This window comes from Camellia sinensis, chromosome 8 (genome assembly GCF_055761805.1).
Source record: "Camellia sinensis isolate YWXY chromosome 8, ASM5576180v1, whole genome shotgun sequence".
NCBI classification, from domain to species: domain Eukaryota; kingdom Viridiplantae; phylum Streptophyta; class Magnoliopsida; order Ericales; family Theaceae; genus Camellia; species Camellia sinensis.
In genome coordinates, this window is record NC_138968.1 from 59,548,328 (window position 1) to 59,692,506 (window position 144,179).

General features: G+C 37.7%; 2 protein-coding genes, 1 non-coding gene and 1 pseudogene across 8 annotated transcripts; 2 read left to right on the forward strand and 2 right to left on the reverse strand.

Moving 5' to 3' along the window:
• Positions 1 to 9,163: 9,163 nt before the first annotated feature.
• On the reverse strand, positions 9,164 to 9,679 carry LOC145797782 (uncharacterized). The gene has a single exon (XM_082885201.1). The coding sequence runs from the start codon at positions 9,677 to 9,679 to the stop codon at positions 9,164 to 9,166; it is 516 nt and encodes a 171-aa protein (XP_082741327.1).
• A 22,217-nt stretch (positions 9,680 to 31,896) lies between these two features.
• On the forward strand, positions 31,897 to 118,344 carry LOC114282730 (uncharacterized). Of its 6 annotated transcripts, none has more exons than XM_082882737.1 (14): positions 32,109 to 32,368; positions 44,076 to 44,133; positions 44,354 to 44,588; positions 44,670 to 44,796; positions 62,425 to 62,552; positions 62,630 to 62,699; positions 62,804 to 62,906; positions 80,968 to 81,085; positions 81,314 to 81,395; positions 83,571 to 83,632; positions 114,915 to 114,987; positions 115,075 to 115,155; positions 117,249 to 117,329; positions 117,898 to 118,344. In XM_082882737.1, exons 3-14 carry the CDS (start codon positions 44,386 to 44,388, stop codon positions 118,060 to 118,062), a joined length of 1,293 nt encoding a protein of 430 aa, XP_082738863.1. In that variant the 5' UTR covers positions 32,109 to 32,368; positions 44,076 to 44,133; positions 44,354 to 44,385; the 3' UTR covers positions 118,063 to 118,344. The 6 variants fall into 6 exon arrangements, with proteins under 6 accessions (XP_082738866.1, XP_082738863.1, XP_082738864.1 ...); XM_082882738.1 differs by having other exon boundaries at positions 32,122 to 32,368; positions 44,057 to 44,133; XM_082882739.1 differs by having other exon boundaries at positions 32,129 to 32,368; positions 44,076 to 44,129.
• On the reverse strand, positions 97,385 to 98,062 carry LOC145796943 (large ribosomal subunit protein uL18 pseudogene; annotated as a pseudogene).
• Positions 118,345 to 130,515: 12,171 nt separating the features above from the next.
• Positions 130,516 to 130,588, forward strand: TRNAK-UUU (transfer RNA lysine (anticodon UUU)). Its single transcript has one exon. It is a non-coding gene; the product is annotated as a tRNA-Lys (tRNA).
• The last annotated feature ends 13,591 nt before the right edge of the window (positions 130,589 to 144,179 follow it).

The following is a 144,179-nucleotide window of genomic DNA, read 5'->3' on the forward strand; positions in this document are numbered from 1 at the left end:
ACCGACGTATCCTGCAACGGAAACGGTGGTTGCATCATGTGTGTTCTGCATCATGAAGTTGACAACCGACTGTAGGTTTACCAACTTGTCCACCATTCCTTTCATCTCGCCATCTCTCCTCAGGCATCTATCTTCCATACTTGGAGGTCGCTCTTATTGTAGTACTCATCTCAACTAGCTTTCTTCGGGGAATTCCCCTCTTTGCTGACGTCCTTCTCCCCAGGATTCGGATACTACGCTTCTTCATTTTGGTTTTCTTTCCTAACGTTAGGATCTCTATGTTCACAACTCTCACTATTAATGTCATCCCTAATCTTTTCTTCCTGCCCATTGTTGGCCATCTATTCTCCTTAAGTTCTCACAGACGGCACCAAATTGTGGGTGTTGATTTCCGACCACACAACCAAAAGGGGAACTCAGCTGGAGAGCACCGACAAAATAACAAGAAGATGAGAATCCGGCAGTGATTCGTTCACCTGGGGGCACTTCGACGATCAAGTCAGTAATCAATATCTCTCAAAGATAGCAAATTGTGGTTAAACTCACAAGAAAGAACTTACCTCAGACCCATGAGGGTGCCTCACTTTTATAACTAGCAGTGACCTGATCCCCCTAGAAGCCTCACTTCAATGGACTCAGGCTCTATGTTCACCCTGGATCTTCATCTAGATAGAGATGAACTTTTCTTGAGCCTTATCTCTATCCACACTAAGGTCCTTCCCTGTTCTAGGACTCTTGTCCCTTATCTGTTTATCTCAGATTCTAGCATCTCCACAGACAACCTCGGCCTAGCCGAGATGATCTCGGCACATAACCCAGCCACATGGCACCTCGGCTAACGTTTTGGCGTCACCTTAGCCAAGTATTGTCATTCACAAAATGCGTCCCCACATTTTTTATGACATTCTTGAAAGGTCCTTAGTGCTAGGGGACTTTAATGCAAATAGCACCCTTGTTTGAGATATCTCCCTTGCCACCGACGGGTGGGCTTGTCTAACCGATTTCGGGTCGGTTATTTCCTTGTTTTGTCAATGAATGCCATCCCTTGGTATTATGTAGATGTTAGTAAGCATCCCAAGAAGCTTTGAAAGACTTTGATTGATGGACTTGGTTCATCCCTTGTTTTGTTACAAGTTATGATATGTATGGTTTTGGCAAAATCTCGGATATCATTCATTCAAACATTTATTACTTATATCATTCACTGAGTTTTCAGCTCACCCCTCTCCCTTATATATATGTGTGTATGTGTGTGTGTGTGTGTGTATGTAGGTGAGGATTAGGAAGGCGATGTCGCCTAAGCTTTGTGGATGACATGTTTTGTTTCATGTTTTGTACCATCTTGAAGATCATGCTTCTTAGTTTTTTTTTTTTTTTTTTTTTTGGTTCACTCTTTTGTATGTTTTGGCTTGAGAAGCGTTTTAATCAAGATGTAAGATGTACTTTATTTTATTTTGTATTCAAGTTGTAAAACCATGTTAAGATGTATGGAACTTCCTTCAATCTATGCACAGCTCTTATGAACTAATTAGATTTAAATTTATTGTTTCCACACATGTGTACCCCATATGTATACTATGTTGTGTGAATCTTTACAAGTTGGCCTTCGGTAATCTCGGATTACTGGCTATCACGGCATCATTTTAATAGGGCGAAATGGGGTCATGACAGTACAAGTTATTATTTAGTGTTTTAAATTTTATACTTCGATTTTGTCATTTTCAATTTTGCAAATTATTAAAAAGTTAAAAAAGTTGTATTTTTTACATTTTGTTCTTGTTAAAAGGTTAATAGTGCTAACTTGTATAAATTGTACCTTTTATAGCTATAAACCCGTTTTGTAGCTCGTAACTTTTGAGGCTCGAATGGCCCGAGTCCAAAACAACGACGTTTTGGTTTTTTTTTTTTTTTTCATTTTTTCTGAAGATGAAGAACATGAAAGTGAAGAAGAAGAAGAAGAAGAAGAAGAAGAAGAAGAAGAAGAAAAAGAAGAGAAGAGGGAGCTGGAGCTGGACAACTTCATCAACAACAACATCTTCATCAACATCATCATCATCAACAATTTTTTTTTTTTAGATCCAGATCTACCTAGAGAGAGAGAGAGGAAGAAAAAAAAAGTCTCAGAGGAACATCTTCATCAACATCATCATCATCATCAACAACAACATCTTCATCAACATCATCATCATCATCATCATTATCAACACATTATCATCAACAAAAATTTTTTATTTTTTTTTTCAGATCCAAATCTACTTAGAAAAAGAGAGAGAAAACAGAGTCTGAAAGAGGAGATCGATGATACCTACCGACGCCGCCACCATCACCGTCGATCATCTTTTCTCCTTGTCTGTCGCATCTTCTCCTCTCTCTCTCTCTCTCTCTCTCTCTTCTTCTCTTCCATCTGTTTGTGTTCGAAAGAAAGAAAAAAAACACTTCTCAAAATGACGTCGTTTTGGGCAGTCGGGCTATTCGAGTCAAAAGAATTTCGAGTTATGAATCATTTTTCATAAATATTAGTGGGCTATTTATATTACCAAAACATTATACTGAATCTATCCACTTTCCATTATTTATTAAATAATATAGATCCTACACATACATGACTTTAATTGCATCAATATACTTAACAAATGAAACAAAGTGGTGTAAAAAATAGTGATGAATAGAATTTCTCTAAACTTTATATTGAAATATTACTCTTAAATTGAATTATTTAATTTGCATTATAGAAATATATAATTGTTAAATCATTGAGATTTTTATACATTTATTGTTTAATTTGCATTACGACTAGGGAACATCGTTTGCATTGGATGTGCCTAAGCACAGATCATTCGCTAATCATTAACAAAAGAACCTTTTATACATAAAATTCATTTAGGATATGTATAAATTCAGTTAGGATGATATGACAAAAATATATTCAAATTCACATGATAGTGACATTTTAAAATTAAGAATAATTATTTACAACTCGTATTTGGTGAGATCTGTTAGGATAAGTCTCATGTAAAGTTTCTTATTCTAAGTTCTTTTTTTTCTAACTATTTTTTTATTGTTAGATGGTTTTACCCTCAATTAAGAGGGCGAAGGACATGACATGTGCTTATGCAAAAACTTTATGATGTAGCAAATTTTTGTCTTTTTTTATATTTTAAAATTTAAAATATTATAATTTTCATATTACACATCTATTTTTTTATAAAAATATTTATATTTTTAGAATCTACTCGCGATATTTATCAAACAAGATCAATATTGAATATAAAATTATAAATATATATATTGACAAAACAACTGTGTGAAATATTGTTGTACAAAATTAAGAAATTTCTTAATTTTAAAACTAGAAAAATTTAGGAATTTACTACTAAAAAAATTGATATTTGATTTTTATAAATTTTTATATTCAATATTAGTCTTGTTTGAGAGATCTTGTTGTGTAGATTCTAGGAATATAAATTTTGTTAAAAATAAATGTGGATAAAAAAGTTATAAAATTTAAATTTTTTGAAATAACAAAAATAAAAGTAAATATCACATAGCATCTTGCAGTGTGCTTACTTTAGTTAGGATAAGTTACTTGTTGCTCTTGGCGCATAGCTGGGGAGATTGGGTAGATGTTGTGTGGGGAATACCACCACTATTGTTTGGCCAATGGAGATCATTTTAAGTGAGTCATTTTGATAATTTAAAATTTTTATTTTTTAGGATATATTAAGCAGAATATATTTACAAAAAATTCAGATATCGGTAATCCTTTCATCATAATGTATTTGTATTCAGTTTTATATTTTAAATCACATTTGTTATTTATTTTTTTTATATACAAATGCAATTCGATGAAAGAGTTACAAATGTCTGATCAACTTGATTCTTTGCAAGTATATTTTACTCGATGCAACTTAAAAAGTGAACGGTTCAAATAATCCAAATGAGTCTAGAAATGGGCTCCATTGGCCGCACAATAGTGGTTGGCCAAGTGATGTCATAGAAGAGTTGTGACTGGTACAAAGATGGAACTCACAATTTTGTGTTGGGGCATGGAAGCATGGTGTTTGGTGATTGGTGGATGGTATTGCCACATGGTGTACTTAAAATATAATATTTCTTTTAGCTAGACACACATATTTGCATATGTGGGTATTTTTGAAAAAAAAAAATAAACGAATAAGACCTATTGGAATAAAATATTTTGAGCAGGTCTAACCTGTCCTCAAATAATTTTATGAAATAGAACTTTTTACTTAACGCCTCTCGAAATTACAATTCATAATAGTGAATTAAGATTGTCTCCATTATAAACTTTTTTTTGGGGAATAAGTCATAAAACAAAACAATAAAATATACAAACTTATAAGGGGCATTCTTGAGGCCTTACATCACCCCAACAAACAGCACCTAAACAGAAAAAACCCAAACACTAGAGCACAAATACAATAACATAATAAAGTAAAACTTGCAGAAGCATAGGATGGACAAAGACCAAACTAGAGCCCTATCATCATGCATCCACAGCCATAGCAGCAACTGCAGCCCAGCTCAAACCAGAACAGAGCCAGGACAAGCAGCAGCTGCAGCTGCAGCCACCAGAGAATGCACCAGCAGCAGCTAGCTCCAGCCACAACCTCCCAGCAACATTGCAACAGTAGCACACCAGCAGCAGCAGCAGCCACCAGGGACAGCACCATTGTTCCAGTAGCAGCTTGCTTCAACCAGAAACACCAGCCAAATTCAACAAAACTTCTGAGGCGGCAGCAGTAACTTTGGCAGCAACATAAACCAGATACATCAGCTTCCGTGATCAAACTAGGACTTTCCAAGAGGGAATTCCATGGAGAATGGCCCCTAGCTGTAGCCAGATCCTCAAGGATGCCTCCTCCAGACCAGGCATAAACACTTGAGATTGAGAATACCAAACAAAGATACAAACATCCAAACTTAGAACCAATCTGACGGTAAAAGAAAATAACCTGCAACAAGTCTCACTCAATATATAGAGCTGATATACTCAACCCTCAAAATTACAACCACTCTCAACAAAGACAACAGGTATAGTAGCAATATAGAATCCAATCCAAAAAAATGTATCCTCACATCACTAGGCCCTCAACAACAAACTCCCAAACAAGGTACCAGCACAGATAGAAACCTGCAAAAAGAAACAGTTAGGAATAAATGTGGTGCTGCAATTCACTCACCATCACTCCCTCAACATCCTATTGATATACTCACAGATACTCAACCCACTTTCCCTAAGAAGAGGCCAGATTGACAACTTGCAAAGCATACAATTAGGGTAACCAATGATCAATCGTTTTTCAATAAAAAATAAAGAACTAAACAAAGCACTAATTCAATAAAACAGTTGATTGTCCAGGTATCGAACCACGAGGACTTTGGGTTGAGTTATATTAATTCGCATGCTAATTTTTAATTTAATTGAAGAAGAGAGGATGATTTGGTTTTTGCTAATGAGAATTTAAATTAAAACTAAAACAATTGCGCAAATAAGAAAGTAATCTGAATATGGAGAGAGACTAAGTATTTCAAATCCACTACTAATCTCATATCATGTAATTAAAATACCTAATTCTAGTAAATCAATAGCTCGGATAATAATGATATATCGTGGCTACAAGCCCCAATATCATCATCAAGAATATGAGTGTATTCAAAATGTAGGCACGAATCATCTTCAGTCAACACAAATCGTCTACACTAAACTAAGGTTGTAGCACGATTCGTCTCCCTTAAGCATGACTCGTCTCATGATTTCTATATACAAGAAGGTAAAACAATTGTATGATCATGCATTCTCAATCACAGAATTCGAATGAAAATATTATTTGAATGAAAGATCTAAAAACAATCATACAACAATTATCCGATTCCAAAGAAAAATTAGAATTAAAATACAAAATTACATGATACTCTTTTTTTTTTTTGTTTTGATCGAAAAATTACATGATACTTGATTAGAGTTTCATCTCAATCCTAAGAAGAAAGCTTATCCGTTCATGGAGAGGTTGAACACTTCGAATGTTGAAAAGAAAGACACGGATTGATGATTTACTCTTCTTCTCTAGCTTCTAGCCGTCTTCTCTAGGGTTTCCGATCTCAAAACAAGTCCCCAAAATCTCTTTTTATATCCTCTAGTCAATTCAAAGTCAAAAGCACAAGCACACATATCGAGGCAAATTTGCTTGTGCGGATTGGTAATTCCACTCTTGCGAATCCAATCAAAGGGGAATTTTTTAGTCATGGACTTTTCGCTCTTTTTGCCTCATTTTGCGATCCTTTTTGTCTCCGGAGTGATATTAACCTGAAAATTATGAAAACGCCTTATTGTATCAAATATCATAAGCTAAAAGATAAAAAAAACATAAGATAGGGAGCCTCAAAGTGGAACATTTCGGCTCAAATCACACCCCTCAGCTTACACTTTACTAGTCCTCAAGTAAAGCAAGATAGAGAAAAATCTATCTAAGCCATTTTCGTAGGGATCACGATTGCATTTAGCATATGCAACAAGCTTTTCAAGCCACGAGATTACCCAAGTGGATGAGTAAGGTCTCGTGAGGGCTTCCAAAGATGATACCCACAAACATCAACTTGATCAAAGGAATTGAAACTTAGGAGAGAGTTATAAACAAATACTTGGCACCACCCCATTGTCATCAAAACCAGCCCCTCTCACTTATGACAAATTTCAAGTAAGCAAGTTAGACAAATTTTGAAACTATCCATCAGCCCATAAATATGCAAACAAACAGCATCGACTCACAATCGGATGGAAGGCATCACATGTTGCTTTCGTGTAAAATGAGATTCGGTATGGAAGGAAAGACAACATCTCTTACTCATGTATTAACTTCTAACAACTAAGTGCCTTGAATCTTTGAAATCAAACATGGGTTCGATTTTTTTTATTTTTTTCTTTTTTGAATGGTTGAATCTTTTAAGCTTTCTAATTAACCCATGTAACAAGTGTTAGGCCAATGACTCCCGATCTAGACGAACTTAGGGCACTAGGTGTAGAGACACCCTAACGGGTTTAATAACTTGAGTTAAAAAGGCTACAGACCAAACATTTTTTTTTTCTCGTGACTATGCAATGTTTAAGTCCCTTAAGCTTTCTAATAAACTCATTTAGTGAGTGTTAGGCCAATGACTCCCAATCCAGACGAACTTAGGGCACTCAACGTAGAGACACCCAACAGGCTTAATAACTCAAGTTGAAAAGGTTGCATGCTCAAACTAGTCATTTTTTTTTTTTTTTACAAGAATCCATGCTCATATCTCAAACCCCAATTCATCTTAAGCAGTTGGAAGCAACACATGATCAGAACTATCAACTTTAACAACCACAACCAAATGTGAACATGTAAGTACACAAAGTGACAAGTGATACCAATAATCCTCATGCAATAATACCGAAATGAATTCATATTGCATAAGTCATGAATAATCCAAAAATATCTAACTCACGCACTCTCAACTCAAGACATAAGTAAACTAGGATGGTCAACATGATAAAGAGTGTAGCACAACCATATTCACATATAAACTCTATATCAAGTAAAAAGTCCATTCATCAATGTAGAATGCAGAAATATAGCAACAAGTCAGCATCCGTCCAGCTAAACATGGTAGTGCCCTCACTGGCAAATATAAAGAAATAAAGGAGCCAAGGAAACATAAGAGAGGGAAAGAATAGCACCAAAGCAGTCAGCAATAGAAGATGAGGCAAGAGAAACATCCCAAAGTTTGAGTACACTGACTTGCAATGGAGAACCTGATATGCCAAGACATAATGGAAAAAACTATACAAGAAAATAAGAAGTCCTGAGTTAGGAGAATTAGCCACACACACACACACATATATATATACAAATCTAAAAAGAAAAAATAAAATAAAATAAAACAAAGAAAATAAAATAAAAAGAAAATGAAAAGATCAAAGTGGAGAAAGTAATATGAAAGGGAAAAAATAGAAAGTATGGTGTCATTGAGAAACAGGTGGCAGCGATGGGTTATACTCTGTAAATAGGGAACGCATAAGATCCAGTCGATGGTGCTCCGACGACAACAGCAGTGACGTCAACAGAGTGGGATAAAGAGTGGTGGGGCGGTGGTGGTGGGTTGGTGGGTGGTAGTGTGTATGTGCCAGAGAAGGAAAGAGAAAGAGAGAGGGTCTAGGGTTTTGACTGTGGAAATTGATTGTTTTTTTAAAAATCTAAATAGAAATCCGCACGGGTAGAAAAAAAGAGGGCATAAATGGATTGAAACAGAGGCAACCCACTTTGTGGAAGAGCAAACTGCACGTGCCCTGAAATTTGCATGAGTGGAATTTTTATTTTTATTTTTTTTTTAAACTCAGAAATACAACCCCTAAATTCTACCTTTATCATGCATTTGACATTTTAAAAAACACTAACAAGTCATAAAATACTCAATAAAGGTATAATCTTCATGCAAAAACCATGGGTACTACTTTTCTTCCTAACTATGTGTACAACTTTCCCTATTCTCCAACAAGGTGACAAACTAGGTTGACTCGATATCCAAAATTGAGGCGCCTAAGCTACCTCAACCTATGGGTGATGCCATACAGATTTCAAGCAGAGGTGGTTTTGAAGCAATGTCCCCATCCCTGAGTATTTAAACTTGACTTTAGTTTCGAAATTTCCAAGTCTTTGCGTTATAGGCTTTACCATTTAAACTCTAATTTCCACCGTCTTAGTTGGTCTTCGAGGAACTCATCACAAACATAGTAACCAAACCACCAGAGGCCGTTCGGGCATCGCAAACACCAAAGGACTTGCACCTTTAGAGTCTCCTAGACACAAAGCAATTAATAGGGAAGATACGTCGGGTCCGTCAAGTAGACGATTTCAAATATCTCCTCTCCCTCAATACCATCCACATAATGTTTCAATCATTGGCCATTGACCTTGAAGGTTGTACCATCTTATAGATTTTTAATCTCAACCACCCCATATGGAAATACTTTGGTAACCTCATATGGTCCATCCCATCAAGACCGGAGTTTACCTAGAAACAAATGTAATTTGGCATTGAAGAGCTACATTTTTTGGTGAGGCTCGAAGGACTTACACAAAATGTATTTATCATGAGATGCCTTAGTCCTGGCCTTCTAAATTTTGGAGCTCTCATATGCATCATTGCGGAGCTCCTCTAACTTATTGAGTTGGAGTTTTCGATGGTCAGCAGCCTTTGCCATATCAAAATTGAACTTTTTAATGGCGCACAAAGCACGGTCTTCTAACTCAACAGGGAGATGGCATGCTTTCCCAAACACAATCTTATATGGAGACATCCCCGATGGGTGTCTTGTATGCAGTGCGATAGGCTCAAAGTGCATCAACCTAGTGGACCAATCCTTCTTATCAGGCCTCACAGTTTTCTCGAGGATGTGTTTGACTTCCCTATTAAAAACCTCTACTTGACCACTAGTCTGGGGGTAATAAGGAGTGCCAACTTTATGAGTGATCATGTATTTGCACACCAATGCCTCGAAGAATCGGTTGCAAAAATGTTTGCAACCGTCACTAATTGTGGAACGTGGGAACCCAATATGGCAGAAAATGGTTTCGTGGAAGAATTTGACCACAACTTTTTGTTGCCATTGCCTCAACCCACTTGGAGACATAGTCCACAGTCATCAAAATGTATTCAAATCCAAAAGATAGTGGAAAGGGACCCATAGAATCGATGCCCCAAACATCAAAAATCTCAACAATCAAAATAAGGGTCATTGGCATCATATCCGTTGTGACATAGATCCTATGCGATGACAACGAACACAAGCTCTATAGAAGTTATGGGCATCTTTGAAGATAAAGGGCCAGCACAACCCACATTGTAAAACCTTGGTGGTCATTTCTGCTCACTGAAATGGCCGCTACATACGTGAGAGTGACAAAATATGAGAATGCTATGGGCCTTATTCTCAGGTACACAACGTCGAATCACTTGATTTGGACAATACTTGAACAATTTCGGGTCTTCCCAGAAATAGTGCTTGACTTGTGAGAAAAATCGGTCTTTGTCTTGCTTAGACCAAGTTTTAGGAATTTGCCTAACCGCCAAGTAATTCACTATGTGAGCAAACCACGGAGGGTCACTTGTGACACTGCAAAAAGTAGCTCGTCCGGAAATGAGTCATGCAAAGCTAAGGGGTCACTCGTGTGCTCAATAAGGATTTGAGATAGATGATCCACAACGACTTCTTGGATCCCTTCTTGTACCAAATTTCTAGGTCAAACTCCTGAAGGAGTAGAATCCACCGAATCAACCTAGTTTTGGTCTCTTTTTTGGACAATAGGTACCGTAAAGCGGCGTAATCAGTGAACACAGTAGGACCGAAACTTATCAAGTGCAAAGACAACAGCCAATAACTCTTTCTTAGTGGTAGTATAATTTAATTAATCATCAGAAATCATACGACTAGCATAGTATATAATATGGGCCACTTTATTCACCCTTTAGGCTAAGGCGACCCTCAGTGCATAATCAGATGCATCGAATATAATCTTGAAAGGAATGGACCAATCAGGGGATTACATGATGGGGGTAGTAGAGAGTACAGATCAGAGTGTTTTGAAAGCCACCAAACATGCTTTGTCAAAGACAAATGGGGTATCCTTGGCCAATAGAGTGCATAAAGGGTGTGAAATCTTAGTAAAGTCTTTGATAAATTAATGGTAAAAACCTGCGTGCCCTAAGAATGAGCGCACTTGGTGCACGAAAGTAGGTAGGGGCAAGCCAGAGATCAAGTCGACCTTTGCCTTATCGACCTCGATACCATGGGGTGACATAATGTGCCCCAACACAATACCCTCCTGAACCATAAAATGACTCTTTTCCTAACTCAAAACAAGGTTTGTCTCCACACAATGAGTAAGGACTTTGCTTAAGTTTTGGAGACATTCCTCAAAAGACGGCCTAAACACGAAGAAGTCATCCATGAAGACCTCTAAGAATTTCTCCACCATGTCAAAGAAAATAGTCATCATACACCGTTGAAAGGTCGCAGGTGCATTACAAAGCCCAAAGGGCATTTAGCGATAGGCGAAAGTCCCAAAAGGACATGTGAAGGTGGTCTTTTCCTAGTCATCGGGGTACACAGGAACTCGATTGTAGCCAGAATAGCCATCAAGGAAACAATAATAGCTCTGCCCTGCTAACCGCTCTCAGATTTGATCAATAAAAGGCAAGGGAAAGTGATCCTTCCTAGTTATGGAATTGAGCCTACGATAATCAATGCACACACGCCACCTGGTGGTGGTGTGTATGGGGACTAGCTCACCCTTTTTGTTCTCAACCACAGTGATGCCTAATTTCTTAGGCACAACTTGCATGAGATTAACCCACTTGCTATCAAAGATGGGGTATATAATACCCGCATCGAGCAATTTAACAACCTTTTTCTTAACTACCTCTTTCATATTCGGATTTAACCGCCGTTGTAACTCACAAGAAGACTTAGCGTTCTCCTCAAGATGAACACAATGCATGCAAACGGAGGTATCAATGCCCCTCAAATTAGCTACCGACCAACCTATGGCACGCTTGTGCGCCTGGAGAGCACTAAGAAGTTAACTCTCCTGCGTGGAAATTAAGTCAAATGTAATGATAATAGGTAAGGTATCCTCAGACCCTAAAAAAGGCATACTTGAATGTAGCCGGAAGCGGTTTTAGCCCGAGTTTAGATGGTTCTTCAATGGATGGAGGGGCCAGTGTGCTAGAGAGGGTAGGAAGGGGTTCAAACCCCATCTGCCATGGCGGTAATTAAAAGGTGAAGAAGAGTCAAGTAAAGCATTGACCTCTTCAATGGAGCGATCAATGTCAAAGGCCTCAAAACCAAAGTGGGCAAGCCAGATCTCTAGAGGATCTTTAACAAGGACGGAGGGTAAAGCACCCTCAACTAACTCATCAACAAGGTCAATCATGAAACATTCATCCTTACGAGAACGATGTTAGGAAGCACTAAAGATATTAAGCTTAACTTGCATGTTCCTAAACGACACCTCCATAACCCTAGTCCGACAGTTAATGTTTGCATTGGCTGTGACCAAGAAAGGTCGACCAAGGATGATAGAGATGGGCCTCTTAAGTGTGACTACAGGTTCCGTGTCAAGGACAAGAAAGTCGATGGGAAAATAAAATTTGTCAACCTTGACAAGGACATCCTCAATCATGCCTCGTGGCACCTTAAGGGAACGGTCGGCTAATTGAAGTATTACCACTGCTGGTTTCAACTCTCCCAATCCAAACTCCTTATACACAGAATAAGGAAGAAGGTACACACTAGCACCTAAGTCAAGGAGAGCTCTATCTATGAAGTGATCACCAATAGTGCAAGAGATAGTGGGTGCACTAGGGTCCTTAAGATTAGGTGGTGTCTTATGTAACAAGATGGAGTTGACATACTTAGTGAGAAGGACCTTTTGAGACACATGGGTTTTGACTTTGAGTTTTTAGGTGCAAAGGTCCTTCAAAAACTTATCATAAGAAGGCACTTGTTTGATGGCCTCCAACAGAGGGAGGTTAATTTTGAGTTGCTTGAAGATTTCCATCATTGCCTCCATGGATGCCCCTTTTTTTCCCAAAAGATGAGGGCGACTCTAAGCATTGCGGAAAAGGGGCCTTAGGCACAAATGGTGTCGATGACTCACTCAAAGATAAAGAGGGTAGATCATCTCTCTTGGTGGCGCTACTATCCTCGCACTTGGCTCATGAAACCAGTTTACCACGCTTTTCTTCACTCTCTTTGGTCACCTCGAGGCGAGTATCTAACTCGCGACCATTCCTAAGAGTTATCACAGCCTGAACTTGCTCGTGGCACTCGCATTAGAACTCTCTACTCCTTACTAACCCTTAGGATTAGTCACTGGTTAGCTTGGTAGCTTACCCTCCTCCCTCTATGTGAGTGTGTTAGCTAATTGGCTAAGTTGGGTCTCGAGCTTGGAGATGGACTGTAAATGAGAGTGAACCTTTTGAGGGACCCCCTCAAGTCCTTGGAGAACTTACAGGACTTCTCCTCAAAAGAAGACTGTCGTGGAGGTGGAGAAGGTGGCAGTTGGTAACATAGTTGTTGTATAAGTGGTCGGTAAGGAGGTGGGTTAGCAAAATTATTAAAATTCTTCCTAGGAGGTGGTGGTGGAGCAAAAGAATTTCCTTGAGTTGGTTGTCTCCAAGAAAAGTTAGGATGATTACACCACCCCGGGTTATAGGTATTGGAATATGGATCATTACCCAGTTTAGTAAAACCTTGAGCAGCAAGAAAATGTTTCTTCAACTAACTCAGGAAACTGTGAAGCCATAGGATATTCAGTAACATGGTGAGTGGTGTGAGAAAAAATAAGACACGCCTTCTGATATTGAGGTTGTGAGGGTTGCACAGAAAATTGCCCTACTGAAAAAAGTTGGTCAAGTTTGCGGGATAGGGTAGCTAAGTCTTTCAAATCTAGATGTAGATACATGTCAGAGAGAATTCTCAGAAAAGTTTGTAAAATAAGGTCCATGCATCATCATCACCACTATTGGACATGAATGTCCCACCACAAGAGGCATCTACTGTTTGGCGGTTTCGATCAGTTAAACCATCATAGAAAGTCTAGACTAATTGCACTTGGGTACTTGGTGATGGGGACATTGCCTAAGTAGGTCTTTAAATCGTTCCCAGGTCTCATGAAATTTCTCACTATCAAGTTGGGAAAAATTAGTGATGGCTCGCCTAATTTGATTAGTCTCACCTATAGGAAAATACTTCTCTAGAAATTTTTGTTGAAGCTGGGCCCAGGTTGTGATGGAATTTGGTTCTAAAGTATTTAACCAATGTTTGGCCTTATCCTTAAGTGAAAAAGGGAATAACCTCAACCTAAGGGCCTCGTCTATAAATTGTTAGAGTTTCACAGTGGAGCAGATATCCAGAAACTCATCTAAATGGCGGTATGGGTCATCATGACCAAGTCCGTAAAAAGATGGGAGCATCTGAATGGTGTTGGGCTTGATTTCATAATAGGCAGCCATAATGTGTGGCGACCAAATGCAAAATGGTGTAGCATATGCTGTGGGAGTGAAGTGCTTCCTTAGCTGTACGGTCTAAGCCTAATTCTCTATTGGATCCATGAGTGGAACTAGGTCAACTATTCTATTGGACTTAGAATTTTGTCGAAGAATCCGAATTGTATGCTCAATCTCAAGGTCAAGCAGTTAAATCAAGAAGACAAGACCGACGCCCAAACATAAACTGACACCAAACAACTTAAAGTGGTACTTGTGCACAAGAGAGACAATATATTGCAAAAAGATAACAGAAAACTCACAGAGCAATAACGACAATGCTTTACTTATCAGGTGGTGGACAGCAGATTGTGCAAGCAATCGAGATGGGTCAGTTAGATTTTTTAGAGCAGGTTGCTTTTTGCAATTTTTTTTTTTATATTTTTATATAGCATTTGCGGGTTGTTCACTGGCTGTATAGGCACACAAAAACCTACACAAGTAGACACCAGCAAGAGAGAGTAGTAAACCAAGAATAAAATAAAATGCTACATTATAAATTAAAATGAAAACTACTATCGAATTAAACAACTGTGCCAAAAGTCCCCGGCAATGGCGCCAAAAATTGATTAGTCGTTTTTCAATCAAAGATAAAGAACTAAACAAAGAACTAATTCAATAAAACAGTGGATTGTCCAGGTAACGCACCACGAGGATTTTGGGTTGAGTTATATTAATTCAAATGGTAATATTTAATTTAATTTGAAGAAGAGAGGATGATTTGGTTTTTGCTAATGAGAATTTAAATTAAAACTAAAACAATTGCGCAAATAAGAAAGTAATATGAATATGGTGAGAGAGTTAGGATTTCAAATCCACTACTAATCTCATATCATGTAATTACAATACCTAATTCTAGTAAATCAATGGCTCGGATAATAATGATATATCGTGGCTACAAGCCCCAATATTATCATCAAGAACATGAGGATATTCAAAATGTAGGCACAAATCATCTTCAGTCAACACAAATCGTCTACACTAAACTAAGGTTGTAGCATTATTCATCTCCTCTAAGCATGACTCATCTCACGATTTGTAGATACAAGAAGGTAAAATAGTTGTACGATCGTGCATTCTTAATCACAAAAATCGAATACATAAATCGAATGAAAAGATTATTTGAATGAAAGATCTAAAAACGATCATACTACGATTATCCAATTCCAAAGAAAAACTAGAATTAAAATAAAAAAATTACATGATAGTTGATTAGAGTTTCATCTCGATCCTAAGAAGAAAGCTTTGCCTCTCATAAAGAGGTTGGACACTTCGAATGTTGAAGAGAAAGCCATGGATTAATGATTTGCTCTTCTTCTCTAGCTTCTAGTCGTCTTCTCTAGGGTTTTTGATTCCGAAACAGGTCTCCAAAATCTCTTTTTATAGCCTTTAGTCAATTCAGAGTCAAAAACACGCGCACAAATATCGAGGCAAATCCCCTCGTGCGATTGGGAATTCTGTTCATAGGGATCCAGTCAGAGGGGAATTTTTTGCAAGGAAATCCACTCATGCGGATTTGTGAATTCCGCTCGTGTAGATTCACTTAATCATGGACTTTTCGCTCTTTTTGCCTCTTTTGCAATCCTTTTTTCTTCTGAGTGATATTAATCGAAAAAGGATGAAAAACACCTTATTGTATCCAATATCATAAGCTAAAAGACTAAAAACATAAGACAGGGAGCCTCAAAGTGTAATATTTCGACTTAGATCAACCAATTATAAGAGTAAAACTTTTGGTAGCTCATACACACTCAACCCTCTTTATGAAAAAACTTACCACACTCAACCCACAATTCTCCATACTACACCTTTCTCAAAACTTGCAAAATGTAGTAACAACCAGGAGCACCTACAAAGGATATCAACATACATAGATTTCATAAAGTGAGGACCTCTTTAAGAAAGGAGGTTGGCAGTCTCCAAGTAGACAAGAACCAAGCATCATTGGAAATCTTCTTCAGGTTTTTGAGAGACAATACTCTAAACCTAATCATATTACAAATATTCAAAGCAACCACTTCTTTAGGGACCTTCTCTTTAGTAAAAACGCTATTGTTCCTCTCAAGCCAAATAAGGTAAACAGAGCATGTTAATGACAGCCTAGAGATAATAGAACTCAAAAACTTACCCCTAACAGATTTAGCAATATGGGCCACCAGCACAGGCCAAGCCACATTGATTTTTGTTTTAACATACAACCAAACTTTCTTAGAGAAAGGACAGTTAAAAAACAAGTGGGAATGATCCTTTGAGTGATGATAACATAAAGGACAAGTGGAAAAAGGAGCAATGCCAAAAAAGTTTTAGCCTACCTCTAGTATTCAATCTATTTTGAATAGCTAACCAAGTAATAAAACTGACTTTTGGAATAGTAACAGCACTCCATAACAAATCAGACCAATAGACCTTATCAAAAGGAATTCTCCAAGCATTCCAAGCAGATTTTATAGAGAATAAACCATTAGGAGTAGGAGTCCAAATAAGCTTATCAAGGCCAGTCTTAGGAATGAAAGAAGTGGACTGGATCAAATTATAAATATCAACAGTGAAGGAAGAAGGCCATCTCCAAGACATGTTAGAGACAATCCTACTCACTCTAGACTCCCCATTTAAGGTAGTGTTATCCATGATTCTCTCCCCAAACTTTGCCCATAAGGATCCAAGGGGATGTCAATTATCAAACCAGAGAAATATACTTATACCATCCCTAACAAGATACTTCATGTAACGATAAATAATAGGTCTGAGACCTAAAAATTTCCTCTAAACCCAGGATGAATTAGATGGGATTTTGACCTTCCAAAAGCTTCTACCCTTTAAAAGGTAAGATTTGACCCATTGACACCACATAGACTCCTTACACCCCAAAAAAACAGGAACCAAATATGTTTAGCAATAGCAGCTTTACTCCAAACCTCTATAGATTTAAGGCCCAGACTACCCTCTTTCTTAGGGGAACAAATTTTCTCCCAATAGACCTTAGCCCCTGCTTCTTGAGCTCACTACTAGACCAAAGAAAAGACCTAAACAGGCTTTCAATCTCTTTCACAACAATTTCGGGAAGAATAAAGAGAAAAGACCCATAAACATGCATTGAAAAAAAAAATAGACTGGATCAACTGTAAGCTCCCAGCATAAGATAGACATTTGTTAGTCCAATTCTTAATTCTCTTGGTAGTTCTCTCAACAAGTTGCTGACAGTCAACAACCCTAAGCTTGATAGAAATGAGCGGAACCCCAAGATATCTAATAGGAAGAAAACCTTTAAAAAAATTCATGATACCCATAATCTCATCCCTTAACTTTCTTTCACTCCCAGAGAAAAAAATGTGACTTTTATTAGGGCTAGGAGATAGCCCAAACATAGCTTGAAACTCGTCAAGGCCATTCTTAATAGCTTGGATAGTGAAGGTATCCCCTTTATGGAAAATCATAAGATCATCTGCAAAACAAAGGTTTACAATCTTAGTTTTCTTACACCTCCGATGAAATTTGAAATTAGGGAGGGAAGCCTTCTCATTTAAAACTCTAGAAAAAATATCCATGGCTAAAACAAAAAAGTAAGGGGACATCAGGTCCCCTTATCTAAGCTCTCTAGCCCCTTTAAAGTACCCCTGCAACCTACCATTAATACAAATGGAAAAAGATGGACTGGTCATACACGCTTGAATCCAGTGGATAAAAGATGTGGGGAACCCCATAGCTTTCAGAACATCCAATCATAAACGCCCATCTAACATTATCATAGGCTTTCATAATGCCCACTTTCATGGTGCATCTAGGGGTAAAGGAACTCTTGTGGTAACCTCTTATCAACAAGACCGAGAAGGACCAACTTAAGTCTATTTTCTATGATTTTGGCAATACAGTTATAAATGGTATTACAACAACATATAGGCCTATAGTCCCCCCACTTTAGAAGGGTTAGGGACCGTAGGCACCAAAGCAATGATGGTGTTGTTAAGTTCCTGGAGGAGCTCCCCAGAAGTGAAGAAAGAGTTAATAGCAGCCACCACATCCTGACTAACCACATTCCAGGCTTTCCTAAAGAAGCTAGCAGGATAGCCATCAGGGCCAAGAGCCTTATTTGCCTTAAGGGACCAAAAAGTATCCTTTATCTCCTAGTCAACCTCCCTAGCTAACATCTCTGACTGGGGAAGAGAAATGTCCTATTCACCAGAGCCTACACCCTCTCCAACCCATGATAACCATCACTAAAAGGTGTGCCAGACAGATCTAAAAAATTATTCACAAAAGCAGTATTCACATCCTCAGCCTTAGTCAACTTATCCCTAGAACTAAGAGTCACACTATTGATTCTACTTCTATTGACATTGCCCTTAACAGACCTAAAAAAGAATCTAGTGTGTCTATCCCCTAGCCCAAGCCATTGGATTCTTGATTTCTGGTACACCAAAGCCTTCTCAACTCTACACAAATCCACATATTTGCTAAAAGCATCCCTCTTCAGATTTTGCAGGACAATATTCAAAGATCTCCATATATTACACATCATTGAAATTGAAATTGAAATTAAGTAGTTATAAATTATTTCATGATTTATAAATTGTCACGTCCTCATTATGAGTGGTGTGTGAGTGATTTTCTGATCACACTGCCTGCTTAGTAATCAGCTAGAGAGACTGGCAGAATAGATGGTTTCAGTTATCCTGCAACAGAAAGAAAAGGCTCCAGTTATGGCTCTTCCACCCGGGGGCACTCCGACGATCAAGTCAGTATATCTCTCAAAGATAATCAAGTGCTAAACTTCCTGCTCAAAGCATAAAATTGCGTACCTTAGACCCACAGGGGTGCCTCTCTTTTATAGTTTACTTAATCCTAGTCCCACTAGAAGCCTCACTTCTATGGACTCCAATTCAGTACTTACTTTGGACTCCTTAAGAGATAAAGATAAACTCTCTAAGAGTTTTATTCTCATCTTGGCTAAATCTCCTCTTTATTCTAGGACTCTTGTCCCTTATCTTTTATCCTCTTATCTCGGATTCCGATATCTTCAGAGATAACCTCGGCCTTGCCGAGATCACCTCGACGTCACGACCAGGGCACGTGCCACCTCGGCTGACACGTCGGCGTCACCTTGCCACGTGTTAGTACTCAGAAAATATATCCACACAACTGCCCTCTAGGTTTTATTACCTCAGCATTCTGAGGTGATGGAACCTATATCATTCCGTTTTTCCAGTACGTCGGTTTTCAGTATCTCAGCCGAGATCATTATTTTGGCCAATATCCTTTTATTGAAGAACAAGAATTTCAAGAACCCTTCCACGCGTATGAGCTGTCATACACCATAATTCAACCGTTTTTAACCACGCATTTCTTTCTTACTGGTTCATACCTGTGACGCGCCCATAAGCCGTCTCTTTCTCACGTGCGCCGTCTGATGTATACGTTCTTCTAATCATATTGATTATTTTTTGCTGCCGTTTTCAGTTTTGACAAAACCTTTCCCCCTTTCTTCATTTTTCCACTTTTGCATCTAATTTCTCTTGCTTTTTCTCTCTCTAAACTCTTTCTTTCGAATCCGCCATTGCTTAAGCTCCAAGCTCTACAATTGTCTTCCGTTCTCCCTTCCTGTGAAGCTTTCGTCGTTCTTGTTACATCTGTAACTATTGTCTAACTTCGGCAATCTTCATACTAGCTTCACTCTTTTCTGGTAAGCTACTGTTCCTTTCGTTTTCAATTCTGTTGATATTCTTCATTACTTGTTGCCTTTACTGCATCTGTTGAAACTTTTAATTTGCGATTTATACACCTAAATGTGTCATTTCCATGATTTTGCCCTTGCCCATATCTTGAACACACACATTGTTCCATTACTTCCCTGTATCTTTGTCACTAATCTTGGCCCTGTATTTCTTGTATTCTTTATGCTCTTGATAAACCATCTCTATTCTTGATTCTGAAATTCCATTCTTGCTTCTTCTTTTTTTTTTTGTGTGTGTCTTTTCCAGATCTGTGCCTTTGATCTTTATCTCCATAGTTTTAGGTTTGGGATTTGTTTGTAGAACCCACGATTTAGGACAAAACTGAAACATTCCTTACAAATTTCTGTACCAGCCCAAACCTAGGTTTTTGCCGAGGTCCTATCAATAAGAAACATCTTCTTTTTGAATTTCAACCCTTCTAATTCAAGCCGATATCATGGGTATGTGGAGACATAGGGTAGATACCCCGACCAAACTTGAGTACTTTAAGCAAGAGTTCTCCATCCCTGCCGATGTCCATTTGAGGCTGGCTGGGGATGATGACTCCATCATGCCTACAGAAAACTCCATGCCCTTTCCCATTGTAGCTTTTATTGAGTGCGGACTCCGGCTCCCACTCAACATCCTTTTTCGCGATATTCTTCACTATTATAAGCTGATCCCCATGCAACTGGCAATCAATTCCTATCGAGTGATCTTTGGTGTCATAGCCTTAGCTAAATAGGAAAACACTAGGATCACCCTAGCCGATATCCAGTATTGCTATACCATGTGTGCCCTTAATTTGAAAGAAAAAGGCTACATTTATTACCTTAAGCCGAGGTCTACAGAATTCAAAATCGTAGCCGACCTCTCAGACTCCAACAAGGAGGCTGGAGATGACTATCTCATTACCTCCAAAAATTGGGAGTTTGCTCCAGACGAGGACATCCATCTCTACCCTCTTCCCTGATTAGTTTTAGAGGACAAGGGTAAGAGTCCAGTATTCAGCTTTGCCTGTTTTCCTTCAAAGTCTTAAATACTTTGTCTGTTTGTGACATCTGTTCTTCTTGCAGCTGTTCGTCAGCCACCGAAAAATTTTCGCCAATCCTTTGTCCCCAACAAGGACTTGAAGAAACTTCTGGACTTGCCAGTCCATAAAAGGAAAGCGCCTGTGCTTCTCAATTTTATTCCATTATACAAGTCAACTTTGCCCGACGTTCCCAAAAGGAAGAAAAAAAGCCTTTCTCCACCCTCTGCTACAACTCCGTTGACTACATCCACATCACGAACAGATCAAGGGTCAACATCTGATCCAGCTGATCAACCATCAACTTCGGGTGCATACCTGGTCCCAATATCATAATGAAAACGTCGGCGACGACTTGTCCTTACTGCCAAGATGGGTCGCCCTAAGCCTGTTGCAAAAGATCTTCTAGCTAGTATTCTATCATCTGTTGATGAGCAGCCAACACAAACCCAACCTCCATCGAAGCCGAAAAGAATAAAGAAGGCTTAACCAAAGGCTAAGATAGCTCAGGTTGAATCTGAAGACACCTTGCCGATCTCAAAGTTGGCTGAGAGTGATAAATCTCAACCTTCTGCTGGGAAGAGGCACTCTGAGTCTCAACCACCAGAATTCCAAAAACCAAAAAAGCCGAGGTCTTCTTCTGCAACAACTTCAGGATCAAAAAAGCCCGATGCCCCATGGGCCCCCACAATTATTCTGGAAGACAAGCCTGTCATGGCAAGTGATAGCGCCGATGATATAAACGTCGGCGTCGCACTCAGTGCCGCTCTGCTTCTTCCAGGCGATCTGGAGCGAAATGCCCAGTACAGTGAGTATGAGAACTATGCTTTAATGCTTCAGCACTCCGTTCAGGTAAATGTCTTCTATGTGGTAACTTTCTTCTTTCCTTCCCTTTATTTCATACTTTGAATATCCTCTAATATCTCTATTTTCTTTCAGCCCATCCAGTATGCCCACTCTTTCTCAATGCAGTCTTTTGAGAATCGGGAGAGGCTTGTTGAGATGAAGAGGGAGTTCTCTTCCCTCCAAAGACTAACAAAGGCTTACAATCAAAGATGAAAAAATTGGAGGACCAAGATGAGGCTGCGATCAAAGCTCAGAACAATACCGAAGAGAAGGCTGAGGCTGCTGAGGCTATTAGAAAAGTGGCTAAATCTCAGAAGAGAGAAGCCGAGGAAAGAATGGTCCAAGCCGAAAAGGAGCTTCAGGAGGCACTGGCCACCAAAAAGTCAAAATAAAAGATGCCGACGAGAAGGCGTATGCCCAAGGCATGGCCGACGTCACAGATGCCTATGAACAGCAGGTGAAGGAGGCATGCAACATGGGTTTCACCCTTGGTTGGATGTCCCTTTTACAGAAACTCAATGTTCTAGAGGACTCACCTTTGAGGAAAGCTGATGCCATTCCTCTTCCATTCCCTCCAGCTCAATCTTCAAGTCAAGACATCGGCGAATCTAAGTCTGAAGATGGTGATGAGGAAGAGGACGATGCCTTGGTGAGAAAAGGAAAGAAAGAGGCTACTGCGTCCAAGTCCCTTCCTTCAACTGAGCAAGTCCTGGACTTGACTCAAGATGAAGAGGGTGATGGAGTTGTCAAGGAAACTACCCCGGAGCAGGCATCCTCCGATGTTCCTGTAGCCGAAAAAAGCATTGATGAAACCCTTGCTCAGATTGATGCCGAGATCGCGGAGGAGAAGGCGGCCGAGGTAGCTCTTTCAGATCCTTCCGAGGTCCAAACCCAAGTTGCTATTGATGCTGATGAAGCTTAATTTTCATGTTTTTCCTGTCTTGTCTTTTGTACTGTTTTGTTTCCTTAGACAATGTAAGCTTTTTCATATGGCCGATGTGCCCATGTTTCAACTGAATGCTTAACATAACTTTCCTTCAGTGAATGCTTGTATCTTTGTCTTCTTCTAACTGCTCTTGCATGATTATATACTTAAAATATTTTGCATGTCTTATGTACTCTTCCTTCTTTGTGCAATCTTCTCGGGGTGACACACCTCAGTTATGCCACCTGATGATTTACTTCGGCAAGTACTTATCCTATAAATTGTTTACAAATTTCAACAAGGATAAACATATACTAATTTAATCTTAACTTTGTAAACTTTTCTTAAGTTATAACAAGTGCCAAACAGTGATCTACTTGTAAATTGCTACAAATTTCCACGAGTGTTAAATAATATATGTCGGCTTAACTTCAACTTGTAAATTGCTACAAATTTCAACAAGCGTTAAGCATTATTCTGGTTTAACTTCAACTTGTAAATTGCTACAAATTTCAGCAAGTGAAGATAAACAATTATCTCGACTTAATTTCAACTTGTAAATTGCTACAAATTTGAACAAGTGAAGATAAACAATTATCTTGGCTTAATTTCAACTTGTAAATTGCTACAAATTTCAACAAGTGAAGATAAACAATTATCTCAGCTTAACTTCAACTTGTAAATTGCTACAAATTTCAACAAGTGAAGATAAACAATTATCTCGGCTTAACTTCAACTTGTAAATTGCTACAAATTTCAACAAGTGAAGATAAACAATTATCTCAGCTTAACTTCAACTTGTAAATTGCTACAAATTTCAACAAGCGTTAAGCATTTTTGTCTTCTCTCTGCCCCCAATGTGAACCTGAGTTTCACTTGGGTTCTCATTATTCAGAAACAACATTATGCATCTTTTATCAATTCACAAGTCTTTGGAGAACTCTACTAAAATTTTATTGATGACGTCGGTAAAAAATAATAAGGAACATCTAATGATAGAAAAATTTCAAGTTACAAGTGTTCCAGGGTCTTGGCAATGCTTTGCCCTCATTATCTTCAAGCGGGTATGCTCCATTGCCCAATACCGAAGTGATTCTGTAGGGTCCTTCCCAGTTTGGGCCAAGCTTGCCCTCTCTAGGGTCCTTCTTGTTGCCAACAACTTTTCTCAGGACTAGGTCGCCGACCTGAAAATCCCTTGGATTAACCTTCTTATTGTAAGGTTTAGCAAGTTGCTGCTGGTATGCTGCGAGCTGAATTGCAGCTTTCTCCCTTCTTTCTTCTAAGAGATCCAGATCTTGGGCTAGAAGTATGTCATTAGTCCCATTCTCTACTCCCTGGGTTCTGATCCCTGGGATGCCGATCTCCAATGGGATGACTGCTTTTGTTCCGTAAGCCATGGCAAAGGGGGTTTCCCCTGTTGATCTTCTCGGCGTAGTCCAATATGCCCTGAGTACATTGGGTAACTCGTCTACCCACTTTCCTTTTGCTACCTATAGCCTCTTCTTTATCACATCCAAAATTACTTTGTTGGATGCTTCTGCTTGCCCATTGCTTTGGGGAAAACTTGGTGTTGAAAAGTAATTCTTTATCTTGAATTTCGCACAGAAGTTCTTGATGAGTTTGCTGTCAAATTGCGTTCCGTTGTCGGTAACTATTGCTTTTGGGATGCCAAATCTGGTGATGATGTTTCTTCATATGAAGTTCTTGACGTCCACATCTCGAATTTTGGCAAGAGGTTCTGCTTCTATCCACTTCGTGAAGTAATCTGTTGCTACCAGCAAGTACTTCCTTTGCCCAGTTGCTTGGGGCGGCTGCCCAACAAGATCCATGCCCCATTGGGCAAATGGCCATGGACTAGATATAGGGTTCAGGTCAGCGGCTGGCTGGTGTATCAAAGGTGCGAACCTTTGGCATTGTTCACACTTCTTCACGTAGGCTTCTGCATCTTTTTCCATGTAGGTGGCCCTGTGAGCTAGTGATCTGCCCCCAGCGTGGCTTCCACAAATCCCTTCATGAATTTCGTATAGAAAATCTTCAACCTACAAAGGGTGTACACACCTTAAAAGGGGTCCAATGAAGGACCTTCTGTAGAGATGTCCGTCTGCTGTCAGATTGAATCTTGCCGACTTCAATCTGACCTTGTGTGCTTCCTTATGGTCTTCTGGCAGCTTTCCCTCTTTTAGGAATGCAACAATTGCATCCATCCAGCTTGGTCCCAAGTCCACACAAATTGCTTCTTGTTCTGTGATCGGTGGTTCTATGCTCGGGTTCGACAAATAATCAATCATTATTGTCCTTGTTTTTTTAGTTTGTATTGAGCTTGCCAAGTTGGCCAATGCATCGGCGTGGCTGTTATCATCTCGGCTAACTTGAAGAAGTCGGTAGTTGCGAAATAAGGCTGCCAGCCTAATGACTTCCTTTGTGTATGCCGACATTCTCTCATCTCGGGTTGCAAACTCTCCTGTTGTCTGATTCACTATAAGTTGTGAATCACAAAAAATTATTACCTCATCTGCTTCTGCTGCCACTGCCAGCTTTAATCTTGCAATCAATGCTTCGTATTCTGCCTCATTGTTCGAGGCCCTGAACCCTAATCGAATGGACTGTTCTAATATCTCCCCATCAGGTGATATTAACACTATTCATGCCCCCGCTTCTTGCCAGTTTAAGCTCCCATCAACAAACAGGCGAAAGGAGTCGCCGATGTAAATGCTGCAGGGTCTGAGTTTTTCCTTTCTTTGTTCTTTTGCCTTTGGCTGGGCTTCTCCTTGTTTGCTTGAACAACATTCATCTTGGCTCAACGGAGCCCGATGTTCGATGGATTCTGGCGTGAATTCGGCCACGAAGTCAGCCAAAACTTGGCCCTTAATTGCTGTTCTCGGCCTGAACTCCAGGTCGTACTAGCCCAAGGCCACTGCCTATCTTGCTATTCTTCCAATTAAGTCTCCTTGTTGTAACAAAGACTTCAGTGGGTGCTCTGTTAGCACTATAATCTTGTGCGCTTGAAAGTAATGGTTCAGCTTCTTTGAAGCCATTACTAAGGCCAACATTAATTTTTCTAGTAGTAGGTACCTTGTTTCTACATCGGCCAAGGTTTTGCTTACATAATAAACAGCCTTTTGCTCCCCTTTTTCCTCTCGAATTAGCACTGCACTTACTGCGTGTTCTGAAACTGCTAAATATAAAAACAGTTCTTCCCCAGGTTCAGGTGTTGAGAGGACTGGAGCCGTGGTCAGATATTTCTTTAGGTTGGACAAAGTGGCCTCACATTCCTCAGTCCATAGGAAGTCCGTGGCCTTCTTCACCAGGTTGAAGAAGGGTTTACATTTGTCTGAGCTTTTACTGATGAATCTGTTTAGGGTTGTGGCCCTTCCAGTTAGCATCTGCACCTGTTTTGCCGATGTCGGACTCTTCAACTCTAGGACGGCCTTGATTTGATTTGGGCTAGCCTCAATGCCTTTTCTTGTTACTAGGTACCCTAGAAACCTACCTGATCCAACTCTAAACACGCACTTCGATGCGTTGAGTCGGAGCCGGTATGTTTTGAGTATATCAAAGACTTCTTTTAGGTCAGCAAGATAACCCTTAGGTTCCTTGGTCTTCACGACCATGTCATTGATGTAGACCTCTACTGTTCGGCCAATCAGGTGTTTGAACATTTTGGTTACCGGCCTTTGGTAAGTTGCTCCTGTGTTTTTCAACACGAAAGGCATTACTCTGTAACAGTACAGGCCTTTTGGGGTGATGAATGCGGTTTTTTCTTCGTCTGGGGGGTACATGGCGATCTGGTGGTACCCCCTGTAGGCGTCTAGAAAACTCATTCTTCCATGCCCTGAAGTGGCATCTACTAGCTGGTCAATTTTGGGCAGGGGAAAACTGTCTTTGGGACAGGCTTTATTGAGGCTGGTAACGTCTACGCAGACCCTCCATTTACCGTTCTTCTTATTTACCACCACTGTATTGGATAGCCACGTTGGGTAGTGTACTTCTCTAATGGCCCTGGCCTCTAGAAGTCTGTCTACTTCTTCTTCTACTGCTTCGACGTGTATCAACGTCGGTCTTTTGGCTCGCTGAATTACAGGTTTGGCCGACCTGTCAACATTCAGTTTGTGGCAAGTGACCTCGGGGTCAATGCCAGGCATTTCGTAAGGTGTCCAAGCGAACACCTTAATATTTGCTCTTAAAAAAGTCTCCAACTCTTTTTCCTCTTCTTCGGCTAAGCCCGAGCCGAGAAGAAAGAAGCATTCTTCATCTCCATCTTGGACGAGGATTTTTTTTAGCACCTCTTCGTTTTTCTAGGCTGGTTCTTTGCCGACATCTTCTAGGACTTCCACGTCCTCATCTTCAATTTCTGCCTTCTCCGGCTCTCGCACGTTACAGGTAGATTTCATTGCTACCATGGAGCAATTCTTCGCCTGTAGCTGATCGCCTCTAACTTCCTCTATCCCATGCTCTGTTGAGAATCGCAGTAGTTGATGCAATGTTGAGGGAACTGCCCCATTGCATGCAACCATGGCCTTCCCAAGATGATGTTGTAAGAGGAGGGTGTGTCAATCACCATGAATTCTGTCTTGATCTTCTTAGTGCCGGCTTGTACTTCCAAGCTTGTTGCGCCCAGTGTCCACGTCGGCGTTCCATTGAAGCTGACCATCAGGCCATTGGATTGCTCCAAGTCATCAGGATGAAGGCCCAGTTCTTTGTAACATCTAACATACACGATGTCGCAAGAGCTGCCTTGATCAATCAGGATGCGTTTCACTTGGCACTCCCCAACCTGGAGGGATATTACCAATGCATCATTATGTGGATGTTGGACCATCTCTAGGTCAGCTTCGGTAAAGGCTATCGTCGGTCCCTAGCATTCTAGAGGCCGAGGTCTTTTATGTCCGACCTGGTTCACGTGCTGTAGGTGTTTTACCTTCTGGGTCTCCCCTCGCATGTCGTTTTCGTTCACTTTTGAGTGAATTACATTAACCACCCGTGGTCCTCCTACCTGTGGTTGCTGTGCTGGGGGAGGCGGAGCTGCTGGTGCTTGAGGCAATCTAGCCTGTTCTTCCCTTGTCTTGGCCTCATCGACAAGGTCCCTCAGATGGCCTTGCCTCACCAAGTCTTCTAAGTGTGCTTTAGGGGCTCTGCAACCCTGAGTTGGGTGCCCTTCTTCATTGTGGTAAGCACAACGCCTACCGACGTTTCTTCCCATAAATTCCCCTGGTGTTCTTGTCGGTGCTCTGAAATAGGGTTGGTTTCATATTTGATCCAGGACTTTGTGGACCGGGATTCGGAACACAGCCGTCACTGCCTGTTTAGCCCTCAATTCTATTTCTTGTTTGATCGATCCATTGTTATCTCGGCTTCGCTTCGGTGAGCCGTTTCCTTTCTCCTACTTTGTCTCTTTGTTTCCCGACGTATCCTCCTCGGCTTTGGCGTACTTCTCGATTCTCGCCATGAGTTCTCCCATACTTTTTGGCAATGTCTTTGCCAAAGACTTTCGTAGTGGGCAGTCATCTTTCAGCCCGTTCTTGAAAGACACGACCGCCACCTCTTGGTTGCATTCAGGTATTCGATCGAACACCTCATAGTACCTTTTTGCGTAGGCCCTAAGGCCTTCATCCTTGGTGATTTTTAAAGCCATCAATGCGTCGACCCTCAAGGGCTGTAGTTTGTTCGTCACAAGCCTGGCCACAAGCATCTCGGCCAGGCCTTCCCAAGTCTTTACGCTTCCCTTTGGTAGTTTATGGAACCAATTTGATGCAATCTCCCCGAAGGATGAGGGGAATACTTTGTAGAGCAATGGCTCGTTCTCATTATATAATGCCATTGAATTTAGATATAGTCCAACATGAAAGTTGGGATCTGACTTACCATCATATATTTGGAACCTCGGCATACTGAATCTCTTTGGTGCTTCAAATTTGTACAATTCCACCGAGAATGGTGTCTTCGGCTTAGCCGGGGAAGTTACCTCGGCTTCAACATTCTGTTGCTTCCTCTTGAGCTAATCTCTCAAGTCTTCTTTACTCCTCCCTGGAGCTCGACTATCTTTGGATTTCAATCTTTTCGGCACACTACTTTCGGCCTCGTAGTGGGCCCGTTTTGCTCTTTCTCCATGGGTTGTGTCAAAGCAGAGCGCCTGTCCTTGAACATGCCGATGTTCTTTGGGCTCTGGGTCTTTCGTGTGACGCGTCCTTCGGGACTCCTCTCGTCTTGGCTCCTCTCGTCTGACATCCCTGGAAGATCGGTGTGAGTGCCTTTTGCTCCTGTTGTGCTGAGGGGCTTCGAGGATTGTTTTCCTTCCTCCCTTCTGGGTATTAGTTGCTGGAATCGATGTGTCGTGCAGCGGGTACGGTGGCTGCATGACATTGTTTTGCATCATGAAGTTGACAACCGACTGTAGGTCTGCCAAGTTGTTTGCTAATTCTTTTACTTCTTCATCCCTCCGCAGGCACTTATCCCTCCATACCTGGAGGTTATCTTTGTTGTAGTACTTGTTTTGGTCTGTCTTCTTCGAAGTGTCGCCCTCCTGGCCGACGTCTTTCTCTCCGTGGCCCTGGTCACGAGTTTCTGCATTGTTGTTGTCTCCTTCAATATCAAGGTCGATTGGTCTGCCACTCCCAGCAGGAGTGTCGTCCCCAATCTTTTCCTTCTGTTCGTTACTGGCCATCTATTCTTCTAATTTCCCACAGACGGTGCCAAATTGTGTGAGTGATTTTTTGATCACACTGCCCGCTTAGTAATCAGCTAGAGAGCACTGACAGAATAGATGGTTTCAGTTATCCTACAATAGAAAGAAAAGGCTCCGGCGGTGGCTCTTCCACCCGGGGGCACTCCGACGATCAAGTCAGTATATCTCGCAAAGATAATCAAGTGCTAAACTTACTGCTCAAAGCATAAAATTGCGTACCTTAGACCCACAGGGGTGCCTCTCTTTTATAGTTTACTTAATCCTAGTCCCACTGAAGCCTCACTTCTATGGACTCCAATTCAGTACTTACTTTGAACTCCTCAAGAGATAAAGATAAACTCTCTAAGAGTTTTATTCTTATCTTGGCTAAATCTCCTCTTTATTTTAGGACTCTTGACCCTTATCTTTTATCTTCTTATCTCAGATTCCGATATCTTCGGAAATAACCTCGGCCTTATCGAGATCACCTCGGCGTCACAACCAAGACACGTGACACCTCGGCTGACACGTCGGCGTCACCTTGCCACGTGTTGGTACTCAGAAAATATATCCCCACAAATGGTGATATATCTTTTAATTAGAGTGTAAAGTATTAATTTGTTAAAGTGTCTCTTTCACATAATGAAATGGAATGTCTTTTCTGCGTAATGGAGATAATTCAAATCTTAAATGGATGTTTTAATTTTTGAATTGAAAAGGAGCATAAGAACACTTTCGTACCAAAATTTTGTATAAAAATTTGGTAAATTACACTTACTTTCCTTTAAATTTGAAGAAAATTTATTGAGTCCTGCAAGTTTAACAAATTTCACATATTGAGAAAATTCATTAAGTTCTACAAATTAGACATAATTATATTAAACTTTTTTAAATTTTAATTCATATAATACTTAATCTATTTTCATCGATAATTCGATAATTATATGAATAAAAAATTATATTATTGTCTCTTTTATGCTAAAATGTGTATATTACTCTTATTTATTGCTATGTTTACATACTATTTATATCAATTTTGAACGTTTCAATCTAACTAAAAATAAATTTAGTATAATTATATCAAACTTATATAACTTATTTTATTTCCTCTGAATTTCATTGGTGACAAGTGTAACTTACCCATAAAAGTCCTCAGTGAATAGGATTGCCCATTGCATAACGATACTTATTAATATCTCAAGTATAAAAAATATATATATACATAAAAATAAATAAATATTTAAACTAAGACAGTGTTTAGGGCATTCTAAATAAATATATTTTTAATTTTTATAAAAAAATATAAAAATAAATAAGTAATGATTTAACAAAAAGAAAAAAAAAAGATAAAAAAATACACTTCTATAAGAATGCAAATTTACCTAAAGCCAAAAATAATATAAAGGATAAATTACAAATATATCCTTGAGATTTGATTAAAATACAAATCGTCACTTATAATTTTGAAAATTACATTCCACCTTCTGAGATTTCTAATTTCATAACAAATCGCTCATTTTATTAATAAATCATCAAGTTAATTAACGGTTTTTAATGATATTAAAAATATGTTTCGATTAATAATTTAGATAATTTTATTATTGTATAAGAGAGAAATTATGAATTTCATTTTTTTAATTAGTTTTGTTAAATAAAATATTCTAATAAGGGGATATTTGTAATTTTTCAAACTATAAGAGACAATCTATATTTTAAGCAAATCTCAAGGGCGTATTTGTAATTTACCCTAATATAAAGAGTGCTGCTATTAGCACTTGTCAAAATTCTTTGGACCCCCCAATTTATAATTTTTTTTATTACAATTATACTCTAAAGTAAAATTACATTAAAAGACATTATTAAATGGAACACCCAACTATCAAATAAGAACTAATACTTTATAATATTGGACACCCACCGCTAACCCTACCTTCACATCCAACTCCAACTACACGTATTCTATGTTTGTAAACCCTAAACCTATTACTCTTCATAACCAATCAACATAAACCCTAAATTTATTATTTTTCATAATCATCTTAAACCCTGCATGTGTCATCTTCATTACCATCATCAATCTTATTGTACCAGAAAATTTTGCTTTAAGTATAACATATACTTCATCACTTATTTGACCGTATAGAGCAATGGTGGACGAGGACAACAATTCTAATGATATCGGCGTTCTATTGGTAAGTTTATCTGTTTTGCATTAGCATTGATCTCGGTCATTTTCAATTATTCTTCTTTTGTTCGAACTGTTCGGTATGTTAGGATTATATTCAGTAATATAGTACTGAACATGACCTCTTCGTTCAATACACAGGTTCCAAACATTAATGCAGATAGTTAGTACTGTTGAACCGAATATAATCTTTATTTTCAGCACTGTTGAACTGAACAAAAGTCAACAGCTTTGTTGTATGTGGCTTCACCACCAGCTACGTTGTGTGTGGCTCCCCCACCAGCAATCGATTGTAAGAAACAGAGGAGACGAACAAAAAAAAAAAAAAAGACGAATCAACAACACTTTGTAAGAAATTTTTTTTAAATAAAAAAAAAAAAAAAGACAACAACAATGAAACAGCAGCACTCTATAAGAAATGGGTAGATTGGGTCGGTGCGGAGAAGAAGAAACCAAGGAGGCGGATGGTCAAGTGACGGGGAAGAAAAGGGTATGAAAACTTGATACGGACGATCAAGTGACGGGGAAGGAAAGTGTATAAAAAATTTAGTGAGTGTGCATTTGATTATAAAAATATTATACATATAAATAGATTTGATAATAAATAAAGTGTCAAGAAAATATTATTAAAATTTAAAATTTAAGATAGAGGTAGCAAATTTGTACAGTGCTAATAGCAGCCAGATGTGAAGCAAAGAACTTTTTGCAAGTAACAAAGGCGTGCAATTTTGAATGGCTGGACATCCAGCACTGCTGGAGAGGAGTTAGATCCCGCTGGCCTCACCCTCGTCTGTCAGCTCTCGCTTCTCGCTGGCCTCCCTTCTCAGTCCGAAGCTCATCATATACTCATCTGAAGCTCAACACTCAGACGAATGAGTGACCCACTTGCTTCCCTAACGAATCAGTAAACTCTCTGGTAATCGTTTTTCCTATTTTTTCATCCATTTTTTTTGGGGTCTCTTATTCTTTCCTTTTTGCTTACTCTCAGTCAAATTATACGCAGATTTTTTTTTTTTTTAATCTTTGGCAACTGTTTCGAGTGGGGGAATAGGGGTGTTCTGGCTTGGGAGTGGCCTGAGGGTGAATGAAAGGTGTTTGAAAAAATGCATGAATGAGAGAGGTGGGGGTGTGGTGGCTTGGAAGTGGCCTGGGGGTGAATGAAAAGCAAGTTTTATGAACGATTAATGTGCAATGGGTTGACAAGTAATTACCATGCTTTCAAAGCTTCAACAAAGTATTTAACTGCTTTGTTACCCACTTTCATTCTGTTACATATTTTTTCTGATTCTGTAACACTGGAAATCCCTAGGTACCTGTTTGCCAGTAGTCTCTTAAAGCACTAGCAAATACCCACTTTATTGGCTATTAACTGGAGGGATGCGTGTTTTACGACTTTTACCATGGACCTCAAGTGAACTTAATTATCAAACCACAACTACACCCCCTAACCGGATTTACCTAAGTATTTACTCTATTTCTCAACATTTTTCAAAGGTTCTCAATAAACCAAACACAATGCATTTCTCAAATGCAATAAGAATTTAAAATCATGAAGTCATGGATATGTCAATGTTATGCATGGTTTCCAAATGTTTCAATTTTCCCAATTTCCACATCAATACTACAACAAGTCTATGCAATCCTCCACCAATTACCAAAGCAATTATCTCTATTACAATATTCCAAATAGGCAATATATAGAGCATAATTCAACAATTCCCAAATCTTTCTCAATAACACATGATTTCCAAAAATCCTTTTATTCTTCAACATATCCAATTATTCATAAATTTCAACAAATTCTATGACTTTCTCAATATACAATCATACTTTCGCATTTCGCCAATTTGGGGATTTCTCATTCACAATGTGATTTTCTCAAATTCATACAACACACCTCAACTATGGGTAAAACATTTGAAAAGTTTATAACATTTGAGAATTTTCCCCAATTTATGTGCTAACATCAATATTAACCAAACCCTAGTTTCTCAAAACAATTTCAACTAGCAAAATAGCACATAATCTTGCTAAAATAAATGTACTAAGTTTAATTTAAGAAAATCCCTACCTCAAGAATTGAGAGAGAAAAGGAAGAAAGCACCAAATTTTGAGTTCACCGGAATTTCGGTCGCTCTAGTCAAAACAATGCTCTTGACACGCTCTTCACTTTGGTCCAAGTCAAATTTGTCATGACCCCATCCTGCCCCAAACAAGATAGTGTAGTGATTGACTAGTAGTTGTGGACTACCAAAGGCCTAACTTTCAAAACAAGTTGGACTTCTATGATTATTGGGGCAAATTTTTCTGTTATTGAATGTGGAAGCCATTATTTTCTTATATAGAGTCCATTTAAAACATCCATTTAGAGTAGTGCATAATTACATGAAATGAAAGCATACATCATTCTTCTTGGATTGTTATCTTGCATTATTACATGATCTAAACAATAAAGTAAAATACAACACTTATGACAAAGCTTTACAAATCCAACACAAGCATACAAGACCGACTTCTAATTAAAATTCTCTTCGTACTTGGACTCTTCATCGCATATATATATATATATAAGGGAGTGGGGTGAGCCATTGCCTAGTGAATAGTAATATAGTAAAGTAGTAAATGAATAAATATTGATGAGCTTTAATAAAGGCAAGCACAAGATCATAGTTCAAACATAACATAATTTGTACATGATAAGCAAAGCTTAACTTGCAAGCATATACATAGCGATGAACATTCCAAGGGCTTCGTGAACATCAAGAGTCCACAACATGTGACAAGATGAGCTCAGTTAGCTTGAGGTCATTGGCGTGATTTTCCAATAACAAAGCAAGATCCAAGATGTCATCTTAATATATGATACAAGAATATAGGATGTTCATTTATGACAAAACAATAACTTAACTTTCATAAACATAGCATAGGTTTGTATTTTGAATCATAGTTTTAACAAACATAACTTTACTGTACTACTCACAAATGGCTCTTTAAATGAGGGGGCTTTCTTCTCCTTCTCCGAAGCTTAACCTACATAAACAAGAGCAAGACATTGAAGTACCTAGCTTACATTTATAAACATAACAAACCGAATGCCTAAACTTGAGTTACACCATGTAAAGGAAAATCCGTCAACTCCATGTCTGCAATGAAATAAAAAAATTCCAACATTGACCTCATCATTTGAACACATCTTAGCCTCTCTGCCAGGAAACTAATCACGTTGAATTCCTTCCTATGCACAAGGGAAATTTCATTGAGCCTTTACTATTATCGTTTCTCAGCATCTCCTTGAGTCCCACGAACGATTGAGCACACTCACTGGAAATCATCCACAACCGTTTTGAGTGAACGAGGAAATCAAGAAATTGAAAAAATTCCAATTTTCATATCCAATCTAGATGGCGCTCCCACATCACCAAAATTTCCCCCATTGCAACAATAGCTTCGAAAGCATCCCACTCCACCCATCTGGCACTCCATGAATCCCTAACAGTGCCCAATCAACTACCTCCAACTTCGTTTTCTAGAAACACAACTTTCCACCTGCAAATAGAGGCATTAATAACCTTTTTGTCTGGGTCATTAAGATCCCTTACATTTCGTGATCCGTTACATTTCTGAGATTATTTTAAGTTGCATGAAAACATAATTCTTTTTTCTCTTCCCCCAAACCCTTAGCTCTCCCCTTTATCACAATTGATCGAACATTCTAACCTTTTCAATTCCTAATCTGGTTTTTTGTTTGGAATTATTCCCTTTCTTATCCCTCATTGCAAAATTATTGCCCTTGCTCCACTTCTTTTCAATAGTCACAAAAAGTATCATTGTTTCATCCGCAAACCCTTTACAAGACAAACCAAAAATATTGCTAAAACCCATTTCCTTGTTAAGATCCAATATTTCTACCTTAACCCCCTCCTTTGATGCAGGAAAAGCCATTGCCACTAGGGGACAAAACATTGGTTCAATTTCCATCTTATTCTGCTGAAGATCATCATTAAGCTCAATTTTTTGCATTGTAAAGATCAAATATAGCCTAAGTTAGCTCATTCTTAGATTGCATCTTCCCATCAGAAGCCCAAAATGAGTTTTCAGCCCATTACAAGTCTCTGTGTCTCCATCAGATCCTAACAACCAACTGGTACACCCTTCTCACTCAAGGGGTAAACAATCACTTGCATGCACCCCAAGCCATCAACAACGTCCCCCATCTATGGGACTGGGAGTATGATTTGCCCGAGTCCTGACTTCAGTTCTTTGAATCACGGAGACCGCTTTATGCCCCTTTATCAACAATCCAAATTCATCAAACATAGAACCATTTTTTCTCCTTCTCTTTTCTAGAAAAGAGTCACCAACATTAGGGCTTGAAGAATAAAAGGCCAAATAGCGCACCCCCAGTCTTTCCTTTCCACATTCCTTTCCCCCCAATTGAGGCCGTTTATAGTTAGGAAGATTGGAAGAAGAAGGGGCTATTCCTAGAGAGATGGTAGCGGCTTGACGAACTCTAGTGTTGTGCCTACTTAAAGATTCCACATTCAAGAGAGGTCCAACCCTAGCCATGGACCCTCCTTATCATGGGTTTGTTACTTACCTCTTTTAGTCTAAGAAATGTGGGATGACCCAGCTTTCTGCGTGACCTAATTGTGGGTTAGATCAACCCAACCTTTCACAGACCTGCCACACACTTCACAGACCCGCTACATGCTCCCCTCTGGTTCACCCAATTCTACTAGTTGTACTTAATTCAAAATTTGTAATGAAATAAGGCCTCTAGAGATTGCAACATGTCCCATTCTTACCAACCTCTCCTCTCTAACCCCACATGTGCTACCCTATGCATGGCACATGCCTCCTACTTTCTCACAACCAGTGGCATACCACAACCAAACTCTCCACTACTAATTGAATGAACCACAAAGACATCTGGAGCCTCCGTTCTTCCCATCCAATAGCAATCTTTGTCGGAATTAGACAACAATCACTTCTCACCTTTAGTTTAACCCACTTAAACTGCAGCCACCCTTCTGTATCATCACCAATACCTAGATAACTACCACAATGCTTACCAATTACTCTGAAGACCTTATTATCCCACAAATGAACTGCCAAAACCATTACCTCAATCCACACTTTAGGATCATTACGAGACCTGTAACAAGTCCCCTTCGATGACACCAATTGAGCAAAATGGTTTATCGGCAACCGACCACCTCTTGGACAGAGCCCTTTGTGCCGCCTTTGGATGGGAAAACAAATAAATAAAATGCTTCCCGCTCAGGTCAAATCCTAACCTCCATAAGAATTTCCCACAAACAGTTTTCCCAATCTTGAGCCACCTAGCTTTAGCCACCTCACCCTACACACTCCCAATACAACCAACCAAACAACCACTCTAGAAACTGATCACCTTGTTACAAGAGTTATGCTGAACATCCAAATCAAAAGTGCTAGATTTGCTCTAGGGAAGAAGAGTAAGGGAGGTTTGAGGCCACATCGGGGAAAAATGCTAGAGATCTCAAAAGTTCTACCAAAATTTCTACCAAGTGTCCCATGTGGGTCCCACACTCATGTGAGACACTTGGTAGCAATTTTGGTAGAACTTTGGGATCTCTAGTATTGCTCCAAATCAGGATCTCCACCGCTTGTACATACGACTTTGTCTGAGTTGCTTGTCTCCAACCATCACCAGGGTTAAATCTCTTCACAACCTTAGTGAAACTACTCCACCCACCACCAAAGTTTGATTCTGGGATGCAAATATGAGCTCTCAAACTCCCCTTAGATACCTCCACTTGGACAATGTATCCTTGTTGAAAAGGATCTGACATTGGAGGACTCGGCTACCATCGCTATAGCTTCTTATGAAGCCTCTCTTGGTTCACTGTTGGGACTACTCTGACAACTTGGCTCCCAACTAGGATATCTTGAAGCCGATGATCGAAATGGAGTGACAGAGGCCCCTTCCCCTTTCAACCACTGACACTTGAGTCCTCTAGGGATTCCCCTTGCCCTTGTTGCTAAATTTGAACAACTTCATTCCTTTAATAATTTTGCTTCTTGCCGTCCTTCACACTTGTAAGATGTTTTTTCTAGGCAGCTTCCCTACAAATTTTCTGCTTGAATTAATCAGTAGGGGAAAGCTACTGTAGAAAATTTGTTTAGTTGTAGTTGGAACTAAATTAATAGGTAGGGTCAATGGCAATGCTGTGATAGTACTGTAGGGTTTGGTGAATAACTTCATTCAGTTTATATATTTTTTCTAATAAGGCTTTATTGTTTTTTACCTCCAAGTGAAGGCATTTATTTATTATTTTTATTGATAATATTTGAACCTGTTTTGTATTTTCCAATGTGATCGCACTTTACCGCCACATCTAGCCAACTGTGGTTCTCCTAGCGAAGTTAAGTCAATGTGAATTTATGAGGTTTCATGCCAAAGTTTTGGGTTAGACTTTTGCTATTTCAGAAGTGGAGTTCCGCGTGACTTGTTGGTTATATATGTTAGCATATTATATTAAGTGATATTATATTAGCCGAAAGGTAGCCGAAAGATACACTAGGGTCTGTCTGTAATCATTTTATGCACTCAGGGATAGCACTCAGAGGGATCATCTTGTAATTGCATTTCTTGTAAACCCTAATCTTAATCTATAAATAGGGGGTGATATTCTATCATTCCCTAAGCTGGTTACCCAAGCTTCATGGTATCAGAGCTACACCTCTAGGGTTAGGGTTCAAAACGTACCTAGTTGGATCACCTACTGGGTTGATCTCCTTCAGCCGTCCTCTGCTTCATCTTCGTCTGCTCGTCTGCTTCGTCTCTGCTTCGTCTGCTCGTCTGCTTCGTCTGCTTCGTCTGCTCGTCTGCTCGTCGTCCTCATCTCCCTCGCCTTCCGCCATCGCCCTCGTCGTCCTCATCTCCCTCGCCTTCGTCACTCTGGTATCTCACACCCTTGATATATATAAATATATGTATATATATGCTGATATATATTAATATAACCTGATCATATATATTTATATATATAAATACATGTTTATATAAATAAATCAATATATATATATATAACCCAAAAAAAAAAAAAAACAAAAAAACAAAAACAAAAAAACAAAAACAAAAAAAAAAAAAAAAAAAAAAAAAAAAAACAAACAAACAGACAAAAAAAAAAAAAACAAACAAAAAAAAAAAAAAAAAAAAAGAAGAAGAAGAATGGTTTCTTAATTTTTTTTTTTTTTTTTCTTGTTTTGTCTTTATAGTAGTCATTGTGCCTGTTATCTCACTACCACCTTCCGGGTTTGTGATTATCACTAGTTTTGTTGCGGGTTCGGTAGTATTGTATCCATGACAGATTCCACCAGTGTGTCTCCTTCTTCTCAAACACCAAAGAGTGAGAGTCCCATTCTACCTACTACCATGACTGAGAACCCCAACCCTAGTCTGAAAATCACCACCTCTCTATTTAATGGTCAAAACTACCTAGCATGGTCTCAAAGTTTGACTTTGTTTTTGAAAAGCAGAGGAAAGATGGGGTATATTGATGGCAGGATACAGGCACCTAGTACCACTGACTCAGGATATGACCAATGGGAGATTACCAACTCTTTGATTATGAGTTGGCTTATCCATTCGATGGTTCCAGAACTTGGTGAGGGCTACTTGTCTATGGAAACCGCCCAGGACATTTGGGAGGCTGTGGCTGTTACCTATTCCCGCAAAGGAAATTTTTCACAGGCATTTGACTTGCGCCGCTCTATTGAGAGCTCACTTCAGGGGGAGCAAACTGTTCTTCAATACTTCACTTTCCTTACCAACGGCTGGAAACGCCTTGACCACCTGGAAGACTATAAGCCCGTTTGCCCTACTGATTCTATTGGGTACAAAAAGTTCATCGCCCGGGAACGGGTCTTTAAATTTTTGGCCGGCTTAAATGTGGAATATGATCCAGTTAGGGGTCGAGTTTTGAGTATGGATACTCTTCCTTCACTTCAGGAGGCATTTGCCTATGTACAAAATGAGGAGAGTCGCCGGTCTGCCATGATGTCCACTGTCTCTACTGACCGTTCCGCATTACTGTCTACTCCTCGAGATGGCCTCAGCCTGCCTCTTTCGTCTGCTAATAAGGAGTCTGTATTCTGTGATTATTGCAAGAAGCCGCGGCATACTCGTGAGACGTGTTGGAAGCTTCATGGGACTCCATCCGGGGGTCGAGGTGATCGGTCTGGTTCTCGAGGAGGTCGGTCAGGCCAATCTAGAGGACGTGGTTCATATTCCCGGGCTCATCAGTCAAGTACCGTTGATACCCTTGAGTCTAAATCTACTTCTGTTACCCCAACTTCTGATACTGAACTAGAGGATGCTTTGCGCCAATTGTTGGACCGCCGATCTTCTACTACTCTCAGTACCGCTTCCTCGTCCTTTGCCCGCTCAGGTAACTTAGCATCTTCTCCTTGTGCTTTCCTGTGTCATACATCATTGCCTTGGATTATTGATTCTGGTGCCTCAGATCATATGTCTGGCTCCTCTGATCTTTTCTCTGTCTATAAGCCCTCTTCAGGTCAGGACAAAGTTAGGATTGCCGATGGTACTGTTTCTTCCATTTCTGGAAAAGGTTTAGTCCAAGTCACTCCTACCATACATCTATCTTCTGTTCTCCATGTTCCCAAGTTTTCTGTTAATCTGTTATCTTTAAGTCGTCTTACCCAAGATTTGAATTGTAGCGTGACGTTTTTTCATGATCATTGTCTTTTTCAGGACCTTGTCACGGGGAGGACGATTGGCAGTGGTAGTGCAGAAAATGGTCTCTACTTCCTAGATCAACCGGACAAACTTGCTTATTCTTCCACCACGTCTTCTACTACCCCCGCTGATTTATGGCTGTGGCATCGGCGTCTTGGGCATCCCTCCTTTCATTTACTTAAGCATTTATTTCCTTCTAGTTTTGCAAAACATCATGTGTCTGAATTTCTTTGTGAGTCTTGTCAACTTGGAAAACAACATAGAGCTTCTTTTGCTCCCAGTTTGAATAAAAGCTCCGTTCCTTTTTCATTAATACATTCTGATGTTTGGGGTCCCTCTCGTGTTCTGTCTGTGAAAGGTCATCGCTGGTTTGTTACATTTATTGATGATTTTTCTCGTGCTACTTGGGTGTATCTCATGAAAGATAAGAGTGAGGTTTTCTCTGTGTTTCGCACTTTTCATAAGATGATTTGTACTCAGTTTGGGGCCACTATCAAAATATTTCGTTCTGATAATGGCGGGGAATACATAGATTCTGGGTTAGGACAATATTTCTCTACTCATGGCATTATCCATCAGACCTCTTGCACCAATACCCCTCAACAAAATGGGGTGGCCGAACGCAAGAATCGGCACCTTCTTGACATGGCTCGGTGTATGTGTTTTTTTATGAATGTCCCTCGGCCCTATTGGGGTGACGCTGTTCTCACCGCTGCCCATCTTATTAATCGTCTCCCTACCCAGGTCTTGGACAAACAGGCTCCGCTTCATGTCCTCCTTGGTTCTTCGTCCTTGTTTTCTATTCCTCCCAAAATATTTGGTTGTGTCTGTTTTGTCCATAATCACTCTCCCTCTCGTGGTAAGTTGGACCCTCGCTCCCTCAAGTGTGTTTTCCTTGGTTACTCTCCTACTCAAAAGGGGTATAAATGTTACCATCCTTCTTCTCGTAAGTGGTTTGTGTCCATGGATGTCACTTTCTTTGAATTCCAGTCCTATTTCTTGCCCTCTCCGGTGTCACCGTCCTCATTTCCGGGGGAGCCTTGGTGTGAAGTGAGTCCTGTGCCTCCTATGGAAGAACCAGTTGTTCTTGCACCACCCGCTACTACTGTGCTTCCTATGGAGGAACCAGTTGTTCTTGCACCACCCTCTTCTACTGGGACTCTAGAACCCACTGTCACCAAGAATACGGATGGGCATGTTTATGTCCGGGACATAGACAGAAAACAAGTTAACTGGATACACGGGACCGTTTCTGCTACCCCACTGCCATCTCCTGCTTCTGATGAGAGTCGAGGTAACTTTGAATCTCTCGAGTCCATTGATCTTGATATTCCTATTGCCAAGAGGAAGGGTGTGAGATCTTGTACTCAACATCCTATCTCACAGTTTGTATCATACTCTCATTTGTCATCCTCATACAGAGCGTTTGTGTCCAATATTTCCTCTGTTAGCATTCCTAACCATTTTCAGGATGCTCTTGCTACCTCTGAATGGAAACTAGCCATGATTGAGGAAATGAAAGCACTTAGGAAGAATGGCACTTGGGAATTGACTGAGTTACCTCCGGGCAAACGACCAGTGGGATGTAAATGGGTATATACTGTGAAACACAAAGCAGATGGGTCTATTGAGCGTTACAAGGCAAGACTTGTGGCAAAAGGGTTTACTCAGACATATGGCATTGATTATCAGGAGACCTTCGCACCCGTGGCTAAAATGAATTCAGTCAGAATACTTCTCTCTCTAGCAGCTAATCTGGATTGGCCGCTTTATCAGTTTGATGTCAAGAATGCTTTTCTTCATGGTGACCTCGAAGAAGAAGTATATATGGACATCCCTCCGGGTTTTGAGGATCATCAAACAGAAGGCAAAGTATGCAAACTTCGAAAGTCATTATATGGTCTCAAACAGTCTCCAAGGGCTTGGTTTGAGAGATTTACTCAGGCTATGTTTAAATATGGCTTCAAACAAAGTCAGGCAGATCACACATTGTTTGTGAAACATTCCTCACACGGTAAGACTACAGCACTTATTGTTTATGTAGATGACATAGTTCTTACAGGCAATGATAGTGGGGAAATACCTCTGTTGAAGAAATATTTAGCTAAAGAGTTTGAAATCAAAGACTTGGGCAGCTTGAAGTATTTTCTGGGAATTGAAGTTGCTCGCTCTAAGGATGGGATATTTATCTCACAGAGAAAATATGTGCTTGACCTGTTGAAGGAAACTGGGATGCTTGGCTGCAAGGCATGTGCCACCCCCCTGGAACCCAATCAGAAATTAGGGGATGATGAAGGAGGAGAAGTTGTGGATAGGGGGAGCTATCAACGACTAGTGGGTAAGCTCATTTACCTATCTCACTCCCGTCCTGATATTGCTGTTGCTGTCAGTATAGTTAGTCAGTTTATGCATGCTCCTCATCAGATTCACCTTGAGGCTGTCATGAGAATCTTGAGGTATTTGAAGTCTGCTCCTGGTAAGGGTCTGTATTTTTCAAAGTATGATCATCTTCGTGTAGAAGCCTATACAGATGCTGACTGGGCTGGATCAGTATCTGATAGGAGATCAACTTCAGGGTATTGCACATTTGTTGGCGGCAACCTAGTTACTTGGAGGAGTAAGAAACAGAATGTGGTTGCCAGGTCCAGCGCAGAAGCTGAGTTTAGAGCTATGGCACAAGGTGTGTGTGAACTTTTATGGATCAAATTATTGTTGCGTGATCTAGGTATTGATCAAACGGACTCCATGCGGTTATACTGTGATAATAAGGCCGCCATCAACATCGCTCACAATCCAGTTCAACATGACAGGACAAAACATGTTGAGATTGATCGCCACTTCATTAAGGAGAAACTCACTAGTGGTATCATTTGTACTCCCTTTGTCCAGTCTGGTGAACAACTTGCTGACATTCTCACCAAGGGGATTGGCACTAAACCATTTCATGACATATTAGTCAAGCTGGGCATGAGAGATATCTTCGCACCAGCTTGAGGGGGGGTGTTAGCATATTATATTAAGTGATATTATATTAGCCGAAAGGTAGCCGAAAGATACACTAGGGTCTGTCTGTAATCATTTTATGCACTCAGGGATAGCACTCAGAGGGATCATCTTGTAATTGCATTTCTTGTAAACCCTAATCTTAATCTATAAATAGGGGGTGATATTCTATCATTCCCCAAGCTGGTTACCCAAGCTTCAATATATTATCCTTTAATAATAGCAGCAGTCTATGAGATCTCTGTGGGAGATCTCATTGACTTGATGTTGTCCAACTGTCAATTAATGTGATAGCATAGTGGTTTTAATTTTGCATTTCTAAAAAAGGGCAACCCAGCGCATGAGGCTCCCTCTAAATGTCAGAAAGAGGGTTGCGTTTAGGTGGACTAATAGGGATTGTAAGATTACTTAGCAATGTTACTGAAGAATTTACCTAAATGGATATGGATGAAATTGGTGTTGAGTCCAATTTATTTCTTGGAAAATGGTCTCCCAAAAGTAAAAAAGAGGGAAATGATCTGTGTGTTGTGCTGTAAAAACACCATTTCTTGAGGGTGTTTTTTAATTATTTACAGCCTAAACTTCTCCCACGTGAGCTAATCATAAATTAATTTTCCCAAATGCTAATGAGGCACTTCCATTGATGTATGATATTTGGAACATGTCATAATTTAAATGTTAGAATGCATTTAATCTTTAAGTACACCAATAACTGCAATTAGTGATTTGAAAATTGATATGATTGTAGTTTTATGACAGCAACAAGACGTAGGTTAGTTACAGTCAATGTTATTTTAATTTTTCCTTTTAAGTGGAGCTATTGTTTTCTGCTACCATAAACTTCTCACACTTGTAAAGCTGTGTTATCTGGTTCCAGAAACTACTAACTGGTGAAGCTCCTTTCCAAACTCGAAGTCATGGATGCTGGCCAGTGGGTACTATTTTCCGTTTTTAACTTCATTAAAGTATTTTCATATACTGAAGAGAATCTCAAGATAGCCCTTTATGCTTGAATGTTGATCAACCATCGATCACCTGACATTTTCCGTAGTTTGTAGACACGAAATTGATCAACCACGTATGTTATACATTTTATTTCTGTCTACATGGTCACAAGTCTTTCTCATTTGTGATGTACTTTCATTTAATGGATAGGTACATAAAAGAGCAGGCTACCATTTAGGGAGATGATGAAGTCTACCGGACTTATTTTGTTTGCTTCTTATACTCCTAAAATTTCCGTTACCATAAAGAGTCATCGTAGATTATCATCAAATATATTTTACGGAAATTCCACTAAAGCAAGAAAATTATTTGCTTACAATCAGAAGCAGCAACTGAATAGAAAACATGTGACGGTTGCCGCACGATATCTTCCTCCTTTGTTCAGGTGAGTAATTTTTTTATTTTAATTGAGCCTGTTTTTTAGCTGGAATTGGACCTTAATTTATTGCGTGTACTTGATCCTCAGTGTTGCTCCAATGATGGATTGGACAGATAATCATTATAGGACTCTTGCCCGGCTCATTTCCAAACATGCTTGGCTCTATACAGAAATGCTGGCTGCAAAAACAATTGTTAATCAGAAGGGAAGTTTGGTAAGATTTTGCAAAAATTAAAATTTATTTTACTGTAACTTCCATAAAATCCCATAAATATTGAATTACCTTGCTACCAATGAGTGGGCTTGAATTTTATAAACAATTCTCAACTGTATCTATCATGGCACACTGGGGGAGCCACATAAACCTAGAGGGGGCAGTTGCCCCTTCTCAAATTTTAAAAATTCTACTATTACCTATTGTTGACAAAGAGAAAGCAAGTTGCCTGCAAGGATCAAATAAACTGCAAATAAGTCCTTCGCATAAGCAAGCACATCGTCACATTTCCAGAAAATATGCCACCTCGTACTTGCTTGCACCTCATGTTAGCCACCTCATGCTTCGATGCCACCCTTTGCTAGCCATCTTGTGTTTGCTTGCCATATCTTGCCTCGCATCACGACACATGTCTGATGCTCGAAACTGGTTTGCAGATATTGCAACACTTCATTCCTTTCTTGAAACTATCTTTTGTAAGAACCTCAAGAATATTCCTAGTAGGAAAAGATCTTAAGAACTGACGAGTATGGCAGTATGTCAAAACCATGATTGTTTCTCTACAGTGCCTTTTATGGTGCTTTGTCATTGCACCATCTCATGGCAAGGCCAACTGATCGTGTAGAAAACTAGTAACCCATAACTATGCAAAGTAAAGAATCAAGTGGAATGAGTACGGGTGTCATACCGAAGGGATGGTATTGACTAAAGTGCTTAAAATTGAAAATTGTTTTTACTTGATCAAAGAAAGTTGATGATGTGAACTTAATAAAAATGAAAAATAAATATAAAAGAATGATGGAGCTTGGTTGGGAAGAATTCCTTAGGGTGTTCAAATCCACCACTACTTGCGTAACACGAGGCAATTGTAACTGTTCTTGGGAGATTAATTAATGGATAATATGATATATTATGGCTATAAGTCCTAATATGATCATCTAGAAAATTTATATACCCAAACTCTAGGCATAGACCATCTTCGGTTGGCACAAACCTTCTTACACTAAAACTATTGCCGTAGGAACGGTCCGTCTTCCCTTAGCATGGTCTATCTTAGGATATACCAATATATGTACAAATAAAACTATTGCATAACCATGCATTTGAAATCACAGAAATCAAACACAAGAAGTGACATAAAAAATACATGTAGAAAAACCTTTAAATGTTGTGCAATTATTATCCAAAAATAATACAGCCTAAGAATTAATTACAAAAGCTCAAATGTTTCTTGAGCAGGGCTTGATTTAAACCCTAAGGATGAGAAGATTAGCTACATACACATGATTGTAGACATTGCCATAATTCTCGGGGAAGAGAGCTTGGAAGAAAACTTTCTCTACCCAACCTCTATATTTGTAGTCTTTCTTCCCCAATATTTATGGATCTGCTCATAAATACAACCACCCATGGTTGAATATGGAAGATTTGGGAAGTCAAATTTGGTGGTTAGTTGTTGAACACATTTTGTTCATATCTCTCTCCATGCTATGAATTTCAACATGAGGCTAGTTCCATGTGAAACTAGACTTCTAGAGCTTCAATTTAGACACAAGATTTGCATGGTTTGGATTTGAAATGAAGTTGGTGTATGCAATCTGTCCTGTGTGCAGAATTTCAGATTCTTTTCGCTGAATGTTCTTCCATTTTTGACCTTCAATAAGGCTGAATTGTCACGACTCAAACCCGCCCCTATAGGTTTAGCGTCATGACCGGCCAATAATCATAGATTACCTACGGCCTCCATACAAATAAACAAATAATATAAAGTATGGGGCTTAGCGGAAGTCTAAAATGTTATAGAATTCATCCATTGAGCCGTGCATATATAAGGAGAGCAAATATGTAAAGTAAGGTTTTGTTTCAAGTTACACCCAACATAAGTACAAATTCATATCATACAAAAATGCAACCCCAACCATGTACAAAATACGAAACCATTAAACTACACAAAAGGGGTTCGACAAGCATGGCTCCGCCGAAGCCTGATTGCTTCACTTGGAAGCTCCACAAAAGGCTGACCCGGGTAGACTCGAGGCTATCTAACTCTGATGTTCAGTTTGCTCATCAACAATTACATATATAAATAAATAGTGAGCTAGAGCCCAATGAGTAATAACAGAATAAAGAGGTTAAATGAATGAAGATCGACAATAGTACAAAAGCGTGTCTTACAATTTTGAAATAAATCTTAAATCATTTTCAAAGGAAGATATTCACCACATTAGATCAAATTCATAACAAGACATTTCGATTAGTAATAATAGCATCTGTTTGCAGTGACAAAAGCCATTCGTAACATTATATGTGGTACATCCATGAAGTGACAAATATTATTCCAATGATAACGTATCATACTAGCCATGGTATTGTTACCCCAGGTAAGGGCCTAGCCATGGTATTGTTACCCCCAGGCAAAGGCCTATATTCAATGGATGACACAATATCGTTTCAAAATAGAACTCCATTCATTAAAGGACATAACATTTCAATAAGCCATGCTATCAATTATCAAATCATTTTAAGAATTCATTCAATCAATTATATATCCATTTTTGATAGCAATAACATTTTCGAAAGTAAAGATAATTTGAACATATCTTTATAAGGTTATTGCTCACAGTGGCTTGCATTGACACTAAGCCTCGGACGTCCACCTAGTGAAACACATAACAAAGTACAAATCAGTGTGTTTGGTTTGAGTTTTCTGAATTAAGTTTTTTGAAAACTGATTTTTTTGATTTTTATGTTTTTTTTTTTGTTTTTAGTGAATATTTTTTAAATTTTAAACATTTTTTTTACTTTTTTAGATGTATCTTACTTAGATGTATCTAAAAAGTAAAAAAGTTGTGAAAAAATATTTTAAAAAATTAATAAATACATAAAAATACAAAAAATGTACTGAATTCTTATATTTTTTTTTGTATTTTTGGTATTTAGTGAATTTTTAAAAGATGTTTTTTACAATTTTTTTACTTTTTAGGTGTATTTATGTTAGGTGTGTCTAAAAAGTAAAAAAATTGCTTAAAATATTAAAAAAATTCAGTAAAAACAAAAAAACACGGAAAATAAGAAAGTAGAATTTTCTGAAAAGTGTTTTTTGAAAAGTGGAAACAAGCAAGGTGTGATGAAACTCCATTTCATTTTAATTCAATTCTCTTTATGCGTCTCTAACTTATTGTATGATTAACAGAGTCCAAATGGTGCCTAAGAATGCATGGAGTGGCATGAGGATGCAAATATGCACTTAAAAGAGTTGGTAAAATTTTGCTAAAAATAGGGCCTCCGCTCGAGCGCAACTTCCTACGCTCGAGCGGGGTTTTGAAAACAAAGGTGGTCGCTTGAGCGTAACTTCTATCGCTTGAGCGGGGTCTGCAAAAGTACTGGATACATGAAATTCCCGCTCGATGGTCGCTCGAGCGGAAGACTAAGAAAAAGGGTCCTTGCTCGAGCGTCACTTTGGTCGCTCGAGCGGACTGTAAAATTTCATAAACTTCTAGGAGCCCAATTTTCACGCTCGAGCGTGGATTCCCTTTGCTCGAGTGAACATCACGAATTCTGGAATTTCCAAAACTGTGTTTGAAGTTCAAACATGGTACTCAAAGCCTCAAATCTTGTGTTTTTGGTATAAAAACATGGAGAGTCACTATATAATATGAAAACACTTCTAATTTGAACCCATTTATTCAAAATCATGGTAATTTCCCAACCAATGACTCCAACCTCAATTTATAAAATAAGTTTAACTCAATTTGAGTGTATATTTCTCCAAAACATGTTCAAAATATGATCAAGTAACATGAGAAGCATGAAAACATGAAGGATTCTCCAAAATGAGGTATAATTGTGCCATGCATGTATGAATTTCATGGAGCTTAACTCAAAATATGCATGCATGTAAGCAATTCAACTCCATTCTTCCATTTTTATGATATTCATAGCTTCTCTTCCTCAATAACATGCCAATGAGTTAAAAAATGAGAGGAATTCAACTACTATATGCCATAACTACATGAATTAGTGATGAATGCCATACCTAGTGTTGAATTCAAGTGTATTGGGGCTCCAATCTTTGAATCTCCCTCTAATTCTCTACAATTCTCCTCTTTCTCTCTCTGAATGTTGAACTCTCCTCTCCTCTCCTCTCCTCTCTCTCAATTCTCAGCTGAGTGTGTATATAAAATGGGCCAATAAGCTTAATTTGGGTCTTATATAGGAGGTGATTAAGTTAGCCTAATCAAATATGGTTAGGATTAATTATCTAGGCTTAATTCTAACTAATTCAATCAGTTTATTCGAATTATTTTGGTTCAAATCAAATTTCAATTAAAGTTGCCATAAAATTCTAAATATTCTAATTAGCCTATTGGGCTAGTCAATTTCAGTTCCTGAAGCCGTTTAGGCTCCCAATTTCCGACTCTAAGTTGTCGATTTAAACAGATATTCCATATATCAACAGATAATTATAGAATTAACATGTAATCACACAATCAAGCACATAATCATGCAACTAAACTCATTTAAATTATATAATGTACTAGTTTGGAGGTCAGGGTCGTCACATGAATTGAGAAAATAGTGTGAGATAATGATTTGTAGCCCTTTGAGTTAGCTTTCCAATGCTGTTTGAATCATCTCATTCTGATATCATATGAAGGAGATGTGCTCAAAATACCAACTGCTGTGCAGAGAACTTCCAACGCAAAAAATTGAAGATTTTATTCTTAAATTTGATTGGATAATCCTTTCTTCAAAAAATCCATGTTAGCTTTGCAAAATTCATCCTACTCATGTCATTTGAGTGTAAAGACTTGGAAAGTCTACAAATGTATAAAACAACACAAAAGTATCAAAATAACACAAGATTATGAACTCATGAAGTGTATTTTGGAGGGCCTAAATGTGTAACATTTTGGCACTTATCACACACTCCAACTCACACTTTGCTGGTCCTCGAGGAAAGCAAACTAAAAGGAAAAGAAAATGAAATCTTTCTATGCCATTTAGCGTATGCAACTAGCCTTTAAAACACTAGGTTACCCCTAGTGGATGAGTTGTAGTCTTGTGTAGGTTTACGGCACCAAAATTTGATGGGTTGTTTTTACACCGAAATTATTTAGAGGAAATATCATTTTGCCTCCTAAACGATCTCTCAAAAATCAATTTAACCCCTATACTTTCAATTATATTATATTTTGGATCAATTTCATTCCCACCCTTAGTTGCCATCTAAAATCAAACAAAATTTTCTAATTTGGCACTAGACTTCATTTACTGCCAAATTATGCCTCAAAAATCAATTAGACCTCCAAATATAAAAAAAAATAAATTTAAATATTTAATTAATAATTTATTATCTCAAAAATAAAAAAATAAATTTTAAATAATATACTTTGCAAAAAAATAAAAAATAAAAAAATATAAAAATTTTCATTTAGAATTGTCTCTTTTGAGTCTCAAATTATCTTGAGTTGATCCTAAAGAAACTAATTGAGTTGAAAATTTCTTGGCTACTCTGTGTGTGCGTGCGTGCAATTGTAGCTAGCTTATTCTTCAAATTAATTTCAATAGAATTGATCAACTAATAGTAATTTCAAAATTAAGTGGGTAAAAATTTAGACTACATTTATTATGAGACTAACATCTTTTTTGACATTTGAAAAATTATATTGAACGATGAAAATGAATATGTTGAGATCTACCAACAAAATCGAGATTAGTACCTACTTGGCCGTATCATCAATTGAATGGCAATTTAACACAAAAGTTAGCAATTTCTCTCTAAAGAATACTCAAATTTCTTTTATTTACAATTTATTTCTCTCTTTTTTAGATGAAAAATTATTATTAAATATTATTTTTTTTCTTTTCTATATTAGGGATCTACTTGATTTTACAGGGATAGTTTGGGGGCTAAGATGATGTTTTAAATGAAGTTTGGTGCCAAGTGTTGTCTAATTGTAGACGACAGCTGTTGAAATTGATCCAAAATTAAATACTCTTTAAGTGTAAAATTGATATAATTGAAAGTATAGGGGTTGAATTGATTTTTGAGTGATCGTTTGGATGGCAAAATGATATTTTCCCAATTATTTACTTAAAACCAAGTAGTAAGTACTACTCCCTAGAATAGCGTTGATTCACAGGGACTAATCAAGTTATGTTGTTTCAGAAATAATTCTTAAAATACTTACAATAAATTAATTTGTAAATAATTAATCTAATTTAATAAGAAAATAAAAGAAATAAAATAAAATAAGAAAAATCTTAGGATTTCGAATCCACCACTAACTTCATAATTAGGGGTTATGGCATTAGTTTTGAGAAAATCAATGATTTGGATAATTGTGATGCTCTTGGTCTAGACACATCGTCAATAGGATTTGTGAATTAAAACCCGAAAGCACGAATCATCTTCGCTTAGCACGAATCGTCTCCATTAAATTACACTACACTATTGTTGGAGTGTGATTCGTGTTACTTGGAAGGACTCATCTGTTAGGAAAAACCGTTGTATATCATATATTCATGGTCTTGAATATATAAATTGAATAAAAACATTATTTTGCACAAATAAATCTCAAAGTTATACAATTGTATCCAAACCAAATCTGTGACGCCCCAATTTCTAGGTCTCAATTAATTACTTTCTAATCATAATTTAGGTGCTTAAGTAATAAAAGGTTCTAGAAAATCATTACTTACTTCCATTTATAAGGTCTAATACTTAAATAATATTGCATCATGTCTATCTCAATATTCCAAATTCAAAAGTTGCAACTATTACATGATGATAAACAATAGATTATTTCAGAGTTTGCTAATTTTGGTTCCTAGGTGAACCATGTTTGTACACAGGCATCTTTAGGAATAATCATCTCGCACTCTTCATTAACTTCATTACCTGGCATAAAACACAAGGGCAATACAGAGAAAGCTAGGAGCGGCGACACTCAATAGGGAAAACAAGAAAACAACCTCATAATATATGAATTTAACGATAGACAAATAGCACAACGGAAGCATTAATAATCATACAACAAGAAGTCAAGTAGAATAATATCAACAAGTCCTATTTTTCCTAGTGTTTGATATTCTATGTTCATCTAGACAATTCCCTATGGAACATCGTCTCTATGCATCCCCTAAGCAATGGTCACGCAGCTTATTCAGACTTCCCCTTGGTATATTAGAACATACCGGTAAATACCAAGGATGCCTACGCACTGAATTACGTATTCAGGTCATAACATCATTAGTCTTCCCCAAGGGAACGACTTTCTAGGGATACTCTCCCTGTGTGAGACCCTCACTACCATCCTTATACCACCACCAAATCCATATAGAAGCTAGAATACAACTCATGACATCTTAGGGTTTCGCGACACTTCTTGTACAAGATTTTCTAAACCAAGGCCACGCCCTGAATCAACCGAATAACACCATTCCAACCCAGTGTTTTTTAAGGCGAAAAGCGAACTGAGGCAACAAGGTCTCCTAACGCCTAAGCGCTTGGCGACGAGCCAAGGCGAGAGCTTCATCGAATCGAGGCGACCACAAACGATATTTTTTTAAAATAAATAGTATAGACAAAAATATAAATATTTTCAAGAGCCATCATGCATTTGTCATTCCAAATGCTAAATATCCATAAACAACAGAAAATATCCAACAAAGACAGAGACAAATATAATCCAACAATCCAAAAGTTCTAAAAATCATCTTCAACATCAAGCAAATGAACTTCTTCATTATCATTGGCTTCATCATATCTCTCTGCATCTTCTTCCTCTCCTCCATCTGAAATTGACTCTTCCTCATCAATAAGTTGTAATCTAGGTCTAGCTGTTGATTTTGAAGTTGAACGATCCCTTTCTATTGCCCTTGTTGATCTAGTTCTTTGGCTACTTTCCTCAACTCCAATAGCTCTAGCAACATCATCCCATGTCAAAGTATCATCCTCAAAGACAAGTTCCTCCTCCATCCTCCTAACCAGCCACTCGTTACTTTCATCAATATCTGTCAAAGCGATGGGATCAATAGTGTCACGGGAATTGTATTGACGTCTCAATGCTCTATTATACTTGACAAATACCTAGTCATTCAGACGTTTTTGAGCTAACCTATTTCTCTTTTTGGTGTGAATCTGCAAAAATTCAAACCAAATTAAAATATTCAAATTTTTATCTAGGTATTAATAAATTTATAGGTATTCATATTCACTACATTTAAAAATAGGTACTCACTTGTTCAAACACACTCCAATTCCGCTCACATCCAGATGAACTACAAGTTAGACTAAGAAACAAAGTTCTTCAAGACGAAAAAAAAAAAAAGAATTCGAAGACGAAAAGAAGAAGAAGAGCAGGAGAAGACGAAGAGAAGAAAGGAAGAAGAAGAAGTAGGTACTCACCTCTGATAAACGACTGGAACGATGTCAGAAGAAGAAGAAGTAGGTAATCAGTGAGGTTCTTCGAAGCAATTGTTGACTGGAACGAAGTCGACTTAGAGTTTCGACTTCTTATTTAGTAGAAAGCAATTATAAAGTACAACGCATGTCCACAAATAGTACAAAAGTCATTCAAATGAAGGGCCCAGATCTTTCGAATTGAAATCAGGCAAAAATTGGTGAAGCGTCGCTTCGCATCAGCTCTCGCTTCGTCGCCTAAGCCTCGCTTCATGCGCTTCGACTTCGCTTCACCATTTCGCCTCGCCTCAGTGTGTATGAAGCGCTATAGGGTCGCCTCGCCTCGCTTAGCGCTTAGGCGCGCCTCTGATAACACTGTTCCAACCTTTCCATATTCAATACCATTTCATAACCTTGCCATTTCATGATCGTTAAACCACCCGACCATATCCCATAATATAACAACAGATAATCTTCAGTATTTAACACTAACCACCTCACTCGCATGCATTTATAACAGGTACAAACAATAAAGAATTTAGAGAACAAGCTTTTAAACACATAAGAGCAGATTTTGGAATTTCCAGCAATCTGCCAGTTCAAATAAACACATAAAATAAATAGCAAATGATGTCAGAAAATTCAGAAATTTTGATACGTTGTAGATAAATCAGTTAGGCACATTTTCTATGAAGGGCTCGAAGTCATTTGATCACTGTAAATGGGTGAATTATTAATTCAATAACAGTAACTCGTCCAGATTTGTCACATTTTGGGAAAACGGTGTTTCTCTTTCAATACGTAGTGCTTGTTTGGCATGCACTAAAAATGTGCACTTTTTTTTGCATACATACACTTATTTGGGTCACATCAATCAACATCTCCTCTCTACTTTTCTACTCACCTTCTCTACTTTTCTACACATCTTTTTATGAAAAGTCAAAAAGTGCACTTATTTAGAACATCCCAAACCACTCCTTAATAAAAATTTACGAAACCAGCGGCATTCGAAAGATAACTCAAAAACTTAACTTTCCCAATTTGAATCACTTAAAAATTCATTTTGTAGAGTAAACTGTGGCCTGGTAAAGCCAGTCTAGCTGCTGCCTCCTCAGCAACGAAGAAAAAAATACATTTTGGTCTTGAAACATTGTCAAATGATTTATTCTGAGATTTACATACTATGAGAACATGTAAAACTAACTTCAGTAGCTTCAGATTTTTATGAAAGTGTTCCCATGAATTTATTTGAACTTATTCTAATCAGAATAAAAATCTGTTTTGCTGGAAGTTGTTTTGTGAAAATAACTTTTGTATTCACTTTTATTCACATGAAAGGCTATAAAAATCATTTCTTGCTATCACTCTCATGTAAAACACAAATATTTCATATTACTTTCATTAGTTTGAGAAGGAAAAATAGATGGAAATATATATTCATGAAGAGGAGTTATAAGCATATGTACATGCATGTTTCACATTCTTCCTTATAACAACTATCACATAGTTTCTTCACAAACTACTCATGCAAATATAATATATATCACATACATTTTATTTAAGTAGAAGGATAGTGTTCTAGTTCTCTTACCTTAGTAGTTGTTGAAGATGTTGAACTCTTCTTTTCTTCCTTTCTTTCCTTCTCTCCTTCTCACCCTCTTTTCTTTCTTTCCCCCTGTCTTCTTGCTCTCCACCAAAATTGTGAGGGGAGGGGGAGGGGGTTTGGTCTCTTTATATAGGCAAAGGAGGGGGAATTAAATAATCCTTTCAAGCATTGCATGTAACCTAATTGGAGGTTGGTCTTACAGTAATTCATCACTAGGTTAGGTTCTTCAAGCAAGAAGAAAATATTTAAAATAGTTTTGATGAAGCCTTACGTGTTTTTTTATTGGAGTGACATCTCTCATCATGTCCATCACCTTGTCAATCTATGACAAACACTCAAGTTCAACAAGTTAAGTTCTTCAATAAAGGTAAGAAAGATGAGCTATGCATGTCTTCTAGTGTCTATCACAATTTCACTTATTAAGGTAGGATTCTTGAGAAGATGATTCACCTAAGGGGAAAAGTCTACATGTTACCTTATTGGGCAAAGGTGGTAAGAGTCTTACAAGGGACATCATAATTTTTTTTTCAAGATTTTGGCAGAGAAATTTGGGATTTCTGAGCCACTCCATTGGTTGGTTGTCCATCAAGATGACAAGTCTATTCTCATCTTTATTTTCCAAGAATTTCATGATAGCAAAATGGGGTTTGCATGCAAGATAGTTGGCTAGGGTACTTCTGTGAATTATGTAGTTTATATTATTCATTAAGGATAGTTTAGTACTTTAGGTTATTAGGGTTTCATTCTATTGCTTATATATTTGTACTTCTTTTGATTAATTAATATACACAAGTTTTGTCATTTGTTAACATGGTATCGGACCAAAGTTTCAAACGTTAGCATACTTGTCGCAGTCGTTCTTCGCAAGGTTGTTGTCACAGCTCTTCCTTCCTCTTCGCAAGGCTTCGTTGCAAGGCTTCGATGATCTGTCGCATTCGTAGGTCATCACCGAAGCAGTTGGTTCTGGTTCAATTGAAACCCTAGGAAGCCGTCATCGCTCTGGTCTGTGGTCCTTCATCGCTGGTCTCTATCTTTGTCTTCATCGCTGGTCCATTTGCCTTCATTGCTGGTCTCGATCTTTGTCTGGTTCAGTTGAGGACGAGGACCAAACATTGCTACTCTTCACAGGTCGAGCATCTCTCTCTCTCTTCTCTGCTGCCTTTTACTCTGTTTTGAATGCACTGTAGTTTGGGTATACAATATGGCTGATGATAAATTGCAAGCTATTACTACTAAATTAGATGGTACCAATTATTCTTATTGGTCTCATGTGATGAAAAATTTTATAATGGGTAAAGGTATGTGGAATTATGTTATTGGTATAACTATTAGACCTGTGGAATCTCAAGAAACTGTGGCCGATGTTGCTAAATGGGATAAGGAAAATGCACAAATTCTTACTTGGTTTCATAATTCAGTTCAAACTACCATTGGTATGAATTTTTCCAAGTATTCTACTTCTAAAGAAGTTTGGGACTATTTGAAGATTATGTACCTTGAGTCTAACTTTGCAAAACAGTATGAACTTGAGATGTCTATTCGTAGTGCTAGTCAGAAAGATAAGTCCATTCAGGAGTTCTACAATGAGATGACTACTTATTGGGATCAGCTTGCTTTGATAGAATCGTCCGATTTGCAGTTACTTGACAGTTATATCAAGTATCCGGAGAAACAACATCTTGTTCAATTTCTCATGGCCCTTCATGATCAATTTGAGCCACTTCGGGGAGCTATTCTTCATCGGTCTCCCTTGCCTTCTGTGGATGGTGCTGTCCGTGAGCTTATTGCGGAAGAAACTCGGTTTAAGGTGGCTCATGGTACTCCTGCTTCCCAGTCAGTTTTTGCCACTCCTCCGCTCTTGCCCACCCCATCTTCTCATTTATTTCAAGTTACTGGTAAGCCCAAGCCTCGGGTTTCCATGGATGAGTGCAGCTTCTGTCATCAGAAAGGCCATTGGGAACATGTATGTCCTAAACTTTTGCACCCCAAGGGTCGTTCATCTGGTTCACCATTCGCTAAGCCGACATTTTCAGGATCTCGCTCATCTGCCGCCTTTTCTGCACCAGTTTCTGAGAATGATCCATCTTCCAATATGCAGTCTATGTTTGAGCAGTTCAAGTCTTTCATGGTGGCCAATCCAAATCTTTCGTCCCCAGCCTCCGTTATGACTACCACTCAGTTCGGTTTGTCTGGTTCATCATTTTCAGGTAATATCCATACTTCGTGGATCTTTGATTCTGGTTGTTCACATCATATGACCCCGGTTGCATCTCTCCTCAGTAATTGTGTCTCTCCTTCTTCTACCACTATTGCTACTGCTAATGGTTCTTCTATGCCTGTACACTCTGTTGGTTCTATTTCTTGTTCCCATTTGTCTATTTCTCCTGTATTTTATGTGCCTAACCTCTCACTCAGTCTTATTTCTATTAGTCAATTATCTGATTCCGGTTTTGATGTTGTTTTCTCTTCTTCTCATTGTGTTGTACAGGACTGGGTATCCAAGAGGCAGATTGGGATCGAGCGTAGAGTTGGAGAACTATATATCTTGGACAGCTTACATGTTCCTCTAGAAGTGTCTTCTACTGCATTGTCTTCTTTTTGTTTAAACAATAAGTCTTCTTTGTTTTATATTTGGCATTCTAGGTTAGGTCATCTATCGAGTGATCGGTTGAGGATGTTAGTTAGGTCTGGACATTTAGGCAATTTTCCCATTAGTGATATTTTTGAGTGTCGTGGTTGTAAACTGGCTAAAATGTCTGCTCTTCCTTTTAATAAAAGTAGTTCTATTTCATCTTCTCCTTTTCAATTGGTCTATACTGATGTTTGGGGTCCTTCCCCTATAGTTACCAAGGGTGGTTCGCAATATTATGTAGCTTTTGTGGATGATTACAGCCGGTTTACTTGGGTTTATTTAATGACTCGAAAATTTGATTTTTACAAAATATATTCTAATTTTCACTCCATGATTCGCACTCAGTTTTCTATCACCATTAAAATTCTTCATTCTGATTTGGGGGGTGAGTATTACTTGTCTGAATTTGAGGAGTATTTAGCTATTCATGGAACTATTCATCAGTCTTCGTGTTCTGACACTCCTGCACAAAATGGTCGAGCTGAGCGCAAACATCGCCATCTCCTTGATACAGCTCGCTCTTTGTTGCTCTCATCTTTTGTCCCTTCTGTTTTCTGGGGAGAAGCTGTGCTCACTACTGCATATCTTCTCAATCGGATGCCTACTCCTCTTCTCTCAGGCTCATCTCCGTATGAGTGTCTTTTTGGTGTTACTCCCAATTATTCTCTTCTTCGTATTTTTGGTTCTGCATGCTTTGTGCTCTTGCCTAAACGGGCACGCTCTAAGCTTAGTTCTAGTTGTGTCCTATGTGTCTTTTTAGGGTATGGCATTAATCAGAAAGGTTATTGGTGCTATGATCTTGTCACCAAAAAGCTATATGTGTCTAGGCATGTCACTTTTTTAGAAAAACTACCCTACTACACTATACCTTCCACCCCTGTTCTTATTACTAAGGATGAATTGGTTCATGTTGACCCATTTCCTCCTAATGTTTCTCCTGATGAGTTTGTTTCTGACCTTGAGGTCTCTACTTTGCCTCTTACTAGCACTTCTAATACTTCTCCAGCTACCTTATCTCCAGCTCCCGCTTCTCCTGCTCCTCTTATTGTTTATCAACACCGCAAAGCACTTCCGAGCTCACCTGTCCCTCCAGTTGTTTCTTTGGATCCCGCTCCTCCTGCACATCGCTTCCCAAAGCGAGATCGTCATCCTCCGAACTGGTATGGTTTTGGTAATACATGTTTTTTCCTTTCCTATCAGTCTTTTCTTTCTTGTCTTCATACATATTTTGAGCCCAGGTCTTACAAGGAAGCTTGTCATGATCCCAATTGGATTGCCGCCATGAATGATGAGTTAACTGCTTTGGCTAACACTCAGACTTGGGATTTGGTTCCATTACCTGCTGATAAGAATGTTGTAGGCTGTAAATGGGTCTATAAGGTCAAAACCCTTTCTGATGGGCCTTTGGAACGGTACAAAGCTCGTCTAGTTGCCCAAGGCTTTTCTCAAGAGTATGGGATTGATTACGATGAGACTTTTGCCCCCGTTGCCAAGATGACTACTGTTCGTACTCTTATCTCTGTTGCCGCTGCCCATCATTGGCCCTTGTTTCAACTAGATGTCAAAAATGCTTTTCTGAATGGGCATCTTGCTGAAGAAGTGTATATGCGCCCTCCACTGGGTCTCTCTCACCCTCCTGGTGTTGTTTGTCGTCTTCCCCGTGCTTTATATGGTCTCAAGCAGTCTCCTCGTGCTTGGTATGAGCGATTTCACTTTGTTGCCCTTTAGCTTGGTTTTCGCCCTAGTCATCATGATTGTGCTCTCTTTGTTCGGGGCACTTCTGTTGGGCTTGTTCTCCTTCTCTTATATGTGGATGATATGATCATCACTGGCTCTGATTATAGTACTATTGAGGAGGTTAAGCATCAGTTGTTTCAGGAGTTCGAGATGAAGGATTTGGGGTTTCTTCGGTATTTTCTTGGTATTGAGGTTGCTACTTCTCCTACTGGGTATCTTCTCTCTCAGACTAAATATGCCCGTGATATTCTTTCTCGTGCCAATCTCACTGATGAGAAAATTGTTGACACTCCTCTTGAGTTGCATGCTAAGTTTTCTGCTTCTGATGGCGTTCCTCTTGAGGATCCCACTTTGTATCGCGAGTTGGTTGGGTGCCTTGTTTATCTCACCGTTACTCGTCCGGATATCTCCTATGCTGTGAACATTCTCAGTCAGTTTGTTTCTGCTCCTCGTTCCACACACTGGGCTGTCTTCGTACTTTGCGCTACCTTCGTGGCACTTTGTTGCAATGTTTACTGTTATCTGCCTCTTCGGACTTGACTTTCCGTGCCTATGCTGACGCTGTTTGGGCAAGTGACATCTCTGATCGCAAATCCACTTATGGTCTTTGTGTTTTCCTTGGCGATTCCCTCATATCCTGGAAGAGTAAGAAACAGTCTGTCGTTGCTCGTTCCACTGCTGAGGCTGAGTATCGTGCCATGGCGCATGCTACTTCTGAGATCGTTTGGCTTCGCTGGCTTCTTTCTGATATAGGTGTCTCTCTTTTGATCCGACTCCGTTGTATTGTGATAATCAGAGTGCTGTCCAGATTGCCCATAATTCCGTCTTTCATGAGCGGACCAAGCATGTTGAAATAGATTGTCACTTTGTTAGACAGCATCTTCAGGCTGGCACGGCCCATTTTTTTACGAAGACTCATACTGTTGCTCGTTTTCATTTTCTTCTTGGCAAACTTTCGATGCTTTCTGCGCTCGCATCCTCAGTTTGAGGGGGGGGGGGTGTGAATTATGTAGTTTATATTATTCATTAAGGATAGTTTAGTACTTTAGGTTATTAGGGTTTCATTCTATTGCTTATATATTTGTACTTCTTTTGATTAATTAATATACACAAGTTTTGTCATCTGTTAACAACTTCCACCATTTCACTTCTTAAGAGAGGGATTTTAATTAAGATAAAATAAATCTGTTAAAAATGGATTGCACAAGTCTTTCACTATTTTAATTATCTACATAGTTTTTTTTTTTTTTTTTTTTTTTTTTCATGATGGCAAATAATATGAAGGGAAAAGGTTTGTTAATGAAAAAGACGGGCCTTCGATGTGTCAACGGGCCTTTCCACCTCTTTGTATCGCCTTTCCTTCTTTTAGCTGCTCATCTCGAATCTTTCATCTTTAGCGAATCGTGGTCTGACCGCTCAAGGCTTATCTCTCTATCCTCTTTTCTCTTATAGAAAAGGGACTAAGTTACCCGTCTTTTCGGAATCCTCTCTTTAAATGGGTTGGGTACTAGAGAGGTACTCGAGAAGGTATGTCTTATTTATCCATTCCTCCTTTATTGCATTCTTTCTCTGGGATCAAAGCATTGGCACTCAAAACAGAAATCTGCCTTTCACTATTTTAATTATCTACATAGGTTTTTCAAGTAAAGAAATAAAATAATCAAGGAAAGTTTGCATGCAATCCTATAGGGCAACAATCTTTCAAGTGTTATCATTTCTCTTAAAGATATTAGTTGGTTGTCTATCATCTTTTTTTTTTTCTTTTTTCTTTTTTAAATCATGATGGCAAATAATATTTAAATAAACAAACTAATAAAATAAATAAATAGAGTTTCGTGCATGCAACGTGATTGGTTAGATGCCTTTCCTAGGTCAATCTCTCTAATCAATCTTACGACACTCTTAGGCTCTTAGGGTGCATGCCTAATTTCCTTCTTCCCCAAGGGTTGAGAAGATAACATCATCATGTGGGGTGGGCCCCACATGACAAGACAACATAGATTTATTGTTATTCTTTTTTATTTTCTAACTAGGTAGTTTCCTTCTAGCTAATCCTTAATTAGGTTAGTTATTATAATTGAAAGTCCACATCTAGAATTTTGGTCGGAATATTTGGTATCCCCTACAAAAGTGCACTTTTTTTTTTTATAATCTTTTTTGAGGCATATCACTTCTCTATTTTTTTCCACATCTTTTCATAAAAAGTCAAAAAGTAATCTTATTTAGATCATCCCAAACACACTCTAAATTGATAGTGTCCAAGATTACTACTAACCACAAAACCTTAATTTTATAACTTAATAATAGAATTGCTGCTATTAAAGTGACTTAATATAATATAACTTTATAATTGATCTAAAAAAATTGCGACACAAAAAGCTCATTGAAATAAATCATTTTGTGAAAATACGGGTTCTCGCAAAATCAAAACTAAAAAGACTAACTACAATAAAACCCCAATTATGTTGTTAGGGTTTCATCTCTAACCTAAGAAGAAAATGTTAGTTCCACATAAGTGCGGCTACTCTAATATATTGGAGGAACACTCTCTGATTCTTTCACTCTGCTCGGTTCCTCCCTTGAGCTCTCCTATGCCGACCTCTCCTGCCTTTCTTCTTCTCCTCCTTTTATAGACAAGTTCCTCCTCCTGTATGAATGAAAGAGAGAAGATTTCGATGCATGTATAGTGTTTTACTATTGATGAACAGTAAATTTTCTGGCGAAATTCAAGGCATGATTAGTATTTTTACTGTTTGCACAATAATTTTAGGCAAATTATACAAAAAGTGCATAGTAAAATTACAATGTGCATAGTAAAAAAATTTAGCTGCTAACATAGCATTTGTATTTGCATTTGGAGATTACGATGGACAGTAGGCGTGTGTTGAAACAGTCTTAAAATTGTTTTACATATTCATTCAAGTGAACATGAATACTGATTTCTTGATATGGAAGACTTTCTTTGATGAATATATGCTTGCTATTCTGATAATTATTAGTGGCTCATAGGTCAGCTGAATCTATATCGGAGAACAAAATTTGTTGACATGTCATGACTGGAATTACACAAATCTATTATGTTCTTTATACATTTATATCTTCCTTAACATTCATTTCTGGTGTTAATATTTTGGTCTTTGTCTTCTATTTGCAATGGCTTCACCTCATTAGATTAGATTTTGGTGCATCTGATATGTCAGTTTCCAAAGATCTCTGATTTTGTATAAATTGGTTGGGATTGCTTAGGACAAATTCTTGGCGTATACTTCGGAACAACACCCTGTTGTTCTTCAAATTGGGGGAAGTAATTTGGAAGACCTCGCAAAAGCAGCTGAACTAGCAAATGCTTACTGCTACGATGAGATTAATTTTAAGTTCGTCCTGTTGTTTTTGCCAATCTTATAACTTCTTTATTTTTCATCAGTCAACTGAGATCTTGTTCATCTTCCAGCTGCGGATGTCCTAGCCCAAAGGTTGCTGGACACGGGTGTTTTGGTGTGCGTCTTATGCTTGATCCAGAGGTTTGAATTATTGTGCTGACTATGTCATTTTGTGCAACCATTCTAGGCAGTGGGTTTGTTTGTCAATTTGCTCTGATATAGATGTCTGCTTTTTACAAGAAAAGTTTGTTGCTGAGGCTATGTCAGTGATTGCTGCCAACTCAGATGCTCCCGTCAGCGTTAAGTGCCGAATTGGTGTTGATGATCATGATTCATATAATGAGCTCTGTAAGTTGCTTTTATTTACTTTATTTTTCAATATATTCAAGTTAAGGAAATAAATTTGAATCTCTCTTTTACTGGAGAATAAAATTTATACCATGAGAAAATCAATGGATGACAGATTTGCTGTTAAAAAAGATATATGCTATCTTCTTCCTTCTATATCTCATCAGACTTGAACATTCACTTTTCGTTCTCATAGTGCATTTGAACATCCTATGGATGTGAAGCCAGTCCTTTTCTTTTTTTTTTCGGAGTACACGGAAGATGGCACAAACACATACTCTGCAATGGTGGTGTTATAAATTTTTTGAATTGCATGGTATATGATGATAAAAAGAGAAAAATAAATGAAATGACAGTTGATGACATTCTTAAATGACATGTCATGGAATGGAACTTAGATCATTTCATGTGGGAAAAATAAATAGAATCCATTTCAAATGCTAAGGGCAACAATGGAATAATTTAATTTCAATAAATATTTTCTAGGAAGCAACAGAGAAAATGAAGTAACCCAAAAGGCAAACAAACATTGAAACGCTGCTTGTGAAAAGTTCACATGAATCGCTCAAAATTAATCTGTGAAACCATTCCTGCTTGGGAACGTTATTGCTTCCAAATTGGCCAAACTTGGGTTTAATTGAGTAGTTTTAAAATCTTCAAAAGCTTAACTGCTCCTTTGACAACTTAAAAAGTCTTTTTAATCGTGTTATAATTCACACTCTTTGCTGAAATATTAAATTAATTCTGGTTCGTAAGCTCGCTTACTAAAAAGAATGAAGCTAGGGCAAAAATATTGTGAATGCCCAACTTGTCAAGGAAAGAGTAAAATAGCATACTAAACACTCTTTTAGTCAAAATATTTGCAAGTTGATCTCCCATGTTGACAAACACGGTGCAAATCCTCATTCAACTTCTCTTTGATGAAATATCTATCAACCTCCGCATGTTTTGTTCTATCATGTTGAACTAGATTGTGTGCAATGTTAATAGCACTTTATTGTCACAATACAATTTTGTGGAACTTTTCTAATCAAAACCGAACTCCTTCTAAAGCAACTTCAGCCACGACAATTCACATATTCCATGAGTTATTGATCTAAATTATGCTTTTGCACTTGACTTGGCAACCACAGATTGCTTCTTGCTACACCATGTTACGAAGGTGTAGGTACCCTAAAGTGGATCTCATGCTGGTGATGCATCCTACCCAATTTGCATCAGTATAGGCTTCTATCTGCAAATCATCATTTTTCTAAAACAACATACCCCTACCAAGTGCTGAGTTCAAGTACCTCAAAATCCTATACACAACCTTCATATGAATCTCACGAGTTGAATGCATAAAGTGACTAACCACAGTAATTGGATGTGCTAAGTTAGGCTGAGTGAGTGAAAGATAAATAAATCTACCAAGTCTTTGATAATGACCCCTATCAACAAAAGTTTCCCTTTCACTATCCCCTCGTCTATGATTCTGTTCAATAGGAGTGTTCAAAGCTTTACATCCCCATTCCATTGTTTCGTTGCCTACATGGAATGACATTGGAATAAGATGATAATTCTCATTCTCATGTTTGGTTATACCTATTAAACTCATGGAATGAAATAAATTTTTATTATTTATTTATTTTTTTAACAAACTAGTAACAAATAAATTAAAAATTTATGTAGATTATGATAATGTTAATAGTTGTGGAAGTGGTGGTGTGAGTTGTGATAGTGGCGGTGGTGGTGGCGGCATCGGTGGTGGTGATAGCAACGATAGTAGGATGGTGGAAGTGGCGGTGGTAGCATCGGTGGTGGTGATAACAATGATAGTAAGATGGTGGTAGGTTGTTGTGGCGTTAGGTGGCATTGGTGGTGGTGATAGCAATGATAGTAGGATGGTGGTAGGTTGTTGTGGTGTTAGTGGTGGTGGTAAGGTGGTGTTGTGGTTGCGATGGTAGTGGTTGTGGTGGCGACAATAGTGGCAGTGGCGGCGGCCAACGGTAGTGTGATGTTTATGAAGGTTGTAGTAATGGTGGTAAGGCAGTGGTTAGTGGCAGAGGTAGTGGTGGTTTTACGGTAGTGGTTTTGCTGATGGTAATAGTGATGGTTTTATGATTGTGGATGTCGTGGTAGTGGTTGTGACGGCAGTGCTGGTGGTAGTAGTGGTGACATCAGTAGTACGGTGGTGGTAGTATTGTGGTGTGGTGGTGGTTGAGGCAGCGACCCTTGTGGTGGTAGTAGTGGTTGTGGTTACAATGGGGTGTGGTGGCAGCGGTGGTGGTAGGGTGGTGGAGTGGGTGGTAGGAGAAGGATATAGTGGTGGCAGCTAAATGATAATATTTTTTTAAGTCCCTACAAAATAATAATAATAATAATAGTAATAATAATAATAAAATTTTATGGTGTGATGAAATGAAATGGCCATTCGTTAGATTGAAGGAAGGAATAGGCATTCCCACATTTTGTTGGAATAGCCCACTTAGATAAGGCGTAGCAAACAAGGGAAAGGGAATACAAAGTTAGAATAGGCATTTCATTCTAGCCCATTCCATCGTACCAAACGTCCTTCTTTATTTCAAATTCTTTGGCTAAGGAATTCTTTAATTTCTACATCTCAGCTATATCATCCACAACCAATCCAATATCACTGATATACACTACTAGTGCAGTTATCTTCTCATGTGATGAATGTATTACAAACAAGGTATGGTCAGCTTGACATTGACGATGTCCAACTTTGAGTATGGCTTTGGTAAATCTCTTAAACTAGGCTCTTGGTGATTGTTTCAAACCATACAATGACTTCTTTAGCTTGCAAACCTTTCCACTATTATTGGGAAGTGGGAATCGAGGAGGGATGTCCATGTACACTTCGTCTTTCAAGTTACCATGAAGAAAGGCATTTTTAAAAGGCATTTTTTACGTTAAGCTGCTGAGGTCAACCTAGTTAGCTGCCAATGAAAGAATGACTCTAATGGAATTCACCTTTGCTAATGGAGAAAAGGTCTCTTGATAATCAATTCCACTAGCCTAATTTTATATCTCTCAACTGAGCCATCTTCTTTATGTTTCACAATGACCACCCACTTACATCCAACTTGTTTCTTTTCATAAGGTAATTCTGTGAGATTTAAGATATCTTATATTATTTAGTATATGAGGATAACTTAATGAAGCTTGAGTAACCAGCTTAGGGTATGATGAGATATCATCCCTTATTTATAAATAAAGATTAGGGTTTACAAGGTAGACAATTACAATCCCTGAGTGCATAAAAAAATGATTACAGACTCTTTCGGCTAATATAATATGCTAAGTGACTTTCGGTGATTATAATATGCCAACACTCCCCCTCAAGCTGGTGCGAAGATATCTCTCATGCCCAGCTTGCCTAATATGTCGTGAAACGGTTTATTCCCAACTCCCTTGGTGAGAATGTCAGCAAGTTGGTCACCAGACTGAACAAAAGGAGTACAAATGGTACCACTAGTGAGTTTCTCCTTAATGAAGTGGCGATCAATCTCAACATATTTTGTCCTGTCATGTTGAACTGGATTGTGAGCAATGTTGATGGCGGCCTTATTATCACAGTATAACCGCATGGAGTCCGTCTGAGCAATACCTAGATCATTCAACAATAATTTGATCCATAAAAGTTCACACACACCTTGTGCCATAGCTCTAAACTCAGCTTCTGCACTTGACCTGGCAACCACATTCTGTTTCTTACTCCTCCAAGTAACTAGGTTGCCGCCGACAAATGTACAATACCCTGAAGTTGATCTCCTATCAGTTACTGACCCAGCCCAGTCAGCATCTGTATAGGCTTCTACACGAAGATGATCATACTTTGAAAAATACAGACCCTTACCAGGAGCAGACTTCAAATACCTCAAGATTCTCATGACAGCCTCAAGGTGAATCTGATGAGGAGCATGCATAAACTGACTAACTACACTGACAGCAACAGCAATATCAGGACGGGAGTGAGATAGGTAAATGAGCTTACCCACTAAACGTTGATAACTCCCCCTATCCACAACTTCTCCTCCTTCATCATCCCCCAATTTCTGATTAGGTTCCAGTGGGGTGGCACATGCCTTGCAGCCAAGCATCCCAGTTTCCTTCAACAGGTCAAGCACATATTTTCTCTGTGAGATAAATATCCCATCCTTAGAGCGAGCAACTTCAATTCCCAGAAAATACTTCAAGCTTCCCAAGTCTTTGATTTCAAATTCTTTGGCTAAATATTTCTTCAACAGAGGTATTTCCCCACTATCATTGCCTGTAAGAACTATGTCATCTACATAAACAATAAGTGCTGTAGTCTTACCGCATGAGGAATGTTTCACAAATAATGTGTGATCTGCCTGACTTTGTTTGAATCCATATTTAAACATAGCCTGAGTGAATCTCTCGAACCAAGCCCTTGGAGACTGTTTGAGACCATATAATGACTTCCGAAGTTTGCATACTTTCCCTTCTGTTTGATGATCCTCAAAACCCGGAGGAATGTCCATATATACTTCTTCTTCGAGGTCACCATGGAGAAAAGCATTCTTGACATCAAACTGATAAAGCGGCCAATCTAGATTAGCTGCTAGAGAGAGAAGTACTCTGACTGAATTCATTTTAGCCACGGGTGCGAAGGTCTCCTGATAATCAATGCCATATGTCTGAGTAAACCCTTTTGCCACAAGTCTTGCCTTGTATCGCTCAATAGACCCATCTGCTTTGTGTTTCACAGTATATACCCATTTACAGCCCACAGGTCGTTTGCCCGTAGGTAACTCAGTCAATTCCCAAGTGCCATTCTTCCTAAGTGCTTTCATTTCCTCAATCATGGCTAGCTTCCACTCAGAGATAGCAAGAGCATCCTGAAAATGGTTAGGAATGCTAACAGAGGAAATATTGGACACAAATGCTCTATATGAGGATGACAAATGAGAGTATGATACAAACTGGGAGATAGGATGTTGAGTACAAGATCTCACACCCTTCCTTTTGGCAATAGGAACATCAAGGTCAATGGACTCACGAGATTCAAAGTTACCTAGACTCTCATCAGAAGCAGGAGATGGCAGTGGAGTAGCAGAAATGGTCCCGTGTATCCAGTTAACTTGTTTTCTGTCGATGTCCCGGACATAAACATGGCCATCCTTATTCTTGGTGACAGTGGGTTCTATAGTTCCAGTAGAAGAGGGGGGTGCAAGAACAACTGGTTCTATCATAGGAGGCACAGGACTCACTTCTACCATAGGAGGCACAGGACTCACTTCACACCAAGGCTCCCCCGGAAAGGAGGACGGTGACACCGGAGAAGACAAGAAATAGGACTGGGACTCAAAGAAAGAGACATCCATGGACACAAACCACTTACGAGAAGGAGGGTGGTAACATTTATACCCCTTTTGAGTAGGAGAATAACCAAGGAAAACACACTTGAGGGAGCGAGGGTCCAACTTACCACGAGAGGGAGAGTGATTATGGACAAAACAGACACAACCAAATATTTTGGGAGGAATAGAAAACAAGGACTGAGAACCGAGGAGGACGTGAAGGGGAGCCTGTTTGTCCAAGACCTGGGTAGGGAGACGATTAATAAGATAGGCAGCGGTGAGAACGGCATCGCCCCAATAGGGTCGAGGCACGTTCATAAAAAAACACATGCACCGAGCTATGTCAAGAAGATGCCGATTCTTGCGTTCAGCCACCCCATTTTGTTGAGGGGTATTGGTACAAGAGGTCTGATGGATAATGCCATGAGTAGAGAAATATTGCCCTAACCCAGAATCTATGTATTCCCCGCCATTATCAGAACGAAATATTTTGATAGTGGCCCCAAACTGAGTACAAATCATCTTATGAAAAGTGCGAAACACAGAGAAAACTTCACTCTTATCTTTCATGAGATACACCCAAGTAGCACGAGAAAAATCATCAATAAATGTAACAAACCAGCGATGACCTTTCACAGACAGAACACGAGAGGGACCCCAAACATCAGAATGTATTAATGAAAAAGGAACTAAGCTTTTATTCAAACTGGGAGCAAAAGAAGCTCTATGTTGTTTTCCAAGTTGACAAGACTCACAAAGAAAGTCAGACACATGATGATTTGCGAAACTAGAAGGAAATAAATGCTTAAGTAAATGAAATGAGGGATGCCCAAGACGCCGATGCCACAGCCATACATCAGCGGGGGTAGTAGAAGACGTGGTGGAAGAATAAGCAAGTTTGTCCGGTTGATCTAGGAAGTAGAGACCATTTTCTGCACTACCACTGCCAATCGTCCTCCCCGTGACAAGGTCCTGAAAAAGACAATGATCAGGAAAAAACGTCACACAACAATTCAAATCCTGGGTAAGACGACTTAAGGATAACAGATTAACAGAAAACTTGGGAACATGGAGAACAGAAGATAGATGCATGGTAGGAGTGACTTGGACTAAACCTTTTCCAGAAATGGAAGAAACAGTTCCATCGGCAATCCTAACTTTGTCCTGACCTGAAGAGGGCTTATAGGCAGAGAAAAGATCAGAGGAGCCAGACATATGATCTGAGGCACCAGAATCAATAATCCAAGGCAAAGATGTATGACACAGGAAAGTACAAGGAGAAGATGCTAAGTTACCTGAGCGGGCAAAGGACGAGGAAGCGGTACTGAGAGTAGTAGAAGATCGGCGGTCCAACAATTGGCGCAAAGCATCCTCCAGCTCAGTATCAGAAGCCTGGGTAACAGAAGTGGAATTAGAATCAAGGGTATCAACGGCACTAGACTGATGAGCCCGGGAATAGGAACCACGTCCTCGAGAGTGGCCTGACCGACCTCCTCGCGAACCAGACCGATCACCTCGACTCCCAGATGGAGTCCCATGAAGCTTCCAACATGTCTCACGAGTATGCCGCGGCTTCTTGCAATAATCACAGAATACAGACTCCTTAGCAGCAGATAGAGGAGGCAGGCTGAGGCCATCTCGAGGAGTAGACAGTAATGCGGAACGGTCAGTAGAGACAGGGGACATCATAGCAGACCGACGACTCTCCTCATTTTGTACATAGGCAAATGCCTCCTGTAGTGAAGGAAGAGTGTCCATACTCAGAACTCGACCCCTAACTGGATCATACTCCATATTTAGGCCGGCCAAAAATTTAAAGACCCGTTCCCGTGCGATGAACTTCTTGTACCCGACAGAATCAGTAGGGCAAACGGGCTTATAGTCTTCCAGGTGGTCAAGGCGTTTCCAGCCGTTGGTGAGGAAAGTGAAGTACTGAAGAACAGTCTGCTCCCCCTGAAGTGTGCTCTCAATAGAGCGACGCAACTCAAATGCCTGTGAAAAATTTCCTTTGCAGGAATAGGTAACAGCCACAGCCTCCCAAATGTCCTGGGCAGTCTCCATAGACAAGTAGCCCTCACCAAGTTCTGGAACCATCGAATGGATAAGCCAACTCATAATCAAAGAGTTAGTAATCTCCCATTGGTCCTAACTTGAGTCAGTGGTACTAGGTGCCTGTATCCTGCCATCAACATACCCCATCTTCCCTCTGCTTTTCAAAAATAAAGTCAAACTTTGAGACCATGCTAGGTAGTTCTGACCATTAAATAGAGAGGTGGTGATTTTCAGACTAGGATTGGAGTTCTCAGTCATGGTAGTAGGTAGAATGAGACTCTCACTTTTTGGTGTTTGAGACGAAGAGGACACACTAGTGGAATCTGTCATGGATACAATACTACCAAACCCGCAACAAACTAGTGGAAATCACAAACCCAGAAGGTGGAAGTGAGATATCAGGTACAATGACCACTATAAAGACATAACAAAATTACGAAACCATTTAATTTTGTTTTTTTTTTTTTTGAATTAATTAATTAATTAATTAATTAATTAATTTTTTTTTTTTTTTTAAATTGAGTTATTTATGGATACATGTCTTTATATATATAAATATCTCTATATCAGGCTATATTTATATAAATATTAGGATATATATATATGTATATATATATATATTTATATATACCACAGTGAGATCAGAGTCTGAGGAAGACGAGTGACGAAGAAGACGAGGGACGAAATGGCTGGAGGAGATTGCCGAGATGGCTGGAGGAGATGACGGCTGAGTGATGATCGACAGAGGAAGGCGAGGAGGTCGACTGAGGAAGACGGCTGAGGAGATCGACCGAGTTGCGGAGATCGACTGAGGAAGATGACGGCTGAGTGACGATCGACTGATTGAGGAAGACGGCTGAGGAAGACGATCCACCCAGGTAAGCTTCGAACCCTAGAGTGTTGTTGGTGAAGAAGGTCTACCAACGAGGGTGAACCGAAACCCTATAGGTTCGGCTCTGATACCATGAAGCTTGAGTAACCAGCTTAGGGTATGATGAGATATCATCCCTTATTTATAAATAAAGATTAGGGTTTACAAGGTAGACAATTACAATCCCTGAGTGCATAAAAAAATGATTACAGACTCTTTCGGCTAATATAATATGCTAAGTGACTTTCGGTGATTATAATATGCCAACACTTAAGTCTTAGTACATGTAATAAGGTTTTTAAGGTTATCATAGTTTGCCTATTTAACTTGTAATCTCTTTTGCTAATTAAGTGATAATAAAATACAATATCTTTGGTTACTTGTTTCATGGTATCAAAGTAGGTTAGCGGCAACCCTAGCCGCTAGTGGTTCCGTCATTGATAATCCATATCAGATTGGAAGTACATCAATCAGTCGCGATTTCTCTCTCTAGTCGCACACCTAGATTCCTTGGCAACACCTTTGGTTGGGTCGACAACCATCGTCGACTTCTTTGTCCTCGTCACATATCGCAAACAACTTCTTCGTTCTTGTTTTTGTCGTTGCAACCATTGGTCTTGTCTGTGACCTCTCTATTCTCGTTTTGTCCTAATTGGTGACTCCTAATCTCATTTGTTCTTGTTGGTGACTTCCCTAAGTGGCTTGACTTTTTTGGTCGATATCTCTGATTGTTTCGTCAGATACTTAGCTCTTTGGCTCAATTTCTCTCTAGTTTAGCTGCTTCTCTTTCGCTGATCTCTAGTCCGTTCTTTCTGAATGGACTGCATCATTGGTTTTCATTGCTTACATAGTATTGATTTTTTGCATTACTATTAGTGGATATTTTGCAAAATGATTGATGACAAGCTACATGCTATAGTATTCGATTGAAGGGACCAACTACTCATATTGGTCTAGCGTTATGAAGGATTTCTTAGTAGGCAAGGGTATGTGGGGATATGTTGTTGGTTTGATTGTTTGCGCTATTGAATCCAAAGAAACTGAATTTGATGTTGCGAAATGGGATAAAGAAAATGCTCGGATTCTTATTTGGTTCCATAACTCTGTACAACCAAGTAATGGGATGATTTTCTTCAAATACTCTAAAGCTGATGTGTACCTTAAATCCAAATTTGCTAACTTGAGATGTTTATATGCAACTCCACACAAAAACATAAGTCTATTAAGGATTTTTACAATGAAATGGCTACTTACTGGGATCAACTGGCACTTATGGATCACTCTGAACTGCAATTCCTGGAACTTACATGAAGTATTTGGAAAAACAATGTCTTGTTCAATTTATGATGGCTCTCCATGTTCAATTTGAGCCACTTCACGAAGCCATCTTACATCAATCTTCCTTACTATCTGTCGATGGTGTTGTTTAAGAGCTTATTGTTGAGGAAACTCAATTCAAAGTTGCTCATGGTGCCTATCCTTAGTCTGTTTTTGTTGCTCCACCTCCTCTGCCTACTCCTACTTCTCATTTGGTTCAAGTTATTGGCAAGCCACAGCCCGTGTCGCTATGCATGAGTGCAATTTTTGTTACCAAAAGGGCCATTGGAAACATGCATGCCCTAAGCTCTTGCAACCTCCATCATTCTCTTGATCATCACTGCAACCACCTCGTCCCTCTGCTACTCTTGCCAATTCAGTTTCTAGTACTGCTCCATCTCTCTCCATGCAGTCTATATTCAAGCAGTTTAAGTCTTCATTGTAGCCGCTTAGGATATTTCTCCTCAAGCCTCAATTTTGACCATCACTTACTTAGGTATGCTTGGTTTCTTTCCCTTCGGTATTCTACCTCACACATGGAGTTTTTATTCTGGTTGCTCTCATCCTATAAAGCACGGATACTCCGAAATGGCCCTCGTGCGCGTGTCGGATACGTATCGGATACAGATACACGTCCGATACGGCAGGATACGTATCAGATATGGCAAAGAAGTATCCCAGTTTTTTTTTTTTTTTTTTTTTAATTTTTTGAATTTCAGATACGTTTGGGATACGTGAGGATACTTCAGGGATACACTCGAGATATTTTCGGGATACAACGGGGCGAAAAAATAATTTTAAAAACTTATAATGGGGTCAAAGTGTAAAATAACAAGAGCAATCTAAAATAAAACAAAAAAATAAAACAAACCCTAGCTCACTCTCAACCTCGACGGAGCAACAATTCGAACAGCAGCAAGGAAGAGGAGGAGGAGTCTCTATCGTCTCTATCGCAATTCGCGAACAGCAGCGTAGAGGAGGAGTCGATCAAGGTTTGTCCTGTCTCGCTCTCACTTTCATTCTCTCTCTCTCTTGCTCGCTCGCTCACTCTCACTCTTGCTCGCTCGCTCGCTCTCTCTCTCACTTATCTGTCACTCGATCTGAGTCCCTCTCTCGCTCTCTCACACCCTCTCTCTCTCTCGATCTCATTCTCTCTCTCTCTCCCCCTCTCCCTCTCCCTCGATCTCTCTGTCCCTCTCGCTCAATCTCACTCGCTCTCTCTCTCTCCCTCTCGCTCAATCTCTGTCCCTCTCACTGTACTAACCCCTTTGAATTTTTTTTTTATTTTTATTTTTTTTTATCGTTGAAAGGGTAAATTCTTTCCCCCCTTAATTTGAATTGCATTATGGTTGTTATGGGTGATGCATTATGGTTGTTATGGGTTTTATTTTTACATACTACATTACTAAAAATTATAAAAATAATATTTTTTACAAACGTATCCCTGCTGTACCCGTATCCTAGTCTTTAAAATTTTGCCGTGTCGCTACCCATATCCCGTATCTGTATCCGTTCTTCCTAGCTCTCATCATATGACTCATGCTTTGTCTATCGTTAGTAATTGCGTTTCTTCATCTTCCCCTTTTTGTATTACTACTACTAATGGATCTCCATGTCTATTAGTTCTATTGGTTCTATCTCCTTCCCTTTCTTAGGCCTTTGTAATGCCATTTATGTTCTTTAATTATCTCTAAGTCTTATTTCTATTAGCCATTTGTCACATTTAGGATTTGATGTTATCTTTTCTTCTTCTGAATGTATTTTGCAGGATCAAGTGCCCCAGAAGTAGATTAGGATCAGGCGTAGAGTAGATAAACTTCATGTTTTGGAGAGCTAGGATATTCCTGTGGAATTTACTTCCACTGCCATGTCTTCTTTTTGTTTAAACAATAATTCTTCTCCTTTTTATCTTTGGCATTCTAAATTAAGACATTTGTCTAGTGATCGTTTGAAACTTTAAGTACAATCTGGTTATTTAGGGTAATATTTCAAGTTGTGGAATTTCCGAATGCAATTGTTGTGAGTTTGCAAAGTTGTTTGCTTTTCCTTTCAATAAAAGCACTTTTGTATCTTTTGTCCCTTTTCAATTAGTTTATGCTGATGTACGGGGCCTTCCCCAATTTGTCACAAAGGGTGGTTCCTAGTTTTATGTTTCCTTTGTTGATGATTATAGTTGGTTTACATGGGTGGTGTATTTAATGAATCATAAATCTGATTTTTATAAAATATATTGTACTTTTCACTCCATGATTCACAATCAATTTTTTACTACCATTAAAATTCTCAATTCTTACTTAGGGGGAGTACTTTCTTTCTGAGTTTATTGAGTTTTTAGCTACTCATGGCACAATTTATCAATCATCTTGTTCTAATACTCTTGCATAGAATGGTTGGGCTGAAAGAAAACATCGTCATCTCCTTGACATCGCTTGGTCACTCCTTTCCTCTTATGTTCCTTTTGTGTTTTGGGATGAAGCCATGCTTATAGTTGTTTGTCTTCTCAATCACATACCCACTGCTCCTCTCTGGTACTTCTCCTTATAAGTGCCTATTTTGTGAGATTCCTAACTATTCTCTCCTTTGTGTCTTTGGTTCTGCTTGCTTTGTCCTTCTTCCCAAATGAGACTGCTCCAAACTTAGTTCTCGTTGTGTCTTGTGTGTTTTCTTGGGATATGACATTCATCAGAAGTGTTATTGTTTTTATGATTCTTTAACTAAGAAGCTCTACGTGTCGACATTTCATTTTCTTGGAAAAGTTACCTTCACATTTAATTCCACCCCTGCACTAGTTGATTAAGTAAAAATATATGAAAACATATTTTATTACTGTGTCCTCACCATGTCCGTGTCCTCATTTTTTTGAAATCGTCGTGTTTCGTGTCCGCATTTGTGTCTGTGTCCGCATCTGTATCCATGTCCGTGCTTCTTAGACCTTGACCGTAGATCTAGCTTGGTGAAGTATCTCGCCTTGCTTAGCTGGTCAATTGAATCTGTATTCAAGGGGATGGGATGTTTATTCTTGATGATCAGTTTGCCGAGTGCCCGATAATTGATGCATAGACGAAAACCATCATTATGCTTGCTTTGGAATAAGATAGGTGCACCAAATGGGGCCTTGGATGGCCTAATGAAGCCTGCATCCAATAGCTCTATAAGCTGCCTTCTTAACTCATTCAACTCAGGAATAGCCATTTGATATGGTGCACAAGCTGGTGGCTTCACTGCTAGCACCAACTCAATAGCATGATCCACGCCTCGACGTGGAGGCAACTCCTTGGGCATAATTTTTGTAAATTGCCTTAGCACCTTTTTTACTACTAGAGGAACGGGAGTAGACTCAAGAGTTTCATTCAACTTCAATGTGGCAACCAAAGTTTGCTCACTATGCTTGACACCCTTCTTGAGTTGCATTGCTGAGACAAATCGATCGCTATTGTTGATTGCCATAATAGGAATAAGACATGGCTTATCCCCTATCACACATATGTTGAAATAAGGCATGATTGTCGTCTTCGCGCTCCTGAAGAAATTCAAACCAACGTTGTCTTGGAAGTCATCCATGGGCACTGCAGTGAAGTTGGCTCTCCCTTCCTAAGAACTAACCTCAAGTGCATAGACCTTGCAATCCCATAGATGGGTTGTGCTGCCAAGTTAACCTCCTAGATGCGGCTAGAATCGTTCTCAAGAGATAGCCCAAGTTTCTCTATTTTAGTGTCAGCAACAAAGTTGTGCGTGGCTCCCGTGTCAATCAAGGCATGGATGGGCTTCCCATTAAGCTTTACATTCACAAACATCAAGCATATGGTGGAGGTCTTGCCCTTGTTCAACTTGTCAAATGATTCACCGGTCCATGTAGACTTCTTTTCCTTGCCCTCATCCTTGGGCTCAACGAGTTGCTTGGGATCTGAAAGCTTGCCAACTTTTCCACTCTTGACATTCTTTTTAGGCCTTGTTGTAGAAGCCCTCGTCTCCATGGCGTTCATCATGTGGAAGGCTCCCACTAGTGAGCCACTTCCCTTGGAACCCTTTCCACTTTGCTTAGACAACATGTCCTCTTCGTCGTAGTCGTTGTCGCTTGATTGAGAGGCGTGGTTAGACAATGGCTAATGCATTCAAGGCACACTTTTGTTGGCATTCAGACAACTTATGTGGCCCGTTGCATAAGAAGCATGAAATAGGGCCTCGCCTTTTGCTTGTGGACTGTTGAGGGGCTTTTGCTTTGTCACCATAGCTCTCTGTTGCCATTGTCCTCCATCTGAATGGGTTTTGGATGTAGAAGTGTTGGCTCCCCCACTCTTGGGTTTGTCATGGTCTTGGGGCTTTCCACCTCCCTTACTCTTGCGTGGAGAACCATTGTACCGTTGCTTCGGTTCTGCATAGTCAGTAAGGCACCCCGCAGCTGATTGCACATGGGCTAAATCTTGTACTTGTTGCCTTTGAAGTTCAACTCTTGCCCATGGCTTTAATCCCTCAAGAAAAAAGAAGAGCTTGTCTTTCTCTAACATGTCTCTAATGTCAAACATAAGCCTAGAGAACTACTTCACATAGTCTCTAATGGTGCCGGTGTGCTTGAAATCTCGTAAGGCATGCTGAGCAATGTACTCAATATTTTTAGGGAAGAATTAGAGCTTAAGTTCATGCTTGAGTTGCTCCCATGTCTCAATTGTGCATAGGCCTCATTGCATCTCATCATGTTTAGTCTACCACCATAGGTTGGCATCATTAGACAAATACATTGTGGCCATAGAAATTTTAGTCTCCTTTGATTCGGTTTTAACGGCTTTGAAACATTGCTCCATTTCAAAGAGGAAGTTGTCTTAACTCCTTGGCATTCTCGTGCGCCACAGTAGGCATGGGGCTCAGGCGCACGCACCATAGTGAACTCCAAGCGACCAACAGGTGCATTGCAAAAGGCACGAGTAAGAATACCAACCTGGACGCTAAGATCTTCTATCTCAAGCCTGAGTTCAGTTAGAACATTTTCCCAATCTTGCCCATGAGCTTGGGCATGTGCCGCTCCAAGGGTCAATATCTTGATGCCACGTACATTTATGCCTTCCAGGGAGTCCAAAGTATGCCCTAGTTGTTTGTGCAAGCGCATGCAAAGGGCCAAAACATCAGCCAAGAAGTGCTCATGGACTGCTGCCCAGCAGCCAGCGTGCACGCACTGGCACGCGGCCACGCCTGCGCGCATGCACCCATGTCTGCTAGCCCTCGCGCCTGCGCATGCCCATGCCCACAGCAGCCAGTGCCCATGCCACCAGCAGCACCTGTGCAGCAGCAGCTTTTGGCCAATATTTGAGGGACCAAATGGATTTTTTTGCCTTGTAAATTTTTATGCAAGTGCCTTAGTACGAAAGATGTTTGGGACCAAGTCTTGTGATTTTTCTCATTTTGTAGAATTTTTTGAAATTCATTATGACTCCTCAAACACTAAGGATTTTTCCTCCTACCAACTTGGAAATGGCTTAAAATGCTACATTAAAGTGGGGGTATCTCAAGTGTTGAACGATACCACTTATGCCTTTGAAGTACCTTAAGCTAGAGTAGTGGTAAGGCATCTCTTGTACCACTTTTGAGCATTGTTCAACATATGTAATCCGATCTTTTGCTTAAATAAAAACTCTCATTTTGATACGAGATTGTGCATTGTTGTGGCTTCTTGTTGCTTATTTTATTTAGCTATTTGCTTGCTATATTGTGGCACATCTCCAACCTTGTGGCTCACCTACTAACTTCTTGTGTTTGCTTGCCTTTGCAAACATCCTTGGCGGGCTAGTTGGGAGAGTAAACTAGCACCACACTCGTTTGCAACCTTTGGCAAGGCTTCCGTTTTGCCCGTGTGACACCTAGGCACCTCTAAGTGACACAGTGGAACATCATTGATGATGATGCATGTGTAATTATCACAGTAATGACCTCTGGTATGGGCGTTGTTGTACTGTCTTCCGCAGTAGTGAGATGTTAGTATTAAATGAGGACTTGGGACTTAAACATATGCAATGTGCTGGTCTGGCCTTTAATGTGGTGCAGTTGACACCAAACATGCGGACCTTACAATTCTGATCCTAAATGCAATTCTACAACAATTGAAAATCCATTCACTTTTTTTGTAGGTGGTCTAATTGTTATCACAACCCATATGTCTTTTATCGCATCAATATCCTCTTTGGTCACATCCTTTTTCTCTAACACTCACCATATTATATCTCTAAGCACCCTATCGTAGCCTTTTTCTAAATCTATAAAACCCATGTGAAGATCCCTCATCTTTTCTCTTTACTTTACTATTAATCTTCGTAGTAAATTTATGTCTTCTAGGGCTGAAATCAGTCTAGTTTGGTTAATGTATAAGGCATAATTTGTACTGAACTGTACAGATTGGTTTCTTGAAAATGAGCATTGAAGCCGACTGTACCAAGTTAACCACCAAGCCGAACTGGTGTATATTCGGGGAGTTCGGCTTGTTTGGTTTCATTGATTTGGAAATTGAAGAATAAAAAAGGATAACTAATACAACACTTAGATACAACACAACACTTAGATACACAATACACATGTATTTGTATATGTAATTTGGAAAAAAAATAAACCAGATGAAAATGAGAAATCTCTAATCATATACTCATTCCTTCATGCTTCGCATTACCAAAAGTCAAAAAATCCCTACATTCCTTTTGATGTAAAGACGCTTCATCAACAACTTTGCCATCAAACCTGCCAAATCAAACACTGATTGAAAGAAAGAAGAGGGAAAAAAATAAGAACTAGCAAGAAGAAAAGAAGGAAAAGAGAGGTTTTGTTATCTTTTGGTTCTGGGAAATTGAAGGAAATAAACTTGAATAGAAGAGATAGAGAGAAGAGAGGCGTATGAGTTGTTTTATTGGAGATAGTAAGATGAATTGATGTAGAGAGAATATGTTTCTTGGTTATTGAAGAAAATAAAATGAATAGACCTATGGAGTGAGGAGAGTTGTTTGGTTTACTTAATTGTTTTGGGAAGTGTATTTTTATTGGGAAATGCCTAGATCAGATACAATCAAGGTTTTAAAAAGCGGCCGCAACCGTTATGTAAGTTATTGCCACCCGTTACGGCCGCTATAACGGTATGATGGAAATTCACATGTATAAAGGCCGTTTCGGTGTTACATAACAGCCGTAGCAGTCGTAACGGTCCGTTAGACTCCTTTTACAATATTTTGAATAGCTTCCTTTTCCCAAGAAAAAAACAGAAGCTTACAAAAAAGAACAAATACTCAAGTGATCCAAACCCAAAGAAAAAATCTTATGTAAATTTGTTTTTCTTTATATATATATTTTTTTTATAAAATTTACGGCACAATTTTTATTTTATAATCCTTTCATTTAATAATTGTGAATATTCTTTATTTAGTTGGTTCAAGTGTTGGTAAAACATAATTTGTAGACATTTAAAATTAGTTAGTCTTAAAATCATTTACTATTGAAATAAAATGTAAAAAGCTCCTTTTATAGTGATTTGAAAATATGAAATATATTGGATCATACTTAAAAATTAACAAAAATTTATCACAATTTATTTTAAACTCCAATAAATGTGATTCTAAAGAGAAAAAAAAAAAATATGTGTTTCGGTAAGTTTTTTTCAAATTTTGCAAAAAATAAAATAAAAAAATCACAGTTCCGGTTACTGCAACCATTACGCTATGGCCTTTATACCTCGCAACCTTAACCACTACCGCGTCACTGCAACTGTTACAGCGACCGCAACCGCTTTTCACAACCTTGGATACAATAGATATATATATATACATATAGGGACGAACGTTGGTTTGGTGCATTTCGGTTTTTAATTGTGAAAACCAGGACAAAACCAAAAACTGAATTTTTATAGAGTAAAAAACCGAGCAGACCAAAGGTAATGAAAAAGCTGGCCAAATTCACTCAGTTCGGTCAGTTTGGTCAGTTTCGGTCCAGTCCATTTGGTGTGACTGGGTTTTTTTCCCTCCCCTAATCTCTTTCGTAGTTAATTTACCTGGTATAAATCCAAACAGATTCTCTGACACTATTGTTGTAACTCTTAAACAATGCTCAAGCACTCTGTTCTATAATTTCATTGTATAACTTATCACGTTAGGGGAAGGCTACCATGTGCACCCCAAAAAATGGTACATCTGGTATGCACTTTATACAAAAAGTATAACTTTTACCACAAAAATATAACTTTTTGCTCATCAACAAAAAGTATAACTTTTACCAACAAAAGCATGACTTTTCCATTCATAACTTAAGGGTTGCACACTATAACTTCACCATTCATAACTTTCACCAAAAAAAATTTGACTTCCACTACAAGAAGTCATGACTTATACCACAAAAATAGCAACTTGTGTTACGATACGCACCTTTTTACATCGTATGTTTCTATGATTCCAATTTTCAAAATCTCCTTTGTTTTTATATGCAATATATATACATATCTGAATTTTATGGCATTTTTCTTGTCTTTTTGCAGGTGAATTTATTTATAAGGTTTCTTCTCGATCACCAACTAGGCATTTTATTATACATTCGCGAAAGGCATTGCTCAATGGCATTAGCCCAGCCGATAATCGAAAAATCCCTCCCTTGAAGTATGTAGTTACTTGGAACATTAATTGTTTATTAAGCATGCTACCAATTATATACATTATGTAGTCATATAATTGGCTTTATTGTTATCAGTTCAATGCTACCTAGTAAAAATAAATAAATAAAAGAAAAAGGGGAAAAATGTTCAAATTAATGAAGGATAAACTTTTTAGATCATGAAAGATCTGCTTCTATTTTTTGTAGTGCAATTGATAATTTCATCTATGCAGATATGAATACTACTACGCCCTCTTGCGTGACTTTCCAGACTTGAGGCTTACAATTAATGGAGGCATAAATGGTGTTGATGAGGTGACTGCTATTTTGGTCTGGCAAACTTGAAATATAACTCAGTGTGTTGTGGCTAAGCCTTATAAGGTGAAATTGCATGCATATAGTGTGAGAATATTAGGTTTTATGTGTATATGGTATTATATATAATAATAAAAAAAAATAACGCCCAATTAGCGCATATTAATGTGTGTTTGGGAGGGGAAAGATTGGGTACACACCTAACCTTTGGTATAGTGCACCTAACCTTTAAAAAAAATCAAAACTTAGCTTTTTCTAACCAATTCTTCAAACCCCTTTTCTTTTTCAAGTTCTCTTCTATTTCTTTCATTTCAATCTCTCTAAATCTTAGTCTAGATGATTTTCTTGCTAGATTACAACAACAACATAAGGTACAGAGTTGGATTTCTTACCCTTAAGTGAATTTCTGTCAATTCCTAGGTTTAAGGTTTGGATTTCTTTGACTCTGCTTTTATTCTTCCTTTCTGTCTTCTCTCCTTCCTTCTCCGTTCTTCTCCTTTCTTGTCTTTCTTTCTCTAGTAGATTTTTATCTTCTTAATTTGATTTATCTAGCTGGGCAAGACAAAAGGTTGGTTAGAACACAAATTCTCTCTAACCTTCTCCTATATTCTAGGTTCTACAAATTTTCTTCTTGTTTTTCATTTAATTTGACAAGGTAAGACAAAAGGGTGAATAGGCCAAAAGGTAAGGTGCATGCTTGCTTCACCTACTTGCTTGCTTCATCAATTCCTTAATCTCCATCATTAGTTTAGTTAATCAATCAATCAAGGTTAAGTTTAATCTTGCTTAGCTTAATTAATCATGATTAAATCTCACTAATCTTACTTAATTAGTGCTAATCTTGATTTGCAAAATATCACATAGTATTAAAATGATAAGCACATTAGTTTAAAATCTTTAAGCTCCTTGATTAGTAAATAGGACAACTCAAAAGTTACTAAATTTAGCCCAAAAGTCATTCCCTAACTCTTAATTCAAGACATAAGGGTTTTCATGTTCAAAGCTCTATATTAACATATACTTCCAAACTCATCTTCAAGTAATTTTATTCTTAGGTTTGTTTTATCAAGACATGTTTCTCATTTCTAATTCTTAGCAAGTCCTAATTTAAACTGGCATATAACATAACACAAGGCTTAGGGTATTCAAAGATAGATAATAATATAGTTATAGCACGTGGCAGGCCACCTAAACAAAACAACCACTAACTCTTGTTACATTAATGTCGTTCAAGGTAACACACCATCTTGTGGTGTTATTAGCGCCTGACAAAGGAACCACTCTTTGTGTCGTTGTCAATATTAAGTAGAAAAACTTGACCAGACAGCCTAAAAATAACTCAGAGATTGCAAACCCTGTTTTTGTCACACAAGGAAATGCCACAGCATACATGCAAATGTATACTAGTGACAGTCGACCTCATCCTCTTTCTGCTCTACCTTTAATCCATAAAGTTTCTATACATGAAAATTGAGTTATTAGTCAGTACATCCAAATCCAAAGTGAATAGAAATGGAGAGAGATGGATCACTTTTCACCAATTTCCTTGGGACTTCAACCTTTAGTCTCATCCTCATTTTTCACTGAAGAAGTCAGCCATTTATCAATTTCTCTTTGTATAACTAATGCCTTTCCCTATCATTCATTCCTCACAATCAGATTCCTGAACTCCTGATTTATCTACAAAAAAAAGCAATGGTCTTTCTAGGTTAAACAAAAATCGGGACATGTTTTCACTTGACAAAAGATGCAACTGCTGGAGAGCACTCTAGTGAAGATCTTATTCAAACTAGTTACAATACTAGGGTTCTAAGATCTGCAATCATATTTATAGCCATCAGAGATGTTTACAGCTCTAGATTTACCCTCAAAGATACTGGCTATTGCATGTCATTAATTCTATTATTTTGTATGTACAAATGTTGGATTACATGATTAAAATTCTCTTCATTTTTTCGTTTGAATCTAGATTAGGTCTTTTATTCTATGCTGTTGTATATGTTGAGTAGTCATTTATGCCTTCTTCCAACTTTGGACATGATTTGGACTACCCTCCTGGGCTGAGTGAGTTTCATATTTTGCATTATGCTGATATTAAATATACTTCATGATGCATAAAAGAGTTTGTTGCATTTTCACTTTTAACCTATTTTTTGGTGACATTTTAACTAATAGGTGAATGCGGCCCGAATGGAAGGAGCTCATGGTGTTATGGTTGGACGTGCAGCATACAACAAGTACGCACAATGTGCAGGCCTGTTAACAGCGGATTGGGTTTCACCTGAATCTGATCTGAAATATCCGATCGGTTTAGTTGAAATCCAATCTGATTAATCCGTCTAATTTGATTTCAAACGAAACACAGATCCAGATAAATCCAATCCGATCTGATTATAATATTCTATCACACTCTTCTACATGCTTATAGATTCATATATTTATATACACACCCAGAAGGAAACAGTGAAACCCATTTCAATTTTGTAGCTCTCCCTATCACAATCATGCTTATATATTCATAAATTTATAATGATGGTAAAGCTATTGGGAATCAGTAGAAACTACCATGAACTCAGTCCTAAAGTGTTTGTAAGCAAAGCACAGACAAAGCAAGCCATGAGAGGGATCAAGGAGAGTCATTTTACCATTGCAGGGAGCAGACTCGAAGTAAGCGAACTGACTCAAAATGACAAACTGACTTAAAATAAACAGATCGGATTTACGGATCTGATATCCATATAAAGCAGATTCGGATGGGATTGTTCATTGTCAGATTTTGTGAATTTGGATTAATGATTAATCAGATCGGATCAGATTACGTCAAATCCAATCCAAATCCGACTTGTTTGCAGGCCTATTTGATAGTATCCTTTCTATGTCCACTGATTTCACTTAAAATTGTTGTTTAACTTGGTCTATTTGAGTTTTAACTGCACACCAAGCGTAGGCTAGGATCAGAACGATGCTATCTAATTTAATTGCTGAATCTAGATGTTATTTGACAACTGATGTCTAATGTCATTTATGTAGTTACATCCTTTGTAGCAATTGGGGAAGGTCCCCACTATGTACCAGTTGAAAGGGGCTGAAGAAATAGAATACTAACAGTAAAAGGAAGAGCAAACATCTTTGCAAACTTACACCCACTGCACTCAGAAATGTCCCTAACAGAGACAATACCTAAATGGCCAGGTTTTACTAGATAAATGTCCTAGTTGAGAATGCCAAAGCTAAAAATGAGAGGACTAGTCATTTAAACAAAAAGAGGACATACCAGTGGAAGGAGATATCAGAAGGAGATGCAAGTGCTCCAAGACATAAAGTTCACCAACTCTATACCCAAACCCAATTTGCCTGTTGAACACCTAATCCTGCACGACACAATCAGAAGAAGAGTAAACAACATCAAAATCCGAATCACATAATTGACTAATAGATAGGAGACTTAGAAACAATTGAGGAACATAAAAGACATGAGGAACGGACGAAGAGAAGAGGAGATAGAATAGACATAAGGGATCCATTAGCAGTAGTAGTAATAGGGGAAGAGGGAGAGACACAATTGCTGAAAAGAGACAAAAACAGGGGTCATATGATGAGAACAAGTAGAGTAAAAAACCCATGTGGTAGTAGAGAGAATACCTGAGGTAAAAGAACTATACAAAACTAATGAAATGGTGGTCATAGTCGAAGCCTAAGAAGAAATGTCCTGATGGGCAACCATGAATGATGAAAACTGCTCAAACATAGATGAGAGGGAGTCGTCAAAGTCCGGTCAAACCAGCACCAAACAACCCAAGAGCCAAACTCCGAAGTCACAATCCAAGAACCAAACTAAGCCCAACAACCAAACAAATCAAATACCAGCTGGGTCGATGTCACGACCCCAGAGGACAGCGCAGTGGTTGGCCAGTACTCACAGACTACCTAAGGCCTAACTTTCAAAACAAGTTGGACTCTTAGGATAATTGGGGCAAACTTTCCATTTTTGAATGTGGAAGCCATTATTTGCTTATGTTGAATCCATTTGAAACATTTATTCAGAGTAGTGCATAATTAAATCAAATGAAAGGATACATTCCTCTTGGATTGTTATCATATATTATTACATGATCTAAAAACAAAGTAAAGTACAACACTTATGACAAAACTTTACAAAACCAGTACAAGCATACAAGACCGGTTTCTAATTAAACTTCTCTTCGTAATTAAGCTTTTCATCACCTACATATATATATATATATATATGAGAGAGGGGTGAGCCATTGCCTAATGAATAGTAATATAGTGAAGTAGTAAATGTATTAACATTGATGAGCTTTTATAAAACAAAGCATAAATCATAGCTTGAACATAGCATACTTTGATCATGATAATAACAAGCTTAACTTGCAAGCATTTACATAGCGATGAACATTCCAAGGATTCTTGAGTATTAAGGTGTCATCGGCATGAGTCCCCTAATGACTAAGACATAGCAAGGAGTTATTGGCATGAGCCCCCCATTAACTAGGATATATTCCAAGGGTTTCATCTGTTTGTTTAGGTAAAATCAAACCTTGGTGAATGAATATCAATACATTCCCTTTTATATTAATTAACATAACTTACAAGGAGAGCCCTAAGGCATGAAATCAAGAAACAAATAATTACAAATATATAAATGAATATTCTAATACTCCCCCTCAAGCTGGTGCGAAGATATCTCTCATCCCCAGCTTGCGAAGAATATCATGAAACGGGATATTCCCAACCCCCTTTGTAAGGATATCAGCAAGTTGTTCACCAAACTTCACAAATGGAGTACATATTGTGCCGCTAGTGAGTTTCTCCTTAATGAAGTGACGATTAATCTCAACATGCTTTGTCCTGTCATGTTGAACTGGATTGTGAGTTATATTGATGGCAGCTTTATTATCACAATATAGTCGCATGGAATCCGTTTGATCTATCCCCAGATCACTCAACAACAACTTGATCCACAAGAGCTCACACACACCTTGTGCCATGGCTCTAAACTCTGCCTCCGCACTAGACCGGGCAACCACATTCTGTTTCTTACTTCTTCAAGTAACTAGATTCCCTCCAACAAAGGTACAATACCCCGAAGTGGACCTCCTATCAGTTACTGATCATGCCCAATCTGCATCCGTATAGGCTTCCACACTAAGATGATCGTGTTTGGAAAAATAAAGGCCCTTTCCAGGAGAAGATTTTACGTATCTCAGAATCCTCATAACTGCCTCCAAGTGTATTGCATGAGGAGCATGCATGAACTAGCTAACTATACTAACTACAATAGCGATATCAGGACGAGAATGGGATAAGTAAATGAGCTTACCCACTAGCCCCTGATAACTCCCCCTATCAACAGTTGCTCCTCCAATATCATCACTCAGTTTCTGGTCAGGCTCTAGAGGAGTGTCACAGGCTTTGCTTCCCAGCATCCCTGTTTCTTTCAATAGGTCAAGGACATATTTTCTTTGACAGATGAAAACCCCATCCTTGGATCTGGCAACTTCAATACCCAAAAAATACTTCAGATTTCCCAAGTTTTTGATCTCAAACTCACTTGCCAAATACTTCTTTAGCAGAGGAATTTCCTCAACATCATCCCCTGTAAGCACTATGTCATCCACATACACAATGAGAGTCGTCGTCTTACCATGGGAGGAATGTTTAACAAACAGAGTATGATCAGCCTAACTTTATTTGAAACCATACTTCACCATTGCTTGAGTAAATCTCTTAAACCAAGCCCTTGGAGACTGCTTGAGACCGTATAGTGACTTTTGAAGTCGACATGCCTTCCCCTTTGTCTAATGATCTTCAAAACCAGGGGGAATGTTCATATATACCTCTTCTTCTAGGTCACCATGGAGGAAAGCATTCTTCACATCAAACTAGTGAAGTGGCCAATCCAAATTAGCTGCAAGAGAAAGGAGTACCCTGACAGAATTCATCTTCGCAGCTGGAGCAAATGTCTCTTGATAGTCCACCTCATATGTCTGAGTAAAACCCTTTGTTACAAGTCGAGCCTTATAACGCTCAACTAAACCATCTGCCTTGTGCTTTACTGTATACATCCATTTGCATCCCACGGTTCGTTTGCCCCTAGGTAACTTAGTCAATTTCCAAGTGTCATTCTTACAAAGTGCTTTCATTTCCTCAATCATAGCAAGTTTCCACTTAGAGGTAGTGAGAGCATCCTAAAAATGATTAGGTATACTCACAGAAGAAATGTTGGATACAAAAGCTCTATATGAGGATGACAAATGAGAGTATGACATAAAATTAGAGATAGGATGTTGAGTGCAAGATCTCACACCCTTTCTCTTGGCAATAGGAATATCAAGATCAGTAGTGTCAGGAATAGCAATATCAGTGGACTCGAGAGAAACAACAGGGTCAAAGTTACCTGGACTCTTATCAGAAGTAGGAGATGGCAATGGGTGAGCAGAAATGGTCTCTTGTATCCAAGTAACTTTCTGTCTATCTTTGTCCCTGACATAAACTTGCCCTTCCCTGTCGTTGGTGGCATTAAAGTCTATAGTCTCAGCAATATGTGGTGGAGGAACAAATGATTCCACCATAGGAGTAACAGGGACAACAGGAATCTCTTCACATGAAGGCTCCCCTTAAAGGGATGACTGGGGCACCGAAGAAAACAAGAAGTAAGACTGGGACTCAAAGAATGTGACGTTCATGGACACAAACTACTTACGAGAAGGAGGATCATAACACTTATATCCCTTTTGAGTAGGGGAGTAGCCGAGGAAAACACAGTTGAGAGAACGAGGGTCCAACTTATCACGAGTAGGGGAATGATTGTGAACAAAACAAACACACCCAAAGATTTTTGGAGAAATGGAAAACAGAGACGCGGACCCTAAGAGAACCTGGAGAGGAGCCTTTTTATGCAATACTAGAGTAGAAAGACGATTAATGAGATAGGCAGCGGTGAGAACGGCCTTGCCCTAATGGGACCAAGGCACACCCATAGAAAAACACATACACTGAGCCATGTCAAGAAGATGACGATTCTTGCGCTCTGCGACCCCATTTTGTTGCTGGGTATTGGTGCAAGAAGTTTGATGGATAATGCCATGAGTGGAAAAATATCTCTATGACCCCGAATCAATATATTTACCCTCATTATCAGAACGTAAAATTTTGACAACAGTCCCAAATTGAGTACAAAGCATTTTATAAAAATTTTGAAACACAGAGAAAACCTCACTCTTTTCTTTCATGAGATACACCCAAGTAGTACCGGAAAAATCATCGATAAACGTGACAAACCATCTATGGCCTTTCAATGACACAACACGAGATGGACCCCAAACATCATAATGTATTAAAGAAAAAGGAACTGCACTTTTATTAATACGAGGAGCAAAAGAAGCTCGTGTTTGTTTGCCTAGTTGACAAGACTCACATTGAAAGTCAGACACATTATTTGTGGTAAAGGAAATAAATGTTGAAGCAGATAAAAAGAGGAATGACCAAGACGTCGATGCCACAACCATAAATTGTTCTTAGTGGTTGGAGACTGGATAGAATGATGTGTAACCTTGTCAGCCTGATCCAAGATATAGAGATCATGTTCTGCTTTACCACTGCCAATCGTCCTCCCCGTGATAAGGTCCTGAAAAAGACAATGATCAGGGAAAAAAGTCACACTACAATTCAAATCCTGAGTAAGACGACTCAAGGATAAAAGATTAGTAGAGAAATTAGGAACATGTAAAACTGAAGAGAGAGGAAGGGTAGGAGTGGCACGAATTAAACCTTTTCTAGAGACAGAAGAAATAGTACCATCTGCAATGCAAACTTTGTCGTGTCCTGAAGAGGGCTTATAGTCGGAGAAAAGATCAGAAGATCTAGACATATAATCTGAGGCACTAGAATCAATAACCCATGGGATAGACTTATAGGATAGGAAAGCACTGGAAAGAGAGGCGAAGTTACCTGATCGGGCAAATGAAGAAGAGGATGCATCCGGAGGAGTGGCAGAAGACTGGCGGTTCAACAAGTGACGCAAAACATCCTCAAACTCAGAAGAAGACAGGCCAGATACCCTATCAGAGGACAAGCCAACTGGGGCTGGAGTGGAATCAAGTATGCCAACTGCTTCTCCAGAACACTCTGCCTTACTTTCCTCAATCAAAACAAGTTTTTTTATTTTTATTTTTATTTTTATTTTATTTTTTATGATCAATATATCAGTACCAAACCTCACAGAGACATGCGAGAGCCACAGAGGAACAAAAAGACTGTCGACTAGACTTAAACAGACAGTCGAACTGCCAAAAGGTGTCGTCTAGTCCTGGGTGAACTCTGATGGAAGGCGTCAGGTCCTGGGTGACCTCCGACTGGCTTCGTCCTGGCTTAGATGGCCTCCGACGGTTGTCGGCTGAGCTTGGAAGGCTTGCTACTGCGTGCGCAAGCCCTAGCGGAAGTCGTCTGGTCCTGGGTTACCTCTGACTGGTGTCGTCCTGGCCTCTATGGCCTCCGACGGCTGTCGGTTGAGCCTGGAAGGCCTGCTGCAGCGTGCGCAAGCCCCAGATAGCTAAATGAGATACTGAAAAATGGTGGTGGTGGGTTGGCTGGAGATGGGTTTTTTTCAGAGTGGTGATGGAAGGTGGCGGAAGAAGCTGGGTTTAGGGTTTGGGCTCTGATACCATGTTTGTTTAGGTAAAATCAAACCTTGGTGAATGAATATCAATTCATTCCCTTTTATATTAATTAAGTAACATAACTTACAAGGAGAGCCTTAAGGCATGAAATCAGGAAACAGATAATTACAAATATATAAATGAATATTCTAACATCATCTCCATACATGATAGAAGAGCATAGGGTGCTCATTCATGATAAATCATTAGCATAGCTTTCATAAACATAACATAGGTTTTGCATTTGAAACATAGCTTATTAAACATAACTTTACTACACTACTATTCACAAATGGCTCTTGAACCAAGGGTGTTTTCTTCCTCCAAATGCTTGACCTACATAGAACATGAAGAAGGCATTGAACACAATTCAATTTACAAGCTCTAACTTCAATTCAATTCCCTAAACTTACCTTAATATTTCTTAATTATTTTCTTAGATTGTTGAAGGTCTTTCTAAGCTTATTCCTAGTCTAAATGAAGTGTCAAATGCATGCCTAGAAGCATCCTAGGTGATTAAGGCTTGATGAATATTGGAGTGTGCCAAAGACGTACGTTGAAGGGCCTTAAGTATTCCACAACAATTTTGTATGCTTTGCATTAAAAAATATCATGTTTAGATGTTTAAGGTTTAAGGAAATAGGAAGAAATGAAAGGGAAAGCTAGGAGAGGAATTAGCATGAAATGGTTAGGAAGAAATGAGCAGCCTTCACTAATTTAAACATATCATTTTGTATACTTAGAATTTGGATGTGAGACCACCACCATTGGAAACTAGACTTTCAAGGCTTGAATTTAGACTTAAGAATCGCTTAAAACCGTGTCCAGATGGGAGAGATATATGCCCATTTGAAGTTGGGCTGAAACAGGGGTGCCACATGTGCAGGGATTAGGGCCGCACGTGTGGTTTTGTGCAGTCCCAAAAATGGTTTCTGAAAGGTCTGGCCGCATGTGCGGAAGTGGCTGTTCGAAATTTCTTGCTTGTGTCCAAAATTTAGGCTTTTAAAAACTCTAGAAAATCGTAGGGAAGTATGAAAACAAGGCTTCTTGTATCAAGAACATCAAAAATAAGATCAAACAACAAGATTTCTTAGAGAATTTATGAACTCTAGCTTTTACTCAAACCATATCTTTTTAAGCTTTCTAAACATGAAATTAAACTTGCAAAACTTCTTAGAGATATAATGAAAACATGAAGATGAAACTTCTAATGCATCAAGAATATCAAAATCAAGATTAGAATGTTAAAAACCTAAGCCACCTAGCTTGTTCTTCAACTTATTCATCTTTTCTTCTTTCTTTCTTCCATAACTCCATTACTAACTCATATTAATTCTAATTTCTTCTCAATCTTAGGTGTTAGGAGGGATCACTACAAGAATTAGAGTTGAAATCTCACCTTAGAATGATTGAAGGGTGAATTTTGATGAATTTCTTGAAACTCTCTTTTTCTTTCTCCTTTCTTCTCCTTTCTTCTAGCCTTTTCTTTCTCCATCAGATTTTTCTCCCTTTTAATTCTTGATTTGGTTCTATTTAAAGGTAAGACAAAAAGCTAGCAAAAACAAGGGCTAGGTGGGACAAAAAGGGAGGTGTACCTATGAGAATATTATGTTAGATTTATATATATGGCAGTGTTTCCTTTTCTGAGAGATTGTATAGGTGTATTTATATGGCAGTGTTTCCTTTTTATTCTTAGGGTTAGGTTTACTATGGCAGTATTTTAAGTGTATAATTATAGCAGTGTTTCTTTTTTAGTTTTAGGATTAGGTTTACTATATAATCAGATATATTCTTTGTATTAGCACACAATTGAATATACAGTTTCATTCAGAAAACTAACATGGTATCAGAACCGCTCTCTGATCCGAAACCCTAGAGCCGTCACCATTGCTCTCTTGTTCGTATTCATGCTTTCTTTTCTGAGGCTCATTCTGGTTCGACTTGGGTGTGTGACCTATCACTCATCTGTTTGTGACCCATTTGCTCGTGATTGTGCCTCGTCTTAGTCGACCCATCTGGATTTCCTCTTTGTTTGTGCTATCTGGTAGTTGCACCCATCCAGCGGTTTAACTCATCTAGTCGTCGACTCCTTGCAGCTCGTCTTCTTTCTTTGGCTTGCCTTTGTGGTTAACCCCTGTGGTTTCTAGCTCGTGAACATCAGCATCACAATTCTCTCTCTTTGCGTCTGGTTCGCGATTGTGTTCGCACTCACACATCTCTGACTTTGACTTCGGATTCTAGTTTTCCTTCAGACTCTCTCTGGCTCTTGATTTGGTTGTTCGTCTCCTTCAGGCTGTCTCTAGTCCTTGATTTGCTTTGTGATATAGTACTATTGTTCTCAGATTCTGCTTGGGTATTATACTTAATACCCTAGTGTTCAGGCTTATTACACTACAACCCCCAAAGGTCACTGGCTTCAGATGAGTGTGCCTTCTGCCAACAGGCGGGTCATTGGAAGTATCACTGTCCCAAGAAGAGATGTCTGTCTGCTGCATCCTCTTAGCAGTCTCAGACCCAGTTTTGCCCTTCTCCTCCAAGTAATTTCCAGGCTCCTGTCGCTTATACTGCATCTACTTCAGTTCTTGATCTTGATCTTGACTTGGCTTCCTTGAGTGCTCCGATTGCTTAGCTTCAGCATATATTGTCTACCTTCCATCCCTTCCCGTCTGCCTCAATTGTTTCCTCTCTTCATTCAGGTTTGCTTGGGTCTTCTTCAGGTATCTCTTCGTCTATTTGGATTTTTTACTCTGGTGTCTCTCATCATATAACTCCTCATCTCTCCTTACTCCAAAATTGTACTCCTCCCTTTTCTATTACTGTCAATGCTGCTAATGGGTTTGGTATGTCTATAATATTTGTTGGGTCTATCCTATTGTCTGTTATGTCTACTGTCTCTATTCTATCTGTCTTATATGTTTCTCAGTTATTTGTCAGTTTATTATCTATAAATCAGCTTGATGTCTCCGGTTTTGATGTTATCTTTTCTTCTTCTATCTGCTCTATGCAAGATTGGATGTCCAAGCGGCAGATTGGGACTGGCCGTAGAATTAGAGACCTCTATGTGGTGGAGAGCTTGCATCTGGCTATGACTACCTCTCCAATTGCCTCTCTCTCTTTCAATTAAATTCTCCATCAAGTTCTTTCTATTTGTGGCATTCCAGATTAGGGCATTTGTCTACTGACCGCCTACAGTCATTAGCTCAGTCAGGTGTATTGGATAAAGTTTCTCCTAGTCAACTTGACGAGTGTCGGGGGTTTAAACTTACCAAAATGACAATCTTACCTTTCCATAAAAGTACTTTTATATCTGATGCACCGTTTTCTTTAGTTCATATTGATGTCTGGGATCCTTCTCTTGCTCTCACTAAAGGGGGTTCTGAATTCTATGTGTCATTTGTTGATGGCTATATTCGTTACACTAGAGTTTATCTTATGACTCATAAGTCTTGACTTTTACCATATATGCTGTACTTTTCAGTCTATGGTCACTGCACAGTTTTTATCTACTATTAAATTATTACGGCCTGACTTGGGTGGAGAATATTTTAAACTGCGTTCTATGAGTATTTGACTAATTTAGGTAACCATTCACCAGACTTCCTGTACTAATACACCATATGAAGCACGGATACTCCGAAATGGCCCCGTACGCGTATCGGATACGGATACGCGTACGATATGGCGGGATACGTATCGGATACGGCAAATAAGTATCCTATTTTTTTTTTTAATTTTTTGAATTTCAGATACATTTGGGATACGCTCGGATACTTTAGGGATACGGCGGGGCGAAAAAATAATTTAAAAAACTTATAATGGGGTCAAATTGTAAAATAACAAAAGTTATGTAAAATAAAACAAAAAAAAACAACCAACCAAGCAGCAGCAGCAGCAAAGAAGGAGGAACAGCAGCGTCGTCTCTCTGGACAGTAGCGTCGTAGATCAGGTTCGCAAATAGCAGCATCGTCGTCGTCGTCGTCGTCGATCAGGTTCGTCCCTCTCTCTCTCCCTTTCCCTTCCTCTCTCTTTCCCTCTCGCTCGATCTCACTGTCTCTCTCTCCCACTCCCTCTCGCTCTCGCTCTCGCTCTCGCTCGATCTCTCTGGACTGATAAACTCGATCTCACTCACTCTCTCTTTCGCTCTCGCTCGATCTCTCCCTCTTCCTCTTTCGTCTCATCTTGCTCTCCTCTCTCTTTCTTTCAATCTCCTGTTGGCTGTTGTTGTTTTTATAATGCACAATTTTTTTCTTTTTTCTTTCTTTTTTTCTTTTTTTTTTTTTAAATATACTCTTTATTCTTTAAGATCTATAAAATGAAATCAATATTAAATTTGAGATTATAGGGGAAATTTTTTTCTCAATTTCTCTAGTAAAATTTACAGATTCTGAAATGAAAACTAAGAAATTTAATGTTTTCACATTGGCCCCATTTGATATCATTTATATGTTAGCTTTTATACTTTAGATTATTAGTTTAAAAGAATTAAAATAAGTTGTAAATGTGTTTGGTTATGAAAAAAGTTGAACCTATCATTATGGTTTGTAAATTAATTACTGTGCTAAATATTAGATTTTTTTTTGTGCTAAATAAAATAATTTTAGATTATTAGTTTAAAAGAACAAAAAATTGTTTAAGTTTTATTTTTATGTATGTTACATTACTAAAAATTGTAAAAATAATATTTTTTACGAACGTATCCCCGCCGTACCCGTATCCTAGTTTTTCAAATTTTGTCGTATCGCCGTATCCGTATCGTATCGTACCCATATCCCGTATCCGTATCCGTATCCGTGCTACCTGCCCAAAATGGTCACGTTGAACGTAAACATCTATTGGGTCAGTGGACCCTAATAAGTACTGTTCACTCAAACATTGGGTCTAACAGGGGGTTTGGGGGGGGCCTCCTCCAAGGGGAAGGGGGTGCAAGGGGGGTAGGCCGAAATTTTTTGGGTACTTTCGTAATTCACATGTTGCTTCTGTGTAACCCTAATTCTATACTTATAAATACATGAGAGGGAGCTTCTTTTAGGTTAAAAGAGAGTTGTATTTTTTTTGTCATAGTGAAAATTGCAGCAGTCGTGGACGTAGCCCTATTCTAAGGTGAACCATGTAAATCCTTGTGTTCTTGTGTGTGTGATTTGTTTGATTCATTTTTTCTTCCTTGTTTATTATTTCGTGTCTCACCGATCTTGGTTAGGAATGGTAATTCCTAACAACCGTCATCTTCTTAAGACAGCTAAGTCTCTCATTCTCTTTACCTCTGTTCCAGCTCTGTTTGGGGGTGAGATAGTTCTTATTAGTTGCTTTTCTTCTCAACTATATGCCTACTCCTCTTCTCTCTGGTCGGTCTCCTTATGAGGCTTTGTTTTCTCAACTTCTCAATTACTCCCTCCTTCGTGTGTTTGGGGCTACTTGTTTGGTCCTTTTACCCCATAAAGATAGGACTAAATTGAGTACCCGGTCTGTCCTGTGTCTTTTTGGGTTACAGCCTCCCTCAACTTCCTTCTCTCACTACCCCAGTTTCCAAAGAGGATTTGGTTCATATTAATCCATTTCCTTCTGAGGTCCCTCCTGATGAGTACATCTCTGTTGTTCCCCATGAGCTTGCTCTATCTTCTTCTTGTTCCAACCCACCTGATAAGTCCCTCTCCCTTGACCTCCATTAGTCTCTTTCCATTAGTCTGTCTTAGGCTAAGTATGCAAATGAGGTTATTTACCATGCCGGTCTTACTGACACTAAGATTGTGATACCCCCATTGAGCTTAATGTGAAATTTAATACTACTGATGGTATTCCTCTACCTGATCGTACTTTATATTGGGAGCTTGTGGGTTGCTTAATCTATCTGACGATTACTCATACCAATCTTACCTATGCTATTCATGTGGTTAGTCAATTCGTTTCTGCTCCTCGTTCTACACATTGGGCTGTTTTGGTTTGGATTTTTCACTATCTTCACGATACTATCTTCCAAGGATTGTTGTTGTCCTCTGCTTCTTCCTTGGCTTTAGTCCCCTATGCTAATGCTGATTGGGTTGGTGATGTTATAGATCGTAAGTCCACTTCTGGTTTTTGTATCTTTCTTGGCGATTCCTTGATTTCTTGAAAAAGTAAGAAACAAACTGTTGTTGCTCATGCTACTGCCGAAGCTGAGTACTGTGCTATGGCTCACACGACTGCTGAAGTTGTCTGTCTTCGTTGTCTTCTCTTTGACTTGGGCGTCCCTCAGTCTTCTCCAACCTCCCTTTATTGTGATAATTGTAGTGTTATTCATATTGCCCATAACACTATCTTCCATGAGTGAACAAAGCACATCGAGATTGATTGTCACTTTGTCTGTCAGCATCTGCAGTTTGACTTTATCTCGCTTCCTTTCGTCTCTTCGGCTTTGTAACTTCCTGACTTTTTTACTAAGACTCACACTATTACTCGGTTTCAGTTTCTTCTTAACAAACTCTCAGTGTTTTTTGCTACAACACCTAGAATATTAAGTTAGGTTTATATATATGGCAGTGTTTCCTTTTCTGAGAGATTGTATAGGTGTATAGATATGGCAGTGTTTCCTTTTTAGTCCTAGGATTAGGTTTACTATATAATCAAATGTATTCTTTGTATTAGCACACAATTGAATATACAGTTTCATTCAGAAAACTTATAGTACCATCACCTACTTGTTTGCTTCACCAAATTCTTAATCCTCGTCATTATTTTAATTAATCAATCTTAGTTATTATTAATCAAGGTTTAACTTAATCTTGCTTAACTTAATTAATCATGATTAAGCTTAATTAATCCTACTTAATTAACACTAATCCTGTTTGGCAAAATGACATATAGTATTAAAATGATGAGCACATTAGTTTAGGATCTTTAAGCTCTTCAATTAGTGCATAGGCACATTCTAGCATTGACAAATCTTAAACTTAAGGTATCCCCCAACTCTTAGTAATCTTCAAGTATTTCTCTTCTTTAGTTTGTTTTATCAAGGCATGTCTTCCACTTCTACATTTCTTACTAATTATATTCTGTTAAAACCTATCACCTACTTCACCCACTTCACCTACTCCACTACACCTACTCCACCCACTTCACCTACTCCACTACACCTACTCCACTTCACCTACTCCACCTACTACCTATTCTTCTCTTCTATATATAAGAATCATTGTAAACATAACAAAATATATCAATCAATAATACATCAATTTTAACATGGTATCAAAGCAAGGTTAAGAAGCTAGTAATTCTGCTTCACCGGCGGGCGGCAGCCTCGCCTTGGCCGCCGCCGGACCTCTACACATGCTCTCACTCCCCTCTTTCCTCCTTGTCATCACCATCATCAGCAGGGGCAGCAGAGTTGAGAGCATTTTACCTCTCTATCAAGCTGGCCTTCCTTTCCTCGGATCAGCGCGTATTGCTGCATGAACCCTTTTGTACATCTCCTCTATGCCATCAGGCTCAATACCTCTCTTTATGTATTCGCAAAAGTGAGACTGGTACTTCTCTGGCTCATCTTCCATCAGAGTCGCCATTTATGCAGAAACATGGCCTCCATAGATGTATTTGCGGTGAACCTCAGCATCAAGTTGCTTACTGTCTTTACTGAAACCAGCAAACCTCTTGTCACTGTGCGGAATATCAAGCCCACCATCTAAGGCTCCCTTGAGAGCACCAAAAACACGATTTCCAGTGGTCGTTCGTAGAAGGCCAACATCTAGGAGAGCACGGAAAGGCCTTCTGCTCTCTGCTGGTTCAACAGAGTAATCCTCTCCGGTTGCCTCAACATTTCACTGATACTCATCATCCATCTCGAGCATTTTCAGAACCCGACGGAAGTCCGGTGCAATAAGCTGCAGCATAGTTTGTGAGGCCCACTTCCAGCCCAAAATGAGACAGTTCATGAGCATAAGCAGCTACATTACACAAAACTAATTTTTTTATTCGTTTTATTATTATTATCATCCTCATCATCATGTACCCCACTTTCTCTCTCTCATTTTTTCACTTTCCAACCCACCGGGCACATGCTTTCGCCATTACTATATTATTATTATTATTATTTAAAAAAAAAAATACCAAACCCATTGCAGGTTTTCACAAAACCTTGGGCCACGAAACCCACGTGAACCAATCTCTTTTTTCCCTCACTCTCTCGTTTTGATTTCACATATATTCTTATTATTTCTTTCTTTTTTTATTTTTCTTTCACTTTCTTTTTAATCTTTTTTCCATTATTATTTCTTTGCACCCAAAAAAAAAAAAAAAAAAAAAAAAGGGAAGAAGAAGAAGAAGACGAACTGCACACCAAACTCATTTTATTCATGTCGGGGCTCACTCCGATCACCATTTTACACCAAAAAAAAAAAAAAAACAACAACCCACACACAACAACCACATCCACAGGCGGGATTTTTCTTCTCTACTCTGCTGCCGGTTTCTTCTTCTTGCTTTTCTCTTGGGTGTCCCGTGACTGCCCAACCTCCGTGCTTCCTAGACCACCAAGCAAGTTGCCTCCTCCCTGCTCCTCCACTACAGCATATGGCGGATCTCCAAATCGGAACATAACGGTGGCCTTCCGCTTCAGCTCCTTATTTTCCGCCTTTAGCACACTTATCTCTGCTCGCGCATCATTATACATGCGTTGGAGCAGAGCCAGTTGGGCGTTTAACTGCTGTACCTCATTTGTCCTACTGTGCAGCCAGTGCGACAAGTTTGTGACCGCCGTCATGGTTTCCACACATGACTTCAAAGTATACTGATTGGCCTCAATATTAGTTTGCACCGCCATTTTTTGCTCCACAGACCGCATCGGAAAGTTCAACGGAGCAAAACCAGAGGTGTTTGGTTGCGCTTCACTGGCCACCGCACCAGTTATCTCTCTTGTTGACTCGTTGAGGTCGGGGAAGAGAGTGAGCAGACCACGGGAAGACGAGGCCATTTTCTGGGCAACAGAGTGTTACAGAGTATTACAGAGTTTCTCTCTCAGACACCGAAGAGTTTTTTTTCAGAGGTTTTTAGCAGGTTTTTGTCTCAGCCTCTGCCTTAGCCACAGCCTCCGCATTGGTTTATATCGACAATGACGACGCGGCCGACACACCGCTCTGTCGCTCACGTGCCTCGCCGGGTGTCTGGCGCGCCTTTTGATGGCTCGCCGTTTGATGCTTTCTGTCGGGCACGACTTTTGATGCAGTGGGCGCGCCTTTTGAGGGCGCGACTTTTGAGGGCTCGGTATATATATCCATGTATATATATTTGGGCAGCCTATATACACCATCATCCAGTGTATTCTACAACGGTCCGACATGACCCCATAAACTGTCCCGACATTGATTCCGGTTAGCTTTTCCAACGGTCCGGCATGACCACATAAAACTGTCCCGACATTGATTCCGGTTAGCTTTTCCAACGGTCCGACATGACCCCATAAACTGTCCCGACATTTGATTCCGGTTAGCTTTTTCAACGGTCCGGCATGACCCCCTAAACTGTCCCGACATTTGATTCCGGTTAGCTTTTTCAACGGTCCGGCATGACCACATAAAACTGTCCCGACATTGATTCCGGTTAGCTTCTCCATCGGTCCGGTGTGACCTCGTCACCTGTCCAGACTTTATCTGCTACAACGGTCTGCCACAACCATACAGTGTCCTCTACAACGTTATGACACCACCATACAGTGCATTCACCAACGGTCTGACACGACCATACAGTGTCTCCTATCCTCTTTTATTTTTATGTATTTTCTTGTTTTGTTACTCTCTCCAAACTCAAGGGGGATAACTCAAGTTGGTTAGTTTCTATCCCCCTTGAGTTTGCGGGGGGCTGTTAAAACCTATCACCTACTTCACCCACTTCACTTACTCCACCCACTTCACCTACTCCACTTCACCTACTCCACCTACTACCTATTCTTCTCTTCTATATATAGGAATCATTGTAAACATAACAAAATATATCAATCAATAATACATCAATTTTAACATATTCGTCTTCCAAGGTTTCCATCTTATCAATTTGTATTTCTATCTCTAGAGTATTGTAAGGTAATCAAATTAAGGTAAGTATTCGGTCATGTCAGGTAAAAATGCTTTTGATGTGACATGCACTTGCTTGCAACGTTCATGAGGTGACTAGTTCCATAGTCTTACAGTTGATAGTAAGATTCACACATTCAAAGCTTCCTAACCACTCATTTCTAGGTCTTACCTTTAGTATTTTGTGTTATGAAATAGTCAGTTTAATTTAAGATATTCAAGGATGAATAATAATATAGTTATAGCGCTTGGCATTCTTTGGGGTGTCACAGTCGGATCACCCACCAACAAAGACAAGCAGAAGAAACAGATCAAGGAAGAACCAAGTGGCAAAATCGCAATCAAGACTGATTCATCAAGGCTGTGAACTGAAATTGTTGAACTGAAGTAGGACTGCCACTGCGAAACTGAAGCTGGATTGAAGTTGCGACGAACAGAACCTGCAAAGTCGAACTGCTGCGAACAGTGCTTCGATGATATCAGCTATGATGCTGCGAATTAATCACAACCCAAAATATCTGATAAGTCAATCAACAGAACATAAAGGTCAGTCTCTTATCTGAAAAGAACAAATGACAAAGAGACAACCAAAATAACCAGTTTGGTCAAACTCTAAGTGGGTTGCAACGGTCTACCCAATGAGAGAGAACAGGAAAATTCAAAAGAGAGAGACCAGCGCTGATGCAGAGAGAGAGGTCACGAGAGCTCTGATACCATGATACAAAGTTGAAGGGAAAATATTCGTATGTAATAAATCAATAATGAATCAAAGACTAAAGTACAATAAAAAGAAGAAGACAACTGTGGGATGCCTTTTCGGGGTTACTGAACAGTTTAGACTGTTGATCTCCTGATCTAGTTCCACAAGTGTAATGTGAAACGTGAATGAGAGAGAGTCCAAATCTGGCAATTTGAATAGAAAATCTATTTTATTGCAAAACCTTTGCCAGAAAATGAACTATCACCAGATCTCAAAGTCGCTACCTAATCTTTTGGAAAAACTAGGAAACTCATGACTCGTGCACCCAACTCACCCCGATCAAAAAGATATGCTTCTACAAAGTCATGGTGTGATTTTTATAGTCTACATATATTCGTATTCCGATTTTAATAATGCTAACATTACTATCTGAGGCATATAAATATAGACTGTCTCCGGTTATGCTTTGATCTCTTGCATTTTGGAAAGCATTTTGTACAACTCGGCCCTAAAAAAAAAAAAAACACAAACTCAGCAACATAAGACTCAACAACATTCCAGCATAAGCAACACAACCTCCATCCACTGGCATCCAAACAGATATTTTAATTAAGCATCTGGCCTTATGGTATAGCAATGGGTATGATAAATAACATGTACACACAGAATGCTAAAGCGGAAAAATGCTCTCCTAATACCCCATGATAAGCAACAAGAAGAGATTATTTCATTTTACCCCTATACTTTGTCACGTTTTTCAAAGACCCCCCAAGACTACTCTTATTTTCACACGTACTCCTATACTATGTAAATTCCTTTCAATTTTGCCCCTACTGTCTATTTCTGTCAAGGAAATGGACGGAATGGGTGACGTGGCCCCCTATACTTTCACATGGAGGGAAAATTAGGGCTTTCCCCCCAAAACCTAACCTTTCCTTGTATTCCCTTTAACCTATAAAAACAGGGACAACTGCAAAAATAGAAGAAAAAAACAGAGCATCTATGAAATCAGTGGGAGAGAAGAAATGAGGAACAATCGAAGCTCAAGAAATCAAGGTAGCTGGAACGCAAGTGGTGTAGACGAGATGTTTTGGAATGTTTGTGGAAGAAGAAGGCTGATACACATAGCATGGACCGACACAAATCCTGGGCGGAGATTTCTTAGTTGCCCTAATAGTGGTTGCAATCACTTTACCTGGATAGACCCACCCATGTGCAATCGGGCAGTGCAAATAATTCCTGGGCTGTTGAAGAAGTTGACTAAGATGGAAGCACAACTGAAGAGAAGGACTGGAAGAGAAAGGAAACTATGGATTTGCTTGGTTTTGTCATGGTTGGTTGTAGGAATATGGTTTGTATTGTAAAGTTTGAAGTTATATGGTACTGTAAGAATGAATGGAGTTTGTATCTTGTTTATGAATCATATGCAATGGGTGAAGTGTTGTTAATAGAAAATATGTTTTTGAGATGAAAATTGTGTGCTTGGTGACTTATTAATGTTGTCTTGATTATTTTGTGTTTGGTGACTTTGACATAGACAAAGGAATCATACAGAAGTAGGTACACAATCTGTGACCATAATTGTCACTCCAAATTCAATGAACAATGAATATCAACAATTGTGAACATCACCAATGAACATCATGACTTGGAAACAGCAGCAAAAATACAGTAAATTATCATTCAAATGTTGATCAATTGACACACTTGTCATTCATGTTGTGCAAAACATATACTAAGAAAGGGGCAGCCAATACAAAAACTTGGCTTCAAATGTACAAAAAGCCCCTACCACTATGAAGGTTATGGAATATGAACAACAGTAGCAAAAACATTCACATTCATTACATTGTATTCCATGAACAAAAGTAGCAAAAAAACCTTCTCCAACATTATTAAATAAAAAAAACAACAGTGGTCCTTCACATTCATTACTTTGTGTCAGTTGCATTCTTGGTTTGACCCATAACAGATTTGACAACACAAGCATTGTACACCACTCTTCCTCTCCATCTCATTTGAGCTTGCACAGTAATGTTAGTATTGGAAGTTACTGCAGACCCTTGCACGTCCTGATTTGCATGCAATGGAGTTGAGTCACTTGTTCTCATAACCTTTCTCTTTTTTACCTGCAATAGCCATCATCATTGTTTGGACATATGCAAGGAAGACATCTGTAAATTAACAAATAGGGCCTTTGCAAAACTTACAGCCAGCTCCTTCTTCCTAACTTGAGTTGCTTTTGTAATCTGACTCCCAACTAGACTTCCTTTTACTTGATTTTCAGTTTGGCTCCCTTCAGTCTAGGCCTGACATTGGCTTCCTTCATGCTGGGACTGCAAAAACTAAAGCACAAAAGTTAGCAATGTGTAAGTTAACAAAATGCATAAAAAAATATGAATTACTTGACTTGAACTCACAAGATCTTTCAGGTAGGTGAATTGGCCTTTGACTTTGCATGTCCTCTTGTTGTGTCCCAACTTGTCACAATTCTTCCATGTCATCTGAGTTCCCCTCCTTCCCAACTTACTTGAATCAGTTGCATCAATTGGGACATCTGTTTCTGTCCTCTTATTCAGTCTTGGCCTCCCATCTTGGCCACATTTGTCTGCCATTGATTGGAGTCAACATGTTCTCATAAATCCTCAGGTAGGTTTCAACTTTATAGTAATGGTGCACATACTTTTCTGGTTCTTCACCCATATAGTTCGCAGCAGCCACAAGATGGACACAAGGAAGGCTTGACAGATCCCATTTCCTACATCCACAAGTCCATTCTTTGAAGTCCACCTTATATTGCTTACCATATGGGCCAACAACTTCATATTGGGAACTCCCATTCCATCTAGGAATCCATCTAGCTTTTCCAAAATCTTCTGAATCTTAGGACATATATCACTTTTGTTGTACCTTTTCATTGCTTCATTTCTTTTTTGAACTGTTTCCATTAACAAAACTCTTATCTTCTCTAACATGGACAGCACAGGTTGATCCCTAGCCTGCAATATGCTTGCATTGAAACACTCATAAAGATTATTCAACAAAATGTCACACTTGGGGAAACTGTAGAAGTGACTCCTACTCCAATGGATTGGTGCTCTTCCAGCCATCTAATGGATTAGTGCTCTTCCAGCCAACCAATTGTATGCTTGTCCATCAACTCCTTTCATTTCTTCCGTAACTTTGGTGAATACACCAACAGTGCTTGCCCTGGCTACCTTCCATAACAAATCCTTCAATACCCTACCCTTAAATTGACCCTTGAAATTGTTGTACAAATGCCTTACACAAAACCTGTGTGAGGCATTTGGAAAGAGCTCAGCCACTGCATCAATTAGGCCCTTCTGTTTGTCACTCATGAAAATGTAACAATGAGAATTTACAATATTCGAGTCTTGCCCCAACAAATTCAAAAACCACAACCATGTTTTCTTCTTCTCCTTCTCAACAATGGCATAGGCCAATGGGAATATACAATTATTTGCATCTATCCCCACTACAGTCAACAACACTCCACCATGTGTCCCCTTCAAATGACAACCATCCACTCCAATGACTAGCCTACAAGCATTTGGGAAACTCTTCAATGGACGCCAACACAAATACAATCTCTTAAACTTGGACATTTGCTCATCCTCTTCATGAACTTTTGGAACTTCTTTCACCTTCATGGAAATTGTTGTTCCTGGATTACTACTTCTAATCTCTTCTACATTACCCCAAAACATTGCAAATTGTTCAGTTGCAATACCCTCAATCATTGTGAGAGCCTTAATTTTTGCCCTTCTCACTTTCTGCAGGTCAACTTTGACATTGTGCTCTGTTGTAATGGTGTCTGCCAATGACTTAATTGGCCAGGTAGGGTTTAACCTAATCCTTTCCCAATACCTATTGACAATCCATCTACTACTCACATGTGGCACATCAAATGTTCTGTTGCATGTGTGTTCATCTACAAAAGTTTTGATCCTAAACACCCCTTCACCCTTCACAAAAGAAGCATAGCAAACCCAAGGACAATCAGGTTTGCACTCTGCCCTTACCCTATGTTTGTCACTCTTAGTAAATGTGATTAGTTTGCCCCCATTTAATAGCATACTCCTTCACAGCATCTCTAAACAACACATTTGTTTTGAACTCCATGCCAAGTTGGAATGTAGGATTATGCATGTCCCTCTCACTGAAAATAGGGTACTTAATCCTAGTGCAATGACTATCTTCATCAAAGGAGCTATGAAGGCTTCTTAGCTCATCAGATGAGTTGTCCATGCTTTGTAGGTCATCATTGTCAGCCACATCACCCATAGCATCCTTTTTACTTCCTAAGCCACCAAATTCCACATCTTTGTCAAAATGTTTATCATAGAAAGCATCATCATCACCTTGCTCATAGTCACTGTCATCATATTTTTCAGACTCATCAGAGGATGAGTCTGACTGGTCAAGATCATAGGCATCACTATCTTTATCTTGCTTCAATTCAACATCAAGCATTACCGCTTTACCCTTACTTGTTTCTACACTTGAGCCTACTTGACTACTTTGTGTACTTACATAATCATCCAATTGTGTCCTATATAAACATCTATTACTCTATTTTCATCCACATGTGTCCAACATCAATACATCAGCATTAGATTTTAGTAACTCCATCCCACCATAACCACTAACATTACTGGAATAGTTATTACTTGGCCTATGTCCTAATTCCTTAGCCATGCAACAAAACTCTGTAATGGAAACTTGATCTAAATGACAAAAGTCAAAATGACTTACCATACCACCACTGTAAAGCCTCTATGGAATATACCTCACCACACCTCCATGATGCATTTTGATTGTAAAATACCCAGATCCATTTTCTGCATTTTGTATTGGAAATGTGTCGTTAACACTACTATTCAATGGAACTCACAATTATAAAATCCTATTACATTACACTACAGATAGATTAATAATAAACAAGTAGTCATCCATGTGAAATACAAACAACCAAAAAAACAAAGATTTCATATTTGTTCATCAATTTCAAACAAACATAAACAAAGATTTTCTTAAAGTAAAACTGTTCAAACCGAAACAAACATAAACAAATTTCATTAACAAATCTACGTCACAAACAAATAAACAAAGATTTAACCATTCTAAAATAATATTAACATCAAACACATGCGATTTCCAACAATAACAAAAAATAACTTAAAAAAATTAAAAAAAAAAAAAAAAAAAAAAACATGCATATCATATACAGGTGTTTGTCTTCCTCGCCATTATTCTTCTCTCTTAGCACCCAACCCATCGTTCAACCTTTGATTTCAATGTGATTTCACAGTCGTTCACTCACAGCTTTGATTTTGGAATTTTGAGAGCAAATTAAAAGCCCTAATTGCGATTTGGAGAGTTCTAAGCAACCCTAATGTATGTAACTTGATTGTGATCAGCCAAGTCGTTTAATTTTCCCTCTATGTAAAAGTATAGGGGGCCACGTCACCCATTCCGTCCACTTCCTTGACGGAAATAGACGGTAGGGGTAAAATTGAAAGGAATTCACATAGTATAGGGGTACGCGTGAAAATAAGAGTAGTCTGGGGGGCTCTTTGAAAAACGTGACAAAGTATAGGGGTAAAAATGAAATAATCTCCAAGAAGAATGGGTTAGAAATACATGCATGATCCTATATACAGGTAGCTAATGCAATACACCCACGATATGTAACTAGGAATTCGGTTAGTACCAAATGGCATGTGTATCATTTCAAGACATGAAATAGCGCCTAGAACCACCTCTTGAATCGATAAAATCCATCAATGCAAATGAACCGGAGCCACATGCATGAAAAAAATGAATGCACAATGTGGGTGTGATAAATAAAACATGATGCCATATACAACATCCACAGAAAGCATGTAAATAAAAGGGACAGGAAGACGTGGGGTTGGAAGTATTACAACAATTCAAATGAATAAGACGTGGGGTTTGGAGGAATTATTACAACAAATGGATTGATTTAGCCAATTTATTGCTAAATCTAACAAATCGTGCTAAATATACAAAACAGTAATTCAAGTTGCCAGGAGAACACTCCCCCAGAAATTGACCTGTTTTGCTTTGCTCTACTTGGGAATAAGCCTTATTTGGCCGCCAAATAAAGGTCCGGCCGATCCAATTCTCCAGAATGAACATTGTTTTTTGTAGAAAAGGAACAGAACAAAAGCGAAACACAACTTCCAAGGGGTTTTCATCCTTTCTATCTCTCCCTTTTCCAAAGAACACTTGAGAATAAGGTAGATAGGCCCCCAACCCTTAGCAATCCCACGAATAGTTATGTACAACAGATATTCTACCGTAATTTCTCAAATCGAATGAATTTAAACAAACAAAATTCAAGCCTAAGAAATAGATAGGAACCTACAATCATTTCTTTGTGAATAAAGGCAGGTTAGTACTCAAATCCATGCTATCAATTGAAGAGAGTAGGTTAATGTCTATCATTTCTTATTGGAAGATTTGCCTTTAAAGCAAGAAATCCATCAAAGGCTATTGAAGACTCCTCTTCTATTCATGAAATAAGGGTGTTTCCACCCCTTTCCATGCTCACCAATGATAGAGAAGAGAGTTTTCAACATCTTTGACCTGAAACTTCTTACTTTACTTTCAAGAGAAATCAATGAATATGAAGGGCAGCCACTTCCTCAACATCAAATCTCTAGCCCTATGAAACAACCACTTTCACTCATTTATCTTGATCATGGGTTGAAACATATAGACCAATATGATGGAATGATGAGATCTGTGATGGGAAAGTGTGAGAACAAGAAAGACTTTACTTTACATAATCAAACTTGTAGATGGATGGCTAATTTTTCATAAATTCGCAGAAAAGGCCCAAATTCCTGAAAATGCTCTGTTCTCGGACAATTCAACAGGTCGTACAATTATATATCCGACCGATTATATTCCCATCCGACCAGTTGGAATATACATTATGGGATAAATAAGGTAAAGTTAGTGTGATTTGAAAGGAAAAACATGTATTTCAGAGGATTCCACGCTCTCCATTCATTCACACCGTATCCTTTGCTCGGTTCGTTTTGAAAGGAGACAACATTTTAAGTTTGAAAAGATGAGCTTTAGCACATTACGGAAATGTTTGGAACTGTGCAACCAAACATATTTTGAAAAGGGTTTTCAATTGGTCAAAAAGCACTTTGACCAAAACATGTACTTGGTTGGGATTTAAAGCTTAACTCTCGGGTTTCTGCTGAGGAACTCATAGAATTAGCACATCTCGGTTTCATCATTGGGTGTTGAGAAAAGAGCGCATAAGTCTTAGGACCAATCAAAATGGGGTGTCGACAACAACCAAAACCCAAAAGCTTAGTTACAGATAATAAGCCTAAACTACCCTTAATGACTAAGTGAGAATGTAAAATGGAGAAATTAGGATTGAAAGTTAGGAGGAAGAAGAAGAAGGAGAGAGAACTTTGTATGTATTAAAAACCAAATTGATTACTGTACATCACTCAAATATATATAAAAAACCTAAAGTAGCAAAATGACCATCGTACCTTCAACTTAAGTAAATATTAACAAGAGAACAAAAATAACTAAAAGAACTATTCTAACACGCCCCCTCAAGCTGGAGCATAGAGATCGAACATGCCCAGCTTGGCAGACAAACGAAGAAATGAAGGCCGAGCCAAAGGTTTGGTGAGAATATCACCCAACTGATCCTCAGAACGAACATAAGGAGTCACCAGTTGCTTGCGGAGTAAGAGATCACGAATAAAATGGCAATCAACTTCGATATGTTTGGTGCGTTCATGAAACACAGGGTTATTGGCAATGAAGATAGCAGCCTGATTGTCACAAAACATGCGCATAGGAGTGGAAACAGAAAAGCCAAAATCTTGGAGAAGAGACTGAACCCAGAGCATCTCAGAAGCAGTATGAGCCATGGCGCGATATTCAGCCTCGGCACTAGAACGAGCAACGACGGTCTGTTTCTTGCTACGCCAAGTGACAAGATTACCACCAACAAAAGTACAATAGCCTGAGGTGGAACGGCGGTCAGTCGAATTACCAACCCAATCAGCATCACTGAAGCCAGCGACAGACAAGGAGGAAGATGGGCGATAGAGCAACCCCCGACCTGGAGCACGCTTTAAGTATTGCAAGATACGGCATACAGCCACAAAATGGGGTTGGCGGGGAGCATGCATAAACTGACTGACCACACCCACAGCATAGGTAATATCGGGACGAGTGACAGTGAGATATATTAACTTGCCAACCAACCGACAATAACGACCAATATCAGGAAAGAAGTCGCCAGTGTCACCAGCAAGCTTGACACTAGAATCCATGGGAGTATCACTGGGCCGAGTGCCTAAGAGACCAGTCTCAGTAAGAAGATCAAGGGCATACTTCCGTTGAGAAAGAAACAAGCCCTGAGAAGAACGGGCAACTTCAATCCCAAGAAAATACCGAAGATGGCCTAAGTCTTTGGTGTGAAATTGTTGTCCCAAATACTGCTTCAAAGCAGCAATACCATTGGAGTCACTCCCTGAAATGATGATGTCATCCACATAGACAATAAGAACAATACTCCCAGTAGACGAGTGGCGAACAAAAACAGAGTGATCAAAAGTGGAACGGTGAAAGCCATAGGCAAGCACAACAGCACTGAAGCGATCAAACCAGGCACGAGGGGACTGCTTAAGACCATACAAGGCCTTCCTCAATCGACAAACAAGATGCTCTTGGCCGGGAACAACATAGCCAGGGGGCTGATCCATATAGACCTCCTCGTGGAGATCACCATGGAGAAAAGCATTCTTGATATCCAATTGATATAAAGGCCAAGACTGATTAACTGCAACAGAGAGAAGAATCCGAACAGAGTTAAGACGGGCCACAGGAGAAAAAGTCTCCAAGTAATCAACACCATAGGTTTGGGTGTAGCCTTTAGCTACCAGGCGAGCCTTAAGGCGCTCAACAGTTCCATCAGGAAGATACTTAACAGTATAAATCCAACGACAACCCACAATAGATTTGCTAGAGGGTAGAGGGGTAAGGTCCCAGGTCTGATTTTGATGAAGAGCATGCATTTCCTCATCCATGGCAAACTTCCAACTAGAGATGGACATAGCCTCAAGATAGGTGCGAGGAATGGAAATACTCGACAAGCTACAAGCAAAAGATTGAAGACCAGGAGAGAGGCGATCATAAGAAACGAAATGAGCAATAGGATGTTGAGTGCAAGTGCGTTTACCTTTGCGGAGGGCAATAGGAAGGTCATCAGATGGTAGAGCAGCAGGTGGAACAGGGGCCTCAGACGAAGGAGATGAACTGGCCAGGCCATAAGACACAATGCGACGAGCTTGAGACCGTTGATAAACCTGCAAAGGAGGGGTAGAAGGGAGAGGAGAGGATAGAGGAGTGGATGTGGAAGGAGTATAAGAGGGAAGAGTAGGAGCGAGAGAGGCTGGTTCCCCCTCACGAGAAGAGAGAAGATCAGTAGATAACTGTTGCCCAGAGGAAGAAAAAAACGGAGTAGACTCAAAAAATGTTACATCAGCACTGACAAAGTAGCGACGAGACTCAAGATGATAACACCGGTACCCTTTTTGAGTGCGAGAATAACCTAAGAACACACACTTGCGTGCACGAGGAGATAACTTATCCAACCCAGGGTCAAGAACATGGACAAAGGCCACACACCCGAAAATGCGAGGAGGCAAGGGAAAAGGAGATGTGGTGGGATATAGCAGAGAATAAGGAGATGTGTGTACAACACTAGAGGGCATGCGATTGATAAGCAAACAAGCAGTGAGAACAGCATCGCCCTAAAACTGTTTGGGGACATGCATATTAAACATCAGGGTGCGAGCAACATCTAGCAAATGGCGGTGTTTCCGTTCTGCAACACCATTTTGTGGGGATGTATGAGGACAACTAGTTTGATGAATAATACCATGAGCATCACAAAAGGTAGTTACAATAGATTGCACATATTCTAAGGCATTATCAGACCAAAGTATCTTAATACATTTGCCAAATTGAGTAAAGATTTCATTATAAAACTTAGAGATGATGGAAGGCAAATCAGATCTTTGTTTTATTAAAAACAACCAAGTCATCCGAGAGTAATCATCCACAAAAATAACAAAATAAAAGAACCCATTAACAGTAGGAGTTCTAGAAGGACCCCAAATATCTGTATGGACAAGAGCAAAAAACTCAGACACACGACTAACACTACGACGAGGAAAAGAACTACGATGATGCTTCCCAAATTGACAGGCTTCACACTCAATCTGAGAAACATGACTCAAACCCGGAACAGCTAACTTGAGCTTGGCCAAGGAGGGATGACCCAAGCGAAAATGCCACTGAAGAGGAGATACACTAGTACTCAACACAGCAGATGAAGGAGGAGACGTCTCAGCGTCCAAAAAGTATAAGCCATCCTTCTCATGCCCCGAACCAATCATCCTCTTGGTCTGAAGGTCCTGCAAAACACATGAAGTAGGAGAAAAAGTTATTGAACAATGGAGAGCTTGAGTCAATTGGCTAACAGAAAGCAAATTAAATGGAAATTTAGGAACATAAAGACCAGAAGGTAAGGACATGGATGGAGTGGGATGAAGAGGACCTTGACCACAGACAGGCCGAGAAGATCCATCAGCAAGTATAATGGTATGATCAACAGGTCTAAGAGTATCAAAAAGAGAGGAATTACCAGAGACATGAGAACTAGCACCAGAGTCTAGGAGCCAAGGCTGAGAGGACTTAGCCACACATGCAATGTTACCTGAACTAGCCATGGTAGTAGAGGAAAGAGGTAGACTAGGCCGGAGAGACTGGACAAGGGCAGTAAGCTCACTAATTTGAGTAGTGAGTGTCTCATGCGAAGTAACAGGAGAAGCATCCGAGCCAGTGGACAACAAGGAAGACTGTGAGGAGGGGACATCCATAACCTGATGGACATGATCAGGTCTGCCATGCTTTTGCCAACACCAAGGTTCAGTATGACCTTGGGAACCACAATGAGTACACTTGTGATCACCACGTGTACGAGAACCAGGTCCACTACTACTGCCACCACGGAAACCACCACGCGAGCCACCACTTCGAGAACCACCTCCACGAGAGCCCCGGAAACCAGAAGAAGAGCTCCGGGAACCAAAAGAACTATGAAAACCCCCGCGAGTAGACCCATGATCACTACTACTGGAAACCAATGCAGAAGATGATAAAGAAGACCCAACAGTGGATTGTGCTTGTCCCAATGAAGAGCGTAACAGCCTAGAATAGGCATTGGCAGCCGAAGGTAGAGTGTCACTGGCAAGAATCTGATCTTTGAACCCTCGCAACTCAGGATCTAAGCCAGAAAGTAAAGAAGCCATCATAAAGTCCTCCCAATGTTGTTTCTGGGTGGTCACATCAGTTGTGAAAGGTCGATGCTGCAGTAACTGATTCCACAAAGTCTTGAGACTACTATAATAATCAGGGAGAGACCGGCCAGATTGACGCATAGCAAAAATCTGTTCATATAACTCGTAGACTCGAGAGACATTACTTTGAGTTGAAAAAGACTCAGCAAGGGAGTCCCAAATGGCCTTAGAAGTATCACAAAATTCCACGGTAGTAGCAACCTGTGGTTCCAGACTATGCCAAATCCAACCCGTCACACAAGAATCCTCACAACACCAATCATCATAATCCTTATCATTAGTAGGAGGAGGGAGTTTACTAAGATAGCGGGATTTCTTCTTACCTCGTAAGAAAATCTTGACAGCATGGGCCCAAGCCAAATAATTAGCACCATTCAATTTCTTTGTAGTGATAGATTTAGGCATATCATCATCTTTACCCATAGTTATAGCCTTAGCCTCAATCTCAACCATAATGATCAACCAGACTTGCAAACAGTCAATACCCACAATCACCACTATAAACACAGAACTAGCTCAACAATCAAGTTTGGACCCAAATGAGACCAACACATCAACTCAACAGTAGCAATCAATAAAGAGAGGACAAATATCCCTTGCTAGAAGGGTGTCAGCCCTTAGAGGGGTGATTTTCAGCTCCAGAAACAGCCACAAGTGAGTTTCGGCTCCAAAAACAGCCACAAATCGAACAGAATATCAACCCCACAGGAGTAAAACAACAAATTAAGATCAAGGTCCCTTAGAGGGGTGATTTTCGGCTCCTAGGGAAGTGAGCCCAGCAAGAAAAACCAGAAAAAAATAGTCCCAAAGGCAGATTCAAAAAAACAGTCCCAAAAACACGAAATAGTTTCAAAAATCGAAAACTCACATCAGGGATGATCAAAAAATTCCACAAAAATCACCATAAATCTCAGGAGGCAATTTCGAGTCTAGGGGTGAAGGACCCGTCCGTACACTACTGACGTCATCGTACGGCTGATGACATCAGCACGGCTCGGTCACCTCAGATCGATCTTTAGAATCTGTAGAACCCTTTCTAATGAAGAAGAGATGGCTCTGATACCAAGTGAGAATGTAAAATGGAGAAATTAGGGTTGAAAGTTAGGAGGAAGAAGAAGAAGGAGAGAGAACTTTGTATGTATTAAAAACCAAATTGATTACTGTACATCACTCAAATATATATAAAAAATCTAAAGTAGCAAAATGACCATCGTATCCTCAACTTAAGTAAATATTAACAAGAGAACAAAAATAACTAAAAGAACTATTCTAACAGACTAAACTACCCTTAATGACTAAACTACATAATGAGAACACAATATATTTCATAGTTTTGCCATACGATCTGTATCTGAACATTTTTTAATAACTATACAAGAATTTATTTGCACTGTTCTAGGTATTGATGAAATGAAAATCTGCTTTAATTTTATTTATTTATTTATATTTTAATAACTGATATCATTAAAAAGCACCAAAGAAGGTGTGACCCATGTGCACAAAAGATATACCAATATGGGCAACTATATCTCTCTTTAAAATGTATATTTTGCCAAAATTTATACAAATGGATCCACAGTAACTAGAAAAGATTTTTTAAGAGAACAGGAGGAGCTTAATATCCAATGTTTTGGCTTATAAACAGGGAATTCACTCTTTAGAATTCCTAGTGACTCTATATATACACAATCACATAGAGAGGTGCCACTCCCTTGGACATATTCTAACCCAAAAATTAATACCATCCTCAGCAAATCCAAGAAAACAGAAAATTGAGAACTATTGATTCCATATATCATTGGTGAAGCGCCTTTTCATGCCTGACTTCTCAAATAATTAGTGGTTAAGATTGCTTCAAGGCAGCCATCCATATGAAAAATCCACCTCAATAGGGCTTCATTTCCATGGAAAAGATGGTCTGCGCTCACTTCAAAATGCATTCTGAGAAGATTGCTACTCATAATTTGCATTGTTGGAAGTCCTCCACAAGCTAGGCCAGAAAAAAATAATTTGATTCCGATTAGAGCAGTCCCAAATTTGTTTCAATAAGGGCAAGTACCAATTCAACAATGCAATATTTAATCCAAACTGAGAAGGTTTAAGAAATTAAAAAATTTGAGAAATAAATTGAAACTAAAACAAATCTTAATAATTTACTAGTTCTTGTTGAAACGTTCCAATGCAGATATATCCATCTGCATATTATGCATGTATAATGTATGCAACCAGACCAAACTTAGCCTTGTGTTGTGTCCCAATAAGTAACGTTGGCTACATGATTATTATTATTATTATTTTGTCATTCCGCTTTGTTAATGGCTATATGTTGAGTTAAATTAAATAAACTATTTTCATTTGTTTACTACCACATCCCAAGTCAATTTAGGTCGTCCACTCTCCCAAACATATTATTTACAGTGATCATATCTCTTCTTGCTCATCGCATCTACTGGTTTTTGTTATACATGACCAAACCATCTTTTAGCATGTTTTCTCTCAATTTATAGAATAAGAAGTTCATGTAATTATGAAATTTATGATGACTGGTTGGGTTATAGAATAAGTTGGGATATTCCAAATAGAATGAGGTGGGGATATTCCAACATATGATAACTATTACAAAATTAACCATTTTGTGTTTCTGGCAGCCCTTGGTACACTTTGGGACATGTCGATACTGCAGTTTATGGTGAACCTTGCACTGATCTTACACGCCGTCAGGTTCTGAAGCAGACTGGGTTTCTTGTGGGATGTATCCGTTTAATATCCATTAACCACTAAATCCGTGTTTAGGATTATTTTTTGTAGGTCCTTGAAAAGTACATGGTATATGGGGATTCTATTATGAGGAAGTATGGACATAAACCAACTATTCGGGATGTGGTTAAGGTAGGTTGCAATTGTATTTTGTTTAGTAAGATCTTTAGTTTAGCCATGTCACTGAGAGTTGGATTATATGTGATGTACGAAACAGAACTGTTTCCGTAGATATGCCCTTAAATGGCTACACCTACATAAAAGCTGCTGTAGTGGTTGAATGTGGGGTGAATAACACTTGGCACCCTTACACTTTGCACCAAATCCCACTTTGGTCTCTACCTCTGTTATCAGAATCTTACAATTCGCGATTTGATTTGCAATTTTTGCAAAATCAATACAAATCTATGGGTGAATCTCTTTTGGAAGTGAATTTATAGTGAATCACACGATTCACGATCGATTCACTTTTTACGATTCATGCAACTCTTGGAACTATAGTGTCCGATATATTTTTGACTATTTTTTTTGTCTCCTTTTAATAAAAATGACATAATACAACTTCTAATAGCGTTTAATACCAAAATAACCAATACATATACATGATTTGTTGTTGTTTTAGTGATCATAGAGTTTTTAATAGGATCTAATCAAATTCAGTCAGATCTAACATGTTTTTAACCTTCTCATTTTTTTCCTCAAAAAATCATAATATATCTTCCTTAAGATTGAAGTAACTTACACTATAAATTATCTATTGCTATTTTATTAAATTAATATAGTGGAATATTATATAAGTGACGTCAGTTATACCTCTTAAAATGTTTTAAGCTTTAAAATAAAATATCCTAAATAATTCTATTATTTGGTCATTGGTACTTGAAAAAATATATTTGCCTATTGTCTAAATATCAATATTGTTACTTTGGAAATTTAGAGTTTGTCTTTACTTACTATCTTTATTAAGAATGGTTAATAAGAAATGTCTGAAAAAAGGAAAAGGTAAGTTGGTGATCTTATATAAGAACCTTTGTTAGCTTCTTACTTATTAAACTATGTGACCATCATTCAAAACAACATTTTCATTGATTTAAGTTTAAATATTTTATATTCATAAAATATATTTAACATCCAAGGGTATAAATATATTTCGATTCATGATTCAAATCCCGATTTGACAACTATGGTCTCTACTACATATGAAATTGTGAGAATAAAGCCTCTGTGCTTCTAGTCAACGCTTTTGTTACTCCATGCAAGTCTTTAACAGAAGTCAATAATGTGACAAACATATGACTACAAAATGAAGGAAAAGGAGGAAAATCATCCCCATTTCCTGCTTATACACATTTCGTCTCAAAATTTATATGCAAAAACAAAACGCAGATTGTGAACGATTAAGAAACTGAATTAGGATTTTGCAGAAATTGGAATCACAAAGCTTTGTTTTTCTCACAGTAACACAGTCTTTCATTTATTCATTTTCGTTTCTCTTCGATTTCTCTACTGCTTTCTTTTTTTATTATTTCAAAAGCTCTGTTTTCTTGCTTCTTTGTCCCTATTGTCATCATATGAACACATATATATTGTATTATATAACTCTTACATGCTTATCACGTGGAACAAAGTGTATTGGTGGGAAATGTGTTGCCCTCATTTCGTAGTCACATGCTTGTCACCTAATTGGATTTTGTTAAAGAATTAAACAATGGAGTAACAGAAGAGGAGCGTTGACACTTGACCAAAAGTGCAGGGGGATGGTTGTCACGATTTCATATGTAGGGACCAAAGTAGGATTTGGTGCAAAGTACGAGGGTGCGAAGTGTAATTTACTCTTGAATGTGTTTGCTCTTTTTTTTTTTTTTTTCCCTTTGTTGTTTATTGTGGGTGTGTATTAACATTGCATGGAATTATTGTTTCCTACATTTGCAATTTGAGTTCGGTGGGCCTTATGCGCTTATTCAGTTATGTGATATGTCCAAATCCAAATTTAGTCCTTGTGAGAATGGAGGAAAAATGTTTGATATGAAGGGCAATTTCTCTTATAAAGAACCCCAATTTTCTTCTTTTTTTTCTTTTTTTTTTTTTGAGAATATTTTGTTATACTTTGTGTATGTGTTATGGATAGTGCTGATGCACCAGTCAGTCTTCTACTAAATTTGGAGTATTATATGTACTTGTTGCTCTCACCCACTTATGCTTATATTCCCTATGGGTTATTGCAGCCTCTACTTGGTCTTTTCCATTCAGAGCCTGGAAATGGCTTATGGAAACGCAAAGTTGATGCTGTTTTACAACATTGCCCGGTATGCAAAATACTAATGTAGTGTTTGGTGTACTAGAATGGAGTGGAATGGTTCTTCCTTTAGTATATGGAATGACTATTTCTTTACAATGGTGAATGATTAGTCCATTTGTAATACATTTTTCATCATTTTTTAGTGAACCAAATGTATGAATGAATATTATGATGGATTACCTACCCAAAAAAAATAATACTATAATAGAATGATCATTCCATTCCACTGAACAAACATAGGATAAATGCTGCAGATTGGTTGTTCAAATGACGTCTCTGTTATTCTGTCTCAATTTCATAGAAGCTACCCAAAAGGGTTGGATTTGGAACAATTTGCCTCCAAATGCTAATGTTCAAAATTTGTGCTTTTCTCAAGTAGCCTTTAGTAGCCCACTTTTTCCTTTGATTGAACTGCTGCATAATCAAGCTGTTTCATTATAATTTACCAAACATAGTGAAACTAACAAATATGCCTAATCTGCTACAAACTATGTGGAACATGCCCATATCAGGCCTATGACCCTTCATCAGTCATGGACATAAAAAGTTTATTGACATGGTTCTTTAATCTGCAGACAATGAAATTCTTTCTTGAGGAAACTCTTGTGGCGATTCCTGACTCTGTTTTGGATTCAACTGTTGGTGAGGCACCATCTGGTTGTATAGATACTTTCGTAAAATTAAAAGGTATTCTACCTCCTCCATATACAGCAAGAGAATATGAAGCTTTGTACGCTTAGTTTGTAAAATTTATTTCAGTTTTGTAAAGGGCAATAACTATATATCAAGTTTGAAGTACGTTTTAATTGTTCTGATCCTTTGGATAATAACAGTACAATGTGACAATTCTTGCATTTCAAATACTCGGTAAGTGACTAGTAAATTCAATTTTGGCATGAACTTGCTACAATTGAAAGGGTACTATTGTGATATTTATAGTTGATGCCTTTTGAGCTAGGTAGGAGGGGATACTATTTTCCCTAGTTCAATTTAATTAATAAATGGCCGGTTGTAATGCTCAATTTTTAGATTATATGTATGATTTTGGCTGAATCACTGTCATCTCCAGCCCAAGATAGGCTGGAATTATTTATTTCCAGATTTTGTCGAACTCCCTTTGAAGACAATAGATTTTAAAAGGTAAATAGAAGTCGATAGAAAGCGAAGTTGAGTGATTGAGCAAAGCTGCTGTTCCTGCTGCTGCTTTTTTTTTTGGGTCTTGGTTTTGGTTTTTGTTTTGACCTTGAACTGTCCTATGGGTATCGGATGGGAAGTTTATGCAAGCTAGTTTCTGCCCAACAGCATATCAAAATCGACCAGACATCCCATTCGGCTGATCGGGTCAGATGTGGTGTTTGACGGATTGGGCCAAACCTTATTTTGGGCCTCTTCTATTTTTCTCCTAATTTTGGACAAAAGGTTGATGACAGACCATTGGAATTTAAAATGGGGCTTTGTTTGTTTGATTTTTTTTTTTTTTTTTTTTTTTTCTAGGTCCGTAGTTAATAGTTTTTACAAGTTAAGGGTCAACCAAAAAACATATGGGAAATTCTATTCGCACACCATAAAATTCTTTGTACACCATTTGTGTCGCTTTGATATAAACTTTCGAATAAAAATCAATTCGGACAAATTTTCAAACAAAAATGAATTGTTCATATATATATTTCGTTATTTTTGTTTGGAAGTTTATGTTCGAATGTTTGACTTTTGTTTGAAAGTTTATATCCGAATGACAAAAATAATGTGTTTGAGATTTTGTGGTTTGCCAATAGAATTACCCAAAACAATTTGTAGCTTAACGACACCAACTTTTTTTGGGACAAAACTACCCTTATTGCCACCACTATATCAACTACCATTTCCACCCTCTACAAACTACTTCTAATGGTTGGCCTACTCTTGTTGGTGATTTTTCGATCATCCCCACCAGTTGGCGACAACTCTCAAACAACTTTTTCAACAAAGTAAAATTTCTATGAGATTGCTACTACAAACATAGTGAAAATTTTCAATTAATGATTGAAAAATGCAAAATTGAAGGCAAACTGCAAAATTTGAGTTCTTTTTGTCAAAATGAGGGCTCAAAATTGATAAATTTAAAATTTCATTGTATTCAACACAGTAAAATTAACATAATAACACTGAAATTTCTCTATGTTCAACATTCAATCAATGAAATTTTCTCTAATATAAAGATGTGGGGAAAAACACAAACTTTTATTTTCTTCGGGACTATTCTCAATATAATGGAATTTTCAACTTTTTGTTTTAAAATTTAAAACTCTGGTGTAAGCATCAAATACAAAAACAGTCATGTTGTAAAGCTCGACGGTAAGACCTTTAAGGTGACCAAAGCCAATGGAATTTTGCGAACTCAATGAAATTTTAGTCAGTAAAATAAGTGAAGTTTTAGTAAAGTTAGTGAATAACTATGAGAGAAGGTATAAAGAAAGAGAATGGTGTGAGTAAAAATTTATTGATTTTAGATAGTCAACGAAATTTCACTAATTATATATGGTAAAGAGAAAGAAAATGGTGTGAGAGATCACATATGGACAACTGAACTGTAGGAATAGTATAACAGACCACATCTACACAACTGAACAGTAGTAATAGTTTAAGATATAACATATGGACAATTGATTTTACTCAAGTGAAATTCTAACTAGTTACATGCACATTTCACGCATACAAAGGTGAGCATAACTAAAAATGATGAACTGGCTTGTTGAGATACATAACTGAGTCATTGCTCAAAATCTTGCAACTTCTCTTTCTTCTTCTAGAATTCCTTATCTTCGCGGCTGGCCCCATTGTCATATTCCTATCATTAGTAACTAATGTCTTCAATGCATAACCCATTTGCTCCACAAAATCTTGCTTTTGTGTCACTTGGCTTCTAACAACACTCTTGTCCGACCTTATAGGTATGAAAAACCCTTGGTGTGACTATGACAACCAATTTGAAAACGTCACAACCTCTTTGAACCACCTCCAAAGTGTGGCAAAGTTCAGTCTCATCGTGATTTACATATAGTTGGTATTCCTACACAAAACTAGCGAATTAAAAACTCATGCTTGTGGATCAGAAATCGAGTTCCTCATATACTCAAACCTTGATATCAACGATCAAGATGAAGGTTCTCTGAAGCTATCATGGTCTTTAATTTCGCCGTTGTTGGTATGGTCTCCATTGAAAAATCTAAAGATGGCGTCAACATAGGACGGAGAGAGAGAGAGAGAGAGGGGACAAAAAATGTGTTCCATAATCGTATTTTATGTTAGGGTTTGAGGGCATTTTTGACCAAAAACATTCAAATTTGATCCTTAAAAGAAATCCTAGGGACCTTAGTACTTCCCAGGATGAGGATCTTGATCTCTTGTTCTTCAGTTGTCCTTACTCTTATAGCATCTGGGGGCCTATGCAAGCTAAGTGCAATGTATAGACAACCTATTTTGACTGACCTTAAGATTTCGAGAGTTTACAAGCTTTCCAATGATGAAATCGTAATTACTTCATCCCTAAAAAAATGTTGAGATGTTTAAAGTTGTTGTGTTACCCTATTTTAGCCAAAAATCATATTTTTGCAAACGTGACCACTTTACCCCTGTACCTGTTTTTAGCCAAAAACAACTGATTGGTCCCGAGGGGGAGGGAGAAGCTCAATTGCACCTTGGTTAATGATGTTTTCCAAAATTAGTGACTAGTTTTATCAAAAACATTAATCGAGAGGCAATTCGAGTTTACTTGGGCGACAAGCAAGCCAAAGGCATAGAACCCTGCACTTGTGCATACATGGATGGCACAATACCCTAGGGCCGCATGTGCGTCCGCACGTGCAGTGTGCGTAAGCACATACCTTGTGCGGATGCACTAGCGCACTAGCCTAGTGTGTCCGCACATCCTCCCATTCCAGTTTTAGTTTTGGCAACTGAATATTGGCATGAATTTGTAGGAAAGCAACAAGGGGAAGCGATGAGACAACCCTAGCACAACCTAAGGTGTTTCCCAAGGCTCCTATATGCCTATAAAAGCAGCCCTTATCCCCTCCTCCCCTTCTCAAAAAGGTCTAAGCTTTGAGAGAATTTAGTGAGTTTTTTTTTTTACTGAAATCACTTGCCTCCTCTTCCCCTAAACCATAATTTTGAAAATAACAAAGTTTTATAGCAACTTTAATAACTAAAAATCATCTATGGTTTGAAGAACTTGAACTTTTCTTTTAGGTAAGTAAGTTATAAAATTAAGAGAATGAAATATACAGGATTACAAGAGGCATTCCTCCGACACCACTACAACCAACCAACCCAAACGAAGGCTAGCAAAACTAAACTACAATGGTGCATTTTATTTGCAAAGAAAAATTTACAGAGGTGCTATCAATGCACTTGATGATGATACTTCTACCAATTTGTGGCACAAGCGACTTGGGCACACGAGTAAAAAAGAGCTGCTAGTTTTGTTCAAGAAAGACCTTTTACCTAGTTTGAAAAGTACACATCTTAAGACTTGTATTCATTGCTTGGCGAATAAACAACATAAAGTTTCTTTTCATAAAAATATTGCTTCTAGAAAAGAAAATGTTTTGGAGTTGGTATATTCGAATGTGTGTGGTCCTTTGAAAGTTAGAACACATAGTGATGCATTTTATTTTATTACTTTCATTGATGATTATTTAAGAAAAGTTTGGGCTTTTGCACTAAAAACTAAAGATCAAGTTCTAGATATATTTAAGAATTTTCAGGCCGTAATTGAAAGAGAAACATGGTTGAAATTAAAGTATATCCGAACAGACAATGGCGGTGAATACATTGGGCCATTTGATGAGTATTGTCGCAACCAAGATATTCGGCATCAAATGACAGTTAGGAAGACTTCTCAACAAAATAGCATTGCCGAGAGGATGAACCGCACCATTATAAAAAGAACAAAGTGTTTTCTTTCACATGCCAAATTACCAAGATCCTTTTGGGATGAGCCAATGAAGACACTGGTTAACTTGATCAATTTGTTTTTTCATATCCTTTGAATGGTGGTGTTCCCGAAAGAGTTTGGACAGTAGAGATGTGTCTTATAAGAACTTGAGAGTGTTTGGTTGCCGAACATTTGTTCACATTCTAAAGGATGAGAGGTCAAAGCTTGATAGAAAGTTAAGAAAATGCATTTTCCTTCGCTATGGGCGTAATGAATTTGGTTATAGATTGTGGAATCTGGTCGACAAGAAAGTTATTCAAAGTCATGCTATTGTGTTTCTTGAAGACCAAACAATTGAAGATTTTGGCAAATGTAATCAACTGGAGCAAAAAATTAGTGATCTCATTGACATTGATCCATCTCTTTCATCTTCAATAGATAATAAAAATGGTTGAGATGTGCAGCCACCTCTTGAAGATGTGGATGATGATGCTACTCCAAATGAAATTGAGCCTGAAATTGAGGAAAAGCATCCAATTCAAGAATCACCACCATAACTTGAGTTGAGCAAACCTTCGAAAAAGTATTCTCCCAATGAATTTGTATTGATATCCAATCAAGGAGAGCCCAAGAACAACTAACAAGCAATTGAGCATGCAAAGAAAAATTATTGGAAAAAGACCATGGAAGATGATATGAATTCCTTACTTGAAAACCACACTTATGACTTGGTAAAGTTGCCTAAGGAGAGGAAAAATCTGAAAAATAAGTGGGTCTCTTCAAATTGAAGAATGATGGCAAAAATCTAAAGTACAAGGCACGTCTTGTTGTGAAAGGCTTTGGGCAAAAGAAATGTGTTGACTTTGATAAGATTTTCTCGCTAATTGTGAAGATGGCTTCTATTCGGGTCATACTTGGCATGGCCGCAAGTATGAACCTTGAAGTTGAGAAACTTGATCTGAAGACCGCATTTCTTCATGGTGACCTTGAAGAAGAAATTTACATGGAGCAACCGAGGGGTTTGTGGAAAAAGGGAAAGAACATTTGGTTTACAAATTGAAGAAAAATTTGTTTGCTCTCAACCAAACGCCGCAGCAATGGTATACAAAATTTGACTATTTCATGATGAATAATGGGTTAGATCATTGTGTATTTGTGAGAAATTTTTTGGATGGCAAATTTATTAATCTTTTTCTTTATGTTAATAACATGTTAATTGTAGATCAAAATTCGCCTATGATTGAGAAGTTGAAATTAGAGTTGAGCAAGTCATTTGCTATGAAAGATTTGAGACTGGCAAAGCAAATTCTTGGTATAAAAATTGTTTGCGATCGAAAGAAGGGATTGATTTGGTTGTCTCAAGAAAGCTACATTGAGAAAGTTCTTGAAAGGTTCAGCATAGATAAAGCAAAGCCGATTAGTTGTCCACTTGTGGGTCACTTCAGCTTAGTTCAAATCAATGTTTCTCTCTAATCCGAATAAAGAACATTGGACAGCAGTGAAATGGATTCTAAGGTATCTTCGAGGAACTTTGAAGGTGTGTTTGTGTTTTGAGAATGGTAAGCCGATGCTGGATGTGTTCACGGATTCCGACATGGCCGGTGATTTTGACTCTAGGAAATCTACTTTGGAGTATTCGATGACTTTTGCAAGGTTGTGGCATGGCAATCTAAATTGCAAAAATGTGTTGCTCTCTCAACTATCGAAGTCGAATTTATCACCATTACGGAAACTTGCAAGAAAGAGTTGTGGTTAAAGAAATTCTTGCAATAATTGGGTTTGAAGCAAGAAATGTATGTGCTTTATTGTGATAGTCAAAATGCTATTCATTTGAATAAAAATTATATTTTTCATTCGAGATCGAAATGAAGCTAAAGCCACTATACAATTAGGTAAATCTCTTGGCATCAATTTCAATGGGAAAGAAGATGATGTGTTAAACAAGATTATTGAGCTAGAGCTAGAGCTAGAGTTAAAGGACAAAGAAAGATCCAAATAGGAGGGTTTGGTCTTAAAAGGTTGAAGGATGGCTTCAAGTAAGCTGAGCTGGAGTTTTCAGTGTGTATAAGCTTTGTCAGCTAGTTTTTGGGTTTTGGCTTCAAGTGTTTGTGGTCTTGTAAGATAGTGTTGGTTTCTCACCAACACTATGCTCGGTTTTTTTTCATGTCCTTTTTTCTTTCTCTTCCTTGTTGATGTTATCTCATATGTAATGTATGTTTTCTTCATCAATAAAGGATTTTCTTTGCTGATAAAAAAAAAACATTGATATCAGATACCATTTGATTCATGATGTGTTAAATTCGAAATTGTTACAACTCGAAAAGGTTTACACAAATGATAACATATCAGATATATTGACTAAGGCTTTGTCAATGGGCAAACATTTGAAGTGTCAAACTTTGGCTAGTATGGTGATACATCCACTTAAGTGGGTAGGGTGAGAATTGTTGGATATACCTCTTTAATCGAGTATAGGATCTAATTGGTTTATTAAAATAATATTTAAGTTAGTTTAGTTTTAGTTATAATATATTTTCTATATATTATAACTATTTTTTTTTTTTTGAAGTCCAATAGAGTATTAAAATATATTTGGTGGCAACTAGGGTTTTAAAAAAAAATCCAAAAGATTTATTTGAATATTGCTACAGATTGAGATTTCCAACTTCGGTGGCTTTGTCTTGTAGTACAATCTAAGTGGATGTATGTGTACTGATTCGGCTATGAACAACACTTAACAATATTTTGTTCATTATTTTTGGAAGACTTGTGCTTTGTTAGTTGCTATTGCTGCTTCCGCTTCTACTTTGCTTCGCAACTCTTCGGTTTAGCTTTGAAGGACTACTTTGGAGCATTTCGGCAGTCACTATGTGGGCTGATTTGGGTCATTATTTTGAATTTTTTACAACTTGTTTCGAAGATATTTGTCTATCTATTTGGTGAGATCTTTCCTCAATTTATTTATGATTATTTAGAATTCACCTAAGGTGATTTGTGAGACTATTCATGTCTCGTTTGTAATCGTTTGTGAACTCTTGATTGATAATGAAATCGGACTATGGTTTGGTGGACGCACCTCACATTGAAAGAACCACGTAAAAATTCTTGTGTCGTCGATTTAATTTTTCAGCAATATTTTTATTTCTTTTGATTGATTTACACTTGCAGGAATCATCTATTTTCCTAACAGGTAGAGAAGAGATGTATGCATATATGTGTGTGTATATACATATATATGGTTGATTGAGAGAGAGAGAGAGAGAGAGAGATGGCTACGGAAGGATGAGGATAAGAAATGATATGCATATATAGATGTATATGTTGGAACATTTTCATAATATATTTATATATATTTAAATATATATAATATAGTTATATGAATTATTAAAGAGATGTAATTTTTGAATTTAAATCAAAATGTGTACCCATTGAGTTTAAGAAAAATGTGTCTTTTGGATTTAAACCATTGGGGTGTAACCATTGGATTTAAATTAAAAGATATGACTCTTGGATTTAAAGGGTGTCACTTTTGAATATAAAGGATGTGACATTTGGTCTAAGGGACACAAATCTATGCCTATATAAAGGCGGAATGGGTTTGTAATTGAAGAAGTAATCCATATGAAATCCATATAACATCTATGGAATTTATCTCTAACATTCATATCGTTATTTGCCTCTATGCTTGGTAGATTAGAAAAATCCAAAGGTATTCGGGATCTGATTTCGTTCGTGCATAACATAGTCAAACATCAATCTTTAGGCTGGGTTTCATTGTATTCTGGAGGCGGATTTGCAGGTAACCCAGTGCACACCATATTCGACATAATTGGTAGGGGTGAATATCGTCTTAAGGAAATTAACGTTGTAACACGCCTTGAAGCAATTCTTACTATTTTCTATTTTATCTCTTTCCATCTCATTTATCAAATTTGCACCAACAATATTAAGATGATATTCTTGAAAAGATGAATAGGGTTAATATTTATTTCAAAATATTAGAAACAATTGAACGATTAACTTTTAATTCCAATTTGGTGTTTGACTATCAAATTACGATCAAGGTGATAAAATAGTTTGCTTCGATTTATGTCTAAATGCTTTGCTTTGTGATTTTTATTTAAAGACCATACTTATAATTTGAATATCACATAAGTTCATAGTTTGTATGAAAATTATGTTTGCTTATAATTGTCATTAAAACAAACACTTTATTTATTCAATGCTAGATTTTATGGTATTGGTTTGACAGTACTCTTAATTTCATGCCGTTAATGAAATTTTTCTTCATCTTCCTGTACTCTTAATTTCATGCCGTTAATGAAATTTTTCTTTACTGATAAAAAAAAACAATAACAATATATGTACAGATTTCAGTGCTTCTGGAATTTTCGGATCTTACATGATTTTATGTTATTAGCATTAGCACTAATATCATTAGTTGCGTGACAGGAAGTCTTTGGTTCCAATAATTTTAAAATTTTGACTGTTGCAATCGTGTCTATGCAAAGTGATGTGCCTATGTTTATGCGTAATAACCGGTTCTTGTTATTGGTCTAAACAATATATATAAGTGAATTTTCTGATTGTATAACTGTTAGTTTCTTTACGACAAAATCTGCAATTTTTAAATTTGGTTTGATACATATCTGTATTCCATGTCTAAATATTATATGCCTTATTCATTACATCACTGTTTTATAAGGGAAATTCCATGGTTGATTATTAGTCGAACATAATGATCAGTATTTTGGAAAATCAACTAAAAATGTTTTAAATTAAATTTTCTAATTAAATATATATATATATATATATATATATATGGACTGTATGTGTTTCGCACAATGGTGTTTTTCGATATTTTAGAGAAATTATTTGATGATTTTAAAGTATTTTTCTATACACACATCTTGCTGTTTTTCAAAAGAGAATAAAATGGTGGACCTCACTTTGTCAATAGATTAGTAATGAAATTTTATGTCAATGCTTTAAATAAATGTTGTGATTGTGTATGACCATGATTAACTTTTATTTGAGGAATATTATGCATTTAAATTTTATAATTGTTAGAATTTCAATTATGTATATTTGTTTATAAGTTAGTATCTCAAGTTCCTATCAAGGAAAGTTTAGATTAACCTCACCATTGACCAGATTGACGAGAAAATGGGCTAAGTTTTTGTAAAGTGAGACCTGTAAAAAGTCGTTCAAAGAGCTTAAGGTTAGGATCCTACAAAATAAACGGTTCGGATTATCGAAACGAGACTCGTGGTTGGCTCTAGGGCTCCTCAAGTTCTCTCATGTTAAGATCTCATCATAAAAAAAAATTCTGCGGAAGTTTTCAAGAATATGTTTTTAAAATTAGATTATGATTTTAATTATTAAAATCAATGTATAATTTTGGGATTGTGATTTCTTGAACTTGATAAAATATAGAGTATATATTATATACTTGGTGAATTTTCTGAATGTTATTAAATTATAATTTCTAATTTATGTAACTTGTATTTGAATGAAAATTTTATATCGGTTGGTTAGTTTATGATTCAAAACAAGTACAAGCACAAATCATAAAACTTAAGATATAATAATGTATTAACTCTAAATATCTAAAGTATTTGATTGTTTAAGTCCTGCAATTTAATTTATCAAATTATTGAGAATAGTTAGTTTATATGTTAAAGTGGGTATCCAGTTATTTAAAATGATACAAAGGCACCTAGTTGAACACTTAATATTAGAACTATGGCTTAGAGTAAATAAAGATTACTCTTGGTGGGAATTTATCTCTTAAAATTAAAGAGATGATTTTTACAATTTGTTAGTCTCTTGTAGCAAAAGAGATGGAGTGATATGGCATTTTTGTCACGGATTTTTCTTGAATTTTTTAATATGCAAACTCATCATCAATATGAGTTGATAGTTATGATAGTGATTGTTAGTCCGGACATATTGATCACGTCATAAACTGTGGTAATACATAGCTATGTAAGAATTTTGCCCAAGTGATTGTGAATTCTCTAAGAAATACTTGCAAGGGATTTGATGTGAATGGGTATTGAGCCTAAGTAACATAATCACTCATGGTGAAAACTCAACTCAACGCTTGAAGAAACATCAAGTCATTGAGTTCAATGAGCCCAAGTACCCCATATGTTGTGATTGCAAGCACTTAAATTTTTTTTTTTTTTTTTTTTTTTTTTAAACCATCCCAAAGTAAAGTGCTTGGGACCTGTGATTCAAAAGAAGAGGTTGAGCTACTTAGCTCTCAATAAGTTTAGAACGGTGAGTTAGGGTACTATAGTTACGGGGATATTTTTAGTAAACTTATCTATATGAGTGTAGGAGGTGGTGCCGCTTCCTATGAGTCCAAGAACTTGACTCTAAAGTGCTTATGAAACATGATATACACATAAGGCCAATCCATGTGTCGGCTTTTTGAATTACCTAAGGAGAAGAAAATTTGTGTGTGAGTTGTGTCCAGTTAATTGTATTAGATCACTAGTTCAAAGACAAGTCTACTATGCTATCGTGATTAACTTTGATGTAATTTCACTAAGTGAATGATTCAAATCGAAAGATATCTTCATTTATGTGTAGATTTTCCTAATCTATCCAAATTGTTATTTTCATATATTTTAAAAATGGTGGAGGATTGTTGGAACATTTTCATAATATATATACATATATATGTTTAAATATATAATATAGTTATATGAATTATTAAATATATGTGACTTTTGAATTTAAACCAAAGTGTGTAACCACTGAGTTTAAATAAAAATGTATGTCCTTTGGATTTAAACCATAGGGGTATAACCATTGGATTTAAATCAAAAGACATGACTTTTGGATTTAAAAGGTATCCGTTTTAAATCTAAAAGACACGACCTTTGGTCTAAAAGACACAAACCCATGCCTATATAAAAATGGAATGGGTTGGTAATTGGAGAAGTAATCCATATGAAATTCATAGAACATCTCCGGAATTTCTCTCTAACATTCATATTGTTATTTTCTTCTATACTTGGTGGATTAGAAAAATTCAAAGGTATTCGGGATCTAATTTCGTTAATGCATAATGCAGTCAGATATCAATCTTAAGACTGGGTTTCATTATATCCTGGAGGCGGATTCGCAGGTAACCTGGTGCACACCATATTCGACATAATTGGTGGGGGCGAATATCGTCTTAAGGAAAGTGAGGTTGTAACATACCTCAAAACAATTCTTATTATTTTTTGTTTTATCTCTTTCTATCTCATTTACTAAATTTGTACCAACAATATATATGTATAGATAAATATAGATAAATAGCTTGATAGATATGTAGGGAGAGTGAGAGCAAAGAGTTGAGGAAGGAAGAGACCGGCGTAGGGCTCCAAGCAAGGGAGGTGCGGGGTAAGAAACTTGGGCGCCATGTTGGGATTTTGGTACAAAAAATACAAAGTTTCAGTGTAATTTGATTTAAGAAAAATATAGAAAAAAATATAGTAAAAACATCATAATACTCATAAAACAATATCGAATAATAATATAAAGTTAGAAATATATTTTTATAATAAATTTACAGTATAAAAATATATAGGCTATTAAATTTAAAACAATGCGAATAATTATAAAAAAAAAATCTTGATAAATATTATTTTATTATATGAAATGCGAGGTTTCACAGCTTATGTCAATTTAAATTAAAGGAGCTTTCTTTCTTTATTTTTTTTTTTTATCATGCTATTGATAAAAACAAAATATATCTATGCAAATTTTTGTATCTAAATTTTATTTTTTGAAAGAATGATATCAATATATTAGAATTTTATTTTATTTATTTATTTATTTGTGTGTGTTTGAAAAGTTTAAAAAAATTAAATTTTGGAATATCTATACTAAAAAAATTTCCTAAAGTACCCATAATAAGCACTCTAAAAAAAAATTTCTAAAATCGTCACTAGTTGCTCATATTAATACCACCCATAAGAGTTGTATGCACACAAAACTTCCACAAAAAGTTACACAAACAATAATAAAAAAATAAATAATAAATAATACTTATAAGCCTCACCATATGCACTTTGCGACTTTCCCTATAAATTTGTAAAATATTTTGTGCCTATGTTGTTGTTGTTGGAGTACTTACACCATAAAATAAAGCCACGTCTAAATTTTTAGTAAGCAAAGATAGGGGACATGTTTGTGTGGAGTGGAGTCGATCAATAATACTTTTTCAGCCGATATAACATTTATAAATTAATCTTAGAAAGAGGAGAATCAAAGCAAGGCCGTCTTAGCTCAGCTGGTAGAGCGCGTGGCTTTTAACCACGTGGTCGTGGGTTCGATTCCCACAGACGGCGCTTACAAATACGTAATTTTAGATTTTATTTTTTCCTCAAAAACTTCACATAAAATATTATTATACATTAAAAAAAAAATTCACATAAACAATATTCTAGTGTTTTGTAGTCCATTTTTTTTTTTCTTTTAAAAGAAGAGAATATTTACATAAATAATATTAGAGTAAATTAGGAATAAATCCAATTTAAGAAGTGTATCTAGTGGATATTTTTTTTTCAATTGGTCAAAATGTTGATTTTCACTTGTTCTTCAACTTTAATGCAAGATTTATGGTGGATTCTTGGTGAAAAATAGATAAAATCAAGGTTTGGAGGTCTAGGGCTTCGGGTATGGAGGAGAGGGAGAAGAGAATGAAAAGTTTGGGCTAAAAATGACTTTAAAGTGCTTGACTTCTAGCAGACTGCTCGAGCGGTCAAAGCTTGGCTTGAACGGTAAAATTAAGCTCTCAGAATCTCAGAATCCCGCACAAACTACTCAAGCGGTCAAAAGTTCGCTCGAGCTAATTTGCTTTCAACACAAGTACTCAAATTTCAAACTGGCATAACTCCCTCATATGTTTAGGTTGTTCTCGTGTCCAAATCGAAGCCCCGGTAATAAGCTTTCCAATGATTCTAGCCTTACATCCAAGTTCAAAGTGTGGAGAGAGAAAAAGAGAAAAGAGTGAAGCCTGTTCATGGAACAATTATCCGAATCAATTTTTTGGTTCAATTCTACTTTACCATAATGATATCACCTCAATCAATACTCTAAAATCAATCAAAGAGGCTTCAAATACAATAATAAGAAAGTCAAAAGAAATCCTACTAGTACAAGGTGTATGAAGTGTTACACTCTGGCTACCTTGACTGCAACAACGCCGACACCAATTCCGACGAAAGAGATATAGAGTTGGTCATCAACGTAGATTTCGGCGATGCCGCCGGCGCCGAATCCAACTCTTTTCGCTCGAGATTTTATGAAAATAGCTTCACTGACATCATTGATCGGAAGAGATCTTGTAAAGACCCTAATTTTCATAATTACATTTGAATCCCTAACCTTGAGTTTAGTTTAATAGAACTCCTGAAAATCTATTCAATTGAATTTTAAACTCTATAATTGAAAACACATCCCGGGCAAAAATCATGCAAACCGTAATCAACCCCAATAGCATAATAACCATTTCAAACACTCTAATATTCATTAATTAATACTCTAATTATAGATTGATTGCTCAAAACCCTAGTTTTCAGTTTTCATCATTTTCGTTCAACTATTCTCCTTTTAAATTTGTAGCGAAGCAACTCAAACCAAATTATTTTCCTATCACTAATTTAATTAATCCTACATTTGAAATAGATATCCTAATTCATCAATTGAGCCCATGTTCTCACACTTCATTAAAATTTCACATTAGCCTCAAAATCATTTCTTTATATATAAAAAAGCACAATTCAATATAATAATATTTTTCACAAAATATCTGCACTATTTTAAGATGAATTTGTACAGAAAAAGAAATTCAAAAATCCCTCAAAAACCCTAGTCAATTGAAGCACATGGCCATGGAGATTTTGTGTAGTACTTTTGAAACCAATTCAATGAATTCATGGAAGACTTTTGATCAAAAACCCCAAATCAAGGATGTTTGTCTTGTATACCCACCTTTCAATCAAGTTCCAAACCAACTAAGCAAGAGTTAATCCCAAGTATATTAGACTTAATCTTCCTAATCACTTCTCATTTCATTACAATTCAACTAAATACAAGTTCATTCCATTCAATTCCAACCAAAGAGCAATTAGGACCATTCACCACAATTTTCCTATAAATACACCACCTCCCTCAACACTTTTGGCACAACAAACACATACACACACTCTATATTTCGGCTGAGGAGAGGGAAATAGGAGAGAAAGTGACAACTTCGGAGGAGGAGGAAGAAGAAAAGTGAGCAATTCTTGCACAACACCTTTCCTAGGCAAACAAGTAAACCACAACACAACACATTCTTTCATTTTCTCTTTCAAATACATGATATTAGAGGCTTAGAATATTATTTTTAGATGTGTATATATGGTGTTAATGTGTTTAATAAGAAGAGTTATGCCTTGGTTGTCAGCTTGCATGAGTTCTTCCTTAAAATGAAACAAGGCTATCTTTATCTATCAATTTCTCACAATATTTCCAAAGGCATGCCTTCATTTTAAAAATATGAGTTATTTATATACTAGTTAGCATGTTTTCATCATAAGAGAAGTGAAAAAATACTCATGGTTTGTAAGACGATATTCGATTTTCTTTATAACTCTCTAACACACAAGCAGAAGCTTACTAATCTCAATTATTTAATATCGAAAATATTTCTAGAACTATCATTCATTCATTGATCTAGTTACAATATTACAAAAAACATCACATGCATTAATACATTCATTCAATCCTAGATTATGAATCTATAACATGTGACAGATATATAGAAACAACAGTAAATAAATACAAGTTTATGCCCTAAAGGCCCTAAGTTTCCAAGACTTCGCTTGGTTACAACAAAAGTGGGTCATAGCCCAATACAAGAAAAGCCCTTGGCTTGTACAAAACACATTCACAAAACAAAAGCGAGCGTCCCACTCCCATGTCCTCCCAAGCTATCCCCTTGGCAAAGGCATACCATCAACACCAGAAAGTTGTTTCCATATAGGGTGAGCTAAACCCTAGTAAAGATAAATTTAATGATTTGTATGATGCTTAACAAAGTTATATGGTGAATGCAAATGAATGCCATTACCGAAACATGCATTTTTCCTTTTCAAACAATGCTATGCCAAGTTCAAAATCACAATAGACAAATCATTGCTTCATAACAGAAAACAGGGCAGTAAATACACATATTGGAAATCTCTAGGTACATGTCTAGAAATAGGCTATACAAGCACTACAAAAAGCCATTTTACCGGTACTACTTGGAAGGATCGACACCTAATCGTGCGGGTTTCTAGACTTTCACCAAGGACACAAAGGCCAACATAAATAACTACAGCCACACCGCCTAACCAAATTCACCACAGTATTCACCTATTTTTCTCAAAATAATACTTTTCAATGCATAGTGTGAGACAATTGAATAAATGCAATGTATGAGTGAATGGGTTACAATTAACCTAGTTCACATGTAATTTCTACGACAAGCAATGCTATTCTCCACTAATAGCCAAAACAGATATCTCTATTTAATATAATCCAAACTAGAGAATATATAAATCAAAAGTATAACCAACCATTTCCACAACATTTTCACAATGAACTTTGTCTCATTTTCAACATTTCTCAAAGGAATCTCATTTATTTCCATGTGGTCCAAAACCACGATACCCTCAACAAAACCAACAACATAACTCCTTCCTCCACCTTGACACAAATCAAGGGTTTTGGTAAAAGATTTGGGGTTTTTCATTCATTTCAAAACCAACTCACCAATCTCCAATATAATTCATCCTTTCAAATACCCAAATTAAGTTTTAAGAAAAACCTTATGGAAGCCATTTTCCTTAAACATCAAAACATACAATAATCAAACCCAACTCCCTCAAAGTGCTACTTTATTCAAGGAGCACATAACGAAGCTAAGTATCACGCAAAACATTAAAGAAATCCCTACCTCAAAAGCAAGAAGGAAAAGGGAAGAACACCTCAAAAGTGACCACGACGAAAACCCAAACTTCTCTGATCAAAATGACTCGCTCCTCAAGCTCTACCTTTAATCCTAAAGCACGACTATCAAGAAATTCTCGGATTGCAATAGATCGGAAGATTTACGAAGGAAATCCAAACAGAGATAAGAGAAAAGAGGAAAAAGATATTTGTAGAGAGAGATCAAAAACTCTGTAAAAAGTGACTTTTCTCATAACTTTATACAAACAGACTGCTCGAGCAAACAAAACACCGTTCAAGCGTCAGATACAACACATTGCTCGAGCAACCATAACTATACTCGATCAAATAAACCAAGCTCCTAGAAGATTAACTCTACAGAACAGATTGCTCAAGTGAACAAAACACCATAATTAAACTAATATACACAAAAAGAACATATAAGAATAGCTAAAAAGTAAAATATAAAACCATGATAGCACCACAATGGATCATAACCAAATATTACAAACAGTCATAATTGAAACATATGATACACCTTTTTCTTTTTTTTTTCAAAAGTGTGTATTATAAAATTTTCCATACTTAAACATACTTAACATTATTTTATTATTCACATGAATGGATACAAAGAGAAGTAAATTGAACTAAATATCAATTTGAAACCAAATCAAACTATAGTAGTAAATTTTACATAGTAGAAGAAATTGATCCAAATCAAAAGTCGCCTACTTAGTACGGAGTAAGGACAGAGAAAAGTGTACAAAGCCCTCACAAATGTATCAACTAAGATAAGAAAATACAAGCCACTATTGATCTAGTTAAAAAACTGATCAACAAATTAAATTTTTTTAAAAGATGTGTATTTCCTATGCATACTAATATTCAATACTCTATACATTTAGCTATAAGAATCAAATTCAAATTCAAAAACGAGAGAGAAAGATTCCAGTAACAAGTAATTCATCGTTTAATTCAAGATCTGAATTACTTCTGAGCTTCATCAAACTAAATTGAAATTGAAAAATATTATATGCTTTCAGCATTGTCATCTTTCATCAAATTTTTTCTTTTTACTTCATCTCTACATAATTTCTGGTAATAAATTGATTTTATGTTGACAGCTTTGAAATTCTTCTACTATCTTTTTTGCCCTGTCCAAGAGTATTTTATAATTGTATGTTCTATTCAATAGTAGGACACCAGTAGTATTGGAAAGCTATTACCTCCATATTCATAAGATTGTCTACTAGTTTAGGTTGGCTACTTCTACCTTTGGGACTGTCAATATAGCGATTCCGAGTTTTACCCCTTGTTGTACAGTGATCCGGACTTGGTTCCGTGGATGTTAGCAGTTGTTTATATCTTGTTTACATCCTTTCGTACTTTGTATTTGAGTTATAGGATGTGTTGGGCATGTTCTGAACAGGTAGGTTGAGTTTTGGTCTCAAATGTAGTTGCCCAGGTTTTTGGTGTTACGCTCGAGCGGATCATTCTGCGCTCGAGCGGAGTTTGGTTTTTGGTTGTCCGCTCGAGCGGGCCTTCTTGCGCTCGAGCGGGATTTACACACTCTCAGTATCTCATGTCCCTGCAAAACTTATGCAGGTGTGTTTTTCACGCTCGAGCAAGTATGTTGGCGCTTGAGCGGGTAGTACTTTGTCTGTGAAAGTTCTAGAAGGGGGAAATCTACGCTCGAGCGGACTGGTTTTTGCGCTCGAGCGGATGTATTTTATTCTTGTGTCTTGGAGCTCAAGCGGGCCTTCTTGCGCTCGAGCGTGTCCAGATTTTTGTGCTTGACACTCGAGCGTTCTATTCTCCGCTCGAGCGGAAGTGTCATATATCAGTGGGCAGCTGGGCATTTTTGAATCACTTTTTACATTCACTCTCTCTCTCTTACTTTCTAAAAACACTTTTCAGAGCCTCTCTCTCTAGAATTTCCCTTCTCTCTAGGGTTTAATCTAGTTAGAGTGTTCTCCTATCCTTCAGCCTTTGTAAAAAGCGTGTTGATCGTCGAGGGCTTCGTTTTGATCCGAAAAGTTTGGAGTTTGGAACACTTTGGTTTTGGTCTTCTTCCTCATTTGAGCTCTAACTTCAAGGTAGGGATATCCTACTCCTCCTTATGAGCTTTGTCTTTAAATTTTAACATTTTGATATGTTGGGGATTGTTGGGTAATTTTGAGAAAATTTAGGTCTTTGTGTAATTTTACAAAAGATAGGGGTTTATTTATATAAGCCTATATGCATGTTTAGCATGGAGAAATGAGATAAATGTTGGGTTATTGATAGAAATGGAACCTTAGGGTTGTTTTGTTAATTATGGGAAATGCCCTAATTACATTAATGAATTAATTTGTGAAATTAATTTTGAGAAATGAGAAGTTGAATTGAAAATGTTGAAATTGGGAACATATGGGATTAAAGGGTGTAGTTGGATCATTTATCACTCACCTAGTTGAAATGTTGATATTTTATCCATTTGGCGCATTTATTTTCTGTTTAGAAATAACTGCTTTGGGCTATCGGTGGAGGATAGTCTTGATTGTTGTAGACAATGCATGATGATTAGGCAAACTAAAACTAATCGATTGAGTATGCTATCGAGTATAGCGGTTAGAATAATACATTAACTTTATGTATTGATTGATTGTGTATATGATCTATGTTTATATACATTGTGTGTGGGAGGAGATAGGGGATGTACTCCACGGTTTAGGGGAAGATAGGGGATAGACCTCTAAATCGGATTTCGTGTGACATTGATACAACACTACAATGTGTATCAAGTGTGGATTATGGAAGTGTTTGAATTGATTTGATATAGCACTAAAAGGTATATCGTTATCAATTGTGAAGTATAGAAGCGTTTCTATGTGTTATTGATACAACACCAAAATGTGTATCCATCATGAATTTCGAAAGTGTTTTAAAGATGAGTCTAAATCTCATTAAGTTATTTGGCTAGGTTCTAAGCCTTGTTTTCAAACTCAAAATTGAATAAGAAATGGAAACTGAAGTGTGTCATGGGCATGATTGTCGTGAAACTGTAATACGACATACGTTGGAATACAAGGGCGAACCATCTATTGCATGCTATTATTTTAGTCATTGTTTATAGTTGGTTTAGTATATTTCTACTGGGCAGTGGCTCACCCTTTATGGGACATCATTTTCAGGTATAGGTAGCATGCCATCTCCAAGGACATAGCTTGGGAGGCTAAAGACAGACAGACTGTTTCTGTTGTTTTGTTTTCTTTTGATGTATTACATGTATATCAAGCCAAGGGCCTTCTTTGTATAGAGTTAGTACTCTTTTTTTTGTAACCAAGTGTTGACTTGAAAAGTTGTAAGTCCATAGGGCATTTACTTTCGTTGTCAACATGTAATACATTTTGTAATGATTACTCTGATGGAATATATTTATGCTTTATTTTCTTGTGTCTAAGCATGCTATTGTTGGATGATTTATGGGTTTATTTTGAGGGCGTTACAGTCAAAGTGACAAATATCAAACTACATAGGCAGCAAGCTGTGGGAAAAAATAGTTCATTGAGCATTTGGTGTGTTTGGATGTTATAAACAAACAATAACTGATGGTGTAAGTTTTTGTTCTTAATGGTTTTATAGAAAATTGAGTGAAATTAAGCTCATAATGGGTAAATTTGTAAACTACAACCATTTTTCATCTTTTGTATTCATATATATTACAATAAAGAAACATAATGAATTATAATCATAATAATGCTGATCATAATTTGTAACTAGAATAATTAAGTAGAAAAATAAATGATGAGAAAGAATCAACCAAACTTCTCTTTGTTCATCATCAATATACATGTATATACCTTTTTTCTTTTGGTAATATTATGTGTATATATAGATATAGGTATATCATTTTGAATGGAAAAAAAAAAATTAAACCGTAAAACATCACATAATCACTCAATAATCACTTACTAAAGCACCATTGAACAATGAGATAATCTAGAAGACTCAAAAATGTAAGAAATCGTCAAAGCCTGTGTGTAGTCATCTATACTCTGATTTTTAGCAAACAATCTGTGTGTAGTCGTCTCATTTGGTTCGTTCCTAAATTTTCTCAACATACAAACAAGAGGTTCAAAAACTAAACGAAATTTAATAAACAATCTAGAGAAATGTTCAAATCAAGTAGCCAAAGCAAATCGAGATTTAATAATTTCAAAAAATAAAAAAATAAAATGAATCTTTGAATCAAAAACATGTTTCGAAATCAGAGTCTGCACGCCTTGATAAAAATAAATTGAATTAGAAAAATTTCATGTAGATCTTCGAAATCCACTTCCTCTAAACTAATGTTGATCTTCGTGATAAGCAGAAGAGAATTTGGGAGCCAAGAGAAAGGTATAGGGATTATAGAGACAGAGAGTTGGATTCATACATAGAAATTAGGCTTACCTATTATGAATCGATCGAAATCTTCATCAACAGCAGATCGAAATCTTCAAATCTTCATCAAAAATCGATCAAAATCTTCAAACCTTCATTAACAGTTGATCAAAATCTTCAAATGAACAATAAAATTGAGAGTGGTGAGTCAAAAGAGAGAGTCGAGCGAGAGAGAGTGGAAAGTGAGATTTTGAGAGAGACAGAGTTCATACCGTAGAAGACAAATTTGGGAAATAAGAGTGAAAGGGGATAGGGCAAGTTTTACACGACTTGGTTTTTTTTTTTTTTTTAAGTTAAAAACACGATTCAGGGTTAATTAAAACGAGATTTTGATGTAAATATTAATTTTTTGCGATTATCAAATAATCAGTCACAAAAAAATAAACTCAAAAGGTCATATTTGTATCACCAGTGTTGATCTCCATAGTTGGTGTTGAACTCTCGTCGTGTCTCATCTCATCATTTCAAATCACCAGCGGAGTGTTTCATTTGGCCTCCATCTTTGCCGATGTTGATCTTCATTGTCGATCTTGAACTCTCGTCTCTCACCGTCGTTTCAAATTCATCAAATTAGTCATGTTCATAAATACAAAGTTGAACAAACTTAATGTGTTCAAAAATTTATATCCAAACAATGAATAAAAGTTTAATTTATTTTAACTAAACTACCTTAAAATGTTCAATTGTTTATGTGTGAACATTTAATATTTGGTCAATCTTAATAATTCAAACAAAATTGCTTCATCTCAATATAAATAATCAAACATTGTGTAAAAGTTCAACTCTGGTTATCCGAACACAACAAACAAACTTATCTTTCCAACATACAAACGAAATAAATAAAAAAACCAAAAAACGAAGTCATAAACTAACATTTTCAATGTTAAAATCATCATTTTCAATATTTATATTGGAAGCAACCATCTCAGTATCATCCATGGTGTACAAATCTTTAAAACTAAATGATTTCAATGTTCTTAAACCCTAAATCTTCAAAGGCAATAATGTTTTGAGTTTAAAAAATAAGTATAATGGAGAAGAGAATGAAGTGAGCTAATTGATAATGAATTATATCATAAGTGTATGTTAATGGTAAAGATGATGAAGAAATACAATTTTTATATGTTAAAACCCTAAACCTTATAGGAATGATGGTGTGTGAAGAGTATTTTGTGTTTTTAAATATAAAATTTTTGAATGGGTATAATACATCTCATGTTGTCCTTAATGGTCATTTCATTGGAGGATATTATTAGAATATAAATTCAATCTATTAATGGTATGTACTGAGAGTATTAGTAGTGTGTAAATAAAATCACCCAATTTATATTTGTAATGATTTTCTTAAGGAAAAATTACACAGATCACCCTTGATCGTTACTCAAATTACAATTGGCCCATTAGTTAGAGTAAATGACACGAAGCTGCCATTTTTTTTTTTTTAAATTAGCAAAGTGAAAATTTTATTAAAAAACATGAAATTAAAGGTATATGAAGATGAAAAATATCGAGAGAGATTTGAACAATACAAAATACACCTTCTACTGCTACACCCAAATATACAACCAACCCCTCGGCCTCACATTTTTTTTTTTAAAGAAAAAAAGAAATTCAAAACAATCAGTATGTTTGGTTTGAGTTTTCTAGATTAAGTTTTTTGAAAACTGAGTTTTTTGGTTTTCATATTCTTTTGTTTTTAGTGAATATTTTTAAAATTTTAAACATTTTTTTTTACTTTTTTAGATGCACCTTAGTTAGATGTATCTAAAAAGTAAAAATTTTGTGAAAAAATATCTTAAAAAATTAATAAATACATAAAAATACAAAAAATGTACTGAATTCTTGTATTTTTTTGTATTTTTGGTATTTAGTGAATTTTTAAAAGATTTTTTTTACAATTTTTTTACTTTTTAGGTATATTTATGTTAGGTGTGTCTAAAAAGTAAAAAAATTGCTTAAAATATTAAAAAAATTCAATAAAAACAAAAAAACATGAAAAATAAGAAAGTAAAATTTTTTGAAAAGTACTTTCTAAAAAAATGAAAACAAACAAGCTGAATATTTTTTCTTGAAGTTAAGAAGGATTTAACTAAAAAAACACAAAAAGCTTGAATCCCCCAAGTCATAAGACAAGCGCGCATGTTCATCACAACACCCAAGGCACAACCCCACTACTCCTAAGGTACAAACTCTGTGTCTCCCACGCCTACCACCTCCGCCGGCCGACTCTTCCATGACCAAACACACCCATGGCCAAAGCTGCCTTGGCCAATGCCGAACACACCCATGGACGGTCAAGACCCATTGCCACATCCGAAAAAACCCACTGCCACCTCCACTTCCATGGTCGACACACCTATATTGTCGACCCAACGCCGAATCAACCGAAACAACCGCCAAGACACCTCCATACAACTGAACGGAGTTCATCCCTCAACTCCCACTTGCATAGGAGCACTCAAATGGAACCCTAAACAAATCTAGATCGTCTTCAACACCCATATTTCCCCCAAACAAAGCGCCAAAACAAATCCATAGATCTGAACGGAGATCACCCCTCAAACTCCCACTCGCATAGGAGCGCCTGAACGAAGATCCTAACCAGCTCTAGAACGTTCTCTTTGTCGACTCAACATTGACATCCTTCTTCTCTACTTTGTCCCCTGTTTCGAACACCTCCCGTGGATAACAAAACTGAGATTGGTAGATCTGGTATGACACGAAGCTATCATAATGAGATATAAAAGTTAACTCCATCAATAGAAACAATAAAATGAAAAAAAAAAAAAAAAACTAACCATTAAAGAATCTCCATCAAAATAGTCAAATTTTTAGTTAAATTTTAACTAAAAGTCTATTTTTACATTTTAGCTAACTATCGTTTCAAATACATTCTCCAACAAACTCTCTATTATTTATTTCATTTGTTGAGTCATCTTTCATTAGTTATATGTAGCTAGTGGTTTGATATTCAACTAAAGTAGTTAGCCAATGATTGAGTTTGATAGAGTATGTTTCTATAGTTTTGTGTTATAAAATAGCTAAGAGAAAGCTCTAATGAACTTGATAATGATGCTTTTAGAGAAAGAAACTAGATTGAACCTCCCACCATTTTCCTTTTGCCACAAAGACACTAGAGGGGAAACCCCCTACATTGAACCATCAGAGGAAGAAAAGAAAAAAATATGGAAAAATCATCTAATGCCACCATGGCGGGAAAATCATCCACCATCACCGTACCACCTCTATCTGTGAGACCCTTAAATTTTTGTAAATCCTAGTAAGACTCTTACTTTTGAATTATTATAATAAAAACCCTTAGTTCCCCGTTAATTCGCAGAATTAACCCTAGAACCGAAAACGTATCACAGATGAACTCATACAAGCCCTGATTGAACCCGGAACTTAGGAATCATTTCTAATACCTTAATACTGATTAATTGACTCCCTAAATATGGAATTACCACTTAAAAACCCTAGGCTTTTCTGATCTTTATAACATTCGTTAGTTGATCGCCTTTTTATTCGAAATAAGAAATCCAAACCGAATTAGATGCTCTAATCCTAATTTAATTTAATTCTACACTAAAATAAATGTTCCAACTCATAAATTAAACCTAAAGCCCTCACATTTTTATTAAATCACAAATTGACCCCAAACAAGCACCATTATATATTTATATATACACATGTACCCTAAAATCTTTTTTTAAACATTATATTTACAAATTCCAACAATTGTACACAAAAAAATATATATATAAAAAAGTCCCTCAAATCTACCTCACATGGCCAGCCATCACCTTGAAAATATGATGAATGCACTTTTTGAGACAAGTTTGCATAAGTTATGGAAAATATCTTTGACTTGGTACAAACTTTTTTATATATATGTATATATATAACTAGGTTGGTTTGATTAGGAGGAAAACCCTAACTAGATCATGTTTAGGAACCTAATTAAGGCCTCTAAACTTTCACTATTCCAATGGATTCAACTAAATCCAAAACATCCAATTCAATTCCAACCAAAGGACATTTTGGACCTTTCACACCAATTTTTCTATAAAAGCAACCCTCCCTTAGCATTTTACATAGAAGAATACACACACAAACACACACTATATTCAGTTGAGAGAAGAGAGGGAGGAGGGTAAACTTGGTGGAAGATAGGAGAGGAAGAGAAGTTTTCTAGCAATTCCAATAAGCCACAACACAACTCTCTCTTATTTTTCCTTTCAAATACATGCTCTTAGAAGTTTTAAACATTCATTTCAGATGTGTTTTGATGGTATTTTTGTATTAAAAATGAAAGGAGTTGAGTCTTGATTCTACCCTTCTTATATTTCTCTTAATCGGTATAAGACTACCTTTTTCTATATCAATCTCTCAAAATTTCCAAAGCCACACGTTCACCTTAAATTTCTGAGTTTAATACATATTATTTAGCATATTTTCATTACAATAGAAGTGAAAAATTTCCCCTAGCTGACCTCTTTTCTCACCAACTTTCTTATTGCAAAAACTATGCCAAAAAAAATCTATTTTACAGCCAACTTTTGAAAATTCTAGAAAAATGTAGAAATATTTTCTAGGCCTCAATTTTATGTCCAACTCTTCCTTAAGGAGTTATCTTTCAAGGAAAATTGGTTTCATTGAAAAAGAGTGAACAGTTTGTGAGAAAATCTGATTTTTGTAATAGTCGACGAATCTAGACAGAGCTGGAGTATTTTTGAAATATCTAAAATCGGGAAAAGCTATTCCATTTCCGAAAGGTATTCTAAAAACTAGGTAAAATTCTCTACGAACCATAGGAAGGCCGGATTTTGGAAAAATCTGAAATAGTCCTTTTAACTTGATCTTTAAGTGACTCTAAATCTGAAAATTCTATTTACATTGATATTTTGTGTTCTTGACTTTATGAATATGCTTACTTCTATATAACCATGTATTGGTATGATATTATACATGTCATGGTTATGTATTTTTTTCCTTGATGATACTTATATATATGAAAATTTATTTCAATTACTTTTACTAACTAACTTAAGACATGTAACTCAATGGGAAACTTAATTGGGATGGTATTGGGTTTTTGATCACTTGAATAATGAAGAAATAATAACGTGTTATGGATTGATGGGATGTGTTCCCTAATTGAAGGAAAGTCTTGCGCAAGCGGTTTTATCAAAACCCTTGAATGGATCGGTTGTATTTGGACCCTGGGTGCTTATGGTGGATAAGGTTGGGAGAGGTTATGGGCAAGGCCCTTATTTTACCATCTCTTTGAGGTCCTCGGTTGGCACTATGTGGTGTATAGGCATCTGGGGTAAGATCTACAAAGCAGCAATGAAGGGGCATACCGAATAATCTGAGTCCAATTCTTGTGGTTAGGAAGATAAAATCTCTTTGGGAGATTTCTAGAATACTAACCACTAACATTGTAGCATTTGTTATCTATTTGAATATCATGTTCCTTTCCTCTATTATTGAAATTGTTGTTATTGACTCGAATATCATACTTCACTACTTGTT

What these genes read in the sequence shown, in the direction of transcription:
- LOC114282730 (XM_082882740.1), top strand. Translation starts at nt 44,386, where the DNA reads ATGATGAAGTCTACCGGACTTATTTTGTTTGCTTCTTATACTCCTAAA. An exon ending in CTGATCTTACACGCCGTCAG is followed by an intron (nt 114,988 to 115,074) that starts GTTCTGAAGCAG and finishes TATTTTTTGTAG; the next exon opens with GTCCTTGAAAAGTACATGGT. An exon ending in CTATTCGGGATGTGGTTAAG is followed by an intron (nt 115,156 to 117,248) that starts GTAGGTTGCAAT and finishes GGGTTATTGCAG; the next exon opens with CCTCTACTTGGTCTTTTCCA.
- LOC145797782 (XM_082885201.1), bottom strand. Translation starts at nt 9,679, where the DNA reads ATGTCTCCAAGTGGGTTGAGGCAATGGCAACAAAAAGTTGTGGTCAAA.